Raw genomic sequence first — 144179 nt, 5'->3', positions numbered from 1 at the left:
TATGTTATTTGTCCTGGCTTTAGAAGGGTGAACTGAGGCACCCAGACAGGAGGGGACTTACCAAAGCTCACACGGTGAGTTAGTGCCACAGCTGGGAATGGGACCCAGGAATCCACCAAGCACTGGGTGTTAGTCCCAAGATCTTTCTTCCCACCATCTGCAATGGGAAGTCTCATGACTTGTCAGTGCACAGAACTGACACTTTGGCCATGGAAGCAAAACATAGCCAGGGACTGGAATCTGTCTGGATTATGGTGCAGTGGTAGTTACATCATAGCAAGGGTTCTGTTAAAGACATTTGTATTTTGACAATGAAAGGGATGACGCATATACTGTGGTTTTGAGTGAGATTTAATAAAACAAAACTTGGGTTATAATCTTTAGTCAGTGATGGACTGTTTCGGGTATTGATTGTACAATTTGTTTCTCATTCCATATCCCACTGGGCCAGCAAGTTTCCCCAACCTCGGACTGGATCAGAGCCTGAGTGCCCTCTGTTGGAAAGGCCCCATATCCCATTTCATTTGTGGCTGACACTGGAGGGTTGAAGCCCTGGCTCCCTGATCTGTTTTTAGCTGAAGCTGGCATGAGATTCCCCCCTGGGTGGAGGGTGTCAGGATGGGGTCAGAACTGAGGGGAACAGAATCAGAGAGAAGGAGAGAGAAATTTTCCTGTTGAGAAATCAGCCTTCTCCTGATGCTGAATTTCTGGAAGAGCTATTGTGAGGGTGGCCACAGGGATGTTACACGGGTGCTAATGGCAGGGGAGGTGTCTGCTAGACCGTCTGTCTGTTACAGTCAGCTTCTCACAATGGAGAAGTTCATGAAACTCTGGTGTAGAGACAAAAACCATGACAAATTTTCACAGTTGCAATTATACCTTTGGCCAGTAGATGGGTGACAAAAAAAATAGCAAGCCAAGGTTGAGGAGGTAATATCTTTTATTGGACCAACAAAGGTAAGATGGAGTTTTCCACTGGGACTGGTGCAAAGTGTCATCTAGTGGATGGGAAGGTGCCTTCACCGGGACAAGCCTGCAGGGGTCAGAGATTAAATATTTCCAGGGGTTTCTTGTTATCTCTGTTCCCCTACTTCAAGAATTGTACATTGTCTATAAACCCCACAGTGGAAACCTGGCAGCACCATTGACATTCCCAGGTGTGAAATTCAGCCAAGTGCATATCACTGAAGATCCTGTATAGACGTGAGACATCCAAGGAGACATGTGCCCTTCCAGTGGTGGGAAACGCTCCCACAACCACCCACAGATCACTGTTCTCTGGCCTGTCGTCCTGATACTCCCCTGATGGGAATTTTACACTGATCTGAAAATAAAAACCAAGGAAACTAACAAGAGAAACCCAAATAACTAACGGAGATGGGACCTTTCACTCAGACACTCTGCACTCGCTGATTTAACATTTCTATCGTGGTAGCACCTAGAGACCTGCTGAGCGCAGTCCAAAGAAAGCAAATGACAGCCCCTGTCCCAAATTGCTTACAGTTTAATAGCTGAATCCCAATCATCCCCTGGAGACAGAAGAATACCCGAGTGGGGTACTGTTGACCAATAAATGCTGGCTAGCATCTGTATCTCTCATATTAATAACATGTATTATCCTCGCCATATATATATGCATTAAGTACAAATAGTATTAAACACAAATATTAGAGCAATTATGTAGCCTAAGTTGACCTACACCTTTATTAGAGTCCTGGTCACTTGTGAAAAGAAAAGGAGTACTTGTGGCACCTTAGAGACGAACAAATTTATTAGAGCATAAACTTTCGTGAGCTACAGCTCACTTCATCGGATGTAGCTCACGAAAGCTTATGCTCTAATAAATTTGTTAGTCTCTAAGGTGCCACAAGTACTCCTTTTCTTTTTGCGAATACAGACTAACACGGCTGCTACTCTGAAAACTGGTCACTTGTGCTAAGTATCCTACCACGTCTTGCATTTGCTGAAGTAAGCTTTGGCTTATAAATAGGAAAACTGTCATGATCAGTACATGTGAGAATTTTATCATAGCAACAGGTAGGGAGTTACTCTTACAGGTCTGTATTCAAATGTCAAAGGAAGAGGGCAAGACATATGATTATTCCAGCCTAGTACAGACTTAGGAAGTGCCATTATGCATTTTGGTACCATGTGTTCAGATCAAAGAAATAAGGGGTACACCATGGTACCAGAAAAACTAGGTAGAAAGCTGATTGGCTAAATCTAGTATCAGATGACATATCCAGCACCTTGTACCTCTAAACAGGTAATGTATAAAAAGAGGGCTTTAGGGGTGTAACTTGGGGAGCTCACCTTTTATATAAGGGGAATGTAACAACGCTGTACAAGAGGGCTTCCCGGAGACTGGTATTGATTGAACATTTTCCCTATGTTTTACTATTGTTGTCTTAAAGCAATAAACCTGACTGATATTGGTTATTTGGGTTGTTGAATACATTTCATAATGAATCAGAGTGTGGTCAAGCCACTGACTTTACAATTTATCCACAGTAAAGAATATCAAATCAGAAACGGAGACCTCGTTCCTTAGCTCCTGTCCACCGAGCCCCCAACTGCTTGTATATAATTTCCCGTGATTATATATGTTACAGCAGCCCCAGGAGACTCCAGCCAAGGGTAGAGCTCCTGTGTGCTGGGTGCTGCACAGACACTAATGGCTTCTGCATGGGGAAATTGAAATAGCTGGCGTCGCTAAACCACTACAGCCACCCCAGAATAACCCCTGGTGGGGACTCTCTTAGTATTACTCCAGTGTAAGAGTAGCTTTTTCCAGTTTATTTCATGGTGAAAATTGTGTAAATTAACTCTGACAAAGACTCTCTAATTCCGGAAAAAGGGTGTCCCCACAGGGAGTTATCCCAAGATGACTGCAGTGATTATTTACAGCTTAGTTTTGCTGGTCGATTTCCTTGTGCAGACAAACTCTTAGTGACAGACCGTCCCTCCCCCCGCCCCCGCCAGAAGAGTTCACAGTCTAAGGGAGAATTTTCAAAAGCACCAGAAGGCCTTGCAAGCACAAGGCAGTGGACACAGAGCATGATCATGCATTTTTGCTCCTAAATTCCGTAAGGGCTTTGAAAATTCTCCCCCGAGACAAGGCAGAATTATTATCCCCATTTAACAGATGGGGAGCTGAGGTCCAGAGAGAGGAAGTGACAGGCCCAAGGGCTCTATAGCAGAGCTGGGAATTGAACTCCAATCTCCTAGGTTCCTTAATCTTGGTGCCTTAACCCTTAGCTCATCCTCCTCCTCTAAATTAACAGCCCATTTGCAGGAGGGATTATTTGTCCAAAAGGAAGGACTGGGCTGAGCTGTCTGGCTGGGACAGTTCATGGCAGGGATAAGATCTCAGAGCTCAGCGTGGCCCTGATCTGGCTGGGAGTGAGCGGAGGTCTGCAGGCTGCAGGACAGGGGGTTTCCAATGCCAGGTGCCCGGGTTTTATCCAGAATGTCCAGTCAAAAATGGGACTTAGCATTGTCCAGTAAGGTGTACTGACCGGACCCCGAAGGTCCAGTTACTGGGAGAGGGGGCAAGGCACAGAGTCATCAACCCACGCAAGTCACTGCTTAGCCGGGGCTGCCTCCTACCAGCAGGCAGGCTCTGCATCAGGCTGCAGCAGCTCCTGTCCCAGCCCCAGAGCAGAGCGAGCCCACCAGGGTAGGAGACAATCCAGAGAGGAGGAATTGGGGGGAAAGCAGATAGATGCGGCGAGGCAGGAGAGGAGCAAGCCGGGGGCGGGGCCTGGGAATTGACGGGAACTGAAGGAGGCTGGAGGAGTTACCTGGGCAAAAACTGTTACCACATGGGCCTATTCTGCATCAGTGACCAATGGTGTCTCCCCAACACTCGCTCAGAGCTGGTCACTGGTATCTCCCCAGCCCCCTTCTTACTCTTCCTCGTACTCACAGCTGGTCAATGGGACCATTGCGTCCCCTGCAAATTGCTGACGCTCCCCCCACGAGTCTCCTCCAATCCCGCAGGCTGGGGCAGGTCCGTTTCTCCAGCATGAAGGTGATGATGGGCGCAGACACCAGAAGCAGCAAACATAGGGTGGAACGAGTGTCCCAGATGGTGATGGACAACATGTCTGGCCCTGCAACATGGAAAGGGACATGGTGATGGCCGTGTGCAAAGCAGAGTGTGGGGCTGCAGTGCCAGCACTAGATACAGAACAGCAGCTCTGTAACGGGGACCCATGTGAGCTCCCAGAGGCCTAGATCTAAGGGGGGAACATGCTGCTGGGGGGCACATTCCCCTGATGAGAGGCCTAAAGGATGGAGGCCATTGGTGCGGCTAGTCCCTTTCCCCCAGCACAGGGTCACTCTTGCCCCAGTTTGCTCAGGCTGCACCAGGATTCTGTGCAAAGGCCTCACAAGAGCCAGTGACAGATGCAGCAGCCCAGACCGTATTGCCCCTCTCCAGTGTGGCTGGCAGTTCATCGTGGGGGCGACCCCGCCCTGGGCAGAGGGCAGCATAAGACCGTGGCACCAGCTGTGTCCTCAGGAGAGAGTGGGTTGGTTTGCTGATACAAATGCTTTGGGGAAGTTGAGGCAAACAGTCAGATTTGGGCTCTGCTTAAGTCAGTTCATGGGGCATGGTTGCTCCCTGGGAACCGGGCACTGGTGCTGGGCAGAGATTCCTTAAAGAGGGATTTGCCCACATGCTGTTTGTGACACCTCTGTTCCAGGACTGGAGCACAGAGCGTAAATAAATAATTACACAGTGAGAAAGAACTTGTGAGCCCAGGTGTGATGATGCTTTTGGTGCCTCCTGCCAGAACAACACCAAATACAGTGAGTGCAGAGGGAGGAAATAATTGACTGACTGCCGATTTAGCAGAGGGGGTCAGTGAACCCCAGATGAAACTCTTGCCCATGAGAAGAGTTTGGGATTCCCCTTTTGAAAGGGCCATTTTCCTGCCCTGCAAAGATGTTGCCCAGCTCAGCAATGCTGGTTAAAGCCTGTGAAAGCTGCAGGGAGAATGCGCCACATTGGATGAGCTTGTCACCCTGTTGTGTTATGTATTTCCTCTACATCCATTGTCATGGCGATCACACTCAGACTGTGGGTTGCCCAGCCCAGTACCCACTTTTCCCTAAATAGAGCCCCCAGAATAAAGAAACGCTTCAGAAGCATTTACCTTTTTAGCTGCGGGTGCAATCCATACCATCCTCCAGATCATTTATCAAGATATTGAACAAAACCAGCCCTAGGACTGACCCTTGGGGCACTTCACTTGATACCGGCTGCCAACTACACATGGAGCCATTGATTACTACCCGTTAAGCCCGACAATCTAGCCAGCTTTCTATCCACCTTATCGTCCATTCATCCAGCCCATACTTCTTTAACTTACTGGCAAGAATACTGTGGGAGACCGTGTCAAAAGCTTGGCTAAAGTCAAGGAACAACACGTCCACTGCTTTCCCCTCATCCACAGAGCCAGTTATCTCGTCATAGGAGGCAATTAGATTAGTCAGGTATGACTTGCCCTTGGTGAATCCATGCTGACTGTTCCTGATCACTTTCCTCTCCTCTAAGTGCTTCAGAATTGATTCCTTGAGGACCTGCCCCATGATTTTTCCAGGGACTGAGGTGAGGCTGACTGGCCTGTAGTTCTCAGGATCCTCCTTCTTCCCTTTTTTAAAGATAGGCACTATATTAGCCTTTTTCCAGTCATCCAGGACCTCCCCTGATCGCCATAAGTTTTCAAAGAGAACGGCCAATGGCTCTGCAATCGCATCCCCCAACTCCTTTAGCACTCTGGGATGCAGCGCATCCGGCCCCATGGACTTGTGCTCGTATAGCTTTTCTAAATAGTCCCAAACCACTTCTTTCTTCACAGAGGGCTGGTCACGTCCTCCCCATGCTATGCTGCCCAGTGCAGTAGTCTGGGAGCTGACCTTGTTCGTGAAGACAGAGGCAAAAAAAGCATTGAGTACATTAGCTTTTTCCACATCCTCTGTCACTAGGTTGCCTCCCTCATTCAGTAAGGGGCCCACACTTTCCTTGACTTTCTTCTTGTTGCTAACATACCTGAAGAAACCCTTCTTGATGGTCTTTTCTTCTCTCCCCAGAGTGCTGGAAACTGCATGAGGGCTCGGTAACTTCATCCACCTCCTGCATAGAGCCCCTGGGCAGAGGCTCCCAGACACACACCATGCTGAGCAGATCCAGAAGCACTGACACCGCAGGGCAGGGCTGAGTGAACAGTTCAAACTGAAATCAGAGTCACATTAGTTACCCCGGTCCCATGGCAGCACTGTGAGCTCTCTGCAGCAGACACAGGGTCACCTGCTCTCATGTCTGGATAGACAGACAGGTGTCACCTGGCCTGTGACAATCCATTGCCATCACATTGTTCTGATTTCAGAGTAGCAGCCGTGTTAGTCTGTATTCGCAAAAAGAAAAGGAGTACTTGTGGCACCTTAGAGACTAACAAATTTATTAGAGCATAAGCTTTCGTGAGCTACAGCTCACTTCATCGGATGCATTTGGTGGAAAAAACAGAGGAGAGATTTATATACACACACACAGAGAACATGAAACAATGGGTTTATCATACACACTGTAAGGAGAGTGATCACTTAAGATAAGCCATCACCAACAGCGGGGGGGAGGAAAACCTTTCATGGTGACAAGCAGGTAGGCTAATTCCAGCAGTTAACAAGAATATCAGAGGAACAGTGGGGGGTGGGGTGGGAGGGAGAAATACCATGGGGAAATAGGTTTCAGAGTAGCAGCCGTGTTAGTCTGTATTCGCAAAAAGAAAAGGAGTACTTGTGGCACCTTAGAGACTAACAAATTTATTAGAGCATAAGCTTTCGTGAGCTACAGCTCACTTCATCGGATGCATAGTTTTACTTTGTGTAATGACTCATCCATTCCCAGTCTCTATTCAAGCCTAAGTTAATTGTATCCAGTTTGCAAATTAATTCCAATTCAGCAGTCTCTCGTTGGAGTCTGTTTTTGAAGCTTTTTTGTTGAAGTATAGCCACTCTTAGGTCTGTGATCGAGTGACCAGAGAGATTGAAGTGTTCTCCAACTGGTTTTTGAATGTTATAATTCTTGACATCTGATTTGTGTCCATTCATTCTTTTACGTAGAGACTGTCCAGTTTGGCCAATGTACATGGTATGTTCTGATGGAGGAGAAGAGGGCCAGCCACTCTCTATAGATGACTGCTTCAGTGCACGCTTTTCTGGGCCACTCCACAGAACATGGTTCATGTTTTCATGCTTTGTTGCCAAGGCCAGATCCCAGATGTGAGCCCCGATCATCTGCACATAAATCCCCTAGTTACACCTGGAGGGCATAATTCTGATGCTCCAAAGGGATGTTAGTAACACAGAAAAGGAATTTCCCTTACACAAAAGTGTTGAGAATGTCAGAGCTGTATTGGGATCCAGAACCACATCTTCCATCAAGGTGAAATGTTTTGCAAATCCCAGGGCTCCTGAGTATTGGTGCGTATCACTAACCTCCAGCCCCACTCCTATCAAAGCTGCTGGCTCCTGCACTGGGGTTGGGAGTGTGGCTGTGGGATGTCTGTAACTAACCCCAGTAGTTACGGGACACAGAGCATAACACAGTGCATCTCTGTGTCTAACCCTTTTCTCTTCCCTATTTCAGAGACTCAGGAGAATGAGAACAAGCGGTTGAAAGCAGGTACTTGGATAATCCCCAGTAAAGATGTGTCTGTGCTTTCACACTATAATATGTTAGGAAAATCACCACACACAATGTATGGACTTCAGTCACCTTCATGATCATCTCCCCCTCCCCTGGAAATATCCAAACACTGCAGGGTTTGCAGCTCATATTTCAGTATCATCCTTAAGGAGTGAATTTAATCAGGGTCTGGGCCAACTTCTTCCCCACAATTTTCCAGATAGATCTCAATTCTGACCTGCTCTGCTCGTCCCCTAGTGCCCACCCATAGCTCCCTGCTATCCTTGCCCTGGGCTCCCACACACCCAGTGTCCCTCAATCCCGACCTGCAGCCCCCTGCTATCCAGCCCTGGGCTCCGATGCACAAAGCTCTGCTGGTGCCACTCAGTCTTGACCTACTGCCCCTGCTATCTCAGCCCTGGACTCTCCAGTCCCACAGCTCTATAGTGACTGTCGTGGGCCAGCTGCCCCACTCCTGGAAAACAAGGGTTAAAAGCAGCTGACAGTTGTGGCCAGCTCAGTCAGGCCGCAGCTGGCCCTATAAAGGGGTTATGAGCCAGAAGCTGAACGAGTCTCTCTCTAGCTCTTGAGAGAGAAGGACTTGACTGCCTGGGAGAGAAGGGTACTTGAGACAGAACAGTGCTGGGGAAAGGGAGGAGGAGCTGGGGAGCTCCAGCCTGGTAAAACCCCTTGCTTCGGGCCTTGGTGAAGGCCTACAGAATACTGGGGCTGCAGAGATACAGTCCGGGGATAGGCAAAGGCAGCAGGTCCTAACCCCTTGCCAGTGATGAGTAGCCATTACACACTGCAGTTTGCCCCAGTGAGCGGGGGCTAAATGGTGACTGGCATTAGCCACTGAGGCAAGGTGGGTTTAGAGGGTTGGTGGTTCCCCTGGGAGGGGAGACCCAGAGTGAGGGGGTACTGCTGGGGCAGAAACCCGAGGTAAAGGTCACCGGGGTCTGGGAAGGACAAGGGGCCAGCGGCAGGCAAGACACCAGCCTGCAGAGGGCGCTCCTTATGCTGGAGAGCTAATTCCCGAGACAACCAGCAGGAGGCGCCACACCAGTGAGTCTCGCCTCGCTACAGTGACCCTCAATCTGAATGTACAGCTCGGTTAGGTACCTGTAGGCTGTACAATTCCAGGGAACCCCAAGGCAGAGAGGGGGCCCCTGAAAGCCAGACCTGGTCCACCAGGCGTCAGCTTCTCCGTCTTGCTCAGTGCTACCCAGGGCTCTGAGTGGTGTCCTCCGCACAGCATGACCTCACACACCACACATGCCAGGTCACTGGTAGGGGCCCCAGAACTGAGCTGTGCAGGGGGTCCCCATGGCACAAACACCTCCACTGGCTGCAGCCCCCTGCTATCCCAGCCCTGGGCTTCCTCCCACAGCCCCAGCTCTGTTGACATCCCTCAGTCCCCACCCACAGCTTCCCTGCTATCCCAGCCCTCAACTCCTCAGTCTTGTCCTGTTTTTCTCCCTCCTAGTCTAGGCCTGGGCCTCGAATGAACAGTCCCCAAAAGCTACTATGCTCTATATGGCCTTTGTGCGGTGCGCTCTGATGAGCCCCACCACCCACTTGTTCCACTAGGAATCGAGACAGGACCTGACCCCATGTCTTTAGGGGTGGACAGTAAATCCAGTGCCACACAGCCCCACAGACCCTTCCCCAGCTAAGCTCCTGCCAACAACTAACCCTAGAGTTACACAAATCAGTATCACAAAGGGATTGCACAACACAGAAATAGGAGGTTTGAGGCTGGGTGACAGACTTCAGCAGTTCAGGCCTCTCTCTATGTGATACATGTTCAGGTATGACACTCCCTCCCCTCATTCCGGCAGTTACATCAGCTGGTGGTGCTGCCCCCAGGGGCAATTTGTTTAAAGGCTGATCTGGGACCTTGTCTGTTGTTCATTAACAACAGTTTTGTCTGACACATCCTGTCAGTTCTGAGACACTTGGCTCATCAGGTATGCCCGCACTGCAGCTGGGAATGAGTGTCCTAGCTCGGTTAGCTGACTCACGCTAGCTCTGCTTGCGTGTCATGACCACGATGGGCCTGGTCAGCTTAGTTGTCAGAGCAGGAGTCAGGTGTGAGGAGGCAGCAGGGTCAGGTTCCCAGGAGATCAGAGTCAGGGAGAGGGAGCAGGTAGGACAAAGGAACCAGTCCTGGGCAGGAAATGCCCCAGTTGCATGGAGAAATTCCTGGTCCCGTGTTTCATTTAAATAGAAGCAGAGAACCAACCAGGAGCCACAGCATTCCACCAATCAGATACTCGAAATTGAGTCCTTTGTTACAGTTGAGGTTGTAGGTCTGGTAACTGTCAGCAGATCAGTGGGAGGTGGGTTGGAACTTACTGGCTGATAAGAGCCCTGTGGACCAGGCTTCAAGACATCTCCCTGGTATCAGTCCCTTGGACCAGGCTTTTTGGAGTGATTCTTATGGAATGCTTATACTAGCACAGGAGTGTGTATATTTTCCACCAGCTCTCAGGTGTCCTGGAGCTGTATCCCTTCCAGATAAGGTGCCAAAGCCTGCCAAAAGGGTTTCCCTGGTAGGGTTTCAAAAGTGAGACATGAAACATAGATGAATCTCCAGAGAACTGGGGTATTTGGAGTTCAAAAGTGCCTGAATTAACCTGTTACTGTATCCTAAAGGGGCCAAGGAGCACTCAAGGATAATAAGGCCATTGCAGAGAAACTAAATGAATTCTTTACATCAGTCTTCACGGCTGAGAATGTGAGGGAGGTTCCCAAACCTGAGCCATTCTTTTTAGGTGACAGATCTGAGGAACTGTTCCAGATTGAGGTATCATTAGAGGAGGTTTTGGAACAAATTGATAACTGAAACAGTAATAAGTCACCAGGACCAGATGGTATTCACCCAAGAGTTCTGAAGGAACTCAAATGTGAAATTGCAGAAATACTAACTGTAGTCTGTAACCTATCATTTAAATAAGCTTCTGTACCAGATGACTGGAAGGGAGCTAATGTGATGCCAATTTTTAAAAAGGGCTCCAGAGGTGATCCTGGCAATTACAAGCCAGTAAGCCTGACTTCAGTACCGGGCAAACTGGTTGAAACTATAATAAAGAACAATATTGTCAGATATATAGATGAACATAATTTGTTGAGGAAAAGTCAACATGGTTTTAGTAAAGGGAAATCATGCCTCACCAATCTACTAGAATTCTTTGAGGGGGTCAACAAGCATGTGAACCAAGGGGGATCCAGTGGATATACTGTACTTAGATTTTCAGAAAACTTTTGACAAGGTCCCTCACCAAAGGCTCTTACGCAAAGTAAGCTGCCACGGGATAAGAGGGAAGGTCCTCTCATGGATTAGTAACTGGTTAAAAGATGGGAAGCAAAGGGTAGGTATAAATGGTTAGTTTTCAGAATGGAGAGAGGTAAATAGTGATGTCCCGCAGGGGTCTGATCTGGGACCAGTCCTATTGAACTTATTCATAAATGATCTGGAAAAAGGGGTAAACAGTGAGGTGGCAAAATTTGCAGATGATACAAAATTACTAAAGATATTTAAGATCCAGGCAGACTGTGAAGAGCTACAAAAGGATCTCTCAAAACTGGGTGACTGGGCAACAAAATGGTAGATGAAATTTAATGTTGATAAATGCAAAGTAATGCACATTGGAAAGCATAATCCCAACTATACATATAAAATTATGGGATCTAAATTAGCTGTTATCACTCAAGAAAGAGATCTTGGAGTCATTGTGAATAGTTCTCTGAAATCATCCACTCAATGTGCAGTGGCAGTCAAAAAAGCTAACAGAATGCTGGGAATAATTAAGAAAGGGATAGATAATAGAACAGAAAATATCATGTTGCCTCTATATAAATCCATGGTACTCCCACATCTTGAATATGGTGTGCAGCTGTGGTCATCCCATCTCAAAAAAGATATATTGGAATTGGAAAAGGTTCAGAAAAGGGCAATAAAAATGATTAGGGGTATGGATTGGCTTCCGTATGAGGAGAGATTAATAAGACTGGGACCTTTCAGCTTGGAAAAGAGACGGCTAAGGGGAGATATGATTTAGGTCTATAAAATCATGACTGGTGTAGAGAAAGTAGATAAGGAAGTGTTTACTACTTCTCATAACACAAAACCTAGGGGTCACCAAATGAAATTAATAGGCAGCAGGTTTAAAACAAATAAAAGGAAGTATTTCTTCACACAATGCACACTCAACCTGTGGAACTCCTTGACAGAGGATGTTGTGAAGGCCAAGATGGTAACAGCGTTAAAAAAAGAACTAGATAAATTCATGGAGGATAGGTCCAACAATGGCTATTAGCCAGGATGGGCAGGAATGGTGTCCCTAGCCTCTGTTTGCCAGAAGCTGGGAATGAGTGTCAGGGGATGGATCACTTGATGATTACCTGTTCTGTTCATTCCCTCTGGGGCACCTTGCACTGACCACTGTCGGAAGACAGGATACTGGGCTAGATGGATCTTTGGTCTGACCAGTAGGGCCATTCTTATGTTTTTAGGAATTGAAAGTCCAGCTTGCGAGAGGGTCTGTCTGTTCAGAGATGCATCATGGAGAGCCATACTTTTTTCCCCACTGAGTAGGTGTGGCCTTGCTGTCATGATGAATCCACTGTACTAGGTCTGAGGTGGCTGGGTTGGGAGAGGACATAGAAAATTGCAGGTGGAATCAGGAGTGGTACCCTTAGTTGGTGGAAAATTGTCTTTGATCCACAGATGTATGGTCTGTGTTGTTATGTGGAAACTCTGCAGAAGGGAGAAGCGAGGACCAATCGCTGAAGTAACTGAAGTAACATCGTAGCTACTGTTCGAGAATCTGGTTGATTCTTTCCTTTGCACACTGGACTTGGCAGGCTAAAGGAAGAAAAGACATGTGGACCCCCATCAGACAAAGGACCTCACATCAGAACCGGACCATGAACCGAGGCCCTTGATCAGAGGTGATGTGTTCTGGAAGGTGGTGGAGGCAGACTGCATGGTTTATACAGAGTTGGGCCATCTCTGCAATGTAGGATACGCTTGTGCTGGGGACGAAAACAGCCATTTTGGAAAAGTTTCTACTACTGTCAGTATTGTTATGAATTTCTACAATAAAATCTACAGTGATAGCCACCCAGAGTTGAGACGGGATTTCCAAAAGATGGAGGAGATCAGAGGTGTATGTGTCATCTTGGCATAGGCACAAATATCACAGGAGGCAATGAATGACTATATTATGGGGTGCAACTGGGACCACCAAAAGGGATGGGATATTAACCGTTGGGTCTTACAGTTCCCCAAGTATTCCACTAGAGAAAAATTATAGCACAGTTGCAGGACCACAACTGTTGCTGGGCATGGAGGAACACAGAAAGGTTCCCTCCTGTACCTGATCCCTTTCTGGTAGTTTTGCAGTGGTTTGTTGTCAATGGCTTGTTCGTCAGGTGGAATTCCCGAGCCAGAGCATATCAATGTGAGTGTAACATGGTGAGGAGCGGTGTTTTAATGTTATGGCACAGGGCGTTGACCTGGCCGTTTTTGGTTCTGAGGCGATATATGATGATGAATCAAATCTTGAGGAAAATAGGGCCCACGGGAAGTGTTGTTGGTTAAGACTTTTGCCCCTCAGTCTGACAGCACCAGCCTGTCGCCCTCCAGGAAGGGGAGGCCCAGTCTCATAGCTTCCCCTGACAGCATGCTGATATCTAGGCTCACCATTACAAGATCACTAGGGCAGGACTGAGGATGCATCATGAACAGAAGGTGACTTTGGTAAATCCCCGGAATCACTGGCAGTTACCGTCAAACCATTCAGGCCAATGTATCGGAGAACAGGGCTCCGTGGGCCATGTCTGGAGTCTGGCATTTTCCACATGCAGCTGTCCTACTAGCTCCTGCAATAGCTGGTTCTCTGAGATCAATTGGGCAGTCCGGGCCTGCCGGGCTTCATTGGCTCCCTGAAGGAGGGCGGCACACTCGAGCGTGTCTGATGCTCCAGAGGGCAGATCGCTGACTGGATCCATTCTCCCAGCACCGGGCCCACTCCTGTAGCCTACGTTGTCCATGCAGACTGTCAGAACCGGGACATGGGCAGTCAGGCCTAGTGGTCAGAACAGGGGTTGGAAGCCAGGAGCCAGGCCAGATCAGGCTACCAAGAGATCAGAGACTGAGACAGTGCCGAAGGGCAGCTGGAGAGTCAGGTGTGAGGAGGCAGCCGGTCATGTTACCAGGGGATCTGAGTCAGGCAGTAGGAGCAGCACAGGGGAAGCAGCACTAAGCAGGGGAAACCGAGTTGCACAGGCAACTTCCTGGTCCTGTGCTTGGCTTAAATAGAAGCAGGGAACCAATCAGGACTCCGGGAGTTCCACCAATCAGATCCCAGGACAGGAATCCTCTGTCGCAGCTGAGCTTTGTGTTCTGGGAACTGTTCACAGGTCACTGTGTGGGGCAGGGGGGCTGGAAGCTACAGGAGTGTTTGATTCTCAAGGGCCCCGCTGCTGATTTAACGTGCCAGTAATAGCCATGTAGCTGGGAGTAGCGGGGCAGCGGCTCAGGGTAGCTGCCCGACTACACACCCAGCAGTCTGAACAGGTTTGTACTTGAGCGGCTAGCACAAGAGACTGTATATGCCACCCTGCTACTTTTAGCACACTGGCTTGAGCAGAACTTGCATGTCCCTGCCTATCCAAACTGGGAAGCTCACTTCCAGCTTCAGTGTAGTTTCTAACAGCCCCATATTACTCTGGTCAGAAAGACCCACATTGAACCCACGACGATCTGCTTTTCTTCTCTCTCCAGAGTGCCAGGAGCTGCGTGAGAAGCTTGGTAAGTTCATCCACCTTCCCAAAAGAGCCCCCGGGCAGAGGCTCCCAGCCACACACGATGCTGAGCAGATCCAGAAGCACCAACACTGCAGGGCAGGGCTGAGTGAAGAGTTGGGGCTGAAAGCAGTCACATTAGAGTCACTCTGGACCCACGGCAGCACTGTGAGCTCTCTGCAGCAGACACAGGGTTACCTGCTCTCATGTCTGGATAGACAGACAGGTGTCACCTAGCCTTTGACAATCCAATGCCATCACATTGTTCTGATGCAGCAGAAGGGGGCCAGCCACTTTCTATAGATGACTGCCGCTGTGCAGGCTCTTCTGAGCCATTTCCCAGAACGTGGCTCACATTTCCATGCTTTGTTGCCAAGGCCAGATCCCAGATGTGAGCCCCAATCATCTGCACGAACATCCCCTGCTTATATCTGGAGTGTGTAGTTTTGATGCTCCAAAGGGCTGTTAGTAACACAGAAAAGGGATTCGCCTTACACGGAAGTGTTGAGAATGTCAGAGCTGTATCAGAATTCAGACCTACATCTTCCATCAAAGTCAGATGCTTTGCAAATCCCAGGAATCCTGTGTGTTGGTGCGTATCACTAACCACCAGCTCCGCTCCTATCAAAGCTGCTGGCTCCTGTACTGGGGCTGGACAGGTGGCTGTGGATGTATCTGTAATTAACCCTAGTCATTCTGGGGCACACAGCATCACAAAGCACATCTCTGTGTCTAACTCTTTTCTCTTCCCCATTTCAGAGGCTGAGAAGAAGAAGGGTTGGTTCGGTTAGTGTTTCTGCAGGAGCTCCACTCTAGATGAGCTAGCGCCCTCTGTGCCTTTGATCAGAGATTTCTCCTAGCAGTGTCTATTCAGCCCATTTCAGAGTAGCAGCCATGTTAGTCTGTATTCGCAAAAAAGAAAAGGAGGACTTGTGGCACCTTAGAGACTAACAAATTTATTTGAGCATAAGCTTTCGTGAGCTACAGCTCACTTCATCGGTAGCTCACGAAAGTTTATGCTCAAATAAATTTGTTAGTCTCTAAGGTGCCACAAGTACTCCTTTTCTTTTTTGTTCAGCCCGTGTGTGTGCTAGTCGCCTCATGCCCCCTGCCGTTGTTCTATAGTGCTGGGTGGACAAAGCACCCTCAGTTCCTTCCCTGCTGCAAAGCTCCCAGCAGAGAACTCTGAAGCAGAGGGGACGGAGGGCGGGTAGTGGAGCACCCGTAGGGACACAGCTCGAAGGACCACAGTTCCTGCACAGGGTGAGTGACCATTTCTTGCAATCAGGTACTTGGATAATCCCTCGTAAATGTGTGTCTGGGCTTTCACACTGTCATGTGATAGGAAAATCACCACATGCGCTGTATGGCCTTCAGTCACCTTCATGATCATCTCCCCATCCCCGGGAAATAAACAAACCCTGCAGAGTTTGCAGCTCAGGTTTCAGAATCATTCTTAATGACAGAAAGTGACTCTAGGGTGCAGGGAATGGCGGGACATGGGGCAGGTCTACACTAGGGCTTAGGATGATCTAACTGACGTCACTCAGGGGTGTCAAAAAGCACTGACCTAAGTGCAGGTGTGGACTGCGCTATGTCAGGGGCAGACACTCGTCCACCACCAGAGCTACCGCTGCTCAGGGAGCTGGATTAGCTATGCTGATGGGGAAGCTCTCACCCATCGGCATAAAGCATCTTCACCAGAGTGGTGCAGCAGCATCAGTGCAGCAGCACCGATGTAGCGCTTCTAGTGTAGACTAGCCCTGAGTTTGGTGCTGTGCAAACTTCCTCCATGAAGTTCCTTGGAGACATCTCAGTTCAGATTTGCAAAATCCCTGCTCCCCATTGCTGGGCTGCCTGCCTGCACCCAGCTTGGCTGGATCCCTTCGTGACCACCTGCAGCCTCCCAAAATCCCAGCCTTGGGCTCCTACACATGCTGTTCTGCCTGTGACTCTCAATCCCCACCTACAGCCCCCTGCTATACCCACCCAGAACTCCCCAGGCCCACAGCTCAGTCAGAGCCCCTCAGTCCTGACCTGCAGCTAATGGTGACATTAGGCACCTGCAATCTCACCAGCCAGGTGTCAGCTGCTCCATCTTGATCAGTGCTACCCAGGGCTCTGAATGGTGTCCTCTGGACAGCGTGACCTCACACACACCACACATGCCAGGTCACTAGTAGGGGCCCCAGAACTGAGCTGTGCCGAGGTCCCCACTGGACAAACACCACCCCTGCCTACAGCCCCCCTGTTATCCCAGCTCTGGGCTTCCTCCTCCAGCCCCTGCTCTGTTGTCTGATTGGCTGCTAGCCTGCAGGGGGCGGGCATTAGGGTGTCTGTGTGTTTGCGTCAGGGAAGCCTGGCTGTTTAAAAATAGCCAGAGCCTCGCGAACCAGCTGAGCGGCAGCGGAGCAGCGGAGCAGCGGGGACAGCAGAGCAGCTCACAGCAGGAGTTTGCCTGGGAGTTCGCCTGGAGTGAGCCCAGTGAGGCTTACATCTTGCCAACGTCTCTGAGGAAGCTCATAGTAGGTAGGTGATATGGAAGGGGGGGGTTCAGCTGTTGTGACCTGCACTGGATGTGCCATGTTTGTCTTTCTTCCACAGGACAGAAGCGACTTTGTCTGTACAAAGTGCAAGCTGGTCTCCATATTGGAAGAGAAGATTGAAGGTCTGGAGCAACAGGTAACGACCCTGCGTTGTATACGAGAGACTGAGGATTTTCTGGACCAAACTCAGGATAGCCTTCTAGGGGCACAAAGCTCTAAAGATATAGAGCAGGTTGCACAGAGGAGCCAAGAGGCCAGTGAAGAAGCTTGGCAACATGTGACCTCCAGAAGAGGTAAGCGGAATGTCCGGGTTCCAGTAACACAGACACAGGTAACTAACCGCTTTCATGTTCTCTCCACAGGTACCAATGCGGAGAGTGGACCAGATGATATGTCTGGGGGGAGAAAGCAGAAGGAGACTCCGCTGGTTGGGAGGCATGAGATGCGATGTCCTGAGGTTGGGGGTTCCACGACCACCACTCCCAAGAGGAGAAGGCGGGTGGTGGTGGTCGGGGACTCTCTCCTCCGGGGGACTGAGTCATCTATCTGCCGCCCTGACCGGGAAAACCGAGAAGTCTGCTGCTTGCCAGGGGCTAAGATTCGTGATGTGACGGAGAGACTGCCGAGACTCATCAAGCCCTCGGATCGCTACCCCTTCCTGCTTCTCCACGTGGGCACCAATGATACTGCCAAGAATGACCTTGAGCGGATCACTGCGGACTACGTGGCTCTGGGAAGAAGGATAAAGGAGTTGGAGGCGCAAGTGGTGTTCTCGTCCATCCTCCCCGTGGAAGGAAAAGGCCTGGGTAGGGACCGTCGAATCGTGGAGGTCAACGAATGGCTACGCAGGTGGTGTCGGAGAGAAGGCTTTGGATTCTTTGACCATGGGATGGTGTTCCATGAAGGAGGAGTGCTGGGCAGAGACGGGCTCCATCTTACGAAGAGAGGGAAGAACATCTTTGCCAGCAGGCTGGCTAACCTAGTGAGGAGGGCTTTAAACTAGGTTCACCGGGGGAAGGAGACCAAAGCCCTGAGGTAAGTGGGAAAGCGGGATACCGGGAGGAAGCACAGGCAGGAATGTCTGTGAGGGGAGGGCTCCTGCCTCATACTGGGAATGAGGGGCGATCAACAGGTTATCTCAAGTGCTTATATACAAATGCACAAAGCCTTGGAAACAAGCAGGGAGAACTGGAGGTCCTGGTGATGTCAAGGAATTATGACGTGATTGGAATAACAGAGACTTGGTGGGATAACTCACATGACTGGAGTACAGTCATGGATGGTTATAAACTGTTCAGGAAGGACAGGCAGGGCAGAAAAGGTGGGGGAGTAGCACTGTATGTAAGGGAGCAGTATGACTGCTCAGAGCTCCAGTACGAAACTGTGGAAAAACCTGAGTGTCTCTGGATTAAGTTTAGAAGTGTGTGCAACAAGAGTGATGTCATGGTGGGAGTCTGCTATAGACCACCAGACCAGGGGGATGAGGTGGATGAGGCTTTCTTCCGGCAACTCACGGAAGCTACTAGATCGCATGCCCTGATTCTCATGGGTGACTTTAATTTTCCTGATATCTGCTGGGAGAGCAATACAGCGGTGCATAGACAATCCAGGAAGTTTTTGGAAAGCGTAGGGGACAATTTCCTGGTGCAAGTGCTAGGGGAGCCAACTAGGGGGAGCGCTTTTCTTGACCTGCTGCTCACAAACCGGGTAGAATTAGTGGGGGAAGCAAAAGTGGATGGGAATCTGGGAGGCAGTGACCATGAGTTGGTTGAGTTCAGGATCCTGACGCAGGGAAGAAAGGTAAGCAGCAGGATACGGACCCTGGACTTCAGGAAAGCAGACTTTGACTCCCTCAGGGAACAGATGGCCAGGATCCCCTGAGGGACTAACATGAAAGGGAAGGGAGTCCAGGAGAGCTGGCTGTATTTCAAGGAATCCCTGTTGAGGTTACAGGGACAAACCATCCCGATGAGTCGAAAGAATAGTAAATATGGCAGGCGACCAGCTTGGCTTAATGGTGAAATCCTAGCGGATCTTAAACATAAAAAAGAAGCTTACAAGAAGTGGAAGGTTGGACATATGACCAGGGAAGAGTATAAAAATATTGCTCGGGCATGTAGGAAAGATATCAGGAGGGCCAAATCGCACCTGGAGCTGCAGCTAGCAAGAGATGTCAAGAGTAACAAGAAGGGTTTCTTCAGGTATGTTGGCAACAAGAAGAATGCCAAGGAAAGTGTGGGCCCCTTACTGAATGAGGGAGGCAAGCTAGTGACAGAGGATGTGGAAAAAGCTAATGTACTCAATGCTTTTTTTGCCTCTGTTTTCACTAACAAGGTCAGCTCCCAGACTGCTGTGCTGGGCATCACAAAATGGGGAAGAGATGGCCAGCCCTCTGTAGAGATAGAGGTGGTTAGGGACTATTTAGAAAAGCTGGACGTGCACAAGTCCATGGGGCCGGACGAGTTGCATCCGAGAGTGCTGAGGGAATTGGCGGCTGTGATTGCAGAGCCCTTGGCCATTATCTTTGAAAACTCGTGGCGAACGGGGGAAGTCCCGGATGACTGGAAAAAGGCTAATGTAGTGCCCATCTTTAAAAAAGGGAAGAAGGAGGATCCTGGGAACTACAGGCCGGTCAGCCTCACCTCAGTCCCTGGAAAAATCATGGAGCAGGTCCTCAAAGAATCAATCCTGAAGCACTTAGAGGAGAGGAAAGTGATCAGGAACAGTCAGCATGGATTCACCAAGGGAAGGTCATGCCTGACTAATCTAATCGCCTTTTATGATGAGATTACTGGTTCTGTGGATGAAGGGAAAGCAGTGGATGTATTGTTTCTTGACTTTAGCAAAGCTTTTGACACGGTCTCCCACAGCATTCTTGTCAGCAAGTTAAGGAAGTATGGGCTGGATGAATGCACTATAAGGTGGGTAGAAAGCTGGCTAGATTGTCGGGCTCAACGGGTAGTGATCAATGGCTCCATGTCTAGTTGGCAGCCGGTGTCAAGTGGAGTGCCCCAGGGGTTGGTCCTGGGGCCCGTTTTGTTCAATATCTTCATAAATGATCTGGAGGATGGTGTGGATTGCACTCTCAGCAAATTTGCGGATGATACTAAACTGGGAGGAGTGGTAGATATGCTGGAGGGGAGGGATAGGATACAGAAGGACCTAGACAAATTGGAAGATTGGGCCAAAAGAAATCTAATGAGGTTCAATAAGGATAAGTGCAGGGTCCTGCACTTAGGATGGAAGAATCCAATGCACCGCTACAGACTAGGGACCGAATGGCTCGGCAGCAGTTCTGCGGAAAAGGACCTAGGGGTGACAGTGGACGAGAAGCTGGATATGAGTCAGCAGTGTGCCCTTGTTGCCAAGAAGGCCAATGGCATTTTGGGATGTATAAGTAGGGGCATAGCGAGCAGATCGAGGGACGTGATCGTTCCCCTCTATTCGACACTGGTGAGGCCTCATCTGGAGTACTGTGTCCAGTTTTGGGCCCCACACTACAAGAAGGATGTGGATAAATTGGAAAGAGTACAGCGAAGGGCAACAAAAATGATTAGGGGTCTAGAGCACATGACTTACGAGGAGAGGCTGAGGGAGCTGGGATTGTTTAGTCTGCAGAAGAGAAGAATGAGGGGGGATTTGATAGCTGCTTTCAACTACCTGAAAGGGGGTTTCAAAGAGGATGGCTCTAGACTGTTCTCAATGGTAGCAGATGACAGAACGAGGAGTAATGGTCTCAAGTTGCAATGGGGGAGGTTTAGATTGGATATTAGGAAAAACTTTTTCACTAAGAGGGTGGTGAAACACTGGAATACGTTACCTAGGGAGGTGGTAGAATCTCCTTCCTTAGAGGTTTTTAAGGTCAGGCTTGACAAAGCCCTGGCTAGGATGATTTAACTGGAACTTGGTCCTGCTTTGAGCAGGGGGTTGGACTAGATGACCTTCTGGGGTCCCTTCCAACCCTGATATTCTATGATTCTATGATTCTATGACATCCCTCAGTCCCCACCCACAGCTTCCCTGCTATCCCAGCCCGCAGCTCCTCAGTCCTGTTGTGTTTCCCCTCTACCTCGTCTAGGCCTGGGCTTTGAATGAACAGAGCCTCCAAACCCTGCTATGCTCTGTATGGGATCTGTGAGGTGAACTTTGATGGGCCCCACCACTCACCTTGCTCCACTAGGAGCCGAGACAGGACCTGACCTCACATCTCTAGGGGTGGACAGTAAATCCAGTGCCACACAGCCCCACGGACCCTTCCCCAGCTAAGCTCCTGCCAACCACTAACCCTAGAGTTACACACTTTTGCAAATCAGCACTACAAAGGGGTTGCATGGCACAGAAATAGGAAGTCTGAGGCTGGGTGACAGACTGCAGCAATGCAGGCCTCTCTCTACATGCTACATGTTCTGGTGTGATGCTCCCGCCCCTCATTTCCTGCAATTCCATCAGCTGTGGGTGCTCCCCCCGGGCAAATTGTGGACTCTGTTTAGGAGCTGATCTGGGACTTTGTCTTTTATTCATTAACAACAATTTGTCTGACATGTTCTGTCAGTTCTGAGACCCTTGGCTCATTGGGTACGTCTACACTGCAGGAAGGAGCGAGCTTCCCAGCTTGGGTAGCCAGACACACGCACGCTCTGCTTGAGCTAATGCACTAGCAACAGCAGTGTGGGTGGGTGTGATGTGGTCTCTGGGGTGCAACCTGGACTGTGGAACCACTGACCCCCCCATATGCACCAACCTGGGCTGCCTCTCACACTGTGATGCTGAATTCAAGCTAATAATCTCTGGCAGACACTGCACTTACACAGCCATCCACAGGCAGGGACACACGCAAATGAGTTATGTGAAGATCTCCCAGCCACTCATGAACCAAAAGTAGGGAGGCTCCAGCCAATTCCCCCCCAGCTCCACAGTCTTGCACCCCAGAACTGTACCATCCTGCACTGGTCAGAAGCCTGGCCAATGTAAGTTCATTACCCAGTCCACAGACACACAGTAGCATTTGTAAACTGAACTGACATTTCCCAAGCACTTCAACCAAAACACACTATTTTAGGTAAAATATAAAACAGATTTATTAACTACAGAAAGGTAGATTTTAAGTGATTATAAGTAGCAGGCATAGAGATCAAAGTTGGTTACTTCAGAAATAAAAATAAATTTGCAGTGTGAGTTCTATAAACTAAACAGGATTTGAATCAGTCAGTGTCTCAGCCTGACAAGATGGTCCAAGCAGGTTACAGTTCCTCAATACACAGGCTGGAACTACCTTCCAGCCCGGGACCACCCTTCCCCAGTTCAAAGTCTTTGTCCTCCAGATGTTCTTCCAGGTGTTGAGTTGGGAGTGGAGAGAGGTAAAGTGATGATGTTAGTTCCCCTCTTTTATACTTTCTTCCAGCTTGCTGGAAAGATCTTTGCTATGAGGAGGGGATCAGGCAGCCCCCATTGGTCAAGCAGTCTCCATTGCTTACAGTCTCTTGGATAGTGGATTCTTTCCTTGATGGGTGTTGATGAGCCATTAATGCTGTCTGGCTGGTCCTTTCTTGCACCTGAAAGGCTGGCTGTGGGTGTTCCCAACTTCACAACATATTTCAGTAACTAAGGCCTTGTCTAAACTGCCACTTTACAGTGCTGAAACTTTCTCACTCAGGAGTGTGAAAAAACACCCACCTGAGTGATGCAAGTTTCAGCATTGTAAAGTGGCAGTGTAGACGGTGCACCAGTGCTGGGAGGCACGATACCAGTGCTGGTAGCTACTCATCTCATGGAGGTGGGTTTTTACAGTGCTGGGAGAGCTCTCTCCCAGTGCTGGTGCCGTGACTTCACAGCCACATTCAAGCACTGCCACAGCAGCGCTTTAATGTTGCTAATGAAGACATACCCATAGTCAGTAATAGTTCATAACCTCACATACAGTGATAGCATATACAATCCAACAGGATATTAATGTTGAACAGATAAAGACTTTTAAAATGATACCTCACAAGGCATACTTTGTACAAAACATAGCATAATTATATGAGAATGGTGAATAGGAGGTTTCTAGGGTGCTACTCTGAGGTATAGCGTGTCACAGTGGGGTAGCATGGGCAGTGGCTGAATGTAACTGTCTGACCACATACCGGGGATCCAAGTGGGTTTGTACTTAGGCAGCTAGCCCAAGCCACTGCAGCTGATACTCCCAGCTACCCAGCTATGTTTAGCGCACTGGGTCGAGCACAGCTAGTACGTGTCTGCTGCCCAAAGTGGGAAGCTCGCTTCTAGCTGCAGTGTAGATGTACCCGGAGTTTGGAGCATCCCCACGTCACTCTGTTCACTACTGCCCACGCTGAATCAGAGTCACATTAGAGCCATCCCAGTCCCACGGCAGCACTGTGAGCTCTCTGCAGCTGACACAGGGTGACCTGCTTTCAGGGCCGGCTCTAGGTTCTTTGCTGCCCCAAGCAAATAAAATTTTGGCCACTCCCCCTTTTTTTGGCTTTTACACGTTTGCACTTTGCAATGTTTTTGTTTTGTTTTGTGTTGACTGTTTAAAATTTAAAAAAAAATGAAAACAGAGAATTTGTAGTTAGTGAAATAAAACAATTTCCTACTAGTGTCATTAAAACCTGCAGTTGCCAGAAGAATGTCCAAGTTACAGAACAGTTTGCAGCAAAAATAAAAAACTACATCTTTGGTCTGTGAATACAATAACCATGATCTATTAATTTGTTCGCCTTTTTTCATTTTTTCTTCATACTGGATGGCATAAATCAACAATTCGACTCATTAAATGGCTATTCAAATGTAAGATCTAGTTTTGAAGGACCTTTTTTCACAATAATCATTAGCATTACATCAGTAATTATTGGTTTCAGAGTAGCAGCCGTGTTAGTCTGTATTCGCAAAAAGAAAAGGAGTACTTGTGGCACCTTAGAGACTAACAAATTTATTAGAGCATAAGCTTTCGTGAGCTACAGCTCAGCTGTAGCTCACGAAAGCTTATGCTCTAATAAATTTGTTAGTCTCTAAGGTGCCACAAGTACTCCTTTTCTTTTTATCAGTAATTATTGTCAGCCATGTATTTGGATCTGATCCTATGTCAGTCTCTCCACCTTCCAATAATTGTTCTTCAGTTTTAGATTTGGTAACAGTTCTTTGTTTCTGGACTCTTCAACTGAAGAAGTAAATCTTTGAATGGATTGTGATTGTTCATCTTTATCAGTTAGCGAAGATAATCTTTGGTCGGATTAAGAAAAGGAGTACTTGTGGCACCATAGAGACTAACAAATTTATTAGAGCATAAGCTTTCGTGAGCTACAGCTCACTTCATCGGATGCATTTGGTGGAAAAAACAGAGGGGAGATTTATATACACACACAGAGAACATGAAATAATGGGTTTATCATACACACTGTAAGGAGAGTGATCACTTAAGATAAGCCATCACCAGCAGCGGGGGGGGGGGGAATTGGTGATCTTCCTAAAAACACCATCCTAGCCACTATGGATGTAGAAGCCCTCTACACCAACATTCCACACAAAGATGGACTACAAGCCGTCAGGAACAGTATCCCCGATAATGTCACGGCTAACCTGGTGGCTGAACTTTGTGACTTTGTCCTCACCCATAACTATTTCACATTTGGGGACAATGTATACCTTCAAATCAGCAGCATTGCGATGGGTACCCGCATGGCCCCACAGTATGCCAACATTTTTATGGCTGACTTAGAACAACGCTTCCTCAGCTCTCGTCCCCTAATGCCCCTACTCTACTTGCGCTACATTGATGACATCTTCATCATCTGGACCCATGGAAAAGAAGCTCTTGAGGAATTCCACCATGATTTCAACAATTTCCATCCCACCATCAACCTCAGCCTGGACCAGTCCACACAAGAGATCCACTTCCTGGACACTATGGTGCTAATAAGCGATGGTCACATAAACACCACCCTATATCGGAAACCTACTGACCGCTATTCCTACCTACATGCCTCTAGCTTTCATCCAGATCATACCACTCGATCCATTGTCTACAGCCAAGCTCTACGATATAACCACATTTGCTCCAACCCCTCAGGCAGACAAACACCTACAAGATCTCTATCATGCATTCCTACAACTACAATACCCACCTGCTGAAGTGAAGAAACAGATTGACAGAGCCAGAAGAGTACCCAGAAATCACCTACTACAGGACAGGCCCAACAAAGAAAATAACAGAACGCCACTAGCCATCACCTTCAGCCCCCAACTAAAACCTCTCCAACGCATCATCAAGGATCTACAACCTATCCTGAAGGATGACCCATCACTCTCACAGATCTTGGGAGACAGGCTAGTCCTTGCTTACAGACAGCCCCCCAATCTGAAGCAAATCACCAGCAACCACACACCACACAACAGAACCACTAACCCAGGAACCTATCCTTGCAACAAAGCCCGTTGCCAACTCTGTCCACATATCTATTCAGGGGACACCATCATAGGGCCTAATCACATCAGCCACACTATCAGAGGCTCGTTCACCTGCGCATCTACCAATGTGATATATGCCATCATGTGCCAGCAATGCCCCTCTGCCATGTACATTGGCCAAACTGGACAGTCTCTACATAAAAGAATAAATGGACACAAATCAGACGTCAAGAATTATAACATTCAAAAACCAGTTGGAGAACACTTCAATCTCTCTGGTCACTCGATTACAGACCTAAGAGTGGCTATCCTTCAACAAAAAAGCTTCAAAAACAGACTCCAACTAGAGACTGCTGAATGGGAATTAATTTGCAAACTGGATACAATTAACTTAGGCTTGAATAGAGACTGGGAATGAATGAGTCATTACACAAAGTAAAACTATTTCCCCATGTTATTTCTCCCCCCCACTCCACCCCCCCACTGTTCCTCTGATATTCTTGTTAACTGCTGGAATTAGCCTACCTTGCTTGTCACCATGAAAGGTTTTCCTCCTCCCCCCCCCCCCCCCGCTGCTGGTGATGGCTTATCTTAAGTGATCACACTCCTTACAGTGTGTATGATAAACCCATTGTTTCATGTTCTCTGTGTGTGTATATAAATCTCCCCTCTGCTTTTTCCACCAAATGCATCCGATGAAGTGAGCTGTAGCTCACGAAAGCTTATGCTCTAATAAATGTGTTAGTCTCTAAGGTGCCACAAGCACTCCTTTTCTTTTTGCGAATACAGACTAACACGGCTGCTACTATGAAACCTGTTTGGTCGGATTGTTGTTCATCTTTATCAGTTGATAAAGATAATCTTTTGTCGATTGGTCTTCACCAGTTGATGAATAATCACTTTCATTGCATTGCTAAGAGCTTTCTCCTTGATTGCTGACTTTTTAAAAACACTTATTTGAAGTACGAGATAGTTTTTCTAATTCTTTTGGCTGTTTCTCTTTTTGTTGCCAGTAGGCAGTACCAGAAAGTCATTTTCGTTTTTGTCCCAGCATTTTTAGCCCTATAACCACTGGCACCGATGCAACATGGAAACTGGCGCGAATGGCACCGATAGGGCAGCACAGTACACACAAGTAATCGTGATTCCTGATTTAATTAATTAATAACTGTTAACATTTACAAATTTATGCACGTTCACATTATGAGTGACCGTGTCAAAATGTGACACAATATTTTTCATGTCACACTCCTATCACAATACCGGAGACTTTTTTGATCTTCATGTATTTTTTTTTTCTGTACATTGGTGGATTTTTCCGAAAAAAAAAAGGATAGCCTGAATGCCACCCCTGGAAATGTGCCTCCCCAAGCAGGTGCTTGCTTTGCTGGTGCCTAGAGCCGGTCCTGCCTGCTCTCATGTCTGGTTAGACAGACAGGTGTCACCTCGCCTTTGACAATCCAATGCCAATCACATTGTTCTGATACAGTAGGAGGAGCCGGCTGCTTTCTATAGGTGACTGCTGGAGTGCGTAGTTATGATGCTCCAAAGGGAACACAAAAAGGGAATTCCTCTTAGACGGAAAGGTTGAGAATGTCAGAGCTGTATGCGGATGCAGACTAAAGTCTTCCACCAAGGCTAGATGCTTTGCAAATCCCACTCAGGATTTTTATCCTACCAGTGTCCCTTTAAAATTCCCATTCTGCTGGAGGCCACACCACAGCTAAACAGCAGCTTCTTACAGGCCTAAATTCTGCTCTGGGTGACCCCAGTGTAAATCCAGATTCACCCCAGTGACACATATGGAGTTATTGTGGATTTACAGCAACATCTCTGAGAGCAACATTTCCTCCAGTCCCTGATACTAACAGACACTATAAAGGCATCCCTGAGAGCCATTAGTTGCTATTAGCAGAGATCTCTGGTCTCTGGGGTGAAAGAGCCTGTCTCTCACTTCACACAGTCAGGACATTTCTCCTTTGGCAGTGAGGACCCATGAACTATATGTAAAGCGATCACACGATCACGGAGCAACACCCAGAACTGAGCCCTCTGCCTAAATGACAGGGAATAACTCCGTCTCTTTCTATTTCAGGCAGGACGGTCACAGTGCTAGGTAAGAGAATGTGTTGTCATGTCACATTTCACATCACTTGGTTGCTTTCCCTTTGCCAATGACCCCTCTCCCAGAACAGCATCTCCTGTGGGAGCGAGTTCCCTGCATTGGCCGGGCCCCTGCCCATATTTGTTCCTCTTCCCTTGCAGATTTCAGGAGGGCTCGGAGCTACAGGGGTGAGTGAGGCTGTGAGGGGCTGAGCAGACACTGTGCTGGGGTTAGTGGTATCCACATTATGTAGCTGAACTCTCAGAGGTGTGGGGTCCCCATGGGGCAGGCTGGGTGGGGTGTGTGCTGGCTGCAGAGCCAGGGGTCTGGATGCCACAAATGGTCCTGAACACGCTGCCCTGAGCTGTAAGTCTCACCCCCAGGCAGCTCCCTTGCAATCCACCCCTTCGTTAGTCCTGACGCCCCTGCCCCCGTCTCCCACTGGCCATTCAGCAATGATCCATCCCTACCCCATCAGCTCCCCCAACAGCCCCACTCAGCCCTCCCTCCGCAGCCTGAAGAGTCTTCAGCCCCTGGACATCTTCCATGGACCCCCAGAGCCCTAGTGCCTCTCAGGGACAGATCCTGTGCAGGGGGGAATGAGAGGAAGCAAGGAGCCCAACCCCCATTCCAGCTCCCTTCACCTCCCCACCCGCTCAGGGACCAGGCCCAGCCACAGCCTTGGAGCTCCCTGAGCTCCCGGCCAGATCCAGGCTAGCAGTGCCAGTCCCACTAGTCACCCTAACCCTTAATACTCTCTCCTTTGCTCCGGCTGTGCTAGCTGGAATCTCTCCTGTGGGATCTTGGGGTCCCTGATGGACCCATGGCTAATGGGATTATTCTGGTTTCTCTCCCCAGTCCAGATCACCCTGGAGCCAGTTTGGAAACACTCTGAAATCACCGTCTCTGTGGATGGCAGAAGAGTCCAACATGACCCCCAATCTCCATGGCCGGCTGGCCTATCTGGAGCCCTGATACCCCTGGGGAAGGAGGGGTTTGTGTCCAGGAATCGTTATGCTTTAGGCCTTGTCTACACTGCCACTTTACAGCACTGCAACATTCTCGCTCAGGGGTGTGAAAAAACAGCGCCCCTTTTCCCCCACAAGTGCTGCAAGTTTCAGCGCTGTAAAACGTCAGTGTAGACAGTGCTCTCAGCGCTGGGAGCTACGCCCCTTGTAGAGGTGGGGTTTTTTACAGTGCTCTGCCACAACTACACAGCCATATTAAAGTGCTGCTGCGGCAGCACTTTAACATTGCTAGTGAAGACATCCCTTTAAAGGCGAGGTTTCTAGGGAGTACTAGGAAGTGGGGAACAGCCTGGACTGGGAGCTGGGGGTGCTGAGTGAGACTGTGAGGGGCAGAGTGACACAGGAGAGACTGGAGAGACCCTCTGAGGGAACCCTCTGGGCTCTGGGGAGATCTGGGGGGCAGACTCACCCCAGCGAGGCCGACACTGTGATCCAGACCTGGGGTGAGACGCTGACAGTGGTTGGAGTGTATCTGGATCGAGAAGGGGGGAGTCTTTCATTTTATAGTGTCAGTTCAATGGCCCTTATCCTGGAGGTTTCTGCGGAAGGCTCTGAGAGATTGTTCCTGTTCCTCAGCCCTGGTCACTCTGCAGGGAGGGACTGGGGAAACCCCTCAGCATCTGCCCCCCTCTCCCCCCAGTGACTGGGATTTCCACAGATATTAGGAGTTAGTGGGTCTTTTATTCAGGGAGATCCCACAGCCACTGCACAACCCCCTGCCCTCAGGGACAGGGAGGGGCAGGAAAAATCACAGGGTCACCTGCAACCCGAGAAACAGCCCCAGCGCCTTGACAGCACTCAGCCCTGGAGACAAGCAAGTGAAAGAAAATAGCTCGTGGGTTACAATAAATCCAAAAGTATTACCCACCAACCTGCTTCCCAAGTGGAGGATGGGGAATAAAAAAGAGCAGGAGCATCCACAACTGCAAACAGCCCCCAAAGAGACAGGGGAAAAGAAACATCAAAATCCTGAGGTTTGGACCCCTCCCATGGGGCAAAGGGAATCACACAGAGAGAAACGCTCAGAACTTCACTCCTGAGGGGTCTCTGGAGTTGACTCTTGTTCCAGGGATACCAGGGCCAGGAAATACAATGGGGGAATCAGACCCCAAATGCAGATACCTGGGAAAGAACCTCGCCCCACAGGGAACGTGGGGAAATGGCGACACGTTAGAAGTTTTCTCCCCCCTGAACTCAAAAGACAACTGCAACGATTCATGATAACGCTTTGTCCCACCCCCCAGTTACATCGGAATGTGCTAATTGAAGGGAACTGTGTTAAGGCAACTGTTAAATGTAGGAAATTCAATACACACCAGTCAGGGATGCAGAGTGGAAGGGTCTCGCAGTGGCACTGACTCACTTCCATTGCAGACACATACACACACGCTGCTCCTGCCAGCCTCAGGCCGTGCGAGTGGTGACAGGATCGGGCCCTCTGTGTATCAGACTGGGTTGTGATAGCCTTACACTGAGCAGCACCCTGAGAGCTGAACCCGCCTCCCCCCAACCGCCGGAGCCCACTCCGGGGCTCTAGCAGGGCTGGCTGGGCTCCTGGGGCAGCAGGACAATGGATGATGCTGCAGAAGCTTCTCATGGAACAAGGATGTGGGGAGGTTCAGTCTCTGTTGGAAATTGAAGTGAGGGGGCTGGGTGCAAGAGGGGAACAGGCTGCCAGCTGCAGCGCTGGCAAGTCTCATGGTGTCACTGAGCGGGAATTTTTCATAATATTTTGGATAAATATGGTGTGGGCCTCAGTTTCCCCTATGTGGTACTGTGACGAAGCGGGACTGTTCTTCATGTTTCCTCTGAATATTGTGGGGTTTCCCCTATGCAGTTCTTAAGTATCTAGGTGGTGGGATAAGGGTGTATGATCGTTGCAGAGCCCTAGAGGGCAGGTGTGTGCAGGGGTCTGGACACAGAGAATGGAATGTGAGAGTTGGAGGGTTGGAGAACAAAGGAATCAGGTGACCTCCTGTCCCTGGAAAGGGACAAAGCCCAGAGGAGGAGGGGCTGGAGAGAGTTTCAGTTTGGGGCTGGCTGGGGATGAGGAGTGAAGTGCAGATGTGGTTGTCTGGCTCACTGCCCCCCAAAATGGACCCAGCTGAGGGGTCCTGTTCTCTGCACCTACAAGCTCTGTGTTAGACCATGTTCCTGTCGTCTAATAAACCTCTGTTTTACTGGCTGGCTGAGAGTCCCATCTGACTGCGGAGTTGGGGTGCAGAACCCTCTGGCTTCCCCAAGACCCCGCCTGGGCAGACTCATTGGGGGAAGCGCACAGAGGGGCAGAGGATGCTGAATGCTCCAAGGTCAGACCCGGGAAGATGGAAGCTGTGTGAGCTGTGTGTCCTGCAGACAGGCTGCTCACAGAAAGGAGACTTCCCCTGAGTCCTGACGGGCTTCGTAGGGAGCAGTTCCAGAGCATTGCCCAGGGACTCTGTGACAATTGGTGGCAGAGGTGGGATGTATTGTACCCCGTGGACGGCGCTTCCTGCAATAAGTGACTGGGGAGCAGAAAACAAAGGGGGATTGACGAGGACCAGGCGTGCTGAAGGCTTAGAGAGGAGCAAATTCGGGGGGCAGTTAACCTCTGGAAGTGTGTGACCAGCGAGAAGGACTGTGCAGTAATGGGTTCCCCCTGGGGACTGCGGTGAGCAGGCTCAGGGGCGGAGAAGCCTGCGGCTTGGCCCTGGGAGAGAGAAGGACTTTTGCAGTAACAGGGTTCCCCTGGGGATTGCAGTGAGCGGTTCCAGGGCCAGAAGAGTCTGCAGCTCGACCCTGGCAAAGAAGTGTTGACCTCGAGAAGGGCTGGCACACTAGGGGTTCTCCCTGGAAACCGTGGGGAGCTAAGAGCACGCAGCCCTGTGAGTCCACAACAATTTGGGAACAGTGGAGTGATGGCCTGTCACCATCTCCATCTTAAGAAGGACATTGTAACCCTGTGCAAAAAGAGAGGGTTACACATTGGAAAGTCACCAAAGCACAGTTAATCGTGCAGCTGGAGGAGGATGACCGCCCTAAGGAGCAGATTCCTGACCCCAAATGGGCCTGTAGCAGGATCTGGGAGCAGCTGGAGTGGTAGCCAGGTATCCCCAAGACTCCTGTCCCGAGCAGAAGAGGTTCTTCATGATCCCCATTAGGGATCGGAGACGGACAGGATTGGAGCTGAGTCCGAGAGAGCAAGAGGACTGTGAGAGACAGTGAGAGCTTGAGAAAGAGCTGCAGAAGCAGCAGCAGCATGAACTGGTGGTGGAGCGGAGAGGCATAGGGGACCTTCCCAGAGGTGAGTGGGGATAGACCCTGGGGGGCCAGTTCTGCAGGGAACCTCGATACTAAATTGCTGCCCCTGGTTAAGGATGGGGGGGATGTGGATGCCCACCTCACTGCCTTTGAGCAGGCTGGCGATTTGAACCAGGGGGACCCTGCGGAACAGCCCCGGTGTCTAGCTCCCTTGCTGGGCCCCAAGGCCATAGACTCTGTCAGCCAGAGGGTGGGGAAGTGGACAGGCTCCCACTTCTAGTCCCAACCTATATGTCTGTGTGGAGTTTCCTGGGGCCAGCCCCTCGGACCTCCAGTGGGTGATGGTCAATGGGGAGACATTTGTGGGGTGGCGAGATCCTGGGACAGAGAGAACTGTTGTCAGGCCCCTGGTGGTGCAGCCTCAGATGCTGAGGGTCTGTGTGAGCTGGGTGAGGGTCCCAGGGATGAAGCCCCTCGCCCTGCCTATGGCCCAGAACCCTGTGCAGACCCAGGAGGGGTGGAGCTGGCTGGTCATTGGGGTTCTCCAGGATATCAGCTGTGAGACCCTGTTGGGGGGTGACTGTGTCTCTTTGGGACAGGATCCAGGCCCTGCTCCTGTAATGGCCAAGGGTTTGAATTTGAATCCAGGGAACCAATCCACAGAGAGGGAAATGGTCAGTGAAAATGCAGATGACCTGGCTGGCAGCGGGGAGGAGCTGCTAGGCTCAGGATACCTGTCTGCCTGTAACCAGAGCCCTGGGGCTGGGTGGGACAGAGAGATGCTCCCCGTCCCCTTGCACATCAGAGAGGCCCCCACTGTTCCTCAGATGTTCTTGTTAACTGCTGGAAATGGCCTACCTTGCTTGTCACCATGAAAGGTTTTCCTCCTCTCTCCCCCCCCCACTGCTGGTGATGGTTCATCTTAAGTGATCACTCTCCTTACAGTGTGTACGATAAAACCCATTGTTTCATGTTCTCTGTGTGTGTATATAAATCTCCCCACTGTATTTTCCACCAAATGCATCCGATGAAGTGAGCTGTAGCTCACGAAAGCTTATGCTCAAATAAATTTGTGAGTCTCTGAGGTGCCACAAGTACTCCTTTTCTTTTTGCGAATACAGACTAACACGGCTGCTACTCTGAAACCTGTCATTATGCAAGGCACTGAATTTAGCCGTATAGAGTGGAAATCTATCAACTTCATGAAAAAACTCGTACAGATACAGACAGACATCATCTTACTCTCCAAATGCAAACAGATGGACATCATACCAAAAGGACTGAAGGTAAAAAATCCATTACAATCTACATACCACACAGACTATATTGACAGCTTGTGCCACACACTCTGAAAGAAACTGTGGAACCATCTGATCAACATCCTTTACAGCAAACAGGGAAAGATTAAGAATGAGCTCTCAAAACTGGATACTCTCATAAAGAACCAACCTTCCACAGAAACTTCCTCGTGGCTGGACTTTACAAAACCTAGACAAGCCATTTGCAACATTTACAACACACACTTTGCTTCTCTACAAAAGAAAAAGGACACTAAACTTTCTAAACTACTACATGCCACAAGGGGCCACAACAGTGGTTCCCGTAACCCACTCAGCAATATTGTTAATCTATCCAACTATACTCTTAACCCAGCAGAAGAATCTGTCCTATCTCGGGGCCTCTCCTTTTGCCCCTCCATCCCCACGAACATGATACAGTTCTGTGGTGACCTAGAATCCTATTTTCGACGTCTCCGACTCAAGGAATATTTCCAACACACCTCTGACCAACATATTAACCCACAGAGACCTTCCTACCAACAGTACAAAAGAAGGATTCTGGGTGGACTCCTCCTGAAGGTCGAAACAGCAGACTGGACTTCTACATAGAGTACTTCCACCAACGTGCACAGGCTGAAATTGTGGAAAAGCAGCATCACTTGCCCCATAACCTCAGCCGTGCAGAACACAATGCCATCCACAGCCTCAGAAACAACTCTGACATCATAATCAAAAAGGCTGACAAAGGAGGTACTGTCGTCATTATGAATAGGTCGGAATATGAACAAGAGGCTACTAGGCAGCTCTCCAACACCGCTTTCTACAAGCCATTACCCTCTGATCCCACTGAGGGTTATCAAAAGAAACTACAGCATTTGCTCAAGAAACTCCCTGAAAAAGCACAAGAACAAATCAGCACAGACACACCCCTGGAACCCCAACCTGGGGTATTCTATCTGCTACCCAAGATCCATAAACCTGGAAATCCTGGATGCCCCATCAATTCAGGCATTGGCACCCTGACAGCAGGATTGTCTGGCTATGTAGACTCCCTCCTCAGGCCCTACGCTACCAGCACTCCCAGCTATCTTCGAGACACCACTGACTTCCTGAGGAAACTACAATCCATCGGTGATCTTCCTAAAAACACCATCCTAGCCACTATGGATGTAGAAGCCCTCTACACCAACATTCCACACAAAGATGGACTACAAGCCGTCAGGAACAGTATCCCCGATACTGTCACGGCTAACCTGGTGGCTGAACTTTGTGACTTTGTCCTCACCCATAACTATTTCACATTTGGGGACAATGTATACCTTCAAATCAGCAGCACTGCGATGGGTACCCACATGGCCCCACAGTATGCCAACATTTTTATGGCTAACTTAGATCAACGCTTCCTCAGCTCTCGTCCCCTAATGCCCCTACTCTACTTGCGCTACATTGATGACATCTTCATCATCTGGACCCATGGAAAAGAAGCCCTTGAGGAATTCCACCATGATTTCAACAATTTCCATCCCACCATCAACCTAAGCCTGGACCAGTCCACACAAGAGATCCACTTCCTGGACACTACGGTGCTAATAAGCGATGGTCACATAAACACCACCCTATATCGGAAACCAACTGACCACTATTCCTACCTACATGCCTCTAGCTTTCATCCAGATCATACCACATGATCCGTTGTCTACAGCCAAGCTCTATGATATAACCGCATTTGCTCCAACCCCTCAGACAGACAAACACCTACAAGATCTCTATCATGCATTCCTACAACTACAATACCCACCTGCTGAAGTGAAGAAACAGATTGACAGAGCCAGAAGAGTACCCAGAAGTCACCTACTACAGGACAGGCCCAACAAAGAAAATAACAGAACGCCAGTAGCCATCACCTTCAGCCCCCAACTAAAACCTCTCCAACGCATCATCAAGGATCTACAACCTATTCTGAAGGACAACCCGTCACTCTCACAGATCTTGGGAGACAGACCAGTTCTTACTTACAGACAGCCCCCTAACCTGAAGCAAATACTCACCAACAACCACACACCACACAAAAGAACCACTAACCCAGGAACATATCCTTGCAACAAAGCCCGTTGCCAACTCTGTCCACATATCTATTCAGGGGACACCATCATAGGGCCTAATCACATCAGCCACATTATCAGAGGCTCATTCACCTGCGCATCTACCAATGTGATATATTTCATCATGTGCCAGCAATGCCCCTCTGCCATGTACATTGGTCAAACTGGACAGTCTCTACGTAAAAGGATAAATGGACACAAATCAGACGTCAAGAATTATAACATTCAAAAACCAGTCGGAGAACACTTCAATCTCTCCGGTCACTCGATTACAGACCTGAGAGTCGCTATCCTTCAACAAAAAAACTTCAAAAACAGACTCCAACGAGAGACTGCTGAATTGGAATTAATTTGCAAACTGATACAATTAATTTAGGCTTGAATAGAGACTGGGAATGGATGAGTCATTACACAAAGTAAAACTATTTCCCCATGTTATTTCACCCCCCACCCCCCACTGTTCCTCAGATGTTCTTGTTAACTGCTGGAAATGGCCTACCTGCTTGTCACCATGAAAGGTTTTCCTCCTTCCCCCCCCTGCTGTTGGTGATGGCTTATCTTAAGTGATCACTCTCCTTACAGTGTGTATGATAAACCCATTGTTTCATGTTCTCTGTGTGTGTGTATATAAATCTCTCCTCTGTTTTTTCCACCAAATGCATCCGATGAAGTGAGCTGTAGCTCACGAAAGCTTATGCTCAAATAAATTTGTTAGTCTCTAAGGTGCCACAAAGTACTCCATTTCTTTTTGCGAATACAGACCAACATGGCTGCTACTCTGAAAGGGGCTCATGCTGTCTCTGATGCTGTGAGAAAAGCAGCGAGCTCGCTGCCTATCCCCACTGGGACAGCAAGAACAGCGCTAAGCACAGTGGGAGCTGAGACCCCAGCTGAGTGGGGGGAGACGCAGGCAGGGCAGGTTATCTGTTGGGAGTGGCAAGATGCTTGGTAAGGAAAGTTTGGATGAGCCTAGGCAGCCTTGTGAGCTGTGGCTTTGTCTAGTCAGCAGTAGGGGAAGGTGAGGAGAGTGGAAGATGAGTGTCCCTGTACCTTACCTGTTACCTGGGTGGAGAATTGTGACAGTGAAGGAAATGTGCCTGTGTCTGTCACGGGTATTGACTCGCCTGTGGAGGGAGCTACCCTGGTCTCCAAGCAGTGGTCTGTGAACAGCCCTGTGTGCTGGGACCAGGGGAATGAGATCCCAAGCTGTGTGTCTGGTAAAGGAGAAAGTGTGTCCGGCTCTTCTTTGTCTGTGGAGCAGACAGAAGGGGCCTTTCAGCCTGTTGTGGTTGACAATAGTGCAGTTGTCTCAGAGTTGGTTCTGGATTCAGCTAAAGCCCAGTAAGGGAATGGTTATAAGTTTGTGTCTCCTAGGGAGAATGGCCCTGTAACTAGGTCACATCCAGTTATTGTCTGTGTAAAATCCCAGAGACCAGACAATTCTGGTGCTTGTATTTTGCCTGTTACTAGTGTATTGTTGGGAAAGGGTGTAGCAACTTTGTCTAATCAGGGTGAGATCCTAGCCAGGGCACAAGGAGAGCAGAAAGGTGATTTCATCCTGTTACTACTGATGGTGTGGAAACCTGTAGCAAGAAGGAAAAGATTCCTAAACTTGTGTGTGGCAAAGGGAAGGAGAATGCTTCTAGCCTTTTATCTAAGAAATCTGTAAGTTTGCCTGAAAGGAGATTGTGCAGGAACCTGCCTGATGGGCCAGAGGTAATTCTGGATGTAAGTGAGACCCAGAAAGAGTCTGTTGTTGCTCAGGAAAGTGTTTCTCTAGAGAAAGCCCTAGGTGAAGAAGGTAAGGGCAGAATTTCTGTGAAGGGTGAACTGTTGCATAGAAAAGCCTTAGGGGAAGGAATCCTCATGGTAGTCTTTGCAAGCAGTTTACTGCAACTGAAGGGTGTAAAGTGATTTAATCAAGAAAAGGAGTACTTGTGGCACCTTAGAGACTAACACATTTAGAAAGTTTCAGTTCCTAACAGCCAGAAATTTTCTGTTATGAAGGGATCCACTGACTTTCCTGTTGAAAGATCCCGTGTGGATAGCTTTGAGAAGGTCTCAGATGAAGTGAAAGCTGTTAAGAAAGTTAAACAGTCCTATAACCAAATGGCTGTGTTTGGCCAGCTTGTTGGGGAGACAATATTGTTGAGAAAGGGATGTCTCCATGCTGATTCTGTAAGTGAACAGTATGTGGCCCAGGTCAAGATGGGGGCTCTTAACCAAGAGAGCCTGAATTGCAGGCCTCCAGACTGGAGCGCTGGGAGAAGACACGATCCCAATTTGACCCCCCGGGGTTTTGGGGTGGCAAAAGGGCATGAGCCACATAAACCTTCCCACGTGCGGCATGCGAGTGCTATCGACCACCCCCGACCTAAGGGAGGGCGTGAAACTGGAAGGACCTGGTGTAATTCCCACCAAGGAATGGGAGAGATGCTGGGGCATCCATGGGAACATTGGTGGCTTTGAACTTGGTTGTCTGGCTCACTGCCCCCCAAAATGGACCCAGCTGAGGGGTCCTGTTCTCTGCACCTACAAGCTTTGTGTTAGACCATGTTCCTGTCGTCTAATAAACTTCTGTTTTACTGACTGGCTGAGAGTCACGTCTGACTGCGGATTTGGTGTGCAGGACCCTCTGGCTTCCCCAAGACCCCGCCTGGGTAGACTCACTGGGGGTAGCGCATGGAGGGGCAGAGGATGCTGAATGCTCCGAGGTCAGACCCAGGAAGGTGGAAGCTGTGTGAGCTGTGTGTCCTGAAGACAGGCTGCTCACAGAAAGGAGACTTCCCCAGAGTCCTGACTGGCTTCATGGGGAGCAGTTCCAGAGCATTGCCTGAGGACTCTGTGACAGATACATGGTTAACTAGGTGTGGGCAAAGGGTGTTTGCTCTTTGCAGAGGCCCAGAGACACAGGTGTGACCAATGCCTAGCTGCCTGGGCCTGGAGCCTCTGGAGACTCTCAGAAGACAATGGCCGCTCCAATTTTCTGGATATTTGGCACCTAGCAACAAATGACCATTGGTGGCCCACCCACCTTGGGAAGCCAGCTGGGTGTGGCCAGCTGGAGAACAAAGGACGGGGGCGGCACCAGGTGGGTTGTTATGTGTGGGCTGCTGGAGGCAGAGAGATCTGATATTGAAAGCGCTGCCTGGGTCCAGCCAGCTTTTACACAGCGCACACACCTTTTACCTAGCGTGGACCCAGCATATGTGAGCAGTGGTGCCCAGGACTCCCCACCCCCCATTTGCTGCTGGTCCCATCACAACCTGCACTAAACTGACAGCCAGGCCCTAGGGTTTAAATGCAGCACACCCAGCAGTAAAGCCAGACATGGTGCACAGGGGCATTGGGGTCACACTTTACAGCTCCACACACAGCCACAGGCTAGAAACTTATTTTTTATTTGCTTTAAACAAAACTGAGATTCTCCCACAATCCCAGGACTCCGGGAGCTGGGGCTTTAAAGGAAACAGCAAATACCATGTGTTATGGATCCACAGGTCTGGTGGTCACCGCTCCACTGGGTGGAACTGCAGGTACCAAGTCCAGACCTGCTGGGGGTCAGCAGAGCCAGTCCACAAGGGGCTGTAGCCTGGGGCTTCTCTGAGAGGGGAAGGCAGGAAGAGTTACTCAGCGAGAGAACAGAGGAGCAGCCAGCCCCATAACTGATACAATATTTGTGCATTAGCCTGGCTAGGGCTGCTGGGAAAGGGGGATACTTCTCCGAGTGATACCCATACGCATTCCACTCCAGGGATGGGCGAACCCCATGCATGGGGTCACCAGAAAATTTCCCTCAGTGGGACCTGTCAGGGCAGCTCAAGCACCCTCTGCTGCTACACGCTGCTAGCTTCGGTATAAAGCACCCAGTTGAACCCACGCCCCTCAGCTCCTTCTGACCCCCTGAGACGGTTGCTGGAACTGCTCTCCTGGCATCTGCCAGTTCTCTCAGTGGACTGTCTTGTTTTTGTACATAGTGAGTCATAGTTCATTTTAGCAAGTGTGAGTTAATTTTAGTGATGTTTAGTAAATTAGTTATTGTGAATTAGCTTTAAGCCCCGCGCCTCCTGCACCAAAGCGGTGCCCCTGAGCAACCCGCACTCCAGCTGCTTGAGGTGCCTGGGAGAAGCTCATGTGGGGGACCGACCAGTGACAGATCTGCAAGGACATTAAGCCTCACACAAAGGACTGGGAGGCCAGGCTCAAGTTCCTGCTCATGGAGGCAGCATTGAGACCTGCATCTGAGCCAGACTGGTCAGACTTGGCACCAAGTGCCTCGGCGTCCGTAAGGAGTGCTGCTACCGTACCAGAGTCCCGGCACCAATCACCATCCCCAGTGCCTAGAAACAGGCATAAGAAACAGCCAGCCGAAAGGGGGTGATTCCTGGCACTGAAGACAGCCAGGCATGGGGTTCAGAGTAGAGTGCATTCTGAGCCAAAGCACTCCTCTGTCTCGGTACTGCAGAAGTCAGCACCTTTGACTCTGGCATCTAGACAACGACCATCAACTCTGGCATCAAAAGAGCCTTCTATATCTGCAGCCCCATGCAGTACCTCTACTATCTCAGTACCGACCACACCAGAGGTCTTTGCTACTGCCAGGGACCTTCTCTTGCTGTCAGTATCAGTATTGCCGGCAGTTCAGCAGTTGGCGTTATTGGTGCTGGTGGACAGGAATGAACCTGCTGGGTCATTTCAAAGTTCAGTACCACATCCTTCGGTTCTGTCAAAGGGGAACCAACTATGTTTGCCACGGTGTGAACCTCTCCACCACTGCACCGGTCTCCACCATTGGCGGGAATGGCACCCCGGTGGTCACCAGACAGAGACATGTCCTCTTCCAAGTCGGAGATCGGGTCCTATTCCTCCCATCCAAGGAGCTGCTCTCACTGCTGCTCCAGGCATTTCTACCCTTCCATGGACCCGGGCACAGGAGTAACATCAAGTGGTTGGCCAGGAAGTCACTGGGGACCTATGCTGATCCAGTGGCCCCTTTGGAACCTCTGGGGTTTCCCCCCCAGTTTCCAGATGCTCCTATCTGGTGGCCTCGGAAAGAAGGGTGGCACCGTCCCAACAGGTGGCACCTGGTCCGGACTCCGGTACTGGGCCTGGTACCGAACTACTGGAGCTGGCTCAAGGGGATCCTGATAATGCAGAAAGGGAGGAAGAGCATCCACAGCCTGTGCTAGCCTCCTCTTCCTCCTCCCCGATGAGACAGCCTCGGGAGATGGGGGATGTCGCTTCCCCCGGATGACTATAATGTGCACCAGCAGTTGTTAAAAAACTGTGGAATCATAGGACTGGAAGGGACCTTGAGAGGTATCTAGTCCAGTCCCCTGCAGTCATGGCAGGACTAAGTATTAGACCATCCCTGCCAGGTGTTTGTCTAACCCGCTCTTAAAAATCTCCACTGATGGAGGTTCCACAAACGCCCTAGGCAAGTTATTCCAGTGCCTAACCACCCTGACAGGAAATTTTTCCTAATGTCCAACTTAAACTGCCCTTGCTGCAATTTAAGCCCATTGCTTCTTGTTCTATCCTCAGAGGTTAAGAACAATTTTTCCGTCCTCCTTGTAACAACCTTTTATTTACTTGAAAACTGTTATCATGTCCCCTCTCAGTCTTCTCTTCTCCAGACTAAACAAACCCAATTTTTTCAATCTTCCCTCATAGGTCATGTTTTCTACACCTTTAATCATTTTTGTTGCTCTTCTGTGGACACAAATGGAAGGTACACTCTCCAATTTGACCACATCTTTCCTGAAATGTGGCGCCCAGAACTGGACACATTAGCTGAGGCCTAATCAGCATGGAGTGGAGCGGAAGAATTACTTCTTGTGTCTTGCTTACAATACTCCTGCTAATATGTCCCAGAATGATGTTTGCTTTTTTTGCAAGTGTTATATTGTTGACTCATATTTAGCTTGTGATCCACTATGATCCCAAGATCCCTTTCTGCAGTACTCCTTCCTAGGCAGTCATTTCCCATTTTGTATGTGTGCAACTGATTATTTCCCTCCTAAGTGGAGTACCTTACTGAATTTCATCCTATTTACTTCAGACCATTTCTCCAGTTTGTCCAGATCATTTTGAATTTGAATTCTATCCTCCAAAGCACTTGCAATCCCTCCCAGCTTGGTATTGTCCACAAACTTTATAAGTGTACTCTCTATACCATTATCTAAATCATTGATGAAGATATTGAACAGAACTGGACTCAGAACTGATCCCTTCCAGCATGACTATGGACTACTGATAACTGCTCTCTGGGAAGGTTTTCAAACTAGTTACACAACCACTTTATAGTAGCTCCATCTAGGTTGTATTTCCCTAGTTTGTTTATGAGAAGGTCATAAGAAGAGAGTGGCCTGAAATCTGGGCATACAGAAGGAGGTAGTGAAGGAGTCCTCCCACAGCTTAGTTGATACATGAGCCACTGCAGGCCCTTCAAAAGTTCCCCAGCCTCTCAAAGATGCCATTATAGACCCAGTTAAGACTTCTGAGGGAGCTCCCCGTGTCCCTTCCTCCGACTTCAAATACTTTGTTCCTGCCCTGGGTTATGAGTTCCTTTACACACACCTGCCCCCCACAGGTTACAAGCGGTAGGTAACTTTTATTTGGGGTGTGGAGCATGGGCCAGGCTGGGGGATGGGTTTACTTTCCTAAAGTCCACAACACACCTCATGGTTTTATCCTTTTCAGTCGCCATCACAACAGGAGACGCTCAGGGTCTTTTGATCTGACCCGGTGGGACTCGTTCACTTTCCCGCGCTCTGTGAGGATGGCTCTGTCACTGCTCAGACCCCTGGCTCCTGGGCTTCAGAGCCAGGCTCCTCTGGAGAAATGGAGAGAACAAACCACAGAGACACCGGCTGGGCCAGAAATATCACAGTGTGAGAGGTTCTTCAATCCTACATCACAGCGTGTGATACACCCCTGCCCAGCTGGCTGCTAGCTCGGGGTCAGGCAGCAGGCCATGGAGAGCTCACTGTTGGGTGGGGGAAGAGGCGTCTACTCACGAGACTCTGCAGATGCTCAGGGCGCTGTTGGATCAACCTGCAGGTGCAGCCAGACTGTGTGTGCAGAGAGCCACTGAGCAGGAGCCTCTGCTCATGGCATCGACTCTTCTGTCCCTTCACTCTTCTAGCAGCAGCCAGTTGCTCTTTAGTCCTGCAGCATTTGACTACATCAATATCTCCTGGAGTTGTTCACTGTCATCTGCCTTGGCTGCCCGGGGTGTTGGGCCAGGGGAGGGAGGCAGGATTCAGCAGGGGGTGGGACACTCTGTGAGATCAATGAAGCACCTGCAGCCGATTTCCCAGCCTGTCTCTGACACTTGCCCTGTGTTTTCAGGCCCATCCCAGCCAGGCTCTCCCCACGTTGGGACACAAACAGCCCCTGTGCGTTGGCTTTCAGGGCCAGAAGGGATGTTAGCTCAGCCAGTCTGACCTGGACAGACCAGAGACTCCCCGCAGCTCCCTGCAATGAGCCAATAGCTTATGTGGGATCAAACAATTCTCAGCTCTGTCACTGTCTGGCGCCTGCCCTGGGTGGTTTGACCCAGGGTTAATCACCCACCCGGCTAGAGATTAGCCCCTCGGTTCTCACTGGGATTTGTCTGGCATCAGCTGGAACCAGAGTCCCCAAGGCTCAGCCTGTTCCCAGTGTTAGAGGGGGGAGGAACGTGATGGGGGAGGGTTTGTGGGAATTGGAAGCTTTGGGTCAATAGCCCCAAGTCACTGGAGCCCTGGGCTGTGGGATCAGCTCTGATGTAACACTGTCAGTCCTAAGGCTCACAGCCCATCACCAAGGCAGGCTGGACAGGTGAGGACTGGCTGCCCCAACCGCCCCGCGAGTGAGTGGCAGAGAGAGATGGAGCCCAACTCCCCTGGTGCCTGGGGACTGGATGGTGCCGCCTCCCCGGAGTAAGCAGCATGTGGTCCCCAAGTTGACAGCTGAGAGCTCCTCAGGTGACACATGGCCACAGTCGCCGTCCCGGCGGTGACCTCCCAGTGCGCGTGCAGAGCACGGCTCACACACGAGGGCAGGCGGCTTGGGGGCTGCCTGGCCCCACTCTGCACAGAGAAGGAGCTGCCCTTTCTCAGCTGCTCTGGGTCCTTCAGCATCTGGGGCCAGATTTAGGAGCCCAGCGATGCAGACGGGCACCTCATGCGACTGACAGAGTGCCCAAGGGAGTGAGGTGCCTAACTCTCATTGGCTGCCAACAGGAGTCAGGCTCCTGGCCTGCCTAGGAGCTCTAGTGAATCCCACTATGTGCCTGGCTGTGTCACTAGGTGCCTAAATACCTTTGTCAGGCTGGCACCTGGTGCAAAGAAAGGCAGCATGGATAGTGGACAGAGCACTGGCCTGGAAATCAGGAGTCCTGGCTTTTGTGCCTGGCTCTGCCCTCCTGGTGTCCTCAGGCCATTCATGTCCCCAACTTCCTGTGCCTCAGTTTCTCCATCTGTTTCCCTCCTGCATAGAGCACTTTGAGCTCTATGGATGAGTGAAGTGTGGTTAATGTTAAACCCTCCAGCCAGGCCAGGGCTGTGCTCCCTTGTGTTACTAAATCAGGGGAGGGTTTTTACAGGTGTATTTGATGTGTGTTTGATTCTCAGACTTCAAGTATTAAATAAAGATGCTGTAGCCGGGGTGGACAGGAAACAGGGAGTGATGATGCTCAGACGTGAGGACAGGATGAGGCAGAGCAGAGAGGGGCCGTGGTGTCCCTGCTGCTTCAGTCATATGGCCCTGACGGGGACTCAGAGCAGTGACAGTGTCTGGTTCAAAATTTAGCCCTGAGGGGCTGGCAGAGTTGCCGAACAGGGAGAAGGCCCTTCCGCCCTGAGCCCGGGGGGGTGGAGGTGGGGGGGGCAGGGCATAGAGGGCAGGTCAGAGCAGGGAGTGACTGCAGATTGTCCTCACCAGACCCTATCAGGAGCAGTCATTGCTGAGCCATTTCCATCTATCTTGGTTCTCCCACTGCCCCAGTGATCCTGTCTCTGTGCCTCTTGCTGCCCAGTGAGTATCCGGGAATCCTGTGCTAATTTGTAGCAGGTTGGGAGGAAACCAGAACCGAGAGCAGCCCCTGGCCCAGGGAGTCGGCAAATCCTCTTTAGTGACAGAGAGGGTTGTGCTATTGCGATGTTTGAGGGAATGGGACTGTCCCAAACCAGCACAGGGCCAGTGCTCGGGGCTGGGGATGGGCCAGGGCTAGCAGTCGGCACACGCTGGGGTTAGTCACAGCTTCACAGAGTTTAAGGCCGGGGGGGACCATTCACCCATCCAGTCTGACCCCCTGATAACCCAGAGCAGAGAACTTCCCCCAGCTCCCCTGCACTGAGCCCAGTCACTTGTGTTTGACTAAAGCATCCCCCAGAAAGGCCTCCGGCCTGGCTGTGACTCCCCCACTTCCCTGGGGAGCTGGCGCCAGGGGGTTAATCCCCTTCATGGGGAGAAACTGCTGCCTCCTTTCTCACTGGAGTTTGCCCAGACTCAGCGTCCAGCCCTCGGGTCTGGTTCTGCCTGTCTCTGCTGCACTGAGGAGCCCGTTAGACACCGTGACCAGTCCAGCTGTCTGACCAGCTACACACAGTTCTGGCTTACCCCAGAATTCGGGGGTTCTGGGTTTGGGGCTTGGGTCTGACTCATTTGATTGTGTTGAAGAGAGGCAGGCCCTGGTTCCCAAGTGCCTGCGTGTGAATCCTGTTCAGTGCACGGGACCGGGGAGGGCGATGGGGTATGTTACAGACCCAGAACCAGTCTCTGCAGGGGGCCTGTCATCTCAGGAGTTGGGACCATGGGGGGAGCTGAGACCCTATCAGTTATTCAGGGCGTCTCACAGCAGGGGAGATTCTAGCCCAGCACTGACCACATGGCACCTTTCTGTTCCCAGCGCTGAGTCCCAGGAGCCAGGAGATCTGCTCAGCTCCCGTTGAGTCCGTCTGTCTGTCTGTCCCCAATCTACCCAGGGCCTTTACTCCTCCCTCTCCAGGCCTCGAGCCACCACCCATTGGGCCACTCCCTGCTCAGTGTGGTGCCAGAGACAATGGCACGGGAAGGTAGACTGGGCTGTGTGAGATCTGAGCAGGGAGCGCAAGTCTTCTGATCGACCCCTCTCTACCCCGATGCCTCTCTCCTATGACCAGGCTGGTGTGACCCACGGGTAAGAAGAGAGTCACGTCCACGGCCCATCCCACCCACGGGCACTGGCCCTGGGAAGCAGAGAACACCACTGTTCTGACCCCAAGGGATTCACCTTCCCACGGTATCGGCTCCCAGACACTCACAGCTGCAGGGCTGTTTCTGGAGCTCCCCCGGCACACACAGTCATGGATGCAGCCTGCGCCTTGTCCTTAAATATCAGCAGCACCATTAATAGTTAGCCCTGGGTGGGCAGGCAGCATTCGAGAGGGCAGGGCCAGAAGGGACCATTTGGTTACCCAGGCTGAGCTCCCATATGACCCAGGCCATGGAGCAGCGCCCAGCGGCCCTGTGTCCAGTCCAGCAGGGGCTGGCTGAGCTGGGATGTGTTTTTTTGGTCGTGGCCATGTTTCTTTGCTGGCTGACTGGGCAGCAGGGGCAGGGGATGCTGCCAGCCAACGCAGCAGCAGGGGGCACCATGGGGGTGGGGAAGGTGATGGGCAGACATTGATTTATCCAGGGGCAGCAGCAATTTCCCTGCGAGTTCAGACCTAGGTCCTGTTGCCCTGGCGAGTCCCAGGAAATGGGGATCTGCTCCCTTCTGCTGCTCCAGGACCTTCCCTTAGCCTAGGCCTGGAATTGCCCCTGGTGTCCCCTGTGCCACCTGGGGACTGGGGGGTGGGAGAGGCACAAGGACAGGGGGATGTTAGAGCAGACATCAGAGGGGTTAGGGACTGGACACAGCTCCTTGGCTGTTGGCTGATGAGCTCAATGGTGCAGTGACTAGCCTTCACTGCATGGGTTATGGGAGTGGGCCAAGGTGTTGACCGTGCCCTAGACAACCTCCAACAGCCAGGGGCTACCCTTGCTGAGGAGTCACTTCGCTCCCAGTTGTACTGCCCCAGCTGGGTCAGTGGGGTGCCCACGACAGGTACCTTTGTACTAGGAGAGGGCACAGTGCCAGACAATGGGAACTGAGCCCAGCCGAGCCCTTAGGCTCTTACGCAACACAAAAAATCCCAGGTAATAAACGTCCTGGGCATCAGAGAGAGATCGTCCCCCCATCTGCCCCGCTGGGCTGGAATCAGAACCTCCATCCCAGACGTGGCACAGACCCACCCCCCATTGACTTCTGGTGCCACTAACAACGCCAGGTGCCACCAGTGGCTCCATTCTCCTTCCCAGGCACTCTTCTTGCCCCCACCCTCTATGTGAGCCAGACGTCTGCCCGGCCAGGGGACTCTGTGCAGCTCCAGTGTTCCGTGATCTTCCAGCTTGTGGCCACCTGGGTCGTCTTCTATAAGGATGGAGGTTTCATCCCAGATGGGTTCAGAGGAGAAGGTCTCCTATGGCTATGACCATGTGGTGTCCAGAGACAGCTCCGGGAATTACTCCTGCAGGTACAAGATCAAGGACAGCGACAACCGGGTGATCAGATCCCAGCTCAGCCCTGCCCAGTGCCTCATCATCACCGGTAAGGCCAGTGTGTATCCCAGCTTGGCCCTGCCCAACAACTCAGCATGGGGTGGGGGGTGGTGAACAGACAATTAAATAACAAACACCTGAAAATCTTAAAGCTGAAATTCATCCATTTTCAAAATCTGAAATGAAAAATGTCTCACAAAGTATCTTTGTTCAAAATTCGTCACAGGGAACCCCTCCCCCCTCCCTAATTTTCACCCATCTCAGCTCAGATAAGTTAGGGACAAAGCCATCATAGAAATGTCAGGCTGGAAGTGACATCAAGAAGTCATCAAATCCAGCCCCCTGCACTGAGACAGGACCAAATAAACCTAGACCGTCCCTGACAGGAGGTTTGTCCAACCTGTTCTTAATAACCTCTTGTCATAAATATAAAGGGAAGGGTAAACACTTTTAAAATCCCTCCTGGCCAGAGGAAAAACTCTTGCACCTGTAAAGGGTTAAGAAACGAGGATAACCTCTCTGCACCTTACCACAACGACCAAGTCTCTCTCCTGGACTTTAACCAGCATTTCTGAGCTGGGCAACATATTTGCAGGGAAGGAAAATGGCTCTTTCAGAGGGAGAATCCCAAACCATTCTGATGGGCAAGAGTTTCATCTGGAGCTCAAAGACACCCTCTGCTAAACTGGCAGTCAATGCATTATTTCCTCCCTCTCCACTCACTGTACTTGTTGTTACTCTGGCAGGAGGCACCAGATGCATCATCACACCTGGGCTGACATGTTCTTTTTTTCCATGTATTAGTTATTTATGCTCTGTGCTTGAGTCCTGGAACAGAGGTGTCACAAACAGCATGTGTGCAAAACTCTCTTTCAGGAATCTTAGCCCAGCACCAGAGTCCAGTTCCCAGACAGCAACAGAGCCCCAGGAACTGATGTTAGCAGAGTCCAAATCTTGCTGTTTGCCCCAACTCCCCCCAAAGCATTTGCATCAGCAAACCAACACCTACACAGTATGTTTGCAAAGGGTGTATGAACCACTCTCATTGCAAGGAAAAGATGGTGTCAGACTTTGTGTAACAGCACCACATAGTGACTCCTGCCAGGAATTTCATTCAAAACTTACAGAAAATTCCAATGTTTTGATGAAAAAGTGTTCATGAAATTCAAGAAAAAAATTTCATTTGGCCTCATTTCAACTAGACATTTTCCTTTGTTTGGGATTTTCAGAACTAAAACGAGACAAAACTGTCAGTTAGAAACACAGAGAGTTTTGCTTTGTTTCCTTTCAAAGGAATATTTTCCTTCCATTTCCGGCTTTTGAAAACCAAAATGAAAAAAAAAAGTCCATTCAAAACTAAACAAAACATTGGTTTCAATTTCATAATTATTTTTGTGGAAAGACTAGAAAGGTCCGTGTTTGTGAATTGTCTGGGGACATTTTTTGATTTTGAACAGTGTTTGGATTAAAATAACGTTGCGTCAAAAAAAATTGTGGAAAAATTTCAACCAACTCTACTCACAAAGAACAACCAATAATGTTGCCCTGCAGATAACCCATGGGGTGAGCTCCCCAGTAGGTTCATGAGGACCTGAGGAGTCACTTACCATGGGACTAAGCCAGCTCCAGCCAGTGGGGGACTTGCCGGTGGTTGCTTGGAGAGCCCATTCACATCAAGGTTCTTTCCAAAGGCCAGATCTAAAGCTCCTGTTGGGAATTACAATCCCTGCCATCCTGCTTCTGGCTGTGGTGCTTTATCTGCTGGGAAAGAAAGGTGGGTGTGACAGTGAAGCCAAGGTGTGTTAGCAGATGTACAAACAGTCGTAGCAGAGACAACCCCTTAGATTCCCTGGCCCCAGTGTGTCTGGGATGGTGGGAGAGAGATGATCAAAGACACAATGAAATCAATCATTCATTTTTGGGAGGCTGGCTGGGGAGAAAGATCAAAGAGATGATGAAAGGGATTATCATTGTGATTAATTATTGAAGAGGATCATAGAATTATAGAATATCAGGGTTGGAAGGGATCTCAGGAAGTCATCTAGTCCAACCCCCTGCTCAAAGCAGGACCAATCCCCAACTAAAACATCCCAGCCAGGACTTTGTCAAGCCTGACCTTAAAAACCTCTAAGGAAGGAGATTCCACCACCTCCCACAGCACATTCCAGTGCTTCACCGCCCTCCTAGTGAAAAAGTTTTTCCTAACATCCAACCTAAACCTCCCCCAATGCCACTTGAGACCATTACTCCTCGTTCTGTCATCTGCTACCACTGAGAACAGTCTAGATCCATCCTCTTTGGAACCCCCTTTCACGTATTTGAAAGCAGCTATCAAAGCCCCCCTCATTCTTCTCTTCTGCAGACTAAACTATCCCAGTTCCCTCAGCCTCTCCTCATAAGTCATGTGTTCCAGTCCCCTAATCATTTTTGTTGCCCTCCGCTGGACTCTTTCCAATTTTTCCACATCTTTCTTTTAGTGTGGGGCCCAAAACTGGACACAGTACTCCAGATGAGGCCTCACCAATGTCGAATAAAGGAGAATGATCACATCCTTCGATCTTCTGGCAATGTCCCTACTTATACAGCCCAAAATGCCATTGGCCTTCTTGGCAACAAGGGCACACTGTTGACTCATATCCAGCTTCTCATCCACTGTAACCCCTAGGTCCTTTTCTGCAGAACTGCTGCCTAGCCATTCGGTCCCTAATCTGTAGCAGTGCATTGAATTTTTCCATCCTAAATCAATTTATATTATGGTAGCACGTTGGAGCCCCAGTCAGGGATCAGAGCCCACTGTACATTATTAGGTATGTTCCTGTAGTGCCCTGGAGCCCCAATCAGGGATCAGGACCCTGCTATGCCAGGGTCTGCACAGATCAGTAATGAAAAGGACAGTCCCTGCTTCACAGATGGTCACAATCTAGGACTCAGCCAGGGGCATGTGTCTGGATAGAATATCGACATGCAGGTAACTAAGGCTGCAGTTCAGGAAGGCTGTGTTGGTGAGTATCTGAGTGTCTGTTGTGGGGACAGCTTGATTAGTTGTGTGAAAAGTGTGAATTGGGAGTGCTTTGTTCCAGGTGATCCTTGAGTGGGCCTGACTGTTATAAAAAGCCAGTCAGCTGTGAACCAGCTGAGCAGCAAACAGCAGAGAGGCTAACAGAGGGAAAAAGAAAAGGAGTACTTGTGGCACCTTAGAGACTAACAAATTTATTAGAGCATAAGCTTTCGTGAGCTACAGCTCACTTCATCGGATGCATTTGGTGGAAAAAACAGAGGAGAGATTTATATACACACACACAGAGAACATGAAACAATGGGTTTATCATACACACTGTAAGGAGAGTGATCACTTAAGATAAGCCATCACCCACAGCAGGGGGGGGAAAGGAGGAAAACCTTCCATGGTGACAAGCAGGTAGGCTAATTCCAGCAGTTAACAAGAATATCAGAGGAACAGTGGGGGGTGGGGTGGGGGGGAGAAATACCATGGGGAAATAGTTTTACTCTGTGTAATGACTCATCCACTCCCAGTCTCTATTCAAGCCTAAGTTAATTGTATCCAGTTTGCAAATCAATTCCAATCCAGCAGTCTCCCGCTGGAGTCTGCTTTTGAAGCTTTTTTGTTGAAGTATAGCCACTCCTAGGTCTGTGATCGAGTGACCAGAGAGACCGAAGTGTTCTCCAACTGGTTTTTGAATGCTACAATTCTTGACGTCTGATTTGTGTCCATTCACCCTTCCACGTAGAGACCGTCCAGCCCGGCCAATGCACATGGCAGAGGGGCACCGCCGGCACATGATGGCATACATCACACTGGTAGATGCGCAGGTGAACGAGCCCCTGACAGTGTGGCCGATGTGACTAGGATGTGGCCGATGTGACACGTGGACAGAGTTGGCAACGGGCCCCGCTGCAAGGATAGGCTCCTGGGCCAGCGGCCCCGCCGTGTGGTGCGTGGCCGCTGGTGAGCATTTGCTTCAGATTGGGGGGCTGTCTGTAAGCAAGGACTGGTCTATCTCCCAAGATCTGAGAGAGTGATGGCTCGTCCTTCAGGACAGGTTGTAGATCCTTGATGATGCGTTGGAGAGGTTTTAGTTGGGGGCTGAAGGTGATGGCTAGTGGCGTTCTGTTGTTTTCTTTGTTGGGCCTGTCCTGTAGTAGGTGACCTCTGGGCACTCCCCCGGCCCCGTCAATCTGCCTCTCCACTCCAGCAGGCGGGCACCGCAGTTGTAGGAATGCATGACAGAGATCCTGCAGGTGCCCGTCTCTGTCTGAGGGGTTGGAGCAAATGCGGTTATATCGTAGCGCTTGGCTGTAGACAATGGATCGAGTGGTATGATCTGGATGAAAGCCAGAGGCATGCAGGCAGGAACAGCGGTCAGCAGGCCTCCGATACAGGGTGGTGTCCATGTGACCATCGCTTATTAGCACCGCAGTGTCCAGGAAGTGGACCCCCCGCGTGGACCGGTCCAGGCCGAGGCCGATGGCGGGATGGAAATTGCCGAAATCATGGTGGAATTCCTCAAGAGCCTCTCCTCCATGGGTCCAGACGATGAAGACGCCACCAACGCAGCGCAAGCAGAGCAGGGGCACTAGGGGACGAGAGCCGAGGAAGCGCTGCTCCAAGTCAGCCACACGGCTGCTACTCTGAAAGCTAACAGAGGGAGTTTGCCTGGGGAGAGCCCCCTGAGGCTTACATCTTGCCGGCTTCTCTGAGTAGGTACTACAACTCCTGAGGAAGCTCGTAGAAGGAAGGTAATATGGATGGGGAGTGTTCAGCTGTTGTGACCTGCACTGGATGTGCTATGTTTGTCTTTCTTCCACAGGTCAAAAGCGACACTGTACAAAGTGCAAGCTGGTCTCCATATTGGAAGAGAAGGTTCAAGGTCTGGAGCAACAGGTATCGACCCTATGTTGCATAAAAAAAATTGAAGATTTCCTGGACAGATGTCAAGATATGCTTCTACGGACACAACATTCTGAAGATTCAGACCAGGCTGCACTACGGGGAGAGGAGGGTGGTGAAGAAATTTGGCAGCATGTGACCTCCAGAAGAAGAAAGGGGAGCTTCCATGTACCAGCAACGCAGATACAGGTAAGTAACCGTTTTCATGTTCTCTCCACAGGTACTAATCCGGAGAGTGGACTAGATGATTCATCTGAGGGAAGGGAACAGAAGGAGACTCCGCCAATTGGAAGACATGAGATGCACTGTCCTAGGGATGGGGTTCCACGACCACAACTCCCAAAGGAAGGAGGCGGGTGTTGGTGGTCGGGGACTCTCTCCTCAGGGGGACTGACTCATCTATCTGCCACCCCAAATGGGAAAACCGAGAAGTCTGCTGCTTGCCAGGAGCTAGGATTCACGATGTGACGGAGAGACTGCCGAGACTTATCAAGCCCTCAGATCGCTACCCCTTCCTGCTTCTCCATGTGGGCACCAATGATACTGCCAAGAATGACCTTGAGCAGATCACTGTGAACTACGTGGCTCTGGGAAGAAGGATAAAGGAGTTTGAGGCACAAGTGGTGGTCTCGTCCATCCTCCCTGTAGAAGGAAAAGGCCTGGGTAGAGACCGTCGAATCGTGGAAGTCAATGAATTGCTATGCAGGTTGTGTCGGAGAGAAGGCTTTGGATTCTTTGACCATGGAATGGTGTTCCAAGAAGGAGGAGTGCTTGGCAGAGACAGGCTCCACCTAACGAAGAGAGGGAAGAGTATCTTTGCAAGCAGGCTGGCTAACCTAGTGAGGAGGGCTTTAAACTAGGTTCACTGGGGGAAGGAGACCAAAGCCCTGAGGTAAGTGGGGAAGTGGGATACCGGGAGGAAGCACGAGCAGGAGCACGCGAGAGGGATAATCCACATGACTGGAGTACTGTCATGGATGGATATAAACTGTTCAGGAAGGACAGGCAGGGCAGAAAAGGTGGGGGAGTTGCATTGTATGTAAGGGAGCAGTATGACTGCTCAGAGCTGAAGTATGAAACTGCAGAAAAACCTGAGAGTCTCTGGATTAAATTTAGGAGTGTAAGCAACAAGGGTGATGTTGTGGTGGGAGTCTGCTATAGACCACCAGACCAGGGGGATGAGGTGGATGAGGTTTTCTTCCGGCAACTCACGGAAATTACTAGATCGCAGGCCCTGGTTCTCATGGGAGACTTCAATCACCCTGATATCTGCTGGGAGAGCAATACAGCGGTGCACAGACAATCCAGGAAGTTTTTGGAAAGTGTAGGGGACAATTTCCTGGTGCAAGTGCTGGAGGAACCAACTAGGGGCAGAGCTCTTCTTGACCTGCTGCTCACAAACCAGGAAGAATTAGTAGGGGAAGCAAAAGTGGATGGGAACCTGGGAGGCAGTGACCATGAGATGGTCAAGTTCAGGATCCTGACACAGGGAAGAAAGGAGAGCAGCAGAATATGGACCGTGGACTTCAGAAAAGCAGACTTTGACTCCCTCAGGAAACTGATGGGCAGGATCCCCTGGGAGAATAACATGAGGGGGAAAGGAGTCCAGGAGAGTTGGCTGTATTTTAAATAATCCTTATTGAGGTTACAGGGACAAACCATCCCGATGTGTAGAAAGAATAATAAATATAGCAGGCGACCAGCTTGGCTTAACTATGAAATCCTTGCTGATCTTAAACACAAAAAAGAAGCTTACAAGAAGTGGAAGATTGGACAAATGACCAGGGAAGAGTATAAAAATATTGCTCAGGCATGCAGGAGCAAAATCAGGAAGGCCAAATCACACCTGGAGTTGCAGCTAGTAAGAGATGTTAAGAGTAACAAGAAGGGTTTCTTCAGGTATGTTAGCAACAAGAAGAAAGTGTGGGCCCCTTACTGAATGAGGGAGGCAACCTAGTGACAGAGGATGTTGAAAAAGCTAATGTACTCAATGCTTTTTTTGCCTCTGTCTTCACGAACAAGGTCAGCTCCCAGACTACTGCACTGGGCATCACAGCATGGGGAGGAGGTAACCACCCTCTGTGGAGAAAGAAGTGGTTCGGGACTATTTAGAAAATCTGGATGATCACAAGTCCATGGGGCCAGATGTGCTGTATCCGATAGTGCTAAAGGAGTTGGCGGATGTGATTGCAGAACCATTGGCCATTATCTTTGAAAACTCATGGTGATCGGGGGAAGTCCCGGACGACTGGAAAAAGGCTAATGTAGTGCCTATCTTTAAAAAAGTGAAGAAGGAGGATCCGGGGAACTACAGGCCAGTCAGCCTCACCTCAGTCCCTGGAAAAATCATGGAGCAGGTCCTCAAGGAATCAATTCTGAAGCACTTAGAAGAAAGTGATCAGGAACAGTCAGCATGGATTCACCAAGGGCAAGTCATGCCTGACTAATCTAATTGCCTTCTATGACGAGATAACTGGCTCAGTGGATGAGGGGAAAGCAGTGGATGTGTTGTTCCTTGACTTTAGCAAAGCTTTTGACATGGTCTCCCACAGTATTCTTGCCAGCAAGTTAAAGAAGTATGGGCTGGATGAATGGACTATAAGGTGGATAGGAAGTTGGCTCGATTGTCTGGCTCAAAGGGTAGTGATCAATGGCTCCATGTCTAGCTGGCAGCCGGTATCAAGTGTAGTGCCCCAAGGGTTGGTCCCGGGCCGGTTTTGTTCAATATCTTGATAAATGATCTGGACGATGGCGTTGATTGCACCCGCAGCAAGATTGCAGATGACACTAAACTGGGAGGACAGGTAGATATGCTGGAGGGTAGGGATAGGATACAGAGGGCCCTAGACAAATTAGAGTATTGGGCAAAAGAAATCTGATGAGGTTCAACAAGGACAAGTGCAGAGTCCTGCACTTAGGACGGAAGAATCCCATGTACTGCTACAGACTAGGCACCGAATGGCTCGGCAGCAGTTCTACAGAAAAGGACCTAGCGGTTCCAGTGGACGAGAAGCTGGATATGAGTCAACAGTGTGCTGTTGTTGCCAAGAAGGCGAATGGCATTTTGGGACGTATAAGTAGGGGCATTGCCAACAAATCGAGGGACGCGATCGTTCCCCTTTATTCGACATTGGTGAGGTCTCATTTGGAGTACTGTGTCCAGTTTTGGGCCCCACACTACAGGAAGGATGTAGAAAAATTGGAAAACGTCCAGTGGAGGGCAAGAAAAATGATTAGGGGACTGGAACACATGACTTATGAGGAGAGGCTGAGGGAACTGGGATTGTTTAGTCTGCGGAAGAGAAGAATGAGGGGGGATTTGTTAGCTGCTTTCAACTATGTGAAAGGGGGTTTCAAAGAGGATGGATCTAGACTGTTCTCAGTGATAGCAGATGACAGAACAAGGAGTAATGGTCTCAAGTTGCATTGGGGGATGTTTGGTTGTATATTAGTAAAAACTTTTTCACTAGGAGGGTGGTGAAGCACTGGAATGTGTTACCTAGGGAGGTGGTGGAATCTCCTTCCTTAGAAGTTTTTAAGGTCAGGCTTGACAAAGCCCTGGCTGGGATAATTTAGTTGGGTATTGGTCCTGCTCTGAGCAGGGGGTTGGACTAGATGATCTCCTGAGGTCCCTTCCAACCCTGATATTTTATGATTCTATGATTCTAAGGCATCCCCTAGTCAGGAAGGGCCCTTACATCTGTGCCCATGTGTAAGTGTTTCCTGAATCAGGGCCTAGCAACTCTGAATATAGAGCTCTGGACACAGCTCTGCCCTGCCAATCTTTCCTCACACAGCGTCCCCAGCCCCAAGCTTTCACAGCACTCGAGTCACCCCCAACAATCTCGAGATTGCCTTAAAACTCATGGGATTTCCAACAAATCAGCAGTGTGGGTTCTTTGTATTTAACTGTGGGATTTGATCTTTGGGGGTCTTCGGGTGACATCTTCAGACTTTTCTCCCCAAGCACAAGGTTTATTATAAATTATAAATTTATATTATATAAATTTATTTCTTTTTTTAATGAAAGATGAGATTCTCACTGAATCCCCTGACTCTCAGACCTGGGGCTTTACGTAGAACATCAAATGCCCTGAGACTGGAACTAAAGTTCTGGTGGAGGAGAGTGCTGGGCTGGGCCAGGCCATGGGGATGGGGCTCTGCTTCAATATCATGATGAACTGGGGCCGTGTCACTCAATTTCCCTCTCTCTTTCTCTCTTTCTGCCCACAATGAATCAAGTCTATGATCACATTGTCTCACGGCCTTCCAGTTGCGTCTCTACCAAGGGATCAAAGGTATGAGGAGATTATTCCCTCTCCAGTCTCATTTCCATTCTGGTTCCCTTCTCTCTGCCTCATGGAAGGGCTGGCAGTCACTCCAGCTTCTAAGTGGAGCTCAGCTCTCCTGCTGAGGGGCGGGGCACAGGGGGCGGGGGGGGCGGGTGTCTGTCTGCTTTTTGTGCAGGAATTTTTGAAAAGGCCAGGGAAGGATGAACTCCCTGGTTGGGATGGGATCTGGGGGTTACGAGGAGATGCTTTAAAGAAGGGGTTGCCAAAGCGGTGTGTTCCCATCGAATTTTCCGGCAGCAGAATGAGTTTGTTTGAAAAGGGTCCCTATGCGTGTGAAAGAATGAAAATGACCCTGTTTTACGCTCAGGGGATGTTGGGGCTGGTCGCCCACAAAGCAACACCGACCAACCCAGCCAGTTCCCTAGAACTGGGTCTGCTTTTCTGAGGTGGGGCTAGGAGTGGCCAGACCTGGCTGGGAACCAAGGGGCTCCAGTCCATCCAGCTGCGGTGGGTAACACCCAAAGTTAGTTCCATTGGCTGCTGGTTTAGTGCCAGGCTCGGCGCATCCACACATGGACTTATCCCCAAACACCCACAGCGGGTTCCCTTAGAGCAGCCGTGATTTCTCTGCTGGGGAGAGCTGGGTATCAATGACTCCCGTGGGGATTCAGAGTGTGCTGTACATGTTAACAACGTGCTGTGCCAAGCATGTTAACAACGTGCTGTACATGTTAACAACGTGCTGTGCCAAGGGAGCTCTGAGCCGGTCGCCTCTGTAGCATGGCCCAAGGGGACCCACTGATTGGGCCCCAGGCTGCCCCAGTATCAGGGAAGCTGCTAAACGCTGCACCCTTTTGAGGGCCACAGGGCCCATATGCTCATTCTAAGCCCTGCCTGGCCCATGCCAGCCTCACAGCCCTGGAGCTCGGAGCAGATTCATCAGCTGCATATTGCCCTAAGAGGGACTCCAGCAAATCCTAATGGCCCCAGCCCAGACGGACATGACGGGGGGAGCAACCAGCACTGGGCTGGGGGTGGGGAAGAGGGAACCAGGTGGGAGACCAGGGAATCCATTGGGTGACCAGCTGCACACAGAGAGGGAAAGGCACTTGGGGAGACCAGAGGCAGTTTCTGGGCTTTGCCAGTGTCCGGCCCAGCCTGGGTTCCCAGTGCAGCAACTCTGCCAATAAAGTGGGTGGTGGCAGAGGGGACAGGACACACAGACTCTCAGTACCATGATCCCCCCACCCCGCAGCAGTGTATGTTTCCTGCCTGCCTCCTGCGCCCCCCACCTGTAGGGCTTTGAACAGCTGTCTCTTGCCAAACATTCACTCCTTCCTCCCCATGCCGTGTGACCAGTCTCTGCCCCCAAACACCCCCACCCTCCCTTCCTGGGATGTGGGAGCTGGTTAGAAGAAGCTCTGAAGCTGCATTTCCACACTGTGCAAAGACATTAACATCAACCCTTAACAATGAACAATCAGCCTTTCTACATTGTGATCAGACCTGGGCCAAAAATCCAGTTTTATTTGGGTGAAAAATTTTCAAATACAATTTTTTTTCAATCTTTTCACAGAAATTTTGGGGGGTTTTGACAAAAAATTCAAAGTGAAACAAAACAAAATGTCCATTTGAAAGAAAACAAAATGAACATTGTCTCTTTAAGATATTTTTTATTGAAAAGTTCATTAAAATCCAACTGTTTTGGCTAAACATTAGATTTGGGTTAAACTATTGTGAAAATCATTTCTGTTGAAAAATGTCACCCAGTTCTAACTTAATGGAAATTACAGTGTTCTTTTCAACTTCTGTCCTGAGATGCCAGGGATTTTCAGTTCCCCTCAAGCTTAACTCCATACTGACCTAGTGGGGTTTTAGTTAGTTGGTTTCTTGGCCATTTTGCTGAAGTAGAACAGGATTTTCTAGTCTTAGCTTTATTAGCTTTTCCCTGTGTAAATGGCGAAGCCACCACATTCCCTGATTATCCTGAAGTAGGACTTGCTGCCTTTCCACTGAGTGTGAGCTGAATGGAGATGTACGGTCCTAGCAGCAGAACCAGCCCTAGGAAGAAATCTCCTCACAGCGGGACTCTAAAAACAGACTCAGTGTCACCAAAGTGATAGAGAGAGAGCACGCGGCATCACTGATACCCCGTGTGCTTATTACTCCCCACAGGAAACGAGCCCAGCATCACACCAGCAAGACCATATTGAATGTAAGAACTTTTGGAGGGTATTGGGGTTACTGGCTTCACCTGCACATGAGGTACAAATGTGGGGACTGGGAGTAAAAGTGTTAATTGGTGAGGGATGGACAGATCCCAGATCAGACTGTCTGGCCAAGAATTAGACCAACAAACAGCCTGTGATAAAAGTGAATGTGGCAAAAGTGTTCTCAGGGTCTCAGGGCTTGTGCATCTGAGTCCCTGAGGTTCCTTCGTCCCACCCTTAGCCTGTAATCCCCAGTCCTGCATTGTCCTGGCATAGGGGACTGAGCCAAAGTGTTACTACTTCCCTTCCTTCATTGAAAGGACACACCCCGGGAAAACTTCCATTGGAAAGTGTCCCACACCGTTCACTGGGAGCTGAGTCTGCCCAGTGCTGACCAGTCCTTCCCGCCCTGTGCAAATGTGGACCAGGGTGTGACAACATAGCAATAAGTCCCAACAGACTGTGCCTTGTCTGGCAATTAGTGACCACCCGTGGGCTGTATTGTGAGGCCCAAGGCTGAAGGCCAAGATATGTATGTGGGGGATATTCTTTATCTCAGAGTTTGTGAGGTTCAAAGTATAAATAGAGAAAACTATTGTTTAAAAAATCCCTAAATGTCCAAGCTGTTTGGAAGCCCTAAGGAGTGCAGTGTCACTTCACAGAGGGAAATTTAGCCCCCTTAGAAGCACAGGTTTCAGAGTAGCAGCCGTGTTAGTCTGTATTCGCAAAAAGAAAAGGAGTACTTGTGGCACCTTAGAGACTAACAAATTTATTAGAGCATAAGCTTTCGTGAGCTACAGCTCACTTCATCGGATGCATTTGGTGGAAAAAACAGAGGAGAGATTTATATACACACACACAGAGAACATGAAACAATGGGTTTATCATACACACTGTAAGGAGAGTGATCACTTAAGATAAGCCATCACCCACAGCGGGGGGGGAAAGGAGGAAAACCTTCCATGGTGACAAGCAGGTAGGCTAATTCCAGCAGTTAACAAGAATATCAGAGGAACAGTGGGGGGTGGGGTGGGGGGGAGAAATACCATGGGGAAATAATTTTACTTTGTGTAATGACTCATCCATTCCCAGTCTCTATTCAAGCCTAAGTTAATTGTATCCAGTTTGCAAATTAATTCCAATTCAGCAGTCTCTCGTTGGAGTCTGTTTTTGAAGCTTTTTTGTTGAAGTATAGCCACTCTTAGGTCTGTGATCGAGTGACCGGAGAGATTGAAGTGTTCTCCAACTGGTTTTTGAATGTTATAATTCTTGACGTCTGATTTGTGTCCATTCATTCTTTTACGTAGAGACTGTCCAGTTTGGCCAATGTACATGGCAGAGGGGCATTGCTGGCACATGATGGCATATATCACATTGGTAGATGCGCAGGTGAATGAGCCTCTGATAGTGTGGCTGATGTGATTAGGCCCTATGATGGTATCCCCTGAATAGATATGTGGACAGAGTTGGCAACGGGCTTTGTTGCAAGGATAGGTTCCTGGGTTAGTGGTTCTGTTGTGTGGTGTGTGGTTGCTGGTGAGTATTTGCTTCAGATTGGGGGGCTGTCTGTAAGCAAGGACTGGTCTATCTCCCAAGATCTGAGAGAGCGATGGCTCGTCCTTCAGGATAGGTTGTAGATCCTTGATGATGCGTTGGAGAGGTTTTAGTTGGGGGCTGAAGGTGATGGCTAGTGGCGTTCTGTTGTTTTCTTTGTTGGGCCTGTCCTGTAGTAGGTGACTTCTGGGTACTCTTCTGGCTCTGTCAATCTGTTTCTTCACTTCAGCAGGTGGGTATTGTAGTTGTAGGAATGCATGATAGAGATCTTGTAGGTGTTTGTCTCTGTCTGAGGGGTTGGAGCAAATGCAGTTATATCGTAGCGCTTGGCTGTAGACAATGGATCGAGTGGTATGATCTGGATGAAAGCTAGAGGCATGTAGGTAGGAATAGCGGTCAGTAGGTTTCCGATATAGGGTGGTGTTTATGTGACCATCGCTTATTAGCACCGTAGTGTCCAGGAAGTGGATCTCTTGTGTGGACTGGTCCAGGCTGAGGTTGATGGTGGGATGGAAATTGTTGAAATCATGGTGGAATTCCTCAAGAGCTTCTTTTCCATGGGTCCAGATGATGAAGATGTCATCAATGTAGCGCAAGTAGAGTAGGGGCATTAGGGGACGAGAGCTGAGGAAGCGTTGTTCTAAGTCAGCCATAATAATGTTGGCATACTGTGGGGCCATGCGGGTACCCATCGCAGTGCTGCTGATTTGAAGGTATACATTGTCACCAAATGTGAAATAGTTATGGGTCAGGACAAAGTCACAAAGTTCTGCCACCAGGTTAGCCGTGACAGTATCGGGGATACTGTTCCTGACGGCTTGTAGTCCATCTGTGTGTGGAATGTTGGTGTAGAGGCTTCTACATCCATAGTGGCTAGGATGGTGTTTTTAGGAAGATCACCAATGGACTGTAGTTTCCTCAGGAAATCGGTGGTGTCTCGAAGATAGCTGGGAGTGCTGGTAACGAAGGGCCTGAGGAGGGAGTCTACATAGCCAGACAATCCTGCTGTCAGGGTGCCAATGCCTGAGATGATGGGGCGTCCAGGATTTCCAGGTTTATGGATCTTGGGTAGCAGATAGAATACCCCAGGTCGGGGCTACAGGGGTGTGTCTGTGCGGATTTGTTCTTGTGCTTTTTCAGGGAGTTTCTTGAGCAAATGCTGTAGTTTCTTTTGGTAACTCTCAGTGGGATCAGAGGGTAATGGCTTGTAGAAAGTGGTGTTGGAGAGCTGCCTAGTAGCCTCTTGTTCATACTCCGACCTATTCATGATGACGACAGCACCTCCTTTGTCAGCCTTTTTGATTATGATGTCAGAGTTGTTTCTGAGGCTGTGGATGGCACTGTGTTCTGCATGGCTGAGGTTATGGGGTAAGCGATGCTGCTTTTCCACAATTTCAGCTCGTGCACGTCGGCGGAAGCAGTCTATGTAGAAATCCAGGCTGCTGTTTCGACCTTCAGGAGGAGTCCACCCAGAATCCTTCTTTTTGTAGTGTTGGCAGGAAGGTCTCTGTGGGTTAATATGTTGGTCAGAGGTGTGTTGGAAAAAAGGCTGACAAAGGAGGTGCTGTCGTCATCATGAATAGGACGGAGTATGAACAAGAGGCTACTAGGCAGCTCTCCAACACCACTTTCTACAAGCCATTACCCTCTGATCCCACTGAGAGTTACCAAAAGAAACTACAGCATTTGCTCAAGAAACTCCCTGAAAAAGCACAAGAACAAATCCGCACAGACACACCCCTGGAGCCAGGACCTGGGGTATTCTATCTGCTACCCAAGATCCATAAACCTGGAAATCCTGGACGCCCCATCATCTCAGGCATTGGCACCCTGACAGCAGGATTGTCTGGCTATGTAGACTCCCTCCTCAGGCCCTTCGTTACCAGCACTCCCAGCTATCTTCGAGACACCACCGATTTCCTGAGGAAACTACAGTCCATTGGTGATCTTCCTAAAAACACCATCCTAGCCACTATGGATGTAGAAGCCCTCTACACCAACATTCCACACAAAGATGGACTACAAGCCGTCAGGAACAGTATCCCCGATACTGTCACGGCTAACCTGGTGGCAGAACTTTGTGACTTTGTCCTGACCCATAACTATTTCACATTTGGTGACAATGTATACCTTCAAATCAGCGGCACTGCGATGGGTACCCGCATGGCCCCACAGTATGCCAACATTTTTATGGCTGACTTAGAACAACGCTTCCTCAGCTCTCGTTCCCTAATGCCCCTACTCTACTTGCGCTACATTGATGACATCTTCATCATCTGGACCCATGGAAAAGAAGCTCTTGAGGAATTCCACCATGATTTCAACAATTTCCATCCCACCATCAACCTCAGCCTGGACCAGTCCACACAAGAGATCCACTTCCTGGACACTACGGTGCTAATAAGCGATGGTCACATAAACACCACCCTATATCGGAAACCTACTGACCGCTATTCCTACCTACATGCCTCTAGCTTTCATCCAGATCATACCACTCGATCCATTGTCTACAGCCAAGCGCTACGATATAACCGCATTTGCTCCAACCCCTCAGACAGAGACAAACACCTACAAGATCTCTATCATGCATTCCTACAACTACAGTACCCACCTGCTGAAGTGAAGAAACAGATTGACAGAGCCAGAAGAGTACCCAGAAGTCACCTACTACAGGACAGGCCCAACAAAGAAAACAACAGAACGCCACTAGCCATCACCTTCAGCCCCCAACTAAAACCCCTCCAACGCATCATCAAGGATCTACAACCTATCCTGAAGGACGAGCCATCGCTCTCTCAGATCTTGGGAGACAGACCAGTCCTTGCTTACAGACAGCCCCCCAATCTGAAGCAAATACTCACCAGCAACCACACACCACACAACAGAACCACTAACCCAGGAACCTATCCTTGCAACAAAGCCCGTTGCCAACTCTGTCCACATATCTATTCAGGGGATACCATCATAGGGCCTAATCACATCAGCCACACTATCAGAGGCTCGTTCACCTGCGCATCTACCAATGTGATATATGCCATCATGTGCCAGCAATGCCCCTCTGCCATGTACATTGGCCAAACTGGACAGTCTCTACGTAAAAGAATGAATGGACACAAATCAGACGTCAAGAATTATAACATTCAAAAACCAGTTGGAGAACACTTCAATCTCTCTGGTCACTCGATCACAGACCTAAGAGTGGCTATACTTCAACAAAAAAGCTTCAAAAACAGACTCCAACGAGAGACTGCTGAATTGGAATTAATTTGCAAACTGGATACAATTAACTTAGGCTTGAATAGAGACTGGGAATGGATGAGTCATTACACAAAGTAAAACTATTTCCCCATGGTATTTCTCCCTCCCCCCCCACCCCCCACTGTTCCTCTGATATTCTTGTTAACTGCTGGAATTAGCCTACCTGCTTGTCACCATGAAAGGTTTTCCTCCTTCCCCCCCCTGCTGTTGGTGATGGCTTATCTTAAGTGATCACTCTCCTTACAGTGTGTATGATAAACCCATTGTTTCATGTTCTCTGTGTGTGTGTATATAAATCTCTCCTCTGTTTTTTCCACCAAATGCATCCGATGAAGTGAGCTGTAGCTCACGAAAGCTTATGCTCTAATAAATTTGTTAGTCTCTAAGGTGCCACAAGTACTCCTTTTCTATTTCCCCATGGTATTTCTCCCCCCCACCCCACCCCCCACTGTTCCTCTGATATTCTTGTTAACTGCTGGAATTAGCCTACCTGCTTGTCACCATGGAAGGTTTTCCTCCTTCCCCCCCCCTGCTGTGGGTGATGGCTTATCTTAAGTGATCACTCTCCTTACAGTGTGTATGATAAACCCATTGTTTCATGTTCTCTGTGTGTGTGTATATAAATCTCTCCTCTGTTTTTTCCACCAAATGCATCCGATGAAGTGAGCTGTAGCTCACGAAAGCTTATGCTCTAATAAATTTGTTAGTCTCTAAGGTGCCACAAGTACTCCTTTTCTTCTTAGAAGCACAGTCACACACAACCTGTTCCACTTAGAGTCTAGCTTGCTAATTTTATATTTTCAATTAAAAAATTGAAAATTAAACTGGGGATCATTAAATCCTTGACCTGGTTGGAAAATAGGCTTTTTTCCTGTGGAACATTTAGATAAAAATGAATTTGCTTTATTTTTCTCAAAATTTTCTGTGGGAAATTTCAACTTTTCAGTGTAATATCCAAAATCAAAATACTTGAGCTGAAAAAGAAAATATTCGATTAAAGTTGGCGTAAGAGTGCCTCATGGGAGCTGTAGTTCAGGTGCCTCATGCTCCTGGTCTCTTTGAGCTCTGGTTCTCCCATGATGTTCCCCTCATTCCCCTCATTCCCACATTCTCCCCTCTTGCTGACAGGAAGTAGTACATCATGGGAGTCCCTGGTTGCAGTGAATCATGGGAAATGAAGCCCAGTCAGGGAGCCCAGCCTGTAGTTGAAAACATCAACACAAGGCAACTGAACTACAAGTCCCATATGGCATCATAGTGGCATTTTGAATCAGAAGATTTCTGGTTTTGACCAAATATTTCAGTTTGGGAGCACTTTTTTGAACAAAATGTTCAAATTTTCTGCCAAAAGCCACATCAGTGTGTGACAAAAGCATTCTGTGGAAAACCCAGATGGACAGTTTCCACTGAACATCTTCAAGAGCCGCATTAAATCCTTCTGCTTCCGTATCCCCTAGTGACCTTGCTCAGGATCAGGCCCCATTGTCCTCAGTGGTGCCACGGGGGAGCCCTGCCCTGGCTGGGGGAGAGGTGGGAGTCGTGGGGTTATAATTCTTGCTCAGCGAGGTGCCTTCCCTTAAAGGCATTTACAGCCCCGTGACAACACATAACTGTCCTTCTCTCCCCAGATGGCTCCGTGAATTGGCAGGGAAGCTCCAGGGTGAGTCTCAGCTTTTATTAACGACAAACTGAAGTGATAGAAAAGAGCTATTTGTTTGCCTGCTCCAGCTCGGCAGTGAGCCGTGGGCTTGCAACATGGATTTACTCAGGATTCCCAGGCTTCAGGTTGTGTCTGTTACCCTGGTCTCACTGCTGCTGCCCCAGATCTCCACCCAGGAGCAGGTAGCTGCCTCCCATAGCTGCTGTTACCCTGGCCAGTTAGGCCCTGCTCCCCACGGACACACATCCAAGCCGTGGAAAACATCCTTCCCAAACTCTACACTGCAGTGATAGGCGAGAATCCCCTACGGCCTGAAAATTGATCCAGCTACAGACGGGCTTCCCCCACCAGCCTCTGCAGTCAGACAAACAACCAAGGCAGAGATGTTCAAGGTTTAAAGTTCCCATTAAAACTCCTGGGAACTGGATGGTCAAAGCCCCCAGGCGAGTTTGAAAACCTCCAAAATGTTACCCAAGTGGGAATCAGCTTTAGTGAGACGGATCCTATTAGTGAAGCCCCACCACCACTTGCTGGTAACCCTCTCCACCGCGGGCCTCCCACAGGGGAAGGAAGACAGGCAAGGGGTGAAATCTTGGCACTTTCCCTTTGACTTCAGTGAGGGCAGAATTTCTACCAATGGGTTTGCAGGCGATGTAGGTGTCAGTGGGGCATGCATGGTCTCACACTGCTAGCAGCAGCTGTGCAGTGGTGCAGACACCCTGGGTATAATGCATAGGCAATGACTTACTCAGATCCCGGGGGGGTGCTCGACTCCCTCTCCACCCCAGGCCCTGCCCCCACTCCACCCCTTCCTCCATGATCCCACTCTAGGAGTTTGGGTCACTGAAGTTCTGTCCTAGTTTTATTGTTATTTTTAATATGTAACATTTTATTGATCATTTAAAGCATTTTCACAAAGGCAAGAGCTGTGCGCTGGTATCATGGAGGGGTAGCTGGTCTCCTTGAAGTTAAGGTTGAAGTTAGCATCCCATTACCAGCCTGATTTTCACACCCACCTCTACAAATCCATTCAAGTAGCTATGACATTTGATAACCACGTCTCATCACCATGCAGATCTTTTCCTGAAAGCTGGAGGCAAAGAACTCAAGTGATCTCAGAGATATGTAGTCTCATTCACTTTTCATAGATTTTCCTAGTACTACTTTGGCTGTTCTTATACTGATTTATCCCTTAGAGCTTTTAGTAAATTACTGTAGGACAAGTTACTACTTACAGAGATATTTATGACTCCTGTGAATTCAGAAGCTGGTTTAACCCTAATGAAATTATATATATAGGTTTCCCTTTGACCCAAGCAGTGAGCCATTATTCTGGGTCTTGTGCATAGTTACAGTGAGAGAAGAAAGTGATGACAGAGTCAGGTATGTTTGTTGATGCAACCCCGTTTATTTACATAACATCTACAAAGTCCTGTTTCCCTGAACACAACAGAAACCAGACAACAGGAAGCACTTTCTTTGATCCCAGCCTCTTTCCAGTCAGCACTCTGCCCAAAAGCCTTCTTTCTCTCTCCGCTTTTTTCCACAGGGTCCTGCTACAAGTGCTCCTCTGTCCATGTCTAGCTTTCTTGTTGCTTTCCCTAGCTGTTCTTGCTGCTTCTCTCAAACAGCCAGACCCTGGTTTTCTTAGCAGATCCTGAGGAACCCTCTTGGGCCACATAGAATATCAGGGTTGGAAGGGACCTCAGGCTATCATCTAGTCCAACCCCCTCCTCAAAGGGAGGGCCAATCCCCAATTTTTGTCCCACATCCCTAAATGGCCCCCTCAAAGATTGAACTCACAACCCTGAGTTTAGCTGGCCAATGCTCAAACCACTGAGCTATCCCTCCCCCTGCTATGCCCAGACTTCTCTGTGGTCTTGTCCTTGGGTGGTGGTTTCCCAGTGCTTCAGCTGAAACTAAATAAAGGGGCATTTAATGGTTCCCTTATTTAGCCTGAATGGAAAGCGGCTATCACAGGCACCAACTTCAGCAAAGTGCTGTGATTGCCCATAGATCAAAGAAACGCCTGTTGGGAGCCACACAATCTCCAGCATAACAACAGTTTAAAAAACATGCATAGAATCATTATAATAAATATCGCCATTAATAACAGCAGTGATTAAAATATGAAACTGGACAGGAAAAAACTACACTGCCCGCAGCACAAAAGAATCCGTGTTTCAGATAAAATAAGCCATGAAAAAGGCGAATGCAGTCCTAGGATGTGTTATTACCATTGTACAGTGTTTTTACCATTGTACACTGGATGTGTATAATACAGAAGTGTTATTACCATTATACAAGGCACTGATGAGACCTCATCTGGAATGCTGTGTGCAGTTCTGGTCTCCCATGTTTAAGAAAGATGAATTCAAACCGGAACAGGTGCAGAGAAGGGCTACTAGGATGATCCAAGGAATGGAGAACTCAGCTTACAAGAGGAGACTCAAAGAGCTTGGCTTGTTTAGCCTAACCAAATGAAGGCTGAGCGGAGATATGATTGCTCTCTATAAATACATCAGAGGGATAAGTACCAGGGAGGGAGAGGAGTTATTTAAGTTAAGTATCAATATGGACCCCATAACAAATGGATATAAACTGGCCATCAACAAGGTTAGGCTAGAAATTAGATGAAAGTTTCTAACCATCAGAGGAGTGAATTTCTGGAACAGCCTTCCAAAGGGAGCAGTTGGGGCAAAAAACCGAACTGGCTTGATAAGATTGTGGGGGGAGGGTATGATGAGACTGCCTACAATCGCATATAGCCGATCTACAACTGCTAGCAGCAAATATCTCCAACGGTCGTGATGGGACACTAGATAGGTCGGGCTCTGACTTACTGCAGAGAATTCATTGCCAGGCGTCCTGCTGGTGGGTTTTGCCCACACGCTCAAGGGCCAACTGAATGCCACATTTGCAGTTCGGAAGGAATTTTCCTCTGGGTCAGATTGGCAGCAACCATGGGATGCTTTTGTCTTCCTCTGCAGCATGGGGCACGGGTCACGTTCAGGTTTTTTTTTCCCACCAAATGCATCTGATGAAGTGAGCTGTAGCTCACAAAAGCTTATGCTCAAATAAATTTGTTAGTCTCTAAGGTGCCACAAGTACTCCTTTTCATTCAGGTTTAAAATAGTGTAATAATTGTGGAGTCTCTGTAACTTGAAATCTTTAAATCATGTTTTGAGGACTTCAGTCGCTCAGTGAGAAGTTAGGGGTCTTTTACAGGAGTGGGTAGGTGAGGGTCTGTGGCCTGCAATGTGCAGGAGGTCAGACCAGATGATCATGATGGTCCCTTCTGACCTTAAAGTCTATGAATCTATAATAACACTCCATCACAGGGAGAACCTGGCACTACCTCGATGGGGCAGTTGGCGTGGAGAGAGGGAGAAGGGTTCCTCTGCCCAGCTGGCAGGTGTCAGGGCAAAGCCCAGCTGTCTGTGGGGAAGAAAAAGGCCAGACCAAGGCTGGGGAGGGAGAAATCTGAGCTGACTGCCTCAGAGGGGTTAATATAGGAAGTGGGGCCATTGGTGTTTCCCAGCCTAGATTCCCATTAGAACTTCTCCTGGTGTACGTACAGCAGTGCTGTCAGATGGACATTGTCTGGCTTTAGGCTGGTTTAGCAGAAAAATAACATTACGGTGTTTTATCATAAAGGATCCATCACCCCACAGAGAAGAGACACCAACATACGCGACCATCGTTCTGCAGCGGGACAGATGTCATTAATGCTCCAGTTGCTGAAATGCAGGACTCATCAGTGTGCAGCTGCATCAAAGAACCTGCCAAAATCAGAGGCAACTGTAGGGACCATGCATCAAGGAAGTGGGGGACCTTCTCCAGGGCCACAGCTGGACAATGCACAGCACCCAAAGTGCTGTAGGACACTGGAATATTCTCAGGGCACATGCAACCTCTTTGCCTTTTGGAAAAAAAGTTTCTTCTGAATAAAATTGGGAAAAATACCCAAATTGTGTATTCCTAACTCCTGACTCTTTATATCGACAGCTCAGCTCCCAAGTTCTCTTAGCCCCATTTAGAGATTCCATTGCCAATCCAAAGTGCACAGAAATCATGAAGCAGACCCCCAAAATCCCAAGGTTCCTTTAAGAATTCAATACAGAGAGGGACCGGGATATCATACAGGAAGATCTGGATGACCTTGTAAATTGGAGTAACAGTAATAGGATGAAATGTAATAGTGAAATGTTGAAGGTCATGCATTTAGGGATTAATAACAAGAATTTTTGTTATAAACTGGGGAGGCATCACTTGGAAGGAACAGAGGAGGAGAAGGACCTCGGAGTATTTGTTGATCACAGGATGACTATGAGCTGCCAATGGGATGTGGCTGTGAAAAAAGCTAATGTGGTCTGGGGATGCATCAGGAGAGGTATTTCCAGTAGAGATAAGGACGTGTTAATACTGTTATACAAGGCACTGGTGAAGCCTCATCTGGAATATTGTGTGCAGTTCTGGTCTCCCGTGTTTAAGAAGAATGAATTCAAACTGGAACAGGTACAGAGAAGGGCTACTAGGATGATCTGCGGAATGGAAAACCTGTCTTATGAAAGGAGACTCAAAGAGCTTGGCTTGTTTAGCCTAACCAAAAGAAGGCTGAGGGGAGATATGATTGCTCTCTATAAATATATCAGAGGGATAAATATCAAAGAGGGAGAGGAATTATTTAAGCTCAGTACCAATGTGGACACAAGAACAAATGGATATAAACTGGCCATCAGCAAGTTTAGACTTGAAATTAGAATTTAATCATCAGAGGAGTGAAGTTCTGGAATAGCCTTCCAAGTAGAGTAGTGGAGGCAAAAGACATATCTGGCTTCAAGACTAAGCTTGATAAATTTATGGAGGGGATGTTATGATGGGATAGCTTAATTTTGGCAATTAATTGATCTTTGAGTATTAGCGGTAAATATGCCCAATGACCTGTGATGGGACACTAGATAGGGTGGGATCTGAGTTACTACAGAGAATTCTTTCCTGGGTGTCTGGCTGGTGAGTCTTGCCCACATACTCAGGGTTTAGCTGATCGCCATATTTGGGGCCGGGAAGGAATTTTCCTCCAGGGGAGATTGGCAGAGGCCCTGGGGGTTTTTCGCCTTCCTCTGCAGCGTGGGGCACAGGTCACTTGCCGGAGGATTCTCTGCACCTTGAAGTCTTTAAACTACAAGTTCAGGACTTCAATAACTCAGACATAGGTCAGGGGTTTGTTACAGGAGTGGGTGAGTGAGATTCTGTGGCCTGCGTTGTACCGGAGGTCAAACTAGATGATCATAATGGTCCCCTCTGATCTTAAAGTCTATGAGTCTATGGCTTTGGCAGTATGGCTGGAAGAGAGGTTACCCCTCAATGAGGCCAGGCCTTGGCCATTGAGGGCGGTCTAGGGCACGGCCAACAACTTGGCTTTCCCCCAACAGCCCATGCAGTGAAGGCCACTCGCTGCCCCACAGAGTTCACCAGGCAACAGCTAAGGAGCTGTGTCCAGAGCCTAACCCCTCCGGCATCTGCTCTAACATCCTCCCTGTCCTTGTGTCCCTCCAAACCGTAGCATTGCCAACTTTGTGATATTTAAAAACTGGACACTCCAGCAGGAGGTCTGGAACCTCCCATGCCCTCCCCTCGTCCCTCTGAGGCCCTGCCCCTGCCCTGCCTCTTCCTTCAAGGCCCCATCCCTGATTCACACGTCTTCCCCCCTCCCCCGTCACTCGTTTCTCTTCCCCTCTACCCTGCCCCTGCCCACCCACTCACCCTGGTTGGGAGGGACTTGCCTATGGAGCCGGGGCTGGGAGCTGCAGCTACCCAACACAGGTAGGAGTTGGCCCCGGCTGAGTAGAGGCTGGCATGGGTGATGACCTGGTGCCTCCTCTGCCCGCAGTAACTGGACTTTTGGTGTCCGGTCAGTAGATCTTAGACAGTAGACACTGTCAGGTCCCATTTTTGACTGGACTTTCCTGTTGAAAACCAGGCACCAGGCCACCCTAATGATAGGATGAGAGTGGGGAGTGGATTCAGGGGAGGGTGTAACAGCACTCAGAACTGACCTGCAGTGGGCCTTCCCTGGAATGGGAGGATGAACAGGAATCCATCAGCATATAAACTACTCATTGCTCTCCTTGTCTCCGCAGATAACCGAACACCTGCCCTGGATCCTGGCCAGATCATACCTCTGCCAGGTTAGTGTGTGATAGGTGCCCAGTTGCTTTCACTTTCCCCTGGTCAGAGTTCACACACAGCTCTGGGACCCATTTCCCCTTAAGCACCAGCACATCAGTTCAGTTCCTTGGGTGCTTTGTGTGGGGCTGGGACTCTAGCTTGCTGCATGGCAACTCCTGGGACACACTGAATCTTTAAGGTAAGTTCCTCCCCATTATTATCCCCATTCCTTTGCTCTCGGGGACTGCTCAAACTCCTGCCCCCTGGGAGCACACCCGCATTCTGCCATGGCCCATTCCTATCTCCCATAAGTTCTGGGCAAATCCCAATGCTGGGTGTCATTCACTGCTCAGCACGTTGTCCCCTCACTGCATGGTGTGACCAGCTGGGGTTCCTTGTGGCCTTTCCCCGAAGTGTGTGATGGGGCTTACAGGTGATTTGGTGCCTCTTCAAAAGGTCCTCACAGCCCTGCCCCACACTGCTCCACTGATGCCCCAGGAGTAGGGGATGCCAGGCCAGAGTGTCTGTCTGTGTGGGGGGGGGTCATCTGGGTCAGAGATCTAAATGGAAGGCACCTCCTTGATTGATATTATTATGTGTATTACAGTAGCATCTACAGGCCCCAGCTAATATCAGGGTCTTCACTGGGTCAGCTGCTGCCGAGACCCCATGTGAGATTAGGCCCCACTATTCTGGGCAATGTACAGACCCAGACGCCTCCCTCCAGTTGGGATTCTCAACAGTAAACCCTCAAGTGGAATTAGGCACCTAAACCAGGTCAGCCCTTCCTTGTACAGAGCCAGCGAGATAAACCCCTCCCCCTGCATTACAGCCAATAGCCCAGGGGTCAGAGCACCCAGCTGGGTTGTGAGGGACCCAGAGTTAAAGCCCTTGTGACATTCCTGAGGGTACAATCTTGACTGATCGACAGTTGTGTTCCCTCAATTTGACAGCCTGGGGGTGCCTTTTATGCTGCTTTGCAACCACCCTTAGTCATCTCTCATACAGCCTCCAGCATATCAATCACTCCCAGCTATAGTGTATGAGTTCTATGGCCACCCACCTGTGAATTACACTGCAGGGCAACACCCCACTTCCCAGTCCCAGAGTTTCCCCCCAGCAATGTGTATCTTGTACTGCGCAGCACCCTCCTGGATAATACAAACTCATTTAAGATCCGTCATTTTATTAATAGAAAATGATATGCACAAATTCTGTTATTTCCAATGGAGTTTCCCAAACACTTCAATCCAAACACACATTGGTTTAAATAAAACACTAAAACAAGTTTATTAACTACAGAAAGATAGATTTTGAGTGATTTCAAGTAATGAAGTATAAAAGTCAGAATTGGTTAAAAGAAAATAAAGGATCAAACACAATTAATATGTAACTTAATAAGCTAAATTAATTCAAAGCAAAGGTTTCTCTCATCACATACTTCAGCATCTTACTGGCTGGAATCCTTTCAGCCAGGACCCCTCCCCAGTTCAATGCTAATTTCTTTGTCCTTCAGGTTTTGTTGATGACATGGGTAGAGAGAAAGGGAGGAGTATTTGGGGGTCATCTTTTCCCCTTTCTTATAGCTCTCTTTTTCTTTGAAAATCATCTGCAGCAGGAGATAGAAGATTGGGGGGGGGGGAACCTCCAGTTGTTTCTTTGCCAAAATATAGATTTCTTGCTCACAGTTTTTTTTTTCTTGCAACTTTACCAGGTGATAGTCCATTTAATTTTGTTGATCCCTGACTGAGGCATCAGTTTGCCTTGTGTCTTTGAGGAACTGTTTTTGCCTGCTTGTCTAAACTTGGAACATGTCTCAGTAATGTCATACAGTAGAATCTTTTAACTTTACAAACAATGTTGCCACACATATTTTACCAGGACAATAATGATCAGCAAATTATGTGTCTTCAAATGATACCTCACAAGGCATACATTGTACAAAATCCATTACAGTTTTGTAAAAATGGAGAACATTGGGATACAGACTATAAAAGCCCTACTCCAATAACTATTTAATTACTTATCCAAAGTGAGCCAGCTCCAATGGGATAGATTCACCCCACAGCCTGTTACTAGGAGACTCACCTGGGATGGGAAAGACCTGAGGTCAAATACCTACCCTAAATCAGGAGGGTGGGGGAAAATCAAACCTGGTTCTCAAACACCCAGGTGGGTGCTCCAGCCAAAGATTCTTAGGTATTCTGGCTACATGTCCACACTCTCTGTCTCTCTTTCTCTTTGGCCCCAGATGTCCTTAAAGCAGAGCCTGAACTAGTAGGTGCTGTCAGAGCAGTTAGATCTTTAGCTGTCTATGTCCCTTTGTGTGTCTGGCCCTTAACTCCTATTGAAATCCAATGGGACTTAGGTGCTTTTTCAATATTTTATCCTGTGTCGTTAGGCTGAACAAGAGCCCTGTAAATAAGCTGGAAACTAGAGGTAGTCAAGAATGTTTCATCAATAATGTTTGTAATTAAAAAATGGCTTTCAATTGTGTATAAACATTTTCACCAAAAATTTTCATTTCACTTGAAAATTTTCAATAAAATGAGTCACAACAAAAATGTTTATTTTGATTCCAGTTTCAGGGAATCAAAATGAAAAATGTTTGTCTTTTAAGGAGGAAAAAACTAATAACTGAAATTAAAAAAAATTATTATGATTCCATTTCAACTGAATTTCCAATCTTTTTCAAACCATTATTGTTTTGGTTTGAGTCATTTTGTCAGAATATTGGAAAATTTCAGGAAAACTTTTCAATTAAAAAAAAAATTCTCAAAAAACCCCACAACCAACCATTGTCACCAGCCTCCCAGAATGCCCAGTACCTACTGTGCCTCAGCTCTGCGGCTCTCAGAGAACTGCTTTGCACAAGGGCATACAAGTAATAAAATGGCCCAGAAACCTAGGCTTATCCTTTGCTGTGGGGCTGGGCCAGAGATGCACTGACAACAGAGAGCACTTGGATGGGGGACAGACTCCAATCCCTCTTTCCTGGGCCAGCTGGGAGCTCTACAGAGAGTGTGGCTGGATTGAGGCAATGTAGGGCCCTATGCTCTCCCTGAAATGGGACCCAACAAACACCTACCCACTACTAGTTGGAGTGGCAGGGTCCCCCCTTCCTCTCACAGAGAGATAGGGTCAGCACATGGGCCCCTTCCCCTGCAAGATTATAATTTAGACAGGCTCCTTCAAAAGGGTGGTATTATGAATATAGGAATTTTGAACTGCACCTTGGAAACTAAGTTGGATAATACCATGTAGTTGTGCACAGCAGTTCGCCACAGATGCTCTCTAGTTTGTTTTTAATGAAAGTTTGATTCCTGTCTCACTCACTGAGTTGTTGTTTAATGAACCCCAAGATCATTCCATGGTGTCAGAAGGGCTGAATGAGAAAGAGACTGACAAGGTCATTTTGAGGTTAATTCCCGTGCTTGAAACTGAAAGCAGAGGCAAGGGGAGCAGGCGGAGCGGCAACCAGAGAACAAACAAAAGCTTTAGAATGTATTTTATGAGCTTGACTAGCTGAAGAAGAGAAGAAAGCCAAACATGGATGTGGTGCAAGCTCCATCCAGTCTGCCATTGTAACAAAATGTTGCACAGAACTGGAAGAAATTCCGACAGAGATCTGAATTGTATTTAGCAGCTACAGGGCAGAAGAGAAAAATGAGAAAGTGAAATCATCAGTCTTTTTGCATGCTGTTGGGGAGGAAGCATTGGATAATTATAACAACTTTGAAGAAGGTGAAAGCATGAAGTTAAGTAAAATACTTACTAAATTTGAGGAACATTGCATACCAAAAAGGAATGAGACCATTGAGAGATATAACATTTTTATATGCATGCAAAAACCTGATGACACCATAGAGCAATATGTCAGAAGATTAAGGAGAGTCAGTAAAACCTGTGACTTTGGTGAGCTGACTGTGACTGTGTGGCTGGGATGAGTCACACTGAAAATACCTCACTCAGGGCAGACAGTAGGGAGACAATCCCCAAAACTGGGGTTTATTGTATAATTAGCTTCACCAAGACAGTAACAGAATAGCTTCTGTAGTACCATGCTGGTTATCCAGAAGCCAAACACAGTCCCCCTTAAGCATTCCAGCCCCTGGATCCCATTTAGATAAACAGGTCTAATATGGTGAGGAGTTATTAAAAACCTAGCTCACCTTATGTGAGGTTCTGATTAATTCCAGAGGATCAGACATATACATATGTCAAAACATATTTCATATCAATACCCAATATCAGATCTTACCCAAATATCACACTGTCAGCCAATACTTAGTAAACCAACTAAAGATTTATGAATAAAAGACAAGAAGAGAGTTATAAATGGTCACTAGATTATACACATACAAATGATTGCAGAGTCCTTATATCAGGCTAGTAGCAACGATGGAATAGACTGCTGGCTTGTAAAGTTCCTCTGGTAACTTCCAAAAGATTGGAAGGTCCTCAGTCCTTAGTTCAAGATGCTCCTTTTAGTTGTAAATCCACAGTCCAGAGAATTAGGGCAGGAAAGAGACAAAATGGAAATGTCTTAGGTGTCTTTTATATCCTTTGCCATGTACATGGAAAATTACTGTCCCAAACAAGCCCCAGAACCCCTGTCTGTGGAAAGTTACTGGCCCAAGGTGAAGTCCAAGGTCACATGAGCACATCTCATGTCCTTACATGGTTTGCTGACCCACAGGGGGTGACCACTGGTTCCTCGCTCTCTGAAGCATCCTCAGGAAGAGCTATCTGGATAAGATGAGTTTCTACTATGGCCCATTGTGAGAGTGGAGTGTCCTTGATGGGCCGTCAACACAGAGCTGTCTAGCCCTGACGTAAATCCATCTGGAGGATGTCACCCCAAGAACAGATTTGAGATAAAAATACATGGCCAATATTCACATCTTCAGATACAAAGATGATACATGAATATAAACAGATAATCATAGTTAGCGAATCATACCTTTTCCATTGACACCTTCCATTATATACTCTGTATAAGATTTTTGGAAATTGTGTGATAGGGTAACAACAGTGGTCACCTTTCTTAACCACAGCATCACACTGACAGAATCTCTGGTCAGAGACAGAATCATTTGTGGCATTAAAGACAATGTATTAAGAGAGAGCCTGCTCCGTGAAGCTGATTTAACTTTAGAAAAAGCTCTCCAGATCTGCAGGGCAGCAGAAACTGTGAAAGCACAAGCCAGATATAGCTGAATTCACTAGAAGGGACTATCCGTGTGCTAAGTACAAAAGAATACAGTCAGAATAGGTCAAAGGAAGTGACACCAATTTTAGGCCTGGCTGCCTGTGAAAAACTCAAGCTGGTACAACAGGTGCTCTCACTACAAGTTCATACTGAACGTGGCTATGAGGCACTCATTTCGGAATATCATGATCTGTTTCAATGGTTGGGTTGATTACAGGGTGAACATACAGTCCAGATAAACAAGCGGGTACCTTCATTTATCCATCCATGTAGGAAGGTGCCATTTGCACTCCATGATAAACTGAAGGCTGAGCTCACAAGGATGGAAGCAATGTAAATAAAACAAAAAATTGAGGCACCAGTGGAATGGGTGAGTTCTCTAGTCATTGTGGAGAAAAATAATGGCCAGCTACGCATATGCTTAGATCCTAGAGACCACAGCATGGCTATAAAAAAAGAACATTTCAAACTGCCAACTGGAGAAGAGATTATGGCTCAACTTGTGAATGCACAATATTTCATGCATCTTCAGTATTTTGGCAGCTAAAATTATTCAATAAACCTCAAAGCTATCACATTTAATACCTCATTTGGAAGATACAGATTCTTACACTTACCCTTCGGCATAGCTTCAGCACCAGAAGTGTACCACAAAGCCATAATATGATCTATGAACATATTAATGGTGTCGGCACATCAGTGGATGACATCACCATCTGGGGTAGACTTTTGGAAGTCTTGGATGCAACTAATGCTGCACACTTGACACTAAATAGGCAGAGATGTGTTTTAGGAGTTACAGAATTGACGTTTGTTGGAGATATTATTTTGAAAGAAGGTATAAGACCTGATGAGAGGAAGGTTTCAGCCATTGAAATGATGCCACATCACCAGTCAAAGAAAGGGTCCAAGGGTTCGTGGAAATGGTTAATTGCCTTGGAAAATTCACACCTCATTTACCTACAGATGCAGCAGCTTTGAGGCAACTGCTAGAGAATAAAAGTGAATGGCACTGGGGTGCGGAACAGGAGGATTCATCATGGAACAGTTTGAAACAACAACTGATACAAGAGCTGGTATTGCAGTTCTGAGCACCAGGCAGGCCTATTCCAATGTCAGCAGGTGTTTCACAGTCTGGGTGAGGTGCAGTGAATATACAGAAACATGAGGATTTTTGGCAACCAGTGGCATCCAAATCACTGACTGAGGCAGAAACCAGATACACACAGAGAAAGATCTTTTAGGAATATTGTTTGCCTGTGAGAAATTCAATCAATATATTTATGGCCAGACTGTGGAACTTGAAACAGACCACATGCCCCTGATAGCGTTATTTAGCAAACTGCTAAGGTAATAACTTTACCTTAATGATTCAAAGACGGATGATAAAGTAGGTTTGGTTGTGACCTACATGCCCAGTAAATTCATGTTCACTGCAGATACACTTTTCAGAATGGTGACTCTCAGTACGAAATCAGAGAAGACCTTACAGATAGAGATGCAAGCCTGTGTAGATCTGACTGTAAAGTCAATTCCCATAGTAATTAACAGGAAACTACAACAAAAAAGACAGGAATGGAGAAAGATGAATTATTGTGGATCCTTAAAAAAGTGATAATCAAAGTGTGGCCTGAAGAAATAAGCAGTTGCTGTCCAAGTATAAGAGACTGTTGGACCTGCAGACATGAACTTACTATGATAGGGTAATTTTCAAGAGCAGCAAGGTTGTAATGACAGTGTGCCTCCAGAAAGAAATGCTATAGAAGATCCAGGAGGGTCACTGAGAAATTGAGAAGTGCAAACAACGAGCATGAGAGGTGATATATTGGCTGCGGATCAATCACATAAGAACATTAGAACAGCCATACTGGGTCAGACCAAGGATCCATCTAGCCCAGTATCCTGTCTTCCAACAGTGGTCAATGCCAGGTGTAATCACATTACTAATGCAGTAGAAAACTGCTTTTCACGATTCAAGTACAATCCATGCCAACAGGCAGAGCTGCTGAGATCTCTCCTAGTTCCACAAAGGCCTTATGAGAAGGTAGGCAGTGACTGATTTACTTGGCAATCAAAAGACTATTTAATAATCATAGATTATTATTCTCTGTATCCAAAAATTTTTGCACTGCATAGTACTAACAGTAAGTCAAGCTGGCAAGAAAGGAATCTTTTCCAGATATGGAATTCCAGATGAAGTTTTTAGTGATAATTAGCTGCAATTATCCAGTGCATATTTCAGTAAATTTTCTTCAGATTTTAATCACAAACTATCAAATCCAAATTACCCCCAATTGAATCAACCCATGGAAAGATCTGTACAGATAGTAAAGAACCTTAGGAAAAAGATAATTTGACTGTGGGAGTGATTTTCATAAATTTATATTGATTTACCAAAGTACAGCTCTGGAAAATGGCTCTTCTCCACATCAGCTGTTAATGGTCCTGTCCTGTCCTCAAATCAGCGGCACTGTGATGGGTACCCGCATGGCCCCACAGTATGCCAACATTTTTATGGTTGACTTAGAACAACACTTCCTCAGCTCTTGTCCCCTAATACCCCTACTCTACTTGCGCTACATTGATGACATCTTCATCATCTGGACCCATGGAAAAGAAGCCCTTGAGGAATTCCACCATGATTTCAACAATTTCCATCCCACCATCAACATCAGCCTGGACCAGTCTACACAAGAGATCCACTTCCTGGACACTATGGTGCTAATAAGCGATGGTCACATAAACATCACCCTATACTGGAAACCTACTGACTGCTATGCTTACCTACATGCCTCCAGCTTTCATCCAGACCACACCACACGATCCATTGTCTACAGCCAAGCTCTACGATACAACCGCATTTGCTCCAACCCCTCAGACAGAGACAAACACCTACAAGATCTCTATCAAGCATTCTTACAACTACAATACCCACCTACTGAAATGAAGAAACAGATTGACAGAGCCAGAAGAGTACCCAGAAGTTACCTACTACAGGACAGGCCCAACAAAGAAAATACCAGAACGCTACTAGCCCTCACCGTCAGCCCCCAACTAAAACCTCTCCAACGCATCATCAAGGATCTACAACCTATCCTGAAGGACGACCCATCACTCTCACAGATCTTGGGAGACAGGCCAGTCCTTGTTTACAGACAGCCCCCCAACCTGAAGCAAATACTCACCAGCAACCACACACCACACAACAAAAACACTAACCCAGGAACTTATCCTTGCAACAAAGCCCGTTGCCAACTGTGTCCACATATCTATTCAGGGGACACCATCATAGGGCCTAATCACATCAGCCACACTATCAGAGGCTCATACACCTGCACATCTACCAATGTGATATATGCTATCATGTGCCAGGAATGCCCCTCTGCGATGTACATTGGCCAAACTGGACAGTCTCTATGTAAAAGAATAAATGGACACAAATCAGATGTCAAGAGTTATAACATTCAAAAACCAGTCAGAGAAAACTTCAGTCTCTCTGGTCACTCGATTACAGACCGAAAAGTGGCAATTCTTCAACAAAAAAACTTCAAAAACAGACTCCAATGAGAGACTGCTGAATTGGAATTAATTTGCAAACAGGATACAATTAACTTAGGCTTGAATAAAGACTGGGAGTGGATGTGTCATTACACAAAGTAAAGCTATTTCCCCATGTTTATTTCCCCCCTACTGTTCTTCACACGTTCTTGTCAACTGCTGGAAATGGCCCACCTTGATTATCACTATAAAAGGTTCCCCCTGACCCCCGCTGTCCTGCTGGTAATAGCTCACCTTACCTGATCACTCTTGTTACAGTGTTTATGGTAACACCCATTGTTTCATGTTCTCTGTGTATATAAAATCTCCCCACTCTATTTTCCACTACATGCATCTGATTAAGTGAGCTGTAGCTCATGAAAGCTTATGCTAAAATAAATTTGTTAGTCTCTAAGGTGCCACAAGTACTCCTTTTCTTTTTGTGGATACAGACTAACAGGCTGCTACTCTGAAACTATACAACATAATCTCATAATTTCATACGGCTGCTACTCTGAAACCTGTCAATATGCACTAATGATATACATATTTAGATTGAACAATGGTTTTCAGCAGATCATAACCTTTCCTATGATGCCTTATATGGCATGCTTTATATGAAATAGCACAATTATATACAAATGATAAATATGGGGGTTACATGGCACTACCCAAGATATAGAGTGCCACAGCTTCCTCATCAGAGTAATTTTGAGCTGTGTCTGGAAGCAGGGTGGAGAACAGTGCACAGCAGTTCACCACAGACATGCTCTAGTTTATTTTTTAATAAAATTCTATTCCTTTCTCATTCACTGGTTTGTTGTTTAAAGAACCCAAAGATCATTACAGCAGTGCTTGGTGGGTGGGCTGGGTCCCCAGGGCTCTTTCCTCCCCCTGCCCCCCCATCACAAACACAGTCCCTGCTGGGTGGTGTTGGCAGGGATCCCAGAGCAGTGGGCTGGCAGTAAACATCACTGTGAGCTGCTCTTGGTTGTTCCTTCTCTTCGAGCTCTGGCCCCTGGCTCTCTGCAGACTCAGGCAGGTGTTGCTTGGACCATTTGTGACATTGCCCAGGTTACAATCTGGACTGATAAAGAGCTGTGTCCCCTCAATCCTCCAATCTAGGGTGCCTTTTACACTGCTTTGCTGTGAAAGCTACCACTCCTGGTCTGCTCACACCCAGCTTCCAGCATGTAAATTATTCCCAGCAAAGGCAACATGTCCGGGGAAGAGGCATGTGGGGTCCTGTGCACCCCCCAGATTTAACTGCTTGGCTTGTACTTAGTTAGCATGCTTACACAACTGAGCATGCTCATTAAAATCACACAACTGAGCATGCTCAGTAACATCTGCTGACACTGCTGCTCTCACTCTGCCCTTACTTTTGCTCACCACTGTTGGCAGGCAGAGGTTGTCTCTGAGTCCCATTGACACTGCATGAGCACTATGGCCAGCCACCCATGAATTGTACTGCAGAGTAACACCAGCAGAGTCCCACCCTGTCCCTAACTTTCCCCCAGAAATGTGCTTCTTGTCCTGCCCTTCACCCTCCTAGACAATACGAACTCACATAAATCCGTGATTTATTAACAGAAAATGATATGTACAACCCTTGTTATCCCAAATGGAGTTTCCCAAACACTTCAATCCAAATACTCGTTTAGATAAAACAATTAAACAAATTTATTAACTACAAAGAGAGAGATTTAAGTGATTACAAGTAATGAGGCATAAAAGTCAGAACTGGTTACAAAGAAATAAAAGGTAAAATGCAACTAACACTTAACTTAGTGAGCTAAATAAATTCAAAAGCAAATGTCTCTCTCATCACATACTTCAGCAGTCACTGACTGGATTCCTTTCAGCAAGGACTCCTCACCAAGTTCAGTGTTACTTTCTTTGTCCTTCCAGTGTTGTTGATGCAGTCAGAAGAGACAAAGGGAGAAGTATTTTGGAGCATTTTGCCCTCTTTTCTTATAGTCCATTCTCTAGCACAACAGTAATCTCCATCTGAGCTTCAGGAGACACAGAAGTTGTTTGGATGGGAACCTCAAACTGTTTCTTTGTCAGGATGTAAATGGTGAGAAAGTTTGCATGTTCTTGGCATCGTGGTGAGATGTTCTTTCTTGAGGCTTCATTTTTCAAAATGTACTGACTATAACAGGGTTAAAAAAAGAACTGGATAAATTTATGGAGGATAGGTCCATTAATGGCTATTAACCAGCATGGGTAGGGATAGTGTCCCTAGCCTCTGTTTGCCAGAAACTGGGAATGGGAGACAGGGGATGGATCACTTGATGATTACCTGTTCTGTTCATTCCCTCTGAAACAGCTGACAATGGGTGCTGTCAGAAGACAGAATACTGGGCTAGATGGACCTTTGGTCTTACCCATTATGGCTGTTCTTATGTTCCTGCACACACCCTTTTTCCTACCCTATAGATGGGGTGAAGTGGGGGTAGGAGCGAGTGGCCATTTAACTAGGTGGTAGTCCACTTGATCTTGTTGACACTTGGCTGAATTGTTGGTTAACTTTTTGTCTCTTGAGAACTGGTTTGCGGCTGCTTCCCCAGACTTGGAACATGTCTTATATCATAGAAGCTTATAATTTTATATACATTATTTTACTAGGACAATAATGATCAGCAAATCTTGAGTTTTTAAATAATATTTCAGAAGGCATCGTTTGTACAAAATTTAACATGGTCTTATGAAAGGAATGCATCTGGGGATACAGACTGTCACACTGTTAAATCCAGAGCATGATTCTGAGCTTTTCTCCTCACACACAAAACTGGTAAACTTATGTTTTCTTCTAAATTCAAGACAAGAGTCTGCTGAGGCCCTGAGCACAAGCCCATAGTGCCTAGGCCTTAACCCTGCAGAGGTCATGGGCTATAGTACTTAGGCTTTAACTCTGCTTTGAGCATAGGCCAACAATGCCTAAGCCTCAATCCTGCCCTCCAGCCATTTATGTCATCCCCCTGCTCAGAAGGGAGATCTCTTTACGGGGAGGGTCCCCATTCTTATGCTTCCGATAGGCACAGAGGAGTTAGATATAAGCATACATCCTCTGGTTGGAAGGTTGCTGCTCAACATGGCTTTAATGCTTAGAATCTAGAATGATAACACACAATGACCCAAAATAGAAAGAGACAAAGCAGGCTGCTCCCTAAGGCAGCTAGGCCCAGGTCACCCGACTTTGCTGTAGGCTGCTCTGTGTACAACTGCCGCTGCTGGACCCAGATCACACACTTCCCTACAGAGTCTCCTGCCTGCCAGCAGGACCAGGAAAACCCTCATTTACAGTGACAGCTTACAATTCCAATACCAGTTTTCATAGAATCATAGAATATCAGGGTTGGAAGGGACCTCAGGAGGTCATCTAGTCCAACCCCCTGCTCAAAGCAGGACCAATCTCCAGCTGAATCATTCCAGCCAGGGCTTTGTCAAGCCTGATCTTAAAAACTTCTAAGGAAGGAGATTTCACCACCTCCCTAGGTAACCCATTCCAGAGCTTCACCACCCTCCTCGTGAAAAGTTTTTCCTAATATCCAACCTAAACCTCCCCCACTGCAATTTGAAACTATTACTCCTCATTTTGTCATCTGCTACCACTGAGAAGAGCCTAGCTCTATCCTCTATGGAACCCCCTTTCAGGTAGTTGAAAGCAGCTATCAAATCCCCCCTCATTCTTCTCTTCCGCAGACTAAACAATCCCAGTTCCCTCAGACTCTCCTCATAAGTCATGTTTTCCAGTCCCCTAATCATTTTTGTTGCCCTCCGCTGGACTCTTTCCAATTTTTCCACATCCTTCTTGTAGTTTGGGATCCAAAACTGGACACAGTATTCCAGATGAGGCCTCACCAATGCCGAATAGAGGGGAATGATCATGTCCCTCGATCTGCTGGCAATGCTCCTACTAATACAGCCCAAAATGTCATTTAGCCTTCTTGGCAACAGGGGCTCACTGTTGACTCATATCCAGCTTCTCGTTCCCTGTAACCCCTAGGTCCTTTTCTGCAGAACTGTTGCCGAGCTATTCGGTCCCTAGTCTGTAGCAGTACATGGGATTCTTCCATCCTAAGTGCAGGACTCTGCACTTGTCCTTGTTGAACCTCATCAGATTTTTTTTTGGCCCAATCCACCAATTTGTTTCAATGTACCATGCACATGATGTGCCATTTTGGAGAGAGCTGGAAGTGAAACAGAAATAGATTCACAGATGTTAAGGTCAGAAGAGCCCATTGTGTCCATCCAGTCTGACACTGTGTATACGGATTGGAAAATTGGGGGCATGACGAAGCCTGAGACTCTGTGCAGAGCTGAGATGGTGCCTCTGACCCTCTCACTGTGTATCCTGCTGTAATGTCTGGTGGTCTCCAATTGATGTCAGGGGAGGGGGAGCAGGTATCTGACAGCGCCCCCTGGTGTCTGTGAAAGCCACTGCCAACCCCGTCCCTGTCACTTGACAGCATCACTTATAGAGGTGGGTGACTGCCGGCCAAGCTGACCCTGGAGTAAGGTGCCCAGATGTTACCCACTGGCCAGGGTGTGAGACGGGTCCCCTCTGGGCCTGATCCACACAGCAAGTGAGTCTGTCACAGCCCCAGCTGCATGGCCTCGCTCTTTAGCTCATGCTGTAGATCTTCATGCTATTAGCTGTGGAGAGCCCTGGGTCACTCATCAGCTGTGCTGTCCAAGGTGGTGGCAGGCACAGAGCCAGGCCCCTTCTGCAGGGGGGACAGTGGTGTGGGTACCACTGGGGTTACCTGGAAGTAGCTCTGCTCTGCTACAGGCTCACCCTGCACTGTTATCGGGGACCCCTGCACCAATGGATGGTCAGAGAACCGACAAGGGGAGGAAATGGGGTGGACACACGGCACTTCCCGGTGATGGAAATTCCTAGTGCCAGGTCTGGGCAGGTGGCAGGGCAGCCTGGGAGGGGTGAAATCCTCTCCTGTCCCTGGGGAGCTGCTCTGCCTGGGAGCAGGGTGGGTCAGGTCAGACGATGGATGGGGCATGTTCCCTGCACTGCTGGCCCCTCACACAGTCTGGGGAGTGTTAACCAACCCTGCTTTCTCCTTACAGGTCCCTGCCCAGGGTGTACCCACGGCGATGTGGTGGCGGCTCTGTGTGTACAGCTTGGGGATCCTCCTCCTGGCGCCATGTTCTCTCTCTGGTAAAAACGTTTGAATCCCAACTATTTCCCTCCCTGTCCCCCATGTACGCTGCCCCCTGCAGAGCTGGGGTAGAGGCATCTGATACCCCAATGACCCTTTCCCCAGCCCTAGACATCCTCAGTCTTGCAAAGTAAAATGGTCAGGCCCAGGAGGCTGTGGGGCGGGGATGATGTTGGGGTGACCAGGGCATGTCCTAGCTCTGGGTGGCAGGATTGTTGGATCTTACAGCAAGTCACCTGGCTCCTGCTGCCCTTGAGAGAGGCTCCCAAAGCCCCCGACACTGATCCCTTCCTGTCATGCCATGGGACCCAAAGGCTGCTAGACCTGTCCCACTGGGAACCTGGATTCACATGCCCTGCAAGGCTGGGATCTTCACAGCTGCCTGATGGATGGAGGTGTCCAATTCCCACTAGGATGAATGGGAGCTTCAGTATTGCCAACTCCAACTCTTCAACCACCATGAGTCAGGCCTCAAAAATCAGGAGATTGGCTAAAAAAATCATCAGATTTTAAAATCAAACCAAACCAAAATCACCTTTCAGGGTGTTCTTGTTTCCCTTGTTTTTTTGAGGCTTTGGTCACACTTGAGTCACATTTTCAAGCTTTTCTCTGCAACCACTAGAGCTATATATTGACTTTTTTTCTTTTTAAATGAAGCTGACATTCTCACAGGATCACATGCCTCCTGGAGCTGGTGCTTTATGACTAACACTCAGTAGCTCAAGAGCTGGCTACATTGGTATCAAAATATCCTTCGTGACTTTGAAAATCTGACCCTTTTCCCTCCCCACCTGTAGCCACAGAGTGAGAGTCAGGTGCTGCAGCTCAGCAGTAATTGCTCTACATGCCCCATGGTGGTACGGACAAGCCTGGAGACCCTTCAGACACAGCTACTGTGCAGACATAAATCACCTTCGGATGCTTAATTTCCTGCAGACCCCAACCACCAGAACATTGAATCCCCAGCTGAACCAGTTTCTGTTTGGGGTATTGAATCCATGGAAGAGATGTGCATTGGCCCAAAGGTCCGTCAAAGACTCGATACTCTCAGGCTAGGCAGAAGCCCTCTGAGCTGGCCTTTCAGAAGCCATTGTGGGGCTACGTGGATCTGAAACTGGTTTATCAAAGAATTGCTTGCAGTGGAAAGAACTTGTAACTGGGTGCCATGGGGCTGTGCACTGGAGGACTAGCTTATGCCAGTTGTGGTCTGGCTGCACTGCCCAGCATCCACACTGAGAGTAACTCAATAGAGCTAAACAGGACTCAGCCTCAGGAACCTTCTGCTACGAGCTATGCACGACTGAGGAATTTTGATTAGCTCAGTGATGCCCCCTCCTCTTTCCTGTCACTCACTGCGTGTCTGTACCAGCTGGGCCCTGGCTCAGTGATGCTTTGGAGGGGCAGGTATGCCCTGTCACACATTATCGGTGGCGTAATGGCCCTGCGATTAAATCCAATGGACAGCTCCTCCTCTCAGGGCAGTATAGTCTAATGGTGGGTCAGGGGTGGGGGGCGTCCTTAGGTTCAGGACCATCTGGCCTAGTGGCTGGAGTCAATAGGACCACCCTTCAGTGCAGGGCAGTAAGACCTAATGGCTAGAGTCAATGGGACAGCCTCAATAGGGCTGCCCTCCTGTGCAGGTCAGCATGGTCTAGTGGCCAGAATCACAAGGGCTGGCTTCCAGTGCAGGGCACCATGGCCTAAGGGACAAAATAAATAGGAATACCGTTCTGAGTGGGGCAGTGTGTCCTTGTGGCCAGGCAGGGGATGAGCTGCCACCCAGGCATGGATTGAAGGCTGGGGTAGGGGGACCGGACACCCCTATTTGACCAGGTCCCAGCTCAGGGTCCTCTCAGTGATGAGTGTATCTGCCACTGAGTCAGCAGTTATCCCCCCAAAACATGCTGACTCTGTTCCTGGCTCCACAACTGGATCAATGTCTGGTTCTTCTGCTTCTTAGCAGGCCCAATAGACCTGCAGTGCACAGCCCTTGTCCCCCCTTATGACTTATGATCATATTCCATTTTGGGGTGTCGTGAGTCTGGGCTCATTGTCCCATCTCTTTTGTATCCCATGGGAGGGTGAAGTTGTGTCCTGGCCAAGGCCAGGCTTTTCTTTGGCTTTTAGTGTTTCTTGTGCCTCCCAACCCATCCCCCATTGCCCCTCCTAACTGGTTGCTTGACCTTGGCTTGAGAGAGAAGCCAGGCAGCCTCCCACTATATGTTCACATATTACACTCCCACCATACCAAGTAACACTTTAGCTGTGCTCCGTTTCTTATCTCTTTCTCATTGTTCTAACAAACCCATCTGGCTGGTCAGAAGCAACACACAGTGTCTTTGTCCTTTGTCCTCATGCATTAGAATTAGATACAGGAATATATAGATATAAGAGTATCAAAAATCAAACGGGCAAACAAGACACAACATTCTATCTCAGGCAAAAATACAAGCCTGAATCCTACATTGTCACTAACACTCCTAACAAAGGTGCTGGAGGTTGTCTTCCAAATTGGCACTATAGATCACAATATCATTGATGTATGCTTCTGTGTACTGATCCTATGGCTGTGGGATCTGATTCACCAGCCGCTGGAATGTGGTGACTGCCTGTGCAGCCCAAACAGCACTGCCACAAATTGGAACAGGTCAAATGGCTGTCTTTGCTGGCAACTTTGGCATCAGGGGTATAAAGGTTCCTTCCCCACTCTGAACTCTAGGGTACAGATGTGAGGACCTGCATGAAAACCTCCTAAGCTTACTTTTACCAGCTTAGGTTAAACCTTCCCCAAGGTACAAACTATTTTATCCTTTGCCCTTGGACTTCCACTGCCACCACCAAACGTTTGACTGGGTTTACTGGGAAAACGTTGTTTGGGACCATCTTTCCCCCCAAAATCCTCACCAAAACCTTCCACCCTCCTGCCTGGGGAAGGCTTGATAAAAATCCTCACCAATTTGCATAGGTGACCACAGACCCAAAACTTTGGATCTTAAGAACTATGAAAAAAGCATTCAATTTCTTACAAGAAGAATTTTAATATAAGAAAAGGTAAAAAGAATCAGCTCTGTAAAATCAGGATGGTAAATACCTTACAGGGTAATTAGATTCAAAACATAGAGAATCCCTCTAGGCAAAACCTTAAGTTACAAGAAAGACACAAAGACAAGGATATTCATTCTATTCAGCACAGTCTAATTTCTCAGCCATTTAAAGAAATCATAATCTAACGCATCTCTAGCTAGATTACTTACTACGTTCTAAGACTCCATTCCTGTTCTGTCCCAGACAAAAGCATCACACAGGCAGACCCTTTGTTTCTCCCACCCTCCAGCTTTGAAAGTATCTTGTCTCCTCATTGGTCATTGTGGTCAGGTGCCAGCAAGGTTATCCGAGCTTCTTAACCTTTTACAGGTGAAAGGATTTTTCCTCTGGCCAGGAGGGATTTTAAAGGTGTTTACCCTTCCCTTTATATTTATGACAAGGGGTATTTGCCAATACCCTTTGGTGAGGCCCAGAGTGGAGAGGAACATGGCCATCCCTGCTGCTCCAGGAGCTCTTTTACCTGGGATATTGAGTAGGCATCAGATTGGGAGATGGCATTTACTTTCCAAAATTCAATACAGAATCAGATGGCCCCATCTGGTATTGGGACCAAGACTATCTGGTTTTGCCATTCACTTCAAGATTACTCCACGACCCCCAGGGCCAGCATTGTCTCTAGATTTTTCTGGACAGCTCCTCACATTTTCTTAGGGAGTGGCTGGTGGTTGTCGCATACCTTCTGTCCTGGGATAGTGGCAATGTGGTGGCTCATTGCATTCTTCCATCCCGGGTGGGCCGACAAGCCTTCTGGGAAGACCTTCACTAGGTGTCACAATCGTTCCTGCTGCTCGGGGCTGAGCTCTTGGCCAGTTGTCACAGGGCTCCAGAGATATCCAGAGGTCATAGAATCATAGAATATTAGGGTTGGAAGGGACCTCAGGAGGTCATCTAGTCCAACCCCCTGCTCAAAGCAGGATCAACCCCAACTAAATCATCCCAGCTTGGGCTTTGTCAAGCTGGACCTTAAAAACCTCTAAGAATGGAAATTCCTTCACCTCCCTAGGTAACCTGTTTCAGTGCTTCACCACCCTCCTAGTGAAATAGTTTTTCCTAATGTCCAACCTAGACCTCCTCCACTGCAACTTGAGACCACTGCTCCTTGTTCTGTCATCTGCCACCACTGAGAACAGCCTTACTCCATCCTCTTTGGAACCCCCCTTCAGGTAGTTGAAGGCTGCTATCAAATCTCCCTCACTCTTCTCTTCTGCAGACTCAATAAGCCCAGTTACTTCAGCCTCTCCTTGTAAGTCATGTGCTCCAGCCCCCTAATAATTTTTGTTGCCCTCTGCTGGACTCTCTCCAGTTCATCCACATCCTTTCTGTAGTGGGGGGCCCAAAACTGGATGTAATACTCCAGATGTGGCCTCACCAGTGCCAAATAGAGGGGAATAATCACTTCCCTCAATCTGCTGGCAATACTCCTACTAATGCAGCCCAATATGCCATTAGCCTTCTTAGCAACAAGGGCACACTGTTGACTCATATCCAGCTTCTCATCCACTGTAATCCCAGGTCCTTTTCTGCAGAACTGCTGCTTAGCCAGTTTGTCCCCAGCCTGTAGCGGTGCATGGGATTCTTCCTTCGTAAGTGCAGAACTCTGCATATGTCCTTGTTGAACCTCATCAGATTTATTTTGGCCCAATCCACCAATTTGTCTAGGTCTGTCTGGTCCCTATCTCTACCCTCCAGCATATCTACCTCTCCCCACAGTTTACTATCATCTACAAAATTGCTGAGGGTGCAATTCATCCCATCATCCAGGTCATTAATGAAGATGTTGAACAAAATCGGCTCCAGGACCAACCTCTGGGGCACTCCACTTGATACTGGCTGCCAACTAGATATCGAGTCATTGATCGCTGCCCATTGAGCTCGATGATCTACCCAGCTTTCTATCCACCTTATAGTCCATTCATCCAACCCATACTTTTTTAACTTGCTGGCAAGAATACTGTGGGAGACCGTAACAAAAGCTTTGCTAAAGTCAAGATATATCACATCCACTCTTTTCTCTATATCCACAGAGCCTGTTAACTCATCATAGAAGGCAATCAGGTTGGTCAGGAATGACTTGCCCTTGGTGAATCCATGTTGACTGTTCCTGATCACCTTTGTCTCCTCCAAATGCTTCAAAATAGATTCCTTGAGGACCTGCTCCATGATATTTCCAGGGACTGAGGTGAGGCTGACCAGTCTCTAGATCCCCGGATTCTCCTCCTTCCCTTTTAAAAAGATGGGCACTATATTAGCATTTTTTCAATTGTCTAGGACCCCCCGCAATCACCATGCGTTTTCAAAGATAATGGACAATGGCTCTGCAATCCCATCAGCCAAATCCCTCAGCACCTTCGGCTGCATTAGGTCTGGACCAATGGACTTGTGCATGTCCAGTTTTTCTAAATAGTCCTTAACTTGTTCTTTCCCCACTGAGGGCTGCTCACCTCCTCCCCATACTGTGCTGCCTAGGACAGCAGTCTGGGAACTTTCCTTGTCTGTGAAGACAGAAGCAAAAAAAGCATTGAGTACTTCAGCTTTTTCCACATCATCTGTCCCTAGGTTGCCTTCCCCATTCAGAAAGGGTCCTACACTTTCCCTGATCTTCTTCTTGTTGCTAACATACCTGTAGAAACCCTTCCTGTTGCCTTTCACATCCCTCGCTAGCTGCAACTCCAATTGTGCTTTGGCCTTCTTGATTACACCCCTGCATGCTCGAGCAATATTTTTATACTCCTCCCTAGTTATCTGTCCAAGTTTCCACTTCTTGTAAGTTTCCTTTTTGGGTTTAAGCTCACTAAAAATTTCTCTGGTAAGCCAAGCTGGTCATCTGCCATATTTGTTATTCTTCCTGCACATTGGGCCTCAACTAGAGACCTCAGTTCCATTTCCAGAGTGTAAGGGGCAATCAGTAGGTCTTCCCTGGCTTTCAGGAGACTTACACGGTACGTGTATACTACTTTTTGCTGTCCAGGTAACCAGATCTCGTAATGCACCAGCCCTACCTACCACATCATCTCAAAGGGACCTTGCCTGGTTTGGATTCAGCAAAGGGTAACAAGAGTAAGATCTGGTCTCCAGGTTCAAAGTTCAACATCCAGGTTCAAAGTACCTCTGTTGTACTGTCGCTCTTGTGAATATTGTGCTGGTAGTAAGTTCTCTTGGGTGAAGGTCCCCAGTGTTTGGAGCTGTTTGTGCTGTTGTAATACATTGCGCTGACCCCATGACCCAGGTTTCTTGTTCCTCCTAGTTCTCCCTCAGGAGGTCAAGGATACCCCTGGGCTGCGTCCTGTAGGGGAGCTCAAAGTTGGAGAAGCCTGTGGATGCTTGGGGGACTTCCCGCACTGCGAACAACAGGGCTGGTGATAATGTGTCCCAGTGCCATGACTTGTCCTCCACAAGCATAGCATCGCCTTCTGGGTTCCATTGAACTTCTCCACCAGCCCATCCATCTGGGGGTTGTACATCGAAGTCTTGAGGGCCCGAAAGTTCAATAGGCAGCATAATTCAGCCATTAACCATGATGCCACATTGGTGCCCCTATCTATCAGTATTTCCTGTGGTATTCCCATCCTGCCAAAGATCTTTATGAGTTCTGTGGGGATTGTTGGGTACCCTGGTTGCACATACGGGGACAGCCTCAGGATACCAAATCATGTAGTCAACAACCTCAAGGATGTAATGATATCCTGTGCCACTTCTTTCCAGCAGTCACACTAGGTCCATGCCAGTGTGCTGAAAGGGTACCCTGACCATGGGGAGCGGGATTGCAGTACCTTTGATATCACCTTTGGCCCAGCTCATTAACATTCAGAGCAGGAGGTGCAGTAGTCCTTTACCTAAAGATGTATGCCTGGCCAAAAGAATCTTCATGCCACCCACTGAAGGGTCTTGTCCCTTCTCAGGTGCCCTGCCCAGGGCACCAAGTGGTCTAGGTGAAAGAGGCCCACCACAACCTCCATTGAACTAGCAATGGACTGAAGTCTTCCTGGGTCTGTGGATCTTTAACCACTTGGTAGAGGCAGACATTCCAGATCTCAAATCAGGGTCCATGTGGCAGCTGAGAGGCCTCGCTTCCCTCCTAGTTTGGGGTCATCACCTGCTCCCAGGCCCAGTTTAGGGTCAAGTCCATCCTCTGGTCCTGGAGGAAATTCCTGTCATGTTCCAGCACTACCTGGGCTTCCTGCAAGGGTGTCCTTATAGTGAGTCGTCAGTAGTCTGGCACCTTGGGTGGTTTAGAGGGCCTGTCCCCCTGGTCAGGGTTTGGCTGGTGCCCTAGTAACCCCCTCTTCACTGGCCCTCCCTTCCTCCCATTTGGGGATTGGCTGCCACATTCCTGTAAAATTTTGCAGAACCATGGCCAGTTGCACCCTAGGATCATGGGGTATGACAACTTGGGGGCTGGAGCCCAGGCTGACCTAGCAGCCCTCTTCATGTCTGGAAGTCTCCAGCCATACCCAGGAAGTCAGGTATGGCTGTACATCCCAGTGGATTCACTCCATGTGGATCTCTGTTCCCACTGGTTTGGGGTTTTCAATCAGACCAGCTCAGATATGGGTCTGGCTACACCCCAAGTCGACTAGGGCTGTCACAGAAGTTCCATTCACCCGTATGGGGACTCAGAGTTTCTCCAGGCTCCTCTTGTGGGCCAGGGAACCCGTCACCCAAACCTGGTCATAGTTATAATCCATGTATGGGCATACCCATTGGAAGCATCCCTCTTGCCCACACTCGTAACAGCAGTCTCGACCCCCTCCAGCTGGCGGGTCTGCTTTTGTTGGGATGGGTCCTCTCAGGGAGTCTTCTTTCCTCCAGGTTTTTTGCAGACTCAGTAATAAAAATAATGTAAAGTTATCTCTATTCTTTACTGGACCTAACAAAATAGAAACACAAATAAGGTTCTTTGCATGTTCTTGTCGTTTTTGTTGTTTCTTTTGCTTTTTCGGTAAAAAGTGGTTGTCTGTACAACAATTCTGAAGTAAATTTAAAAATGCTTTGACATAATAGAAGTCCAATTAATAATGAAAAAACATATCTTCAAATATGTCCAAACTTTTTCTTTCAGAAACAGTCATAAAAATCAGTCTAATCCAGTAATAATGATAATAGTAATAACAAACATAATCCTATTATATTGTACTTTAGTAATACAGTGTGATAATGAAATGAAAGTTCTGAGTTTTAACACATTCACTATGTGCATCAGACTACTTGCAAAAGTTCAGGAGCTCTTTGAATGGAAAGTCTGCAAGATCTTGGGTCTCCTGTGAAATTAGAAGGGAAGCTTCCAGGTTAGCATCAGTGAGGCAGTTTTGGTACTTGTTCTTCAGACAATGCAATACACTGAATGCCCTCTCACACAGCACAGTAGTAGAAAACAGGGACAAGAAAAGCAAAGCAACTTTAGCGAGGGACTTGTAGGTGTCCTCAAACAGATACACATTACTCCAGAACTCCTGTACGGTAACACTGGGCTGACTGAAGTATGTTTTCATTCTTGAATCATTGCACATTTTCAGCATGAGGAACTTGAGATGTTGCTTAAATCGAAAGAGTCAAAGGAAGCTAATCAGTCTTGCAAGGCAGCTAGTTTATGACTAACCCATTCAACAATTCAGGTTCAGATTTTTTGGCTGCAAACAAAGGTGTACTGATAGAAAAAGTTTCCCTCACTGAAACGATTTGCAAGACCCTCTGAGAGAATACTCAGGTATTCGGTTACAGCTAAGCCGACTTTTTGCTGCACAGTCTTATCCTGACAGCTGAGAATCTGACTAAGCTCATAAAAAAAGGAAAAGTCCCATTCCTCTTGTAGGGGCTAGATGATGTCAATGATTGTCATTCTAAATGTATTAATTATTTCAGTGCTATCAAATATTGTTAGCTGAGGCTGCTGAAGCTCCAGGTTCAAGGAAGCAAGCTTTGGTAAAAACTCTTTCAAAAAGAGCAGGCAGCCATGTACTTGTAGTTTTTGCAACAGTTCCAGTGAAACTTTATTCAAAACCTCAGTGAGCTCTTCCCAGAGCTCAAACAGCCTCTGTACACTGTCATTAAAACTAAACCCAGATTGGGTTAAAAGAAAAGGAGTACTTGTGCCATGAATACTCCTTTTCTTTTTACGGATACAGACTAACATGGCTGCTACTCTGAAACCAGACTATGTTGTAATTCAGCAGCACCTTATGTGTCTCATGGTCCATTTCACACAGAGTTACGAATCTCCCTTTATTGACACGGCTGGTGTTGACAGCACTGATGCATTTTTTCACTGTGGATTCAACCTTATCCATACTTTTCATTGAAGCTTTGCTGGCAAGTACTTCTTGGTGGGCAGAACAGTGAAACAAAAAAAAGTTTCTGAGTGCACCTTTCTTAGAAGCAGTTCAGCACCCCTACTTGAGCACTTTGCATCATCAGCTGTCCCATCAGCTGCTGCCCCATCAGCTGTCAAACCACAGAGATTATCAGCTAACACTCCACTCCTGCATTCTTGCCTGAACACATTAAAAAAATGTGTTTGCCAGTAGGCCTATTTCTGAGGCTCACTGGACATAAAGCACCTTCAGAAAAACAATGGTGATCACAGTCCAAAAAGCGATTACGATCCATACGATTACCTTGTATTCCTCATGACATCAAGGCTCTCATCCAAGCACAGACTGTAGAAGGGGCTTGCTGAAATTTTTCCAGCTATTTCATTTTGTAGAAAATTCGCCAGCTCTCTTGTGCTCCTCTGTAAAGTGTCATTGCTCAGTGGTATCTCTCTGAAAAGCTTACTTTCTGGTTCTATGGCCAGAAAATTTTTCTTCAGGAGTTCTCCATCACGGAGTGTCCTTGCTTTGCCCAAAAGTAGTGCAACTTTAAAAGTAGCCACTCAAATCTCATCTGCTTTATTAAAAAAATCTTCTGTTGTCTTTTGAATTCAGTGTTTGCATCACGTAACAGCTTGCACCTCTGACACTCATAATGTTAATTCTGTTCAAGTACCCCTGCATGAGTGCTATAGTGATATTGCATTGCATAAATTTTGATTTGATGAATTTCTCTCTTACAAACAACGCACACGGCAACTTGCTTGGAAACTGAATCAGATGGCTTCAGAAAAACAAGAAACCGCCTTCCCCACCAGTCTTGAAATGTTTATTTTTCTTCCTTCCATGTTCTGCTTTTCTTAGCAGGAAGTGGCTCCTGTGGGACCACCTTTGTAACACATTCAGGGGCACTTTCTTGCACTGATTTTTTGTAAAACTTTCTGATATCCATTTATGTCTTTAACACTTTTGCCTTCTGCCACAAACAATCTCAGCCTACTCACAAACCACACAGTGATCTTGCCGATGATGACATTGACCAATAGCTGCTTACAGAGCTACAGTAGTGGGAGATGTAAACACAGTGTGAATATGTTTTGTGATTTGAAAGGAAACCACATCTACTTAATTCCGCTCTGCCTGCACTGTCGTAATATTTAGAAGGGAATGAGAGTGCATTATGGTGTTTACAAGGCAACATTAAAACTTTACATCTCAGTGATTGTCAGGGTGCTCTGGTGCATAGGAGTATTTGACTTCTATATTGTGGATTTAACCAGGGCCTTATGGTGGACGATATGGGCAACCACCCATGGTGCTGTGGTGGGAGGAGCGCCATGATCAAGAGGCAAGGAGCGGGGCAGGCCTGGGGTGTGAGGCTGCAGAACGGACCTTGGGACAATGAGGGGGAGGCAGCAGTGCACATGGGTGATGGGGCAGTTGGTGGGGAGCCCGGGGAAGCAGAGGGAACTAGGGTCAATGGGGGCAGTGCTTAATTTTAATGAAAGAGGTGTCAGGGCTCAAGCTGGGCAGCTGGAGAGTGGCGGGTGATGGCAGGCGCCCAACTCTGAAGGCAGGGTGGCATTGGGGTGCTAAGTGTGCTGTGAAAAGTGCAGGGCAGCATGGCCTAGGGGCCGAAGTCAATAGGACTACCCTTCTGAGTAGGGCAGTATGGCCTAGCAGCCCAGGCAGGGTTTAGGCTGCCACGCAGGGGTGGATTTGCAGTTGGGGTAGGGGGACCCAGGCTCCTACTCCAACAGGTCCTAGTCAGGGCCCTAGCAGCAGCAAGTGTATCTGCCACTGAATTAGCGGGAATCTCTCCGAAACATGCTGACTCTGTTGCTAGCTCCACAACCAGATCAATGTCTGGTTCCTCTGAGCTACTTCCTATCCGGTCTTCTTGCTCTGTAATCCATGGGTCTTCTGGGGTAGTTGTCAGGTGAAGTTCCCATTGACTCCTTCTTCTCATGGGCATCTACTGTCAGGCAGGTGTTAGCCTGGGTCTCAGTGGTCTCTGTGCCCTGGGGCTCCGACAGCTCCTGGGTGGGAGCTTGCAACACACATCCTCTCTCCTCCTCAGTCATGGCGGACTGAGCTGTGCTGCTCCCTTTTATACTGTGGTTCAAGTAGGAGCATGCCCAGAGGGGTGGGGGTGTGTGGCTTCCTCAGCACACAGTATGTCATTAACCTCGTCCTGCCCATTGCGGGGCAGGTATACCCTATGACAGATGCCCTCTCCTCTTTTCTCACACTGAATCTGCTCCTGGGTTTGTTTGTTTCAGAGAAGTTCTCCCTGGATGGCTCCCCAAGCCCCATGGTGGGGGTAGTTGGCCAGGATGTGGTGTTACCTTGCCAGCTCTCACCCCCAGCCCGGCTGCCCAGCATGGACGTGCTATGGAGGAAAATTGGAACAGAATTCATCCTGGTTCATGAGTATTTGGATGAGGATTCCCGGGATCTGCCAGGGGAGAGTTACCAGAACCGGACGGAGCTGTTCCCGCAGGAGTTCAGCCGCGGGAACGTCTCCCTGAAGCTGAAACAGCTCCAAGAGGCAGATGCTGGGACATACCATTGCTTTGTGAAGAACCCAGAATGGAGCCAGGAAGCCACCACTGACCTCAGGATTGCAGGTGAGATGCAGCACTAGGAAGCGCTGTGCCTGGGCAGCCAGAGCCTCCTGTACCCCTGGGGGAACCCCAGCACTGAGCCCAGCCTGACTGTAGGGCCCTGTGCTGCAGGGAGTGGTGTGCAGGACTCAGTAGGGGGCACTCTCCCCTCGCACTCAGCGCTGACCCCACTGGGGTGCTCACAGGGTCAGTGCTGCATTAAACAACCTCCTTTCAATGAGATGTAAAGCTACAGCCCTCAGCTCTCATGCTCATGGCGATGCTGTTTGAGGGAGTGGGACCTTTACCCCCATGTTCTGCCCAAATCCCAGCTTGGGTGATAATTATGTTCAGTCTCCCTGAAACTCCCCTTACAGTGTCCAAGGACTGGGATATTGTTTGTTATTCCCTGGGCACTGACCCCGCATTCAGTGCTGCACAAGGGCAGTGGAAGGGACAGTCTCTGCCCATTTAGCTCACTGAGTAACATAGATCCAGACAATACAGTTCAGAAACATCAAACCCCTGGTGAGGAATCCACCTGTGATAATGCAGATTATTGAGGTTGTTTTAAATCATCTCCCATCTTCGGTGGCTCCTAGTCCAAAGGCTCCACAGGAGATATGTGCTTTTAGGGAGAGATTTCAATGAGGGGAGGGTGGTTGTGTGTAGCACAGGGACAGAGAAATCCAAGCATGGGTGGTAGTATGGTCTGGGGCACTGTTACCAGTATGGGAGAACAACTCCAGAGGGGACTGTATTTATGAGGGTGGCACAGGAGGTGTGGGAACAGTGATGTAGGCAGGGTCACCAACCCTCACCTCCTGCTCTGTGCTGAAGATCTTGACAGATGTTTGACTTCACCCCAGAAGTGGCTGCATTTCAGCAGCAAGTTCAGTGATCTCTGTGTAGCAGTTTCACTCTGCACATTCCTCTGTGAGCCTGCAGTGCATAGTGCTGTATGGAAATACAAGACGGTATTATTTAATTTCCTCAATTGTCTGGATGAGGAATCCCAGGGAGGCGTTGCACATACGGGAATGGAGCTTTCCAGTCACAGCCCCCTATATCCAGCGGTATCTGGGGAATCAGATGGTGCTACCAAAGACACAATTTCCTGATACACACACTCTCTGTCTCTCCCTGCAGCTGTGGCTCCTGTGTTCATTGATGTGCTGGGCCACCGGGGTCAGGGGATTGGGCTGGCCTGTAGATCCACAGGCTGGTTCCCCAAACCCGAACTCCAGTGGGTAGGAAAGAACTGGCAGAACCTGGCGATGGAGATTGTGACCAATATGACTCAGGACAGGGAGAACCTGTATAGTGTTGTGAGTCACGTCACTGTCACAGAAGGGGAAGACAATGGAGACATCAGCTGCATAGTGCGGAATGGCCTGCTGGAGATCGAGCGACAATCAGCAATTCACCTCTCAGGTGAGTCCCCCATGCAGAATGGGTCACCACACAAGCAGAGGGCAGCTGGGTCACTTGGGAGTTTCACTCAGCTAGGACCTGTTTCTGGTACTGAGACAAGAAATATCCTTCTCACGTGATTTGTGGGGCCATTAGTGATGGAGGTTTCTGTGATTTGGACAAATTGCCTGTCAGGAGCTGGGCTGAGTCTTGAGAAATGAACTTGATTTCGTTCTTGGAGGAAATGATGCAATTGGTTGATAAAGGTAACTGGGCTGACGTAATAGACTCAGGGGTGTGTCTACACTAGAAACTCTATAGCTGCAATGCTATGGTTTAAACACTTACTATAAGGACAGAAGGGGTTCTTCTGTGAGATAGTAAATTCACCTCTCTGGGAGGCAGTAGCTAGAATGACGGAAGAATATTTCCATTGACAAAGTGGTGTCTATACTGGGGTTAGGTTGGCTTAAATACATTGCAGCGGCGATGAAATTTTTCACAGCTCTGAGTGAATCAATTAAACCAACCTAACTCTGTATTGTAGACCAGGTCTCAGACTCTGAAAGGGTTTGATTTTGTCCTGCATGAAACTCTGATGAAAAATTAACACTGTACAAAATCAATGTAGTTCACACTATATGTATTAAAAACTGGATAACTGATAACTCTGAAAGTAATTGTAATGGGGAATCATCCTCCAATGGGGATGTTTCTAGTGGGGTCCCACTGGGATCTGTTCTGGGCCAATGCTATTCAATAGCTTCATCAATGAGCTGGACTTCTGACCTCTCTGTCCCAGTTCAGGTGTGCCCCAGCTGCTTCCTGCAGTCCATACTTAGCTTCTACCTCACACAACCCAGTCCTTTGTTCCCCAGCAGGGCAAACACTGCTTGGCTTCCTGATGAAATTTGGGTAATCCATGGTCATTGATTACTAGGTATCAAAGTCCTCGTGACTGGATTTGCCATTGTCTTCTCAGATGCTCCACTGATATCAGACCTAGGGCCCGAGACAGCTACACACCATTCACACCTGTGTTTTAGCCGGCTCAGAGAGCAGATCTTTCCCCCCAGTAAGTAACAATACAACATGTAGGGGAAACCAAGGCACACATAGCCTTCATAAAAATATTATAAACATTCCCACTTTGTCACACATGAATTTCAACACGGCCAACTGCAAGATCACACCTCTACAAACAAAGAGTGTAGGTCACAGTTACAGGATGGAAGACTATATCCTGGAAAGCAGTGACTCTGGAAAGGACTTGAACATGAGCTCCCAGAGCGATGCTACAGATAAGATACAACCCTTTAATGAATAGGCGCTGACTCTGTGGGTGCGCTGGGGCTGAAGCACCCAGGGAAAAAACTAGTGGTTGCTTAGCACCCACCAGCATCCCCATGGAACAGATCCCCCCTACCCCCCAGCGCCTCCCACCCACCAGTGATCAGCTGTTCAGCGGCATGCAGGAGGCACTTGGGGTGGAGGGGGAGGAGCAGTGGCAGGAAGAGGCAGGGGGAGGGGGCAGAGCGGGGCAGGAAGAGGTGGGATGGGGCGGGGCAGAGGTGGGGGCTTAGGGGAAGGGATGGAGTGGAGGCGGGGCTTAGGGCAGAGTGGGGTTGAACACCCCCCTCCCCCGGGAACTTAGAAAGTCAGCACCTCTGCTTGAATGTGTAAATGAGACTATCTAGCAGCAGAAAGGAGGTGACATTTCCACTGTATAAGGTGTTAGACCACTACTGTATTCTGTGTCCAGTTCCCGTGTCCACACATTCAAATGGGATGTTGACATATTGGAAAGTGCTCATAAAATAGCTACAGGAACAATTAGAGGTCTGGAAACCTGCTTTACAGTCAGAAACGTAGGGAGCTCAAGTTTTGTAGCTTATCCAAAGGAAGGAGAAAAGGTGACTTGATCACAGTCTGTAAGTACCTACACAAGGAGGAGATTTCTGACAGTAGGTAGGTCTCTAAATGTGCAGACAAAGGCAGAACAAGATCTGATGGCTGGAACTTGAAGCTAGATAAATTCAGACTAGAAATAAGGTGCAGTTTTTAACAGTGAGGGGAATTAACCATTGGAACAACTGACCTAGGGACTCGATGGATTCTCCATCACTTGGTATCTCTCAACCCAAACTGGGCATCTCTTTCTATAAGATCCGCTCTGGCTGGAACAGAAGTTCTGGGCTGGATGCAGGAATCATGGAGGGAGGATCTCTGGCCCGGGCTATACAGGAGGTCTAACTAGAGGGTCATAATGGCCCCTTCTGGCCTTGACATCTATGAATCCATGAACTAATAAGGCCAGCTAGGAAAACAATTGTTCTCTGCTGAACTTATCTGGACTGAATGTGGTGACTGAGAACTGGCAGCTGTGTGACAGTGACCATCCAAACAGCCAGCTGGTGCAGGCAGGGCTGGGCATGGAGTCTCTGGCTGTTGGCTTGTAGCAGCGGGAGGGACCCGGGCAGAGCAGAGTCCTGGTTCTTGGAACTGATGCTGCGCTGGCTTTTCCGGTTTCAATGGCTCCATATGTGGCTGTGATTTGAGTATAGAGGGGACGTCCCCTTCCTTCTAGGGTCCCTGGGCTAGGACTCAGCTGTCAAACCAAATAGCAAACCCCCGTTCTCCAGCTCCAGGATGGGACCATACTCCTCACACACTGTGCTCTCTGTTTGCCAGGTGACATCTTCCCCCGGGTTTCTTCTTGGCTGGCTGCATTCTGGGTATTGTTCACTCTGGTTCTCATTGCTGCTGGAGCTTGTGCATATCTTGGATACACAGGTAATAGGAATGTGTTATTTGCATGTTTAGAAATGGCACTAGATAGCAATGGGCTGGAGCATGGGAGTGTCTTATTGTTCAGATATTTACCTTGTGTTGGTTTTAGGAAATAAATCAAACTAATAAACACATTGGGGTCCCCAGTCCCACCTGTATTAGCGTATTGCTCAGTGTTTCCCCTTCCTTCCCTGTCTCACTGCGATGTCTGATTCTCTGTCTCACAGCGAAGCGAAAGGCCTCTAAGAAGAAACCCTCTAAAGAGGAGGCTCTGTTCATTCATGGTAGGTCTCCTGCTCTATCTTTTGCTCTGTCTGTTGAGATGTGTGAGCTCTGTGATTACTTGGTGTTATCTGTGGGCTCCGTGCAATGAAAGGGATGGAGCCAGGAAGTCTCTGCCTAGTGATTCCTCACCTCCCCCATGTTCTCACACACTCAGATGATAACAGGCTGGCAAATGTGTATTTTGCAGCAGAAACCCAAGGGTCAGTCCTTGTGAGATTCCCTGCATGTGGCTGTGGCAGTGAGATGGGCTTGCAGTGATAATTCTGGGTCAGATTCTGCAACCCTGGGCAATTGCTCAGTGGCTCTTTCTCCTTAAAGGAAAAAAAAAAGCAAGGTCAATGACACTATGTGAGATGATTCCATCCCTGTGGTCGACGAATGCACAGGACACAGGGAGGTTTCAGAGTAGCAGCCGTGTTAGTCTGTATTCGCAAAAAGAAAAGGAGTACTTGTGGCACCTTAGAGACTAACAAATTTATTAGAGCATAAGCTTTCGTGAGCTACAGCTCACTTCATCGGATGCATTTGGTGGAAAAAACAGAGGAGAGATTTATATACACACACAGAGAACATGAAACAATGGGTTTATCATACACACTGTAAGGAGAGTGATCACTTAAGATAAGCCATCACCAGCAGCAGGGGGGGGAAGGAGGAAAACCTTTCATGGTGACAAGCAAGGTAGGCTAATTCCAGCAGTTAACAAGAATATCAGAGGAACAGTGGGGGGTGGGGTGGGGGGGAGAAATACCATGGGGAAATAGTTTTACTTTGTGTAATGACTCATCCATTCCCAGTCTCTATTCAAGCCTAAGTTAATTGTATCCAGTTTGCAAATTAATTCCAATTCAGCAGTCTCTCATTGGAGTCTGTTTTTGAAGCTTTTTTGTTGAAGGATAGCCACTCTTAGGTCTGTGATCGAGTGACCAGAGAGATTGAAGTGTTCTCCAACTGGTTTTTGAATGTTATAATTCTTGACGTCTGATTTGTGTCCATTCATTCTTTTACGTAGAGACTGTCCAGTTTGGCCAATGTACATGGCAGAGGGGCATTGCTGGCACATGATGGCATATATCACATTGGTAGATGCGCAGGTGAACGAGCCTCTGATAGTGTGGCTGATGTGATTAGGCCCTATGATGGTATCCCCTGAATAGATATGTGGACAGAGTTGGCAACGGGCTTTGTTGCAAGGATTGGTTCCTGGGTTAGTGGTTCTGTACTAACTAACTAACCCAGGAACCTATCCTTGCAACAAAGCCCGTTGCCAACTCTGTCCACATATCTATTCAGGGGATACCATCATAGGGCCTAATCACATCAGCCACACTATCAGAGGCTCCTTCACCTGCGCATCTACCAACGTGATATATGCCATCATGTGCCAGCAATGCTCCTCTGCCATGTACATTGGCCAAACTGGACAGTCTCTACGTAAAAGAATGAATGGACACAAATCAGACGTCAAGAATTATAACATTCAAAAACCAGTTGGAGAACACTTCAATCTCTCTGGTCACTCGATCACAGACCTAAGAGTGGCTATCCTTCAACAAAAAAGCTTCAAAAACAGACTCCAACGAGAGACTGCTGAATTGGAATTAATTTGCAAACTGGATACAATTAACTTAGGCTTGAATAGAGACTGGGAATGGATGAGTCATTACACAAAGTAAAACTATTTCCCCATGGTATTTCTCCCTCCCACCCCACCCCCCACTGTTCCTCTGATATTCTTGTTAACTGCTGGAATTAGCCTACCTTGCTTGTCACCATGAAAGGTTTTCCTCCTTTCCCCCCCCTGCTGCTGGTGATGGCTTATCTTAAGTGATCACTCTCCTTACAGTGTGTATGATAAACCCATTGTTTCATGTTCTCTGTGTGTGTATATAAATCTCTCCTCTGTTTTTTCCACCAAATGCATCCGATGAAGTGAGCTGTAGCTCACGAAAGCTTATGCTCTAATAAATTTGCTAGTCTCTAAGGTGCCACAAGTACTCCTTTTCTTTTTGCGGACACAGGGAGGGTGTTTAACAACTGCCACAAGCTCCCCAGGGCAGTCGTGAATTCGTCATCTCTTGATGTCTTCAGCTCCAGACTGGGCACCTTTCTAGAAGATGCTGTAGCAAAACCCAACTTATTGGACTCAGTGCAGGGGGAACTGGGTGAGATTCTCTGGCCTGTATTACACAGCAGGTCAGAGTAGATAATCTAAAGGTCCTTTCTGGCTTGAAACTCTGTGAATCTGTGACATTCACTCTCTTGAGAAGTGCTAATAGACAGAGCAGTACTGGTACGTAACTGCACACTTCTAATTTATTCCACTGTGAACTTTTCAATATTTAAGAACAATATTGGTTTGCATTGTGATGATGCTGAGTGGTGCTGACCCATTCAGCTGGGCACTGCACTCACATGCAGGGAAATACAGATGAAAGGTGCAGAGAATGGGTACAACATGCCAGCACGGTGACTGCTGTTCTCCCGTCAATCACAACCCAGAAGAGTCTTGAGGATCCCCCTCTTTCATCTCCTTTGCCCTTTGCCATGCCCCCTTGTGGTTACCATTCCACCAGCTGGGGAGGGCTTTATGGGACTCCACTAGCAATCAGTGCTGTTCTGTAACTAGCCAGAGGGTCGCTGTGGAGTAACTGACTCCACCCCATGGTTCTACTGGCCCTGCTGCACCAGCCCAAGGCCTGCTCTACACACAGCCCTGGCCCAGTTTAACTCAAGGAGTGTTTTATAACCTAATTAGTTAAACTGGTGCCAGTATGTGAGTAGACAAGGGCTAACGAGTGAGAAACTCCCCATGTCTCTGCCCTGTTGGTGCATATCACAAACCGCCAGCCCTACTCCTGATAAATCTGCCGGATCTTGCACTGGGTTAGGATTGTGGGTGTGGGGTGTCTGTGACTAATCCCAGCGATAAGGGAGTGTAGAGCACCACACAGTGTGTGTCTCTGGGTCTTACGCTTTTCTCTTACCCTTTTTAGAGACTGAGAAGAAGACCTTGGATGCAGGTACTTGGCTAAACCCCAGTAAATGTGTGTCTGCGCTTTCATACTATAATGAGATAGAAATATCACCACATGCACTATCTGGACTTCAGTCACCTGCATGATCATCTCCCCCTGCCCTGGAAATAAGCAAACATGGCAGTGTTTGCAGCTCACATTTCACTATTGTCCTTAACAACAGAAACTGAGTTTAATGCATATGGAATGGCAGGACTCAGGCTACGTCTACACTGCCCAGTGGTTTAGCAGGACACACCAAAGTGCTGAGCTGGAACAACCCCGTGTGGATGCTGTGGGTGTGAACTGAAAGCTTCCTAGTTTATATTTACATAGTCATATGTGAAGAGGACTATGTCAGTGTGATCTAGGTATTTAGTGTGCACCAGCAGCATCCACATGGGGCAGCTACATCCCCTCAGGCCGAACTAGGTACTGCTTAGTGGGCAGTTACAGTGCAGCACTTTGGTGTGTAAAGCAAATCACATCCTCATATGCCGAACTACGGAGCTGGTTAGAGGAGCCCTAAGTCGGGCTGGGCAAACTTCCTCCATGCAGGTGTGTGGATAGATCTCAGTTCTGACCTGCAAAATCCCTGCTATGCCAGTGCTGGGCTCCCCATTTGCACATGGCTCTGCCAGTGCCACTCAGTCCCCACCCACTGCCTCCCTGCTATCCAGATCTGAGCTCCACAGTCCTGTCCAGTCCTGTTCTTTCCCTGCCCACTCTCACACACACCGTACATGCCAGGTCACTGGTAGGGGACCTGGAAATGAGCTGTGGAGGGAGTCCCCATGGGACAAACACCACCACTGCCTGCAGCCCTCTGCTATCCCAGCCCTGGGGTTCCTCCTCCAGCCCTAGCTCTGTTGGCATCTCTCAGTCCCCACCCACAGCTTCCCTTCTCTTCCAGCCCCCAGCTCCTCAGTCCTGTTCTGTTTTCCTCCCTCCGAGTCTAGGCTTGGGACTTGAATGAACAGAGACACCAAACTCTAATACGCTCTGTATGGGCTTTGTGGGGACCCCCCACTCACATTATTCTCACAAGAGCCGGGAAAGGACCTGACCCCATGTCTCTAAGGATGGACGGTAAATCTAGAGCCACAGAGCCTCATGGAGCCCTTCCCCAGCTAAGCTCCTGCCAACTACTGACCTTAGAGTTACCCACTTTTGCAAATCAGCACCACAAAGGGATTGGGTATGGCAGAGAAATATAAGGTCTGAGACTGGGTGACAGGATGCAGCAGTGCAGGCCTCTCTCTATGTGATACATGGTCTGGTGTGATGCTCCCTCCCCTCCTTTTCTGCAGCTGAAGTTGTTGCACCCAGGGCAATTTATGGGCTCTATTTATGGGTTGCTCTGGGACCATGTTTGTTGTTCATTAACAACAGTTTTGTCTCACATGTCCTGTCAGATCTGAGACCCTTGGCTCAGTGGGTATGTCTACACTGCAGATGGGAGTGAGCTTCCCAGCTCGGATAGCCAGGCACATGCTCGCTCTGCTTGAGTCAATGCACTGACAATAGCAGTGTGGCTGGGAGTAGCAAGGGCAGCAGCTCAGGAAAGCTGCCCGAGTACATACCCAGAGGGTCTGGGCAGGTTTGTACTTGAGCAGAAAGCCCAAGCTACTGCACGTGCTGCCCACGGCTGCCCTGCTGCTTTTAGCGCCGTGGCTCAAGCAGAGCTCATATGTCTCTGCCTGCCCAACTGGGATGCTCATTCCCAGCTGCAGTGTAGATGTACCCAGAGTTTGGAATAACCCCACGTCACTCTGCTTAGAACGACGACACTGAACCCATGATGGTCTCATTTTCTTCTTCCCGCAGAATCTAAGGAGCTGCGTGAGAAGCTTGGTAAGAACATCCACCTCCATTAGAGCCCCTGGGCAGAGGCTCTCAGCCACATGTGGCGCTGAGCAGATATAGAAGCAGTGACACTGCAGGGCTGGGCTGAGTGAACAGTTTGGGCCAAAATCTGAGTCACCCCAGTCCCACAGCAGCACTGTGAGCTCTCTGCTCTCACGTCTGGACAGACAGACAGGTGTCACCTAGCCTTTGACAATCCAATGTCAATCACATTGTTCTGATGCTGCAGGAGGGGGCCAGCTGCTTTCTATAGATGACTGCTGCAGTGCAGGCTTTTCTGGGCCATTTCTGAGAATGTGGAGATGAGCAAGAGACCAGACTCAGGCTCATGTTTCCATGCTTTGTTGCCAAGGCCAGATCCCAGATGTAAGCCCCAGTCACCTGCATGTCCATCTCCTAGGTACACCTGCAGTACGTAGCTTTGATGCTCCAAAGGGCTGTTAGTAACACAGAAAAAGAATTCCTCTTAGACAGAAGTGTTGAGAATGTCAAAGCCGTATCGGGATCCAGACCCACATCTTCCATCAAGGTTAGATGGTTTGCAAATCCCAGGTCTAATGCATGTTGGTGCGAATCACTAACCGCCAGCCCTGCTTCTATCCAAGCTGCTGGTTCCTGCACTGGGGCTGGGAGTGTGGCTGTGGGGTGTCTGTAACTAATCCCAGTTGTTCTGGGGCACACAGCATCGCACAGTGTGTCTCTGTGTCTAACTCTTTTATTCTCTCCCCTATTTCAGAAGTGCAGAGCAAGGCTTATGAATCAGGTACTTGTCTAATCCTGTAGTAAATGTGTGTCTGTGCTTTCATACTGTAATGAGAGAGAAAAATCCTCATACAATTTATGTACTTGAATATCCTTCATGACTATCTCCCCCTGCCCTAGAAATAAGGCAACATGGCAGTGTTTGCAGCTCACTATTTCACTATTGTCCTTAACAACAGAGAGTGAATTTAATGCATATGGAATGGCAGGACTCAGGCTAGGTCTCAGTGGTTCAGATTACAGGGGTGTGAATAGCAGGACACACCAAAGTTCTGAGCTGTAACAACCCTGTGTGGATGCTGTGGGTGTGAACTGAAAGCTTCCTAGTTTATATTTACATAGTCGTATTTGAAGAGGACTACGCCAGTGTGATGTAGGTACCATTTAGTGCTCACCAGCAGCATCCACGTGGGACTGCTATACCCCCTCAGGCCAAACTAGGCACTGCTTAGTGGGCAGTTACAGTGCAGCACTTTGGTGCATTCTGCAAATCACAGCTACATAAGCTGAACTACGGGGCTGATTAGACAAGCCCTGAGCCAGGGACTGGGCAAACTTCCTCCATGCAGGTCTGTGGATAGATCTCAGTTCTGACCTGCAAAATATCTGAGCTCCCTGCATGCAGCTCTGCTGGTGCCTCTCAGTCCGGAGCTGCAGTCCCCCTGGACTCCCCATGGTATTGCTGGTGTCCCTCCCTCATTTCCCCCCCCCCCCACAACCTCCCTGCTATGCCAGCCCTGAACTCTGCAGTCCTGTCCAGTTTTGTTCTCTCCCTCTGCACCCCCTCCCCCCCCCGCTCCTACTCTAGGCCTGGGCCTCAAATGAACATAGACTCCAAGCCCTACTACACTCTGTACGTGCTCGGTGAGGTCCATTCTGAGCCACAACCCACAGTGTTCTCGTGACAGCTGAGACAGGACCTGACCCTGAGGCTCGAGGGCTGGACATTAATCCAGAGCCACACAGCCCCATGGACCCTTCCCCAGCTAAGCTCCTGCCAACCACTAACTCTAGAGCTACCCACTTTTGCAAATCAGCACCACAAAGGGATTGTCTGGCACAGAAATAGGAGATCTGAGGCTGGGTGACAGACTACAGGAGTGCAGGCCTCTCTCTCCATAATACATGTTCGGGTATGACACTCCATCCCCTCATTCCCAACAATTACATCAGCTGGCGGTGCTGCCCCAGGGGCAATTTGTTTAAAGGCTGATCTGGGACTGTCACGGAGTATCAGGGAGTCCAGGCCCTGCGCCCCTCTTCCTGGGAATCACTGTGACTATCAGCCAGCTAGTAAAACAGAAGGTTTATTGGACAATAGGAACACAGTCTAAAACAGAGCTTCTGGGTACTATAAGGACCCCTCAGTCAAGTCCTTCTGGGGGGCAGGGAGCTTAGACCCCAGTCTTGGGGTTCCCTGCATTCCACACCCAGCCCAAAACTGAAAACAAAACCCCTCCAGCAGGCTCTCTCCTGCAGCCATTGTTCAGTTTCCAGGGCAGAGGTGTTACCTCCCCCATCCCCCTCCTGGCTCAAGTTACAGGCTCTCAGGTATCCCATCCCCAAGTGAGTTTGTATATGAGCAGCTGGCTCAAGCTGAGACACATGCTACCCGCCGGTTTTAATACATTCTCTCAAGCAGAGCTAACAGGTGTCTGCTGCCCAAGCAGGGAAACTCACTCCCAGCTGCAGTGTAGATGTTCCCAAAGTTTGGAACAGTCTCATGTCACTGTTCTTGGAACAACCCACACTGAACCCATGATGGTCTCCTTTTCTTCTCTCCCCAGAACGCCAGGAGCTGCATGAGATGCTTGGTAAGTTTATCCACCTTCCCCTAAAGAGCCCTGGGCAGAGGCTCCCAGCCACACATGGTGCTGAACAGATGCAGAGTCACCAACACTGCAGAGCAGGGCTCAGTGAACAGCTTGGGCCAAAATCAGAGTCACATTAGTCACCCCAGTCCCATGGCAGCACTGTGAGCTCTCTCCAGAGGACACAGGGTCACCTGCTCTCATGCTTGGTTAGGCAGACAGGTGTCACTTTGGCTTGGACAATCCAATGCCAATCACATTGTTCTGATGCGAGAGAAGGGGGCTAGCTGCTCTCTATAGATGAATGCTGGAGTGCAGGCTCTTCTGGGCCAGTCCCAGAACATGGTTCATGTTTCCATGCTTTGTTGCCAAGCCCAGATCCCAGATGTGAGCCCCAAACATCAGCACTTCCATCCCCTAGATACACCTGAAAAGCATAGTTTTGATGCTCCAAAGGCCGTTAATAACACAGAAAATGAATTCCCCGTAGACGGAAGGGTTACGAATGTCCAAGCTGTAGTCGTATCCACACCCACATCTTCTGTCAAGGTTAGATGCTTTGCAAATCCCAGATCTTCTGTGTGTTGGTGTGTTTTACTAAATGACAGTCCGCTCCTATCGAAGCTGCTGGCTCCTGCACTGGGACTGGGAGGGAGGCTGTGGGTGTCTGTTACTAACCCCAGTGGTTATGGGGCACACAGCGCCCGTCTCCGTGTCTAACTTTTTTGTCCTCTCTATTTCAGATGCTGAGAGGAAGGCCTTTGAATCAGGTACTTGGCTTACCCCCAGTAAACATGTGTCTGTGCTTTCACTCTGTAACAAGATAGAAAAATCCCCTGTACAATCTATGGACTTCAGTCACCTTCCTGATCATCTCCCCTTGCCCTGGGAAGTAAGAAACACTGCAGAGTTTGCGGCTCAGATTTCAGTATCATCCTTAACAATGGAGAATGAATTTAATGCACATGGACTGGAGAGACTCAGAACCTAGAGTTACACACTTTTGCAGATCAGCACCACAAAGGGGTTCCCCGGCACAGAAATAGGACATCTGAGGCCGGGTGACAGGCTGCAGCTGTGCAGGCCTCTCTCTACGGGATACATGTTCTGGTGTGACGCTCCCTCCCCTCATTCCTGGCAGTGCCATCAGTGTGGGATGCTGTCCCCCCCACCGGGAGGGGCAATTTGTGCCCTCTGGTTAGCAGCTGATATGGAACTTTGTTGTTTGTTTACAACTGTTTAGTCTGACATGTGCTGTCCGTCCTGAGACCCTTGGCTCATCGGGTACGTCTACACTGCAACAGGGAGTGAGCTTCCCAGCTCGGGGAGCCAAACACACGCTAGCTTTGTTTGAGTATCATGACCCAGATGTGGGTGGTCAGGCGTAGTGGTTGCAGCAGGAGTCAGGTGTGAGGAGGCAGCAGGCTCAGGTTAGCAGGAGATCAGGGAGAAGGAGCAAAAAAGGTAGCACCAGGGAAACAGTCATGAGCAGGAAAAAACCCAGTTTCATGGACAACTTCCTGGGGCTGTGCTTCATTTAAATACAAGCAGAGGACCAATCAGAACCCACAGCATTCCACCAATCAGATCACAGAAGGGGAGTCCTCTGTCAAAGGTGAGATTGTAGTTCTGGTGGCTGTCAGCAGGTCAGTGTTGAACACAATGATACGCCATCAGGCAAAGGGCCTTGCATCAGAACTGGGCCATGAAATGAGGCCCCTGATCAGAGGTGATGCGTTCTGGAAGGTCGTGGAGGCGGACTGCATGGTTTATACATAGTTGGGCCATCCCTGCAGCTTAGGACACCCCTGTGCTGGACAAAGAGGGCCATTTTGGTAAAGTATCCACTACTGTCAATATTGCTATGAATTTCTACAATAATATCTAAAGTGGTAGCCACCCAGAGTTGAGACGGGATCTGCAAGTGTTGGAGGAGACAGTAGGTGTGTATGTCATCTTGTCATAGGCACAAAAATCACAGGAGGCAATGAATGACTGTATTTTGGGGTGCATCTGGAGCCACCAAAAGGGATGGGATATTAACCGTTGGGCCTTACAGTTCCCCAAGTCAGTGGGGGGCGGGCTGGCGCTTACTGGCTCATAAGAGCCTGTGGACCAGGTTCCAGGACATCTCTCTGGCATCAGTTCTTTGCCACATGAGGCCCTCTGGGCAACACTAGACTGGGCTTTTGGGGGGTGAATACTATGCAATGCTCATACTACTGCAGGGGTGGGTATATTTTCCACCAGATCTCTGTTGTGATGGGGGCTGTATCCCTCCCAGATAAGATACCAAAGCCTGCCAAAAGAACAACATAAGAACATAAGAATGGCCCTACTGAGTCAGGCCAAAGGTCCATCTAGCTCGGTATCCTGTCTTTCAGCAGTTGCCAGGGCCAGGTGCCCCAGAGGGAATGAACAGAACATGTAATCATCAAGGGTCTTCCAGGCAGGGTTTCAAAAGTGAGACATGAAACACTGGGTGAAACTCCTGGGAGAGCGCTAGTTGATGTTCAAAAATGACTGAGTTTACCTGTTACTGGATCCTAAAGGGGCCAAGGAACTAAAAGTCCAGCTTGTGAGAGGGTCTGTCTGAATGGAGATGCTCCATGGGGAGCCATACCTTTTGTCCCACTGAGTAGGTGAGGCCTTGCTGTTGAGGGTGGTCTGCATAGCACTTATAGTCTGCACTTATAGATTCATAGCTATTAAGGTCAGAAGGGACCATTATGATCATCTAGTCTGACCTCCTGCACAATACAGGCCACAGAATCTCACCCACCCACTCCTGCAATAAACCTCTCACCTATGTCTGAGCTATTGAAGTCCTCAAATCATGGTTTAAAGACTTCAAGGTGCACAGAATCTTCCAGCAAGTGACCCGTGCCCCATGCTACAGAGGAAGGCAATAAACCCCAGGGCTTCTTCCAATCTGCCCTGGAAGAAAATTCCTTCCTGACCCCAAATATGGCAATCAGCTGAACCCTGAGCATATGGGCAAGATGCACCAGCCAGATACCCAGGATAGAATTCTCTGTAGTAACTCAGATCCCACCCCATCTAACATCCCATCACAGGCCATTGGGGCTATTTACCATGAATATTTAAAGATTAATTAATTGCCAAATTCATGATATCCCATCATACCATCTCCTCCATAAACTTATCGAGTTTAATCTTGAAGCCAGATTGGTCTTTTGCCCCCACTGCTTCCCTTGGAAGGCTATTCCAGAACTTCACTCCTCTGATGGTTAGAAACCTTCCTCTAATTTCACGTCTAAACTTCCCGATGGCCAGTTTATATCCATTTGTTCTTGTGTCCACATTGGAACTGAGCTTAAATAATTCCTCTCCCTCTCCGATATTTATCCCTCTGATATATTTATAGAGAGCAATCATCTCTCCCCTCAACCTTCTTTTGGTCAGGTTAAACAAGCCAAGCTCTTTGAGTCTCCCTTCATAAGACAGGTTTTCCATTCCTCGGATCATCCTAGTAGCCCTTCTCTATACCTCTTCCCGTTTGAATTCATCCTTCTTAAACATGGGAGACCAGAACTGCACACCGTATTCCAAGTGCCTATTCAAGATGTTTCCTCGCTCATGGGCCTGATGAATCCACTGTACTAGGTTCCGAGATGGCTGGGATGGGAGAAGACATTGGTAATTGCAGATGGAATCAGGGGTGGTATCCTTAATTGGTGGAAAATGGTCTTTGATTCATGGATGAATGGTCTATATTGTTATATGCTGTCATAAATATAAAGGGAAGGGTAAACACCTTTAAAATCCCTCCTGGCCAGAGGAAAAATCCTTTCACCTGTAAAGGGTTAAGAAGCTTGGATAACCTCGCTGGCAGCTGACCACAATGACCAATGAGGAGACAAGATACTTTCAAAGCTGGAGGGAGGGAGAAACAAAGGGTCTGTCTGTGTGATGCTTTTGTCTGGGACAGAACAGGAATGGAATCTTAGAATTTAGTAAATAATCTAGCTAGAGATGCGTTAGATTATGATTTCTTTAAATGGCTGAGAAATTAGACTGTGCTGAATAGAATGAATATTCTTGTCTTTGTGTCTTTCTTGTAACTTAAGGTTTTGCCTAGAGGGATTCTCTATGTTTTGAATCTAATTACCCTGTAAGGTATTTACCATCCTGATTTTACAGAGGTGATTCTTTTTACCTTTTCTTATATTAAAATTCTTCTTGTAAGAAATTGAATATTTTTTCATTGTTCTTAAGATCCAAGGGTTTGGGTCTGTGGTCACCTATGCAAATTGGTGAGGATTTTTATTAAGCCTTCCCCAGGCGGGGGAGGCGGGAGGGGGCAAGGTTTTGGTGAGGATTTTGGGGGGAAAGACGTTTCCAAACAACGCTTTCTCAAAAATAAACCCAGACGTTTGGTGGTGGCAGTGGAAGTCCAAGGGCAAAAGGTAAAATAACTTCCCCAAGGGACAAACTTTCTCCTAAGCTTACTTTTACCAGCTTAGGTTGTTTTCATGCAGGTCCCCACATCTGTACCCTAGAGTTCAGAGTGGGGAAGGAACCTTGACATATGCAAACTCTGCAGAAGGGAGAAGCGAGGACCAATCACCCTGGTGGTGGCTGACGTAACATCACAGGCTACTGTTTGAGGTTCTGGTTGGTCCTTTTTTTTGGCCACTGGATGTTGGAGAGAATGCGGAGTGAAGACACGTGTGGACCCCTATCAGGCAAAGGGCACCAGAACCAGGCCATGGACTGAGGCCCCTGATCAGAGATGATGGCTTCTGGAAAGTCGTGGAGGCAGACTGCATGATTTATATATATAGTTGGGCAATCCCTTCAGCGGAGGGTACGCCCGTGCAGGAGACAAATGGGGCCATTTTAGGAAACTGTCAGTATTGCCATGAATATGTTGGACTTTGGTAATTCTACAATAAAGTTCACAGCGATAGCTGCCCAAGGTTGAGACAGGATGTCCAAGGGATGGAGGAGACCACTGTGTGTGTGTCATCTTGGCATAGGCACAAATATCACAGGAGGCAATGAATGACTGCATTATGGGATGCATTCAAGGCCACCAAAAGGGACGGGATATTAACCGTTGGGTCTTAAAGTTCCCCAAGTGTTGCACTAGAGAAAAATCATGGCAGACCACAACTGTTGCTGGGCCTGGAGGAACACAGAAAAGTTCCCTCCTGTACCTGACACCTTTCTGGGAGTTGTGCTGTTATTTGTTGACAATGACTAGTTCGTCAGGTGGAATTCCCGAGGCAGAGGCAGAGCGTCTCAATGCGAATATATTCTGGTGAGGAGCTGTGCTGAGAATGTTACGCCCAGGGTGTTGGCCTGGCTGGTTTTGGTTCTAGGGCAATATGTGATGATGAAATCAAATCTTGAGAAAAATAGAACCCAAGAGAGGTGTAGCTGGTTTAAGGCTATTGTCTTTCATGGGGACTCACAGGTAGGATCAGTGAATACCTCATACCAACATGTATCGGCAGGAAGGTGGTGAAAATGGGCTCCAGAGAAGGGTGTGCTGCCTTGCCCCTGTGGGATCTTTCCTAGGACAACCTGAGCTGTTCAAACTTGGTGCAGATCATCCAATAGAAGTGACGTGGCTTGGAGGAAGACTTCCCAGTTCGATAGCACCGGAATGTTGCCCTCAAGAAAGGGGAGACCCAGTCTCAGGGTTCCCCAGATACCAGGCTGATAACCAGCCTCACCTTTGCATGATCAGTAGGGTAGGACTGAGGACACATCATGAACAGAAGGCGACATTGGTTATAAACCCCCGGTATCACTGGCAGAAAGAAAAGGAGTACTTGTGGCACCTTAGAGACTAACAAATTTATTAGAGCATAAGCTTTCGTGAGCTACAGCTCACTTCATCGGATGCATTTGGTGGAAATTACCATCTAACCGTTCAGGTAGATGTATCAGAGAACAGGGCTCCTTGGGTCATGTCTGGAGTGGGGCATTTTGCATCCACAGCTGTCTTACGGGCTCCTGCAATAGCTGGCCCTCCAAGGTCAGCTGGGCAGCCCAGGTTTGCAGGGCTTGGTGTCTGTCTGATGGTGGACGGGCCACTCAAGCGAGTCTTGTGCTCCAGAGGGCAGCAGTTGGGTAGCTGGATCCATTCTTCCAGCACCAGGCCCACTCATGTGGCCTACATGGTCTGTGTAGACGGTCACAGATGGACCATGGTTGGTCATGCCTAGTGGTGAGAATAGGAGTTGGAAGCCATAAGCTGGCCAGGTCAGGCTACCAAGAGATCAGAGTCCAAGACGGTGCTGAAAGGCAGACGGAGAGTCAGGTGTCAGGAGGCAGCAGCTCATGTTACCTGGAGATCAGAGTCAGGCAGCAGGAGCAGGTAGCACAGGGGAGGCAGCACTAAGCAGGGGAAACCCAGTTGCACAGGCAGCTTCCTGGTCCTGTGTTTGGTTTAAATAGAAGCAGGGAACCAATCAGGACTCCCGAAGTTCCACCAATCAGATCCCAGGACTGGAATCCTCTGTCGCAGCTGAGCTTCGCATTCTGGGGACTGTTCACTGGTCACTGGATGGGGGATGAGGGGGTCAGTCCCATCAGACAATGCCAGTAATAGCCGTGTAGCTGGGAGTAGCAGGAGCAGTGGCTCATGGTAGCTGCCCAATTACGCACCCAGCAGATCTGAACAGGTGTGTACTTGAGCGGCTAGCCCACGCTACTGCACATGCCACCATGCTACTTTAGCACACAGGCTTGAGCAGAACTAACATGTCTCTGCCAGCCCGAACTGGGAAGCACCTTCCCAGCTGCAGTGTAGATGTACCCAAATTTGGAAGAGCCCCATGGGACTGTGCTCAGAATGCCCCACGCTGAAGCCATGATGGTCTCCTTTTCTTCTCTCCCCAGAACGTGGCAAGCTGCATGAGACAATTGGTAAGTTCATCCACCTCCGCAATAGATCCTCCAGCCACACACAGTGCTGAGCAGATCCAGATGCATCGACACCGCAGGGCAGGCTGAGTGAACAGTTCTGGATGAAAGCAGCCACATTAGAGTCACCCCAGTCCCACCACAGCACTGTGAGCGCTCTGCAGCAGACACAGGGTCACCTGCTCTCATGCCTGGATGGATAGACAGACAGGTGTCACTTGGCCTTTGGCAATCCAATGCCAATCACTTTGTTCTGATGCAGCAGAAGGGGGCCAGCTGCTCTGTATAGATGACAGCTGCAGTGCAGGATCTTCTGGGCCTTTTTCCAGAACATGGCTCACCTTTCCATGCTTTATTGGCAAGGCCAGATCCCAGATGTGAGCCCCAATCATCTGCACGTCCATCCCCTAGTTACACCTGGAGTACGTAGCTTTGATGCTCCAAAGGACTATTAGAAACACAGAAAAGGAATTCTTCTTAGACAGAAAGGTTGAGAATGTCTGAGCTGTATCGGGATCCAGACCCACGTCTTCCATCAAGGTTAGATGCTTTGCAGATCCCAGGGCTCCTGCATGTTGGTGCGTATCACTAACTGCCAGCTCTGCTCCTATCAAAGCTGCTGGCTCCTACCCTGGGGCTGGGTAACTCAGTCATTATGGGGCACACAGCATCACGCAGCACATCTCTGTGTCTAACTCTTTTCTCTTCCCCATTTTAGCATCTAAGGAGAAGAAGAACAAGGAACTGGAATCAGGTACTTGGATAATCCCTAGTAAACATGTGTCTGTGCTTTCACGTTCTAACGTGATAGGAAAATCACCACACACAGTGGAGCTAGTGGTGGTGTTAGGTTCCTGCAAGCTGTACAATTCCAGGGAACCCCGAGGCAGTGAGGGACCCCCTGAAAGCCACCCCTCTACACCCACCTTGCCTCAGTGGCTACTGCCAGTCATCATCTAGCCCCTGGTCTCAAGGGGCAGACTGCACTCTGTAATGGCCACTCATCATTGTTAAGGGGGTTGGACCAGCTGCCTCTACCTATTCGCAGGCTGCACCTCCCAGCCCCAGTACCTGCATAGGCCTTTATCAAGGTCTCAGCCTGGGGAGTTGCCAGGCTGGAGCTTCCCAGCTCCTCTTGCCCTTCCCAGCACTGCTCTGTCTAATGTACCTTATTCCCAAGCAGCTAAGTCCTTCTCCCTCCACAGGTGGAGAGAGACTCTTTGCCTTCTGGGGCTGCAGCTCTTTTATAGGGCCCAGCCTGGCCCTGATTGGCTGCCTCCCAGCCTTTTCTTATTGGCTCTCAGCCCCAGCCCTCTCCAAGGGCTGGCCTTTAACTCTTTTAGGGCTGGAGCGGGGTGACATTAATTCATTAATGATCTGGAGGATGGTGTGGATTGCACTCTCAGCAAGTTTGCAGATGACACTAAACTGGGAGGAGAGGTAGACACACTGGAGGGTAGGGATAGGATACAGAGGGCCCTAGACAAATTAGAGGATTGGGCCAAAAGAAATCTGATGAGGTTCAAGGTTCAACAAGGATAAGTGAGGAGTCCTACACTTAGGATGGAAGAATCCCATGCATCGCTACAGACTAGGGACCAAATGGCTCGGCAGCAGTTCTGCAGAAAAAGACCTAGGGGTTACAGTGGACGAGAAGCTGGATATGAGTCAACAGTGTGCCGTTGTTGCCAAGAAGGCCAATGGCATTTTGGACTGTATAAGTAGGGGCATTGCCAGCAGATCGAGGGACGGGATCGTTCCCCTCTATTTGACATTGGTGAGGCCTCATCTGGAGTCCTGTGTCCAGTTTTGGGCCCCACACTACAAAAAGGATGTGGAAAAATTGGAGAGAGTCCAGCGGAGGGCAACAAAAATGATTAGGGGACTGGAACACATGACTTATGAGGAGAGGCTGAGAGAACTGGAATTGGTCTGCGGAAGAGAAGAATGAGGGGGGATTTTATAGCTGCTTTCAACTACCTGAAAGGGGGTTCCAGAGAGGATAGAGTTAAGCTCTTCTCAGTGGTAGCAGATGACAGAATGAGGAGTAATGGTCTCAAGTTGCAGTGGGGGAGGTTTAGGTTGTATATTAGGAAAAACTTTTTCACTAGGAGGGTGGTGAAGCTCTGGAATGCGTTACCTAGGGAGGTGGTGGAATCTCCTTCCTTAGAGGTTTTTAAGGTCAGGCTTGACAAAGCCCTGGCTGGGATGATTTAGTTGGGGTTGGTGCTGCTTTGAGCAGGGGGTTGGACTAGATGACCTCCTGAGGTCCCTTCCAACCCTGATATTCTATGATTCTATGAATTGCAGGTGGAATCAGGAGTGGTATCCTTAGTTAGTGGAAAATGATCTTTGATCCACAGATGCATGGTCTGTGTTGTTATGTGGAAACTCTGCAGAAGGCAGAAGTGAGGACTGGTGGTGGCTGGCATAACATCACAGCTACTGTTCGATGATCTGGTTGGTCCTTTCCTTTTGCACACTGGACTTGGGAGGGTAAATGGAGAAAAGACACATGTGATACGCCATCAGGCAAAGGGCCTTGCATCAGAACTGGGCCATGAAATGAGGCCCCTGATCAGAGGTGATGCGTTCTGGAAGGTCGTGGAGGCGGACTGCATGGTTTATACATAGTTGGGCCATCCCTGCAGCTTAGGATACCCCTGTGCTGGACCAAGAGGGCCATTTTGGTAAAGTATCCACTACTGTCAATATTGCTATAGATTTCTACAATAATATCTACAGTGGTAGCCACCCAGAGTTGAGACGGGATCTGCAAGTGTTGGAGGAGACAGTAGGTGTGTATGTCATCTTGTCATAGGCACAAAAATCACAGGAGGCAATGAATGACTGTATTTTGGGGTGCATCTGGAGCCACCAAAAGGGACGGGATATTAACCGTTGAGCCTTACAGTTCCCCAAGTCAGTGGGGGGTGGGCTGGCGCTTACTGGCTCATAAGAGCCTGTGGACCAGGTTCCAGGACATCTCTCTGGCATCAGTTCTTTGCCACATGAGGCCCTCCGGGCAACACTTGACTGGGCTTTTGGGGGGTGATTATTATGCAATGCTCATACTACTGCAGGGGTGGGTATATTTTCCACCAGATCTCTATTGTGATGGGGGCTGTATCCCTCCCAGATAAGATACCAAAGCCTGCCAAAAGAACAACATAAGAACATAAGAATGGCCCTACTGAGTCAGGCCAAAGGTCCATCTAGCTCGGTATCCTGTCTTTTAACAAAAAGAAAAGGAGTACTTGTGGCACCTTAGAGACTAACAAATTTATTAGAGCATAAGCTTTCGTGAGCTACAGCTCACTTCATCGGAAACCTGTCTTTTAACAGTGGCCAGTGCCAGGTGCCCCAGAGGGAATGAACAGAACATGTAATCATCAAGGGTCTTCCAGGCAGGGTTTCAAAAGTGAGACATGACACACTGGGTGAAACTCCTGGGAGAGCGCTAGTTGATGTTCAAAAATGAATGAGTTTACCTGTTACTGGATCCTAAAGGGGCCAAGGAACAAAAAGTCCAGCTTGTGAGAGGGTCTGTCTGTATGGAGATGCTCCATGGGGAGCCATACCTTTTGTCCCACTGAGTAGGTGAGGCCTTGCTGTTGAGGATGGTCTGCATAGCACTTATAGTCTGCACTTATAGATTCATAGCTATTAAGGTCAGAAGGGACCATTATGATCATCTAGTCTGACCTCCTGCACAATGCAGGCCACAGAATCTCACCCACCCACTCCTGCAATAAACCTCTCACCTATGTCTGAGCTATTGAAGTCCTCAAATCATGGTTTAAAGACTTCAAGGTGCACAGAATCTTCCAGCAAGTGACCCGTGCCCCATGCTACAGAGGAAGGCAATAAACCCCAGGGCTTCTTCCAATGTGCCCTGGAAGAAAATTCCTTCCTGACCCCAAATATGGCAATCAGCTGAACCCTGAGCATATGGGCAAGATGCACCAGCCAGATACCCAGGATAGAATTCTCTGTAGTAACTCAGATCCCACCCCATCTAACATCCCATCACAGGCCATTGGGGCTATTTACCATGAATATTTAAAGATTAATTAATTGCCAAATTCATGATATCCCATCATACCATCTCCTCCATAAACTTATCGAGTTTAATCTTGAAGCCAGATTGGTCTTTTGCCCCCACTGCTTCCCTTGGAAGGCTATTCCAGAACTTCACTCCTCTGATGGTTAGAAACCTTCCTCTAATTTCACGTCTAAACTTCCCGATGGCCAGTTTATATCCATTTGTTCTTGTGTCCACATTGGAACTGAGCTTAAATAATTCCTCTCCCTCTCCGATATTTATCCCTCTGATATATTTATAGAGAGCAATCATCTCTCCCCTCAACCTTCTTTTGGTCAGGTTAAACAAGCCAAGCTCTTTGAGTCTCCCTTCATAAGACAGGTTTTCCATTCCTCGGATCATCCTAGTAGCCCTTCTCTATACCTCTTCCCGTTTGAATTCATCCTTCTTAAACATGGGAGACCAGAACTGCACACCGTATTCCAAGTGCCTATTCAAGATGTTTCCTCGCTCATGGGCCTGATGAATCCACTGTACTAGGTTCCGAGATGGCTGGGATGGGAGAAGACATTGGTAATTGCAGATGGAATCAGGGGTGGTATCCTTAATTGGTGGAAAATGGTCTTTGATTCATGGATGAATGGTCTATATTGTTATATGCTGTCATAAATATAAAGGGAAGGGTAAACACCTTTAAAATCCCTCCTGGCCAGAGGAAAAATCCTTTCACCTGTAAAGGGTTAAGAAGCTTGGATAACCTCGCTGGCAGCTGACCACAATGACCAATGAGGAGACAAGATACTTTCAAAGCTGGAGGGAGGGAGAAACAAAGGGTCTGTCTGTGTGATGCTTTTGTCTGGGACAGAACAGGAATGGAATCTTAGAATTTAGTAAATAATCTAGCTAGAGATGCGTTAGATTATGATTTCTTTAAATGGCTGAGAAATTAGACTGTGCTGAATAGAATGAATATTCTTGTCTTTGTGTCTTTCTTGTAACTTAAGGTTTTGCCTAGAGGGATTCTCTATGTTTTGAATCTAATTACCCTGTAAGGTATTTACCATCCTGATTTTACAGAGGTGATTCTTTTTACCTTTTCTTATATTAAAATTCTTCTTGTAAGAAATTGAATATTTTTTCATTGTTCTTAAGATCCAAGGGTTTGGGTCTGTGGTCACCTATGCAAATTGGTGAGGATTTTTATTAAGCCTTCCCCAGGCGGGGGAGGCGGGAGGGGGCAAGGTTTTGGTGAGGATTTTGGGGGGAAAGACGTTTCCAAACAACGCTTTCTCAAAAATAAACCCAGACGTTTGGTGGTGGCAGTGGAAGTCCAAGGGCAAAAGGTAAAATAACTTCCCCAAGGGACAAACTTTCTCCTAAGCTTACTTTTACCAGCTTAGGTTGTTTTCATGCAGGTCCCCACATCTGTACCCTAGAGTTCAGAGTGGGGAAGGAACCTTGACATATGCAAACTCTGCAGAAGGGAGAAGCGAGGACCAATCACCCTGGTGGTGGCTGACGTAACATCACAGGCTACTGTTTGAGGTTCTGGTTGGTCCTTTTTTTTGGCCACTGGATGTTGGAGAGAATGCGGAGTGAAGACACGTGTGGACCCCTATCAGGCAAAGGGCACCAGAACCAGGCCATGGACTGAGGCCCCTGATCAGAGATGATGGCTTCTGGAAAGTCGTGGAGGCAGACTGCATGATTTATATATATAGTTGGGCAATCCCTTCAGCGGAGGGTACGCCCGTGCAGGAGACAAATGGGGCCATTTTAGGAAACTGTCAGTATTGCCATGAATATGTTGGACTTTGGTAATTCTACAATAAAGTTCACAGCGATAGCTGCCCAAGGTTGAGACAGGATGTCCAAGGGATGGAGGAGACCACTGTGTGTGTGTCATCTTGGCATAGGCACAAATATCACAGGAGGCAATGAATGACTGCATTATGGGATGCATTCAAGGCCACCAAAAGGGACGGGATATTAACCGTTGGGTCTTAAAGTTCCCCAAGTGTTGCACTAGAGAAAAATCATGGCAGACCACAACTGTTGCTGGGCCTGGAGGAACACAGAAAAGTTCCCTCCTGTACCTGACACCTTTCTGGGAGTTGTGCTGTTATTTGTTGACAATGACTAGTTCGTCAGGTGGAATTCCCGAGGCAGAGGCAGAGCGTCTCAATGCGAATATATTCTGGTGAGGAGCTGTGCTGAGAATGTTACGCCCAGGGTGTTGGCCTGGCTGGTTTTGGTTCTAGGGCAATATGTGATGATGAAATCAAATCTTGAGAAAAATAGAACCCAAGAGAGGTGTAGCTGGTTTAAGGCTATTGTCTTTCATGGGGACTCACAGGTAGGATCAGTGAATACCTCATACCAACATGTATCGGCAGGAAGGTGGTGAAAATGGGCTCCAGAGAAGGGTGTGCTGCCTTGCCCCTGTGGGATCTTTCCTAGGACAACCTGAGCTGTTCAAACTTGGTGCAGATCATCCAATAGAAGTGACGTGGCTTGGAGGAAGACTTCCCAGTTCGATAGCACCGGAATGTTGCCCTCAAGAAAGGGGAGACCCAGTCTCAGGGTTCCCCAGATACCAGGCTGATAACCAGCCTCACCTTTGCATGATCAGTAGGGTAGGACTGAGGACACATCATGAACAGAAGGCGACATTGGTTATAAACCCCCGGTATCACTGGCAGAAAGAAAAGGAGTACTTGTGGCACCTTAGAGACTAACAAATTTATTAGAGCATAAGCTTTCGTGAGCTACAGCTCACTTCATCGGATGCATTTGGTGGAAATTACCATCTAACCGTTCAGGTAGATGTATCAGAGAACAGGGCTCCTTGGGTCATGTCTGGAGTGGGGCATTTTGCATCCACAGCTGTCTTACGGGCTCCTGCAATAGCTGGCCCTCCAAGGTCAGCTGGGCAGCCCAGGTTTGCAGGGCTTGGTGTCTGTCTGATGGTGGACGGGCCACTCAAGCGAGTCTTGTGCTCCAGAGGGCAGCAGTTGGGTAGCTGGATCCATTCTTCCAGCACCAGGCCCACTCATGTGGCCTACATGGTCTGTGTAGACGGTCACAGATGGACCATGGTTGGTCATGCCTAGTGGTGAGAATAGGAGTTGGAAGCCATAAGCTGGCCAGGTCAGGCTACCAAGAGATCAGAGTCCAAGACGGTGCTGAAAGGCAGACGGAGAGTCAGGTGTCAGGAGGCAGCAGCTCATGTTACCTGGAGATCAGAGTCAGGCAGCAGGAGCAGGTAGCACAGGGGAGGCAGCACTAAGCAGGGGAAACCCAGTTGCACAGGCAGCTTCCTGGTCCTGTGTTTGGTTTAAATAGAAGCAGGGAACCAATCAGGACTCCCGAAGTTCCACCAATCAGATCCCAGGACTGGAATCCTCTGTCGCAGCTGAGCTTCGCATTCTGGGGACTGTTCACTGGTCACTGGATGGGGGATGAGGGGGTCAGTCCCATCAGACAATGCCAGTAATAGCCGTGTAGCTGGGAGTAGCAGGAGCAGTGGCTCATGGTAGCTGCCCAATTACGCACCCAGCAGATCTGAACAGGTGTGTACTTGAGCGGCTAGCCCACGCTACTGCACATGCCACCATGCTACTTTAGCACACAGGCTTGAGCAGAACTAACATGTCTCTGCCAGCCCGAACTGGGAAGCACCTTCCCAGCTGCAGTGTAGATGTACCCAAATTTGGAAGAGCCCCATGGGACTGTGCTCAGAATGCCCCACGCTGAAGCCATGATGGTCTCCTTTTCTTCTCTCCCCAGAACGTGGCAAGCTGCATGAGACAATTGGTAAGTTCATCCACCTCCGCAATAGATCCTCCAGCCACACACAGTGCTGAGCAGATCCAGATGCATCGACACCGCAGGGCAGGCTGAGTGAACAGTTCTGGATGAAAGCAGCCACATTAGAGTCACCCCAGTCCCACCACAGCACTGTGAGCGCTCTGCAGCAGACACAGGGTCACCTGCTCTCATGCCTGGATGGATAGACAGACAGGTGTCACTTGGCCTTTGGCAATCCAATGCCAATCACTTTGTTCTGATGCAGCAGAAGGGGGCCAGCTGCTCTGTATAGATGACAGCTGCAGTGCAGGATCTTCTGGGCCTTTTTCCAGAACATGGCTCACCTTTCCATGCTTTATTGGCAAGGCCAGATCCCAGATGTGAGCCCCAATCATCTGCACGTCCATCCCCTAGTTACACCTGGAGTACGTAGCTTTGATGCTCCAAAGGACTATTAGAAACACAGAAAAGGAATTCTTCTTAGACAGAAAGGTTGAGAATGTCTGAGCTGTATCGGGATCCAGACCCACGTCTTCCATCAAGGTTAGATGCTTTGCAGATCCCAGGGCTCCTGCATGTTGGTGCGTATCACTAACTGCCAGCTCTGCTCCTATCAAAGCTGCTGGCTCCTACCCTGGGGCTGGGTAACTCAGTCATTATGGGGCACACAGCATCACGCAGCACATCTCTGTGTCTAACTCTTTTCTCTTCCCCATTTTAGCATCTAAGGAGAAGAAGAACAAGGAACTGGAATCAGGTACTTGGATAATCCCTAGTAAACATGTGTCTGTGCTTTCACGTTCTAACGTGATAGGAAAATCACCACACACAGTGGAGCTAGTGGTGGTGTTAGGTTCCTGCAAGCTGTACAATTCCAGGGAACCCCGAGGCAGTGAGGGACCCCCTGAAAGCCACCCCTCTACACCCACCTTGCCTCAGTGGCTACTGCCAGTCATCATCTAGCCCCTGGTCTCAAGGGGCAGACTGCACTCTGTAATGGCCACTCATCATTGTTAAGGGGGTTGGACCAGCTGCCTCTACCTATTCGCAGGCTGCACCTCCCAGCCCCAGTACCTGCATAGGCCTTTATCAAGGTCTCAGCCTGGGGAGTTGCCAGGCTGGAGCTTCCCAGCTCCTCTTGCCCTTCCCAGCACTGCTCTGTCTAATGTACCTTATTCCCAAGCAGCTAAGTCCTTCTCCCTCCACAGGTGGAGAGAGACTCTTTGCCTTCTGGGGCTGCAGCTCTTTTATAGGGCCCAGCCTGGCCCTGATTGGCTGCCTCCCAGCCTTTTCTTATTGGCTCTCAGCCCCAGCCCTCTCCAAGGGCTGGCCTTTAACTCTTTTAGGGCTGGAGCGGGGTGACATTAATTCATTAATGATCTGGAGGATGGTGTGGATTGCACTCTCAGCAAGTTTGCAGATGACACTAAACTGGGAGGAGAGGTAGACACACTGGAGGGTAGGGATAGGATACAGAGGGCCCTAGACAAATTAGAGGATTGGGCCAAAAGAAATCTGATGAGGTTCAAGGTTCAACAAGGATAAGTGAGGAGTCCTACACTTAGGATGGAAGAATCCCATGCATCGCTACAGACTAGGGACCAAATGGCTCGGCAGCAGTTCTGCAGAAAAAGACCTAGGGGTTACAGTGGACGAGAAGCTGGATATGAGTCAACAGTGTGCCGTTGTTGCCAAGAAGGCCAATGGCATTTTGGACTGTATAAGTAGGGGCATTGCCAGCAGATCGAGGGACGGGATCGTTCCCCTCTATTTGACATTGGTGAGGCCTCATCTGGAGTCCTGTGTCCAGTTTTGGGCCCCACACTACAAAAAGGATGTGGAAAAATTGGAGAGAGTCCAGCGGAGGGCAACAAAAATGATTAGGGGACTGGAACACATGACTTATGAGGAGAGGCTGAGAGAACTGGAATTGGTCTGCGGAAGAGAAGAATGAGGGGGGATTTTATAGCTGCTTTCAACTACCTGAAAGGGGGTTCCAGAGAGGATAGAGTTAAGCTCTTCTCAGTGGTAGCAGATGACAGAATGAGGAGTAATGGTCTCAAGTTGCAGTGGGGGAGGTTTAGGTTGTATATTAGGAAAAACTTTTTCACTAGGAGGGTGGTGAAGCTCTGGAATGCGTTACCTAGGGAGGTGGTGGAATCTCCTTCCTTAGAGGTTTTTAAGGTCAGGCTTGACAAAGCCCTGGCTGGGATGATTTAGTTGGGGTTGGTGCTGCTTTGAGCAGGGGGTTGGACTAGATGACCTCCTGAGGTCCCTTCCAACCCTGATATTCTATGATTCTATGAATTGCAGGTGGAATCAGGAGTGGTATCCTTAGTTAGTGGAAAATGATCTTTGATCCACAGATGCATGGTCTGTGTTGTTATGTGGAAACTCTGCAGAAGGCAGAAGTGAGGACTGGTGGTGGCTGGCATAACATCACAGCTACTGTTCGATGATCTGGTTGGTCCTTTCCTTTTGCACACTGGACTTGGGAGGGTAAATGGAGAAAAGACACATGTGATACGCCATCAGGCAAAGGGCCTTGCATCAGAACTGGGCCATGAAATGAGGCCCCTGATCAGAGGTGATGCGTTCTGGAAGGTCGTGGAGGCGGACTGCATGGTTTATACATAGTTGGGCCATCCCTGCAGCTTAGGATACCCCTGTGCTGGACCAAGAGGGCCATTTTGGTAAAGTATCCACTACTGTCAATATTGCTATAGATTTCTACAATAATATCTACAGTGGTAGCCACCCAGAGTTGAGACGGGATCTGCAAGTGTTGGAGGAGACAGTAGGTGTGTATGTCATCTTGTCATAGGCACAAAAATCACAGGAGGCAATGAATGACTGTATTTTGGGGTGCATCTGGAGCCACCAAAAGGGACGGGATATTAACCGTTGAGCCTTACAGTTCCCCAAGTCAGTGGGGGGTGGGCTGGCGCTTACTGGCTCATAAGAGCCTGTGGACCAGGTTCCAGGACATCTCTCTGGCATCAGTTCTTTGCCACATGAGGCCCTCCGGGCAACACTTGACTGGGCTTTTGGGGGGTGATTATTATGCAATGCTCATACTACTGCAGGGGTGGGTATATTTTCCACCAGATCTCTATTGTGATGGGGGCTGTATCCCTCCCAGATAAGATACCAAAGCCTGCCAAAAGAACAACATAAGAACATAAGAATGGCCCTACTGAGTCAGGCCAAAGGTCCATCTAGCTCGGTATCCTGTCTTTTAACAAAAAGAAAAGGAGTACTTGTGGCACCTTAGAGACTAACAAATTTATTAGAGCATAAGCTTTCGTGAGCTACAGCTCACTTCATCGGAAACCTGTCTTTTAACAGTGGCCAGTGCCAGGTGCCCCAGAGGGAATGAACAGAACATGTAATCATCAAGGGTCTTCCAGGCAGGGTTTCAAAAGTGAGACATGACACACTGGGTGAAACTCCTGGGAGAGCGCTAGTTGATGTTCAAAAATGAATGAGTTTACCTGTTACTGGATCCTAAAGGGGCCAAGGAACAAAAAGTCCAGCTTGTGAGAGGGTCTGTCTGTATGGAGATGCTCCATGGGGAGCCATACCTTTTGTCCCACTGAGTAGGTGAGGCCTTGCTGTTGAGGATGGTCTGCATAGCACTTATAGTCTGCACTTATAGATTCATAGCTATTAAGGTCAGAAGGGACCATTATGATCATCTAGTCTGACCTCCTGCACAATGCAGGCCACAGAATCTCACCCACCCACTCCTGCAATAAACCTCTCACCTATGTCTGAGCTATTGAAGTCCTCAAATCATGGTTTAAAGACTTCAAGGTGCACAGAATCTTCCAGCAAGTGACCCGTGCCCCATGCTACAGAGGAAGGCAATAAACCCCAGGGCTTCTTCCAATGTGCCCTGGAAGAAAATTCCTTCCTGACCCCAAATATGGCAATCAGCTGAACCCTGAGCATATGGGCAAGATGCACCAGCCAGATACCCAGGATAGAATTCTCTGTAGTAACTCAGATCCCACCCCATCTAACATCCCATCACAGGCCATTGGGGCTATTTACCATGAATATTTAAAGATTAATTAATTGCCAAATTCATGATATCCCATCATACCATCTCCTCCATAAACTTATCGAGTTTAATCTTGAAGCCAGATTGGTCTTTTGCCCCCACTGCTTCCCTTGGAAGGCTATTCCAGAACTTCACTCCTCTGATGGTTAGAAACCTTCCTCTAATTTCACGTCTAAACTTCCCGATGGCCAGTTTATATCCATTTGTTCTTGTGTCCACATTGGAACTGAGCTTAAATAATTCCTCTCCCTCTCCGATATTTATCCCTCTGATATATTTATAGAGAGCAATCATCTCTCCCCTCAACCTTCTTTTGGTCAGGCTAAACAAGCCAAGCTCTTTGAGTCTCCCTTCATAAGACAGGTTTTCCATTCCTCGGATCATCCTAGTAGCCCTTCTCTATACCTCTTCCCGTTTGAATTCATCCTTCTTAAACATGGGAGACCAGAACTGCACACCGTATTCCAAGTGCCTATTCAAGAGGTTTCCTCGCTCATGGGCCTGATGAATCCACTGTACTAGGTTCCGAGATGGCTGGGATGGGAGAAGACATTGGTAATTGCAGATGGAATCAGGGGTGGTATCCTTAATTGGTGGAAAATGGTCTTTGATTCATGGATGAATGGTCTATATTGTTATATGCTGTCATAAATATAAAGGGAAGGGTAAACACCTTTAAAATCCCTCCTGGCCAGAGGAAAAATCCTTTCACCTGTAAAGGGTTAAGAAGCTTGGATAACCTCGCTGGCAGCTGACCACAATGACCAATGAGGAGACAAGATACTTTCAAAGCTGGAGGGAGGGAGAAACAAAGGGTCTGTCTGTGTGATGCTTTTGTCTGGGACAGAACAGGAATGGAATCTTAGAATTTAGTAAATAATCTAGCTAGAGATGCGTTAGATTATGATTTCTTTAAATGGCTGAGAAATTAGACTGTGCTGAATAGAATGAATATTCTTGTCTTTGTGTCTTTCTTGTAACTTAAGGTTTTGCCTAGAGGGATTCTCTATGTTTTGAATCTAATTACCCTGTAAGGTATTTACCATCCTGATTTTACAGAGGTGATTCTTTTTACCTTTTCTTATATTAAAATTCTTCTTGTAAGAAATTGAATATTTTTTCATTGTTCTTAAGATCCAAGGGTTTGGGTCTGTGGTCACCTATGCAAATTGGTGAGGATTTTTATTAAGCCTTCCCCAGGCGGGGGAGGCGGGAGGGGGGCAAGGTTTTGGTGAGGATTTTGGGGGGAAAGACGTTTCCAAACAACGCTTTCTCAAAAATAAACCCAGACGTTTGGTGGTGGCAGTGGAAGTCCAAGGGCAAAAGGTAAAATAACTTCCCCAAGGGACAAACTTTCTCCTAAGCTTACTTTTACCAGCTTAGGTTGTTTTCATGCAGGTCCCCACATCTGTACCCTAGAGTTCAGAGTGGGGAAGGAACCTTGACATATGCAAACTCTGCAGAAGGGAGAAGCGAGGACCAATCACCCTGGTGGTGGCTGACGTAACATCACAGGCTACTGTTTGAGGTTCTGGTTGGTCCTTTTTTTTGGCCACTGGATGTTGGAGAGAATGCGGAGTGAAGACACGTGTGGACCCCTATCAGGCAAAGGGCACCAGAACCAGGCCATGGACTGAGGCCCCTGATCAGAGATGATGGCTTCTGGAAAGTCGTGGAGGCAGACTGCATGATTTATATATATATAGTTGGGCAATCCCTTCAGCGGAGGGTACGCCCGTGCAGGAGACAAATGGGGCCATTTTAGGAAACTGTCAGTATTGCCATGAATATGTTGGACTTTGGTAATTCTACAATAAAGTTCACAGCGATAGCTTCCCAAGGTTGAGACAGGATGTCCAAGGGATGGAGGAGACCGCTGTTTGTGTGTCATCTTGGCATAGGCACAAATATCACAGGAGGCAATGAATGACTGCATTATGGGTTGCATTCGGGGCCACCAAAAGGGACGGGATATTAACCCTTGGGTCTTACAGTTCCCCAAGTGTTTCACTAGAGAAAAATCATGGCAGACCACAACTGATGCTGGGCCTGGAGGAACACAGAAAGGTTCCCTCCTGTACCTGACACCTTTCTGGGAGTTGTGCTGTTATTTGTTGACAATGACTAGTTAGTCAGCTGGAATTACCAAGGAAGAGGCAGAGCATCTCAATGCTATATATCCTGGTGAGGAGCTGTGCTGAGAATGTTACGCCCAGGGTGTTGGCCTAGCTCGTTTTGGTTCTAGGGCAATATGTGATGATGAAATCAAATCTTGAGAAAAATAGGGCCCAAGGGAGATGCAGCTGGTTTAAGGCTTTTGCCTTTCATGATGACTCATAGGTAGGATCAGTGAATACCTCATACCAACCTGTATTGGCAGGAAGGTGGTGGAAATGAGCTCCAGAGAAGGGTGTGGTGCCCTGCCCCTGTGGGATCTTTCCTAAGACAGCCTGAGCTGTTCTAACTTGGTGCAAATCATCCAATAAAAGTGACGTGGCTTGGAGGAAGACTTCCCAGTTCGATAGCACCGGGATGTTGCCCTCCAGAAAGAAGAGACCCAGTCTCAGGCCTCCCCAGATACCAGGCTGATAACCACCCTCACCTTAGTACGATCAGTAGGGTAGGACTGAGGACGCATCATGAACAGAAGGCGACATTGGTTATAAACCCCCGGTATCGCTGGCAGTTACCGTCTAACCGTTCAGGTAGATGTATTAGAGAACAGGGCTCCGTGGGTCATGTCTGGAGTGGAGCATTTTGCATCCGCAGCTGTCTTACTGGCTCCTGCAATAGCTGGTCCTCCAAGGTCAGCTGGGCAGCCCAGGCCTGGAGGGCTTGGTGTCTGCCTAAGGCGGGCGGCCCACTCAAGCGTGTCTTGTGCTCCAGAGGGCAGCAGTTGGGTAGCTGGATCCATTCTTCCAGCACCAGGCCCACTCATGTGGCCTACGTGGTCTGTGCAGACGGTCACAACTGGACCATGGGTGGTCAAGCCTAGTGGTGAGAATAGGGGTTGGAAGCCATAAGCTGGCCAGGTCAGGCTACCAAGAGATCAGAGTCCAAGACGGTGCTGAAGGGCAGATGGAGAGTCAGATGTCAGGAGACAGCAGCTCATGTTACCTGGAGATCAGAGTCAGGCAGCAGGAGCAGGTAGCACAGGGGAGGCAGCACTAAGCAGGGGAAACCCAGTTGCACAGGCAGCTTCCTGGTCCTGTGTTTGGTTTAAATAGAAGCAGAGAACCAATCAGGACTCCCAAAGTTCCACCAATCAGATCCCAGATTCCCAATGGAATCCTCTGTCGCAGCTGAGCTTCGCATTCTGGGAACTGGTCACTGGATGGGGGATGAGGGGGTCAGTCCCGTCAGGCAATGCCAGTAATAGCCATGTAGCTGGGAGTAGCAGGGGCAGCGGCTCATGGTAGCTGCCCAACTACGCACCCAGCAAATCTGAACAGGTGTGTACTTGAGCGGCTAGCCCAAGCTACTGCACATGCCACCATGCTACTTTAGTACACTGGCTTGAGCAGAACTAACATGTCTCTGCCAGCCCGAACTGGGAAGCACCTTCCCAGCTGCAGTGTAGATGTACCCAAATTTGAAAGAGCCCCATGGGACTGTGCTCAGAATGCCCCACACTGAAGCCATGAAGGTCTCCTTTTCTTCTCTCCCCAGAGCGTGGCAAGCTGCGTGAGACAATTGGTAAGTTCATCCACCTCCGCAATAGATCCTCCAGCCACACACAGTGCTGAGCAGATCCAGATGCATCGACACTGCAGATCAGGGCTAAGTAAACAGCTCTGGCTGAAAACAGTCACATTAGAGTCACCCCAGTCCCACCACAGCACTGCGAGCTCTCTGCAGCAGACACAGGGTCACCTGCTCTTTTGCCTGGATAGACAGGTGTCACTTGGCCTTTGACAATCCAATGCCAATCACATTGTTCTGATGCAGCAGAAGGGGGCCAGCTGCTCTGTATAGATGACAGCTGCAGTGCAGGATCTTCTGGGCCATTGTCCAGAACATGGTTCACCTTTCCATGCTTTGTTCGCAAGGCCAGATCCCAGATGTGAGCCCCAATCATCTGCATGTCAATCCCCTAGTTACACCTGGAGTACGTAGCTTTGATGCTCCAAAGGACCATTAGTAACACAGAAAAGGAATTCTCCTTAGACAGAATTGGTTGAGAATGTCTCAGCTGTATTGGGATCCAGACCCACGTCTTCCATCAAGGTTAGATGCTTTGCAGATCCCAGGGCTCCTGCATGTTGGTGCGTATCACTAACTGCCAGCTCTGCTCCTATCAAAGCTGCTGGCTCCTGTCCTGGGGCTGGGTAACTCAGTCATTATGGGGCACACAGCATCACGCAGCACGTCTCTGTGTCTAACTCTTTTCTCTTCCCCATTTTAGCATCTAAGGAGAAGAAGAACAAGGAACTGGAATCAGGTACTTGGATAATCCCTAGTAAACATGTGTCTGTGCTTTCACGTTCTAACGTCACCACACACAGTGGAGCTAGTGGTGGTGTTGGGGTTCCCTGGAATTGTACATCTTGCAGGAACCTGAGGCAGCGAGGGACCCCCTGAAAGCCACAGCTGGTCAACCAGGCGTCAGCTGCTCCGTTTTACTGAGTGCTACCCAGGGTTCTGCATGGTGTCCTCTGCACAGCGTGAGCTCGCACACACCACACTTGCCAGGTCCCTGGTAGGGGCCCTGGAACTGAGCTGTGTAGGGGGTCCCCAATGGACAAATACCACCACTGCCTGCAACCCCCAGCTATCCCCGCCCTAGGCTTCCTTCCCCAGCCACAGCTCTGTTGGCTTCTCTAAGTCCCCACCCACCGCTTCCCTGCTATTCCAGCCCTCAACTCTGCAGTCCTGCCCCGTTTTCCTCCCTCCTAGTCTAGGCCTGGGCCTGGAACGAATAGTCTCCAAAAACTACCATCCTCTATATGGGCTCTGTGAGGTACATTCTGATGGGCCTCACCATTCACCTTGTTGCACTAGGAGCCGAGACAGGACCTGACTCCGCTGCTCTAGGGATGGACAGTAAATCCAGGGCCACACAGCCCCATGGACCCTTCCCCAGCTAAGCTCCTGCCAACCACGAACTCTAGAGCTACCCACTTTTGCAAATCAGCACCACAAAGGGATTGCCTGGCACAGAAATAGGAGATCTGAGGCTGGGTGACAGACTACAGGAGTGCAGGCCTCTCTCTCCATAATACTTGTTCGGGTATGACACTCCATCCCCTCATTCCCAACAATTACATCAGCTGGCGGTGCTGCCCCAGGGGCAATTTGTTTAAAGGCTGATCTGGGACTGTCACGGAGTATCAGGGAGTCCAGGCCCTGCGCCCCTCTTCCTGGGAATCACTGTGACTCTCAGCCAGCTAGTAAAACAGAAGGTTTATTGGACAATAGGAACACAGTCTAAAACAGAGCTTCTGGGTACAACCAGGACCCCTCAGTCAAGTCCTTCTGCGGAGCAGGGAGCTTAGACCCCAGCCTTGGGGTTCCCTGCATTCCACAACCAGCCCAAAACTGAAAACAAACCCCTCCAGCAGGCTCTCTCCTGCAGCCTTTGTCCAATTTCCTGGGCAGAGGTGTTACCTCCCCCAGCCCCTTCCTGGCTCAGGTTACAGGCTCTCAGGTATCTTATCCTGAGTGAAACTCCCCTGCCACATTCCCAAGTCAACACTCCCCGTTCCCTGCTGCGTCACAGGGACCTTTGTCTGTTGTTCATTAATGTAGTAGATTACGGACTCACCGACGCAGCGCCTCCTGCTGGTTGTCCTGGGAATTAGCTCTTTCCCAGCACTCAGAGCACCTCCTGATGGCTGGTGGCTCACCTGCCTCAGGCCCCCATGTCCCTCACAGACCCTGGTGCCCATTTACTTCTGGGTTCTGCCCCCAGCAGTACCCCCACACTCTGGGTCTCCCCTCCGAAGGGAACCCCCACCCCTTTACGCCCACCTTGCCTCAGTGGCTACTGCCAGTCATCATCTAGCCCCCGGTCTCAAGGGGCAGACTGCACTCTGTAATGGCCACTCATCATTGTTAAGGGGGTTGGACCAGCTGCCTCTACCTATTCCCAGGCTGCACCTCCCAGCCCCAGTACCTGCATAGGCCTTTATCAAGGTCTCAGCCTGGGGAGTTGCCAGGCTGGAGCTTCCCAGCTCCTCTTGCCCTTCCCAGCACTGCTCTGTCTAATGTACCTTATTCCCAAGCAGCTAAGTCCTTCTCTCTCCACAGGTGGAGAGAGACTCTTTGCCTTCTGGGGCTGCAGCTCTTTTATAGGGCCCAGCCTGGCCCTGATTGGCTGCCTCCCAGCCTTTTCTTATTGGCTCTCAGCCCCAGCCCTCTCCAAGGGCTGGCCTTTAACCCTTTTTGGGCTGGAGCGGGGTGACATTAATTCATTAATGATCTGGAGGATGGTGTGGATCAGCAAGTTCGCAGATGACACTAAACTGGGAGGAGAGGTAGATACGCTGGAGGGTAGGGATAGGATATAGAGGGCCCTAGACAAATTAGAGGATTGGGCCAAAAGAAATCTGATGAGGTTCAAGGTTCAACAAGGACAAGTGCAGAGTCCTACACTTAGGACGGAAGAATCCCATGCACCGCTACAGACTAGGGACCAAATGGCTCGGCAGCAGTTCTGCAGAAAAAGACCTAGGGGTTACAGTGGACGAGAAGCTGGATATGAGTCAACAGTGTGCCCTTGTTGCCAAGAAGGCCAATGGCATTTTGGGCTGTATAAGTAGGGGCATTACCAGCAGATCGAGGGACGTGATCGTTCCCCTCTATTCGACATTGGTGAGGCCTCATCTGGAGTCCTGTGTCCAGTTTTGGGCCCCACACTACAAGAAGGATGTGGAAAAATTGGAAAATGTCTAGCGGATGGCAACAAAAATGATTAGGGGACTGGAACACATGACTTATGAGGAGAGGCTGAGAGAACTGGGATTGTTTAGTCTGTGGAAGAGAAGAATGAGGGGGGATTTGATAGCTGCTTTCAACTACCTGAAAGGGGGTTCCAGAGAGGATAGAGCTAGGCTCTTCTCAGAGGTAGCAGATGACAGAATGAGGAGTAATGCTCTCAAGTTGCAGTGGGGGAGGTTTAGGTTGTATATTAGGAAAAACTTTTTCACGAGGAGGGTGGTGAAGCTCTGGAATGCGTTACCTAGGGAGGTGGTGGAATCTTCTTCCTTAGAGGTTTTTAAGGTCAGGCTTGACAAAGCCCTGGCTGGGATGATTTAGTTGGGGATTGGTGCTGCTTTGAGCAGGGGGTTGGACTAGATGACCTCCTGAGGTCCCTTCCAACCCTGATATTCTATGATTCTATGAATTGCAGGTGGAATCAGGAGTGGTATCCTTAGTTAGTGGAAAATGTTCTTTGATCCACAAATGCATGGTCTGTGTTGTTATGTGGAAACTCTGCAGAAGGCAGAAGCGAGGACTGGTGGTGGCTGGCATAACATCACAGCTACTGTTCGATAATCTGGTTGGTCCTTTCCTTTTGCACACTGGACTTGGGAGGGTAAATGGAGAAAAGACACATGTGGAACGCCATCAGGTAAAGTGCCTCTCATCAGAACTGGGCCATGAACTGAGGCCCCTGATCAGAGGTGTTGCATTCTGGAAGGTCGTGGAGGCGGACTGCATGGTTTATACATAGTTGGGCCATCCCTGCAGCTTAGGATACGCCTGTGCTGGACCAAGAGGGCCATTTTGGTAAAGTATCCACTACTGTCAATATTGCTATGAATTTCTACAATAATATCTACAGTGCTAGCCACCCAGAGTTGAGACTGGAGCTGCAAGGGTTGGAGGAGACAGTAGGTGTGTATGTCATCTTGTCATAGGCACAAAAATCACAGGAGGCAATGAATGACTGTATTTTGGGGTGCATCTGGAGCCACCAAAAGGGACGGGATATTAACCATTGGGTCTTACAGTTCCCCAAGTGTTCCACTAGAGAAAAATCATGGCACAGTTGCAGGACCACAACTACTGCTTAGCCTGGGGGAACACAAATAGGTTCCTTCCTGTGCCTCATCCCTTCCTGGTAGTTTTGCAGTTGTTTGTTGACAATGGCTTGTTTCTCAAGTGGAATTCCTGAGGCGGAGGCAGAGCGTATCAATGCGAGTATATCCTGGTGAGGAGCTGTGCTGAGAACGTTATGGGACAGGGCGTTGGCCTGGCCGTTATTGCTTCTGGGACGATCTGGGAAATCAAATCTTGAGAAAAATAGGGCCCACGGGAGGTGCAGTTTGTTTAAGACTTTTGCCCTTCAGTCCAACAGCACCAGCCTGTCGCCCTCCAGGAAGGGGAGGCCCAGTCTCATGCTTCCCCTGACAGCAGGCTGATATCCAGGCTCACCATTACAAGATCACTAGGGTAGGACTCAGGACGCATCATGAACTGAAGGTGACTTTGGTAAATCCCTGAAATCGGTGGCAGTTACCGTCAAACTATTCAGGCAGATGAATCAGAGAACAGGGCTCCGTGGGCCATGTCTGGACTGCGGCATTTTTCACATGCAGCTGTCTTACTGGCTCCTGCAATAGCTGGTTCTCCGAGGTCAGCCGGACGACCTGGGTCTGCAGGGCTTTGTTGGCTCCCTGAGGGCAGGTGGCCACCTCAAGCATGTCTGGAGCTCCAGAAGGTTGCAGTTGAATAGCTGGATCTATTCTCCCAGCATGAGGTCCACTCTGTAGCCTACGTTGTCCATGCAGACTGTCAGAACCAGGACATGGGCAGTCAGGCCTAGTGGTCAGAACAGGGATCAGAAGCCAGCAGCCAGGCAAGGTCAGGCTACCAGAAGATCAGAGACCAAAGTGTAACAACCCATGTAGTTGCTGTGGGCGTGAATCAAAAGGTTCCTAGTGTTCATTTATGTAGTTCTATTTGAAGAGGACTGTGTTAGAGTGAACTAGGTACTGTTCAGTGCACAACGGCCGCATCTACACAGGACAGCGTGAGGGCACCACTTTTGCGCATGCTGCAAATCACACCCTCATAGGCCGAACTACAAGGCTGTGTAGACAAGCCCTGAATCAGGGGCTGGGCAAACTTCCTCCATGGAGATCTGTGGTTACATCTCAGTTGTGACCTGCAAAATGGCTGCTATCCCAATGCTGGGTTCCCCACTTGCACCCAGCTCTGACATTGCCCCTCAATCCCCACCCACTGCCTTTCTGTTATCCAGACCTGTGCTCCACAGCGCTGTCCAGCCCTGTTACCCACCCACCCCGCCCGCCCTCACACACACCATACATGCCAAGACACTGGTAGGGAACCTGGAACTGAGCTGTGCAGGGGGTGCCACTGCCTGCAGCCCTCTGCTATCCCAGCCCTGGGCTTCCTCCTCCAGCCCCAGCTCTGTTGCCCGTTGCCAACTCTGTCCACATATCTATTCAGGGGACACCATCATAGGGCCTAATCACATCAGCCACACTATCAGAGGCTCGTTCACCTGCGCATCTACCAATGTGATATATGCCATCATGTGCCAGCAATGCCCCTCTGCCATGTACATTGGTCAAACTGGACAGTCTCTACTCTTTTGGCTCTGTCAATCTGTTTCTTCACTTCAGCAGGTGGGTATTGTAGTTGTAAGAATGCATGATGGAGATCTTGTAGGTGTTTGTCTCTGTCTGAGGGGTTGGAGCAAATGCGGTTATATCGTAGAGCTAGGCTGTAGACAATGGATCGTGTGGTGTGATCTGGATGAAAGCTAGAGGCATGTAGGTAGGAATAGCGGTCAGTAGGTTTCCGATATAGGGTGGTGTTTATGTGACCATCGCGTATTAGCACTGTAGTGTCCAGGAAGTGGATCTCTTGTGTGGACTGGTCCAGGCTGAGGTTGATGGTGGGATGGAAATTATTGAAATCATGGTGGAATTCCTCAAGGGCTTCTTTTCCATAGGTCCAGATGATGAAGATGTCATCAATGTAGCACAAGTAGAGTAGGGGCATTAGGGGACAAAAGCTGAGGAAGTGTTGTTCTAAGTCAGCCATAAAAATGTTGGCATACTGTGGGGCCATGCAGGTACCCATCACAGTGCCGCTGATTTGAAGGTATACATTGTCCCCAAATGTGAAATAGTTATGGGTGAGGACAAAGTCACAAAGTTCAGCCACCAGGTTAGCCGTGACATTATCGGGGATACTGTTCCTGATGGCTTGTAGTCCATCTTTGTGTGGAATGTCGGTGTAGAGGGCTTCTACATCCATAGTGGCTAGGATGGTGTTTTTAGGAAGATCACCGATGGATTGTAGTTTCCTCAGGAAGACAGTGGTGTCTCGAAGATAGCTGGGAGTGCCGGTAGTGTAGGGCCTGAGGAGGGAGTCTACATAGCCAGACAATCCTGCTGTCAGGGTGCCAATGCCTGAATTGATGGGGCGTCCAGGATTTCCAGGTTTATGGATCTTGGGTAGCAGATAGAATACCCCAGGTCAGGGTTCCAGGGATGTGTCTGTGCGGATTTGTTCTTGTGCTTTTTCAGGGAGTTTCTTGAGCAAATGCTGTAGTTTCTTTTGATAACCCTCAGTGGAATCAGAGGGTAATGGCTTGTAGAAAGTGGTGTTGGAAGCTGCCTAGTAGCCTCTTGTTCATATTCCGACCTATTCATGATGATGACAGCACCTCACAGTCCCACGGACCCTTCCCCAGCTAAGCTCCTGCCAACCACTAACCCTAGAGTTACCCACTTTTGCAAATGAGCACCACAAAGGGATTGGGCACGGCACAGAAATTGGAGGTGTGAGACCGGGTGACAGGCTGCAGCAGTGCAGGCCTCTCTCTAGGTGACAAGTGTTTTGGTGTGATGCTCCATGCCCTCATTCCTGGTAATGCCAACAGCTGGAGGTGCTGCCCCTCGTGCAATTTGTGGACTCTGCTTAAGGGCTGATCTGGGACTGTGTCTGTTCTTCATTAACAATAGTTTTGTCTGACATGTCCTGTCAGTTCTGAGACCCCTTGCTAATTGGGTACCTCTACACTGAAGCTGAGAGGAGCTTCCCAGCTGGGGTAGCCAGACACATGTTAGATTGAGCTTGTGTGCTAACAACAGCAGTGTGGCTGGAGTAGCGGGGCAGAGGCTCAGGGTAGCTGCCCGACTATGTACTCAGATGGTCTGAGTGGGTTTGTACTTGAGTAGCTAGCCCAGGCCACTGAATGTGCTATCCCTGGCTACCGGCTACTTTTAGCGCACTAGCTTGAGCAGAGCCTGTCTGCCTGCCCAAACTGGTACCACCCTCCCAGCTGCAGTGTAGATGTACCCAGAGTTTGGAATAACCCCAAATCATTCTGCTTAGAACAACAACTCATGATGGTCTCATTTTCTTCTCTCCCCAGCATGCCAGGAGCTGCGTAAGAAGCTTGGTAAGAACATTTACCCCCATTAGAGCCCCTGGGCAGAGGCTCCCAGCCTCACATGGCGCTGAGCAGATATAGAAGCAGTGACACTGCAGGGCAGGGCTGAGTGAACAGTTTGGGCCAAAATCTGAGTCACCTCAGTCCCGCAGAAGCACTGTGAGCTCTCTGCTCTCACGTCTGGACAGACAGACAGGTGTCACCTGGCCTTTGACAATCCAATGCCAATCACATTATTCTGATGCAGGAGAAGGGGGGCAGCCACTTTCTATAGATGACTGCTGCAGTGCAGGCTCTTCTGGGCCATTTCTGAGAATGTGGAGATGAGCAAGTGACCAGACTCAGGCTCAGGTTTCCACGCTTTTTTGCTCACCCAGATCTGAGCCCCAATCATATACATGACCATCCCCTAGATACAGGTGGAGTGTGTAGCTTTGATGCTGCAAAGGGCTGTTAGTAACACAGAAAAGGAATTACCCTTTGACAAAAGGGTTGAGAATGTCAGAGCTATATTGGGATCCACACCCACATCTTCCATCAAGGTTAGATGCTTTGCAAATCCTAGGGATCCTGTGTGTTGGTGAAAATCACTAACCACCAGCACTGCTCCTATACAAGCTGCTCGTTCATGCATTGGGGCTGGGACTGTGGCTCTGGGGTGTCTGTAACTAACCCCATTCATTATGGGGCACACAGCATCACACAGCACTGTGTCTAACTCTGTATAACAGAAAATGTGTAAATGGCAGAAGTGCTGAATGATTTTTTTGTTTCAGTTTTCACCAAAAAGGTTAGTAGCAGATCCCAGAGTGTTGGAAAAGGGCAAATATACTGCTCATCTATAAAAAGGGGAATAAGGAGAACCCAGGAAATTACCTTTTCAGGACCATATCAGTGACTCAGTGGTTCACATACTTATTGACTGTACCACTGTGAGGTATTATGTGAACAGGCAAGGGGGAGCACATGTCCCTGAATCATGCCCTCCAGGGGAGCGGTTTCCTCGCTTACTGGACCAGAATACAAAGGAAAACCATCAATATTCTCTATGAGATCAGAAGTGCCCTTGGATTGAAGGGGATTCTGCAGGATCTGGGCCAGTGCTGGGTTTATAAAGGTGTCAGCTGTTCGTGAGTCAATGAGGGCCAGCGTGACAGATATTGCGGGGGCTTCCGGGTATGTGCAACTGGACTGGAACCTGCAAGTGGGGTGCCCTCAGGCAAAGCTCAAAATGGATGACCTGGGCCTGCAGGGCTTGGTTTTCTGCCTGAAGGTGGGTGGCCCACTCAAGCGAGTTATTGCTCCAAAGGGCAGCAGCTGACTAAGTGGATCCATTCTGCCACCACTGGGCCCACTCCTGTGGCCTACATGATCCATCCAAACTGTCACAACCAGAACGTGTGTGGTCAGTGCTAGTGGTGAGAACAGGGATTGGAAGCCAGGAGCCAGGCCAGGTCAGTCTACCAGGAGATTAGAGTCTGAGACAGTGCCGAAGGGCAGATGGAGAGTCCAAAGGCAGCAAGGTCAGCTTACATGGAAATCAGGTCAGGCAGCAGGAGCAGGTAGCACAGGGGAGGCAGCCCTGAGCAGGGGAAACCCAGTTGTACAGATGACTTCCTGGTTCCACGCTTGGTTTAAATAGAAGCAGGCATCCAAACAGGACTCCTGGAGTTCCACCAATCAGATCTCAGGACTGGAGTTCTCAGTCAGAGTTGAGCTTCACATTCAGGTGGTTATTAACAGATTACTGGGTGGGAGATTGGAACATATTGGTTCCCAGGAGGCCTGCGGACCAGAGTTTAATACCCAAAGCCCCTGCTGCTGAGTCAGTGCACTAATAATAACAGCATATCTGGGGGTGGGGTAGCATGGGGAGCAGCTCACGATAGCTGTCGGAGTATGTACCCACAAGGTCTGGATGTGTTTGTAATTGAGCAGCTAGCCCATGCTACCCCCTGGCTATCCTGCTGCTTTTAATACAATAGCTAAAGCAAAATTGGCATGTCTGTGTACCTGAGCTGGGAAGCATCCTCCTAGTTCCTGTGTAGAATATCCCCAAAGTTTGGAATAACCCCAGACACTCTGCAAAGAGTGATCTACACTGAAGCTATGACTTTTTTCCTTTTTTTCTGCCCAGAATGCCAGGAGCTGAGCAAGAAAATTGGTAAGTTCATCCACCTCCCATAAGAGCCCCTGGACAGAGTCTCCCAGACTCACACGGAGCTGAGCAAATACAGAAAAAGTGACACCGCAGGGCAGGGTGGACTGAGGCCAAAATCTGAGTCCTTTAAAATCACCCTAGTCTCAGTGTAGAACTGTGAGTTATCTGCAACAGACACAGGGTTACCTGCTCTCATGTCTGGATAGACAGACAGATGTCACCTGGCCTTTGACAATCCAATGCCAATCACATTATTCTGATGCGGTAGAAGGGGCCCAGCCACTTTCTTAGATGACTACTAGAGCGCAGGCTCTTCCGGACCATTTCCCAGAATGTAGAAATGAGCAAGAGACTGGACTCCAGCTTCCATTTTCATGGTTTATTGCCAAGGTCAAAAGAATGGTAAGATCAATGGTCAGATACCAAATCTGAGCTCCAATCATTGACATATGCCTCATCTAGTTACACCTGGAGTGCGTAGCTTTGATGCTCCGAAGGGCTGTTAGTAACACAGAAAAGGAATTCCCCTTAGACGGAAGAGTTGAAAATGGGCTGTCGCCTTCCAGGAATGGGAGACCCAGTCTTGGGCTTCCCCTGACAGCGGGCTGATAACCAGCCTCACCTTTGCACGATCAGTAGGATAAGACTGAGGTAGGGTGACCTGATAGAAAGTGTGAAAAATCGGGATGGGGATGGGGGGGGTAATAAGTGCCTGTATAAAACAAAGTACCAAATATCAGGATTGACCCTATAAAATCAGGACATCTGGTCACACTAGACTAAGGACGCTTCATGAACAGAAGACAACATTGGTGATAAACCCCTGGAATCGCTGGCAGTTTCCATCAAACTATTGAGGCCGATGTATCAGAGAACAGGGCTCCATGGGCAGTGTCTGGAGTGTGGCATTTTCTGCATGTAATTGTCTGCCTAAAGGTGGGTGGCCACTCAAGTGAATCTGGTGCTCTAGAGGGCAGCAGTTGGGTAGCTGGATCCATTCTGCCATCACTGGGCCCACTCCTGTGGCATATGTGGTCTGTGCAGGTCATCACAACTGGAACATGGGTGGTCAGGCCTAGTGGTAAGAACAGGAGTCTAAAGCCAGGAGCCAGGCCAAGGCAGGCTACCAAGAGGTCAGAGTCAGGCAGCAGGATCAGTGAGCACAGGGGAGGCAGCACTAAGCAGGGGAACCCAGTTGCACAAGCAACTTCCTGGTCCTGTGCTTGGTTTAAATAGAAGCAGGGAACCAATCAGGGGTCTTGGAGTTCCACCAGTCAGCACCCAGGACTGGAGTTCTGTGTCAGAGCCGAGCTTCACAATCTGGGGACTGTTCACAAGTCACAGTGAGGAGGTTGGAAGATACTGGCTCCTACGAGTCATGTAGATGACCGTTCAATACTCATGGCCCCTGCTGTTGACATAGCGTGCCAATAATAGCAGTGTAGCTGTGGGTAGCATGGGCAGCGGACCAGGATAGTTGCCTGACTATGTACCCAGGAAGTCCCAACAGTTTGGTACTTGGGTAGCTAGCCCAAGTTATTCCACTTGCTACCCCCAGCCACTTTACTACTTTTAGCACACTAGTTTGAGCAGAACTAGCACATGTCTGTCTGCCCAAACTAGGAAGCTCACTCCCAGCTGTAATGGTGATGTCCCCAAAGTCTGGAACAGCCCCATGTCACTGTGCTTGGAATGATCCATGCTGATCTCCTTTTGCCCTCTTCCTGGAATGCCAGGACCTGCTCCAAAAGAATGGTAAGATCATCCACCTCCCCATTACAGCCTCTGACTGGAGTGCTGAGCAGAAACAAAAGCACAGCAAAGCAGACTGAGTGAACAGTTTGGGCCATAATCGGAGTCAATTAAAGTCACCGCAGTCCAACTGCAGCACTGAGCTCTCTGCAGCAGAAGCAGAGTTACCTGCTCTTATAGCTACATCGACAGACAATCCTTTGACAATCCAATGCCAATCACATTGTTCTGATGCTGCAGAGGGGGCCAGACATTTTCTATAAATGACTGCTGGAGTGCAGGCTCTTCTGGGCCACTTCCTAGAAAGTGGCTCATGGTCCCGTGCTTTGTTGCCAAGGTCAGATCCGATATGTGAGCCCTAATCATCTGCACGTCCATCCCCTAGTTGTAGCTGGAGGGTGTAGCTTGGATGCTCCAAAGGGCTGTTAGTAACACAGAAAAGAAATTCTCCTTAGACGGAAGTGTTGAGAATCTGTATCAGGATCCAGACCCACGTCTTCCATCAAGGTTAGATGCTTTGCAAATCCTAGGGCCCCTGTGTGTTGGTGCATATCACTAACCGCCAGCCCCGCTCCGATCAAAGCTGCTGGCTCCTGCACTGGGGCTAGAAGTGTGGCTGTGGGGTGTCTGTAACTAACTCCAGTAGTTATAGGGCACACAGCATCACACAGTGCATCTCTGTATCTAATTCTGTTCTCTTCTCCATTTCAGAGACAAATGAAAAGAGTCTGAAATTAGGTAATTGGAAAAAGGAAAGGAGTACTTGTGGCACCTTAGAGACTAACAAATTTATTAGAGCATAAGCTTTCGTGAGCTACAGCTCACTTCATCGGATGCATTTGGTGGAAAAAACAGAGGAGAGATTTATATACAATATAAATATATATATGTATATAAATCTCTCCTCTGTTTTTTCCACCAAATGCATCCGATGAAGTGAGCTGTAGCTCACGAAAGCTTATGCTCTAATAAATTTGTTAGTCTCTAAGGTGCCACAAGTACTCCTTTTCTTTTTGCGAATACAGACTAACACGGCTGCTACTCTGAAATAGGTAATTGGAGAATCCCTAGTAAACATATGACTGTGCTTTCACACTATGATGAGATAGGAAAATCACCACAAACAATATATGGACTTCAGTTACCTTTGTGATCATCTCCCCCTCTCCTGTAATGTAGTATGAGCTCTGTGACTGCTAGATGTTATCTGTGAGCTCAATGCAATGAAAGGGATGGAGCCGGGAGGTCTCTGTCTAGTGGTTCCTCATCTCCGCCACATTCTCACACACACTGATGATAACAGGTTGGCAAATGTGTATCTTGCAGTGGAAACCTAACAGTC

At 48.6% G+C, this 144179-nt stretch overlaps 1 protein-coding gene and 1 long non-coding RNA gene across 2 annotated transcripts; both read left to right on the top strand.

Moving 5' to 3' along the window:
• Positions 1–70931: 70931 nt before the first annotated feature.
• LOC119847438 (butyrophilin subfamily 3 member A2-like) lies at positions 70932–123537 on the top strand. The gene is made up of 14 exons (XM_043501680.1): positions 70932–71033; positions 84675–84765; positions 96459–96806; positions 97932–98216; positions 100887–100988; positions 101213–101269; positions 104267–104293; positions 106115–106141; positions 106890–106916; positions 108703–108729; positions 109470–109496; positions 115603–115629; positions 116345–116380; positions 123461–123537. The coding sequence occupies exons 2-14, from the start codon at positions 84702–84704 to the stop codon at positions 123535–123537; spliced, it is 1131 nt and encodes a 376-aa protein (XP_043357615.1). The 5' UTR covers positions 70932–71033; positions 84675–84701.
• Positions 123538–124201: 664 nt separating this feature from the next.
• LOC122457258 lies at positions 124202–131988 on the top strand. Its single transcript, XR_006276734.1, has 3 exons — positions 124202–124238; positions 131217–131243; positions 131953–131988. It is a non-coding gene; the product is annotated as an uncharacterized LOC122457258 (long non-coding RNA).
• Positions 131989–144179: the final 12191 nt, after the last annotated feature.

The sequence above is a fragment of the Dermochelys coriacea genome, chromosome 23 (genome assembly GCF_009764565.3).
Source record: "Dermochelys coriacea isolate rDerCor1 chromosome 23, rDerCor1.pri.v4, whole genome shotgun sequence".
In the NCBI taxonomy this organism is placed as follows: Eukaryota; Metazoa; Chordata; order Testudines; family Dermochelyidae; genus Dermochelys; species Dermochelys coriacea.
The sequence above is the reverse complement of the archived record's forward strand: the minus strand, read 5'-3'. Positions and strand labels throughout refer to the sequence as shown.

What these genes read in the sequence shown, in the direction of transcription:
- LOC119847438 (XM_043501680.1), top strand. Translation starts at nt 84,702, where the DNA reads ATGTGGTGGCGGCTCTGTGTGTACAGCTTGGGGATCCTCCTCCTGGCG. An exon ending in TGCATATCTTGGATACACAG is followed by an intron (nt 100,989 to 101,212) that starts GTAATAGGAATG and finishes TCTGTCTCACAG; the next exon opens with CGAAGCGAAAGGCCTCTAAG. An exon ending in GAGCAAGGCTTATGAATCAG is followed by an intron (nt 106,917 to 108,702) that starts GTACTTGTCTAA and finishes TTCTCTCCCCAG; the next exon opens with AACGCCAGGAGCTGCATGAG.